The sequence below is a fragment of the Oncorhynchus nerka genome, linkage group LG23, assembly GCF_034236695.1.
Source record: "Oncorhynchus nerka isolate Pitt River linkage group LG23, Oner_Uvic_2.0, whole genome shotgun sequence".
NCBI lineage: Eukaryota > Metazoa > Chordata > Actinopteri > Salmoniformes > Salmonidae > Oncorhynchus > Oncorhynchus nerka.
In genome coordinates, this window is record NC_088418.1 from 54,133,601 (window position 1) to 54,257,463 (window position 123,863).

Genomic DNA, 123,863 nt, shown 5'->3' on the forward strand with positions numbered 1-123,863 from the left:
GCCGACGTTGGAATTTCAGTCAATGAAGAATTTTGAGAAATACAGTATAAGGCTACTTTTTGTGTAATGCATGGAGACAAAACTTAGCAAAACATTGTGATCATTGTTCATGTACTGCATGTTCCCTGTATTGAATGTATGTCCTGGTTCAACCTAGTCCAGTAATCAACAGTTACTGTACAATTCTTTCTCATAAATGTCTATCAACAACAAGAATGAGCTGTTCAGCTGAGGAACAGTAGCTGGTGATGAACGCCACACAATTCCTATTCATTTTGAACGCTAATGCAGGGTTGTCTTTGGTCTGAATAAATTCACATAAACAAACACACAACTGCATACACACTCAACACAGGACATGAACAGGTCATGGTAGGCCATGGTATGAATCATAAACGCAAGAACGTTTGTTGTTGAAGGTCATATTTTCCTTTTCCTTACACTAAACAGGGCATGAGCAATAGGTTCTAGTGTAGTTCAAGGTAAAACGACAAATGTGGCAGGGCAGAAGGCTCGAATAGTATTGAACCGAGCGCTTGACCTTGCTAGTATTTCCAAGTCATGTTTTCATTGATCTTAGCTTATCCAATGTGCCTGTATGACGTCATGTTTCATCTTTAAAGAAACACATCTGCACCACACTGCGTACTGTATGTAGGGTGTTCATTTGAGCCAGTTTGCTACAGAAGGAAAATAATCCTGGATATGTGAATTATTATTTGGATTACAGTTAACGGACATTTTTGTAGGCGTTGATACATTTTTCATAAGGGAAAATCAAGTCTGAAATTTCAAAGTGGAAATTACAGACTTCAGAAGCCTTTTTAATCCTCAAATAGACTACAATTTAAAAAGGTCCTGGATTGCAGTAAAGTACTCCTGCAACAGGGTGATCCAATTCAGATCCTACATCTGTACTCAATTTATTTGAGGCATGGTGCCATGGAGAGGCTTGGGTTGCTTATTGCAGTCTCCTTGACGCCTCCTGTCAGGTAGCTGCACCGCAGCTGAAAAACTCATAAGCAGTGAAATCTGACAACATTGTGTGAGTTGACGATTTGGAACTTGTCACACAGTTAATGACTGTCACAGGAGGAGGCCCTCTGGAGTTACGGTGAAATATGGGTGTTGGCTATGAGGAAAGTGTTTGTGTGTGTGTCTGTGTCTGTCTTAGTCCCTGTGTGTGTGAGAGAGAGGACGAGAAAGAAAATATGCTTGTTTGTGCGCCATGCATGTCATACCTGTCTGTGGTGTTTGCCAAAGTCGACATGCTTGGAAGAGTCTACCTGTGTGTATAGGCTAATATGCCTGCAATTTGAGGACATAGGGAAATGAAACTGAAAGTCATTCCTTAAACGGTGTGATTTCATAATAGCCTTTTATAGGTGGTTGTCATTTCCTCTTACCCGTAAGCCATCGTGTGGGTACCTAGGAACACCCCTCCAGGCTTTGATAGGATATCATCTGAACAAGGTACGGATTAAATCTGACTCTGACGCAATTCCTTTTTGGCGGGAAAGTCATTACCAGGCGATTATGAATCAAACATTTAGTCCAAAATCAGGTTTATGAGATGGATTGCTCGGGAACCCAGGCCTCTTTGCATTTAAATCACCTCTCGTGGCCCACTCAAACACTCTGTTTTATTCATGTTCACCGAGACTAATGATGTCGAACGCCCTATTAATTGCTGGAGATGCAGGCTCGGGAATGTCATGTCACTCTTTCTACCTTTGCTAGTGAGAGTGATATATAGTGAGTGAAATATGTCTTTTGACACAATGACCCAAGCCTAGAGACGATAGCATGACTCTGCTACGAGCCAATGAGGAAGGTTCGGCTCACGAGGATAAAGAGCCTTATCAGGAAGTAACCCGTCGGAATTCTAAGTAGGCCTGTACAGTACATGCTTTAGCGCTACCTCTTGTCTTTGGAGTCTAACCAGTGCTCTCCATCAAATAAAACGATTGCCTGTTTTTGGCCAGGTTTTGCCTTGAAAATTACAGTACTGACAATCACTGGTGTACTACCGGAGGCCCCTGCAGCCCCAATGAGGCGAGGGGGGCCCCAAGCAATTAAGGGCCTCCACCCAAACATTCACCTATAGCATTCACTAGAGTGTGCACAATTGGATACGTCGGTTAAGCATATGTCTCAATTGTTGATTACTGTGCACTTAACCCATTCATAGACGCTAATTACCTTTAGCACCTATTGGTGATAGTATCTTCTGGCTGGGGGATTTGTTAAGAGCCCTGACACTCATTCTGAATGTTAAAATGCAATGCTTGCGGTATGGTTTTGGAAATATAAGGAACATGTTTCACAACAGCGAGAAATAATAAAACAATTACTACATACCATTAAAGGTTAGGCTTCACACACAGCCATATTTGTTACAGCGCTCGTTTACGGAAACCGACAGAAGACATGAAAGTAGAGCACTTTATGTTTCTAGAACCGTACCACAATTGAGAAACTATTCTCGTTTAGATGGAGTATTTGGCTGTTTTGGATGCCTGAGTCAATTCACCTCTTAACAGAACATGTAAGGTCCTTGGACTATAAGATGTAACGTTAGGCTCCTTTACTCTATTATTGGGCTAGGTCTTTGTAGAATGGAGGTGTTGCCCTGGTAACAGTTGGTAGAGCATGGCACTTGTAATGCCAGGTTAGTTGTTTCAATTCCTGGGACCACCCAAATGCATGCATGAATGTAAGTTGCTTTGGATAAAAGTGTCTGCTAAATGGCATATATTATATTAGTAGGGCTAGATATCAAAATATACATTTTGAAAGAAATGTTTTTATCATTACAGTGTAGATTTTATTGTAAGAGTATAATAAACACATGCAGGCTAGATTGTATTGCCAGTGTTTGTTATTCCTGTTCTGTCTTTGACAATCAATTTGACTGTAAAATAAAATGCTAGTGAGGTACTGCATGATCTCAGTCAGCCTGCATCCCAATCAATATTACATCCTCGTTAGAGAGACAAATGACCCCTTGTCTCAGTATACAGATGTCACCCTGTCCTCATCGCTGTAATCCTGGCTCTCCCATCTCTCCGTGTTGAGATCATTTCTAATTACACCTAAAAGGAGCATTTTGATAGAGATTAATTGCATCCCTTGACACCCTCCCTCCCATACCCATTGATCCCTTACCCCCCAGTTTCTCCCTGGGGTATCAATTTAACCCTGGTAAAACAGCCCATACTAAGACAGGGTACAGTATCTGCAAGGAAGCAATCTCATCCCTGGGATCAAACTGAGTCACCAGGGAGGGTTGAGGCAGTTATGGAGAGGTGGATGCGGATTTTTGTGTGTTTTTGTGTGTGTGTGTGTGTGTGTGTGTGTGTGTGTGTGTGTGTGTGTGTGTGTGTGTGTGTGTGTTTGTGTGTGTGGAGCACTAGTTTCTACAGTGTGTGCGCTGGTCTTTTTCTCCCCCCGGTTCATACTCCACGCCTGAATGGCTGCCAGATCTGACAGTTGAGCTTCCCAGAATTCCCGGGTGACCGACCTCTAGAGGTTAGAGGGTCCCGTTGCTATGTGAACCGCACAAAGCAAAATGCACCGCACCAAGGGCTATTTTTCCTCTCCCAGCGGCATCTCAGGGCAGCGAATGGAATATGTAAACCACTGGAGCCTTAGACAGGGGGCAACGTCGGACTAAGCTAAACAAAAGGACTTGCTGATGCTCGATAAACACATGCATAGTCCCTCAGGCAAAGAGAAGGAATGCGTCAGGAACATTACCTTCTGTCTGCTCATCTTTCTGTCCGTTAATCTCTGTTGGAATCATCTGTCTTTGTGTCGGCCGATATCTCGGAATATCTAAAGTTCTACTTCTCCTCAATGCCAGCAGCACCCACTGTGTCTGTTTACCAGACGCAGCACGTATCTGACTATATTTCCAACTGCAGGTCAGACCCCAGGGGGTTCGTCAGACAGGGAGATGGTCAGATGTGAGAGAACAGGTGTGAGACGAATACCTCCCGAAGTCTTCATCATCTGCCTCATTTCATTACAGGAAATAAATCTCAGAGACACCAGAAAGGAAAATTGAGCTCTGGGTATCAACAAATTTCCCACTTCTGACTTTATTACAAGTCAACCATTTATTGTTGGACAGGATATGATTTTAAACCTTTCTCTTACTACATCTTTGTAAATGGTGATTTTACAGTTGTTTTTTGTATTGTTTGCAAGTAGAGGACTGCTGAATGAGCGTAGTCATTTTGGTAATACTGTTTAGCTAGGCTATCCTTGAAAGACGATCATATCACTGGACTAGGTCTTGCTCAGGCTAGGAAATATGTAGTGTTTGGGAGGAAATGGGTTCTACAGAATTTCGAGAGAAGGTCAAATACAAAAGGCCAGATTCAAAAGAAACCACAGTACAACAACATGACTTCAGTAATGTCTGCTGCATTGGATACTAGATTATTCCTTCCAGTATGTCACTTTTTTAATAGATTTATTCGGCTACTCTGTGGGTTGTTCCTTTGTCCAATTGATTATTGACTTGACCAAACTTAACCAGACAGTCTTAGTGGTATCCTCAGTATATTGTATTGACTTACATACCCTGCATTTAGTTGAAAACCCTGCATTTACCCAAAGAAAGTCATTTGCACATATTTTCCGACTGTTTTTGCTTCTATACCCTTCAGGTATGCAATCAAACCAACCAATGGGATTGTGGTGGCACTTAAAAATCTGGAATCACAAACCCAGAGGTATCACAGACGGAGATGAATGAAATTAGTGGCAAATTGAAATTCATGATTAATGCTTGGTCCACATTTCTGGCTGAGTTTCAGCGAGTGTCTATAAAAAGAGCAGTGTGTAACTTGCTGGCCCCTCTCCCAGTTGTGGCCAGGTGCTTGGGCTTATACAGGCCAGGGGAAAAGGGGTGAAGGGGGTAGAGGGCAGGGAGGCTTAGGTAGAGACTTTGGATGTCGTGAGAGGGACATCCTGTCCCTGACATGGTCACTTTGCTTTCAAGTCATCTCCCAGGAAATGGGGGGGCTTGAGGTCGCCCCTATCATTGGTTACCCACGCCTAGTCTCTGAAGGTATTTAATCCTGCCTCTTTGCTCCCTTAGTGAGCTGGGGGCGACCGTGGTGTCATTGTGCGTGGGCAGGGCAGAGAGATAGCTCTGTGAAGTATTGAGATGGGAAGCCTCAGTGGTAAAACTGACTGTGTGAAAAGTATATTTTTAGATTTAACAGGCTAGGTAAAGTCCAAGTCATCTGGTAGCTGTCATAGAGATGGAGATGAGGAAAAGATGTGGTAGAGTGGTTATCAAATCACTTTTGCATTCAGCCTGCGTCTGTATTGTGCAATTCGGTCACCATTTAATAACAAGGTGTATTTGTAGTGCTTATTGGATTTGAAATGAGAAACCGAATGGAACCAGTCCAGGTCTTAGGCAAACTGACTTGCTAACGTCTACTCTACTCTACGTCTCATTACTGAAAGCAAACAGTTAAATGTAACACTGCCCTGTACTTACTGCCAAAGATGCCTCACACAGCTAAACAACACATCGTAAAAAAATACATTTTATCAATAGGGCTGCTTTGCCAGGAAATCATTCCCCTATATAATTACAAATCGGCAAAAGGTAATTTGCGCCGTATCTGATTGCAGGTGAGAAATGCATGTGTGAGGGTAAATATTGTTTACCTCAAAAAGATCAATATCCACCTCAGTCCCTCTTGATGAATTATGTACTCATGAGGATATGTTTGTGTCCGAACACATAGGCCTAACCGTTTTCTCACCTCAGAGAATGAGCTCTCTTTCACCAGTATACACTCAGCTGTTGCACTCACTATCTTCTTCCCTTCAGTTTTTTCACATTTTATTTTCCTTCTCATTCCATCTCCCTCTTTAAATCTACCTGCCATTATTTCTCCTTCCCCTTTCCTTCTTGCATCGTCTTTCGTTACCCCAATCTCCCCAGCTGTACCATCTCTCCATTCTTCTCTCATCCTTTCTCTGCTTGATTCTACTGAACACATCTTTTCACGTCCCCCCTCCCACTCCTCTACCTCTAACCCTCTCTTCCTTTGTCTCCCCCTCTTTCTCTCTTTCTGTGTTCCACCCGCCGTACCTGGGATGGAATGTGTGTCTCAGAATAATAACGTGTCTATCTGGCTCGCCGCTGCTCTTGATGATAAGAGTTATTGTGCTACCTGAGTCGGGCTGCGTCCAGCCTCCTGCCTGACAGGGTTACTGGGCGATACAGGCGTGGATGAAGGTGACTGGGTATGACAGCCAGCCAAATGCCTTTTTACTTGCGGCTGATTGCTAAACGCACACGTCCTGATTTAGACAAATGGGAGCTGGGACCAGCCATTACGGCGTGGCCGACCTTCAGCCTGTGTCTGGGCGTCGGTGTTTGTCCCTCTTTGATGAAGCTGTCAGATGCTTCATGCCCGACCCTTTACCTTACTCTCTCCACAGACAAACATACGCACGCACGCACACACACACGCACACGCACACGCACACGCACACACACACACACACACACACACACACACACACACACACACACACACACACACACACACACACACACACGCGCACACGCACACGCACACACACACCGCATCACACACATACTCAGATGCACACACCCCTCACCTTTTCACCTGGAAATACTTTTACTTCCCTGAGGTATTAGATGTGCTTGTATATTTAGAAAGGTTTCAAATTAAATGGATTTGCCAGCTATTCAGACATTTTCTAATTTGATGGATTCAACATTTTCACAATAAGCACTTGGTTTTATGACTCATTTTCTTGATGAATTTTCTATTGTGTTCATTTATTATGTAACGACAGGTTCTTCATCACTCTCCAAAGTTTCTCAGGAAATGAGAAAGAGACAAGGGGAAAAATGCCCCTAAATTCACATTTAAATACAGAGGTCAAGAGACCTCATTATTTGCACTGAAATATTAAAATACTGTTAATATTTCATTGGCCCTATTATGCAGCCAGGGATGTAATGCACCCATTATTTTAGATGGGGCACGAAGTACATGAAGATGGAGGGGAAAGTCAGAGAATGTAGTATTTTTCAAACACCTGAAACAGTTTTTTCCTGCAATCTAGAGCTATAATCATTATGCCTAATTCTCTGTAAAAAAATATATGTCCATTTTTCTGCATAGGTTATCTACGCATACCTCTTTACCTGTTCAATTGTTAATGAGGGTGTCATTCTGACTGTTGGAAATCACACATCTCAATATACTGCAATAACATGTTTAGGATTGTCACGCTCTGACCTTAGAGATCCTTTTTATGTCTCTATTCTGGTTTGGTCAGGGCGTGAGTTGGGGTGGGCATTCTATGTTTTCTATTTCTGTGTGTTTGGCCGGGTGTGGTTCTCAATCAGAGGCAGCTGTCTATCGTTGTATCTGATTGAGAACCATACTTAGGTAGCTTTTTCCCACCTGTGTTTTGTGGGTAGTTGTTTTCTGTTTTGTGTCTTTCTGCACCTGACAGGACTGTTTCGGTTTTCGTTCATTCTCTTTGTTATTTTTGTTATTTCAGTGTTCAGTTGAAATAAAAGTATGAACACCTACCACGCTGCGCTTTGGTCCACACTTTCTTCCACAGACGATTGTTACAAGGATATTACATCATGGTGCAAAATTACAGCACAGTACATGGGATCATGACACCCACATTCATAAAGGCACATCGTGGCATCATCATGAATACATATATATCATGATATTCTCATAAGGTGCCAGATTACATTTAAACCAAGTATTTGTCTGCATATCTAAACATATATCTTGAGCTGTCTGTATCCTCCTGACTGGTGAGTCTTTTTAAAAAAATAAACTAGAATGCTTCTCTGCATCTCAGCAAAAATATGGGTAAAAGATTAAAAGGAATTTCTTCAGTACATTAAGTAATTGCTTGCTTCTCTAAAGTCTAGCAACCTTGCCAGCAGGCATGCCAGCTAAGATAGTTAGACAAGCTACTCTAACTTGATTTATAGTGTTTCGTATGGTATGTATTAATTTATGGATGTCCATCACACATTTCATATGATATGTTACGAATTACAATTTGTATTATATGCTACACATTTATAAAAGTACAATATGTTCAGAATTTTCGAAACGTACTATATGTTACAAATTCTAGCTAGGTGGCTAACGTTATCTAGCTGGCTAATGTTAGCTAGACTAGGGGTTAGGGTTAGGTTTGAGTTTAGGAGTTAGGTTAAGGCTAGGGTTAAGGGAAGTTTTGGCTAAAAGGGTTAGGGTTGGGGGAAGGGTTAGCTAACATGCTAAGTAGTTGCAAAGTAGCTAAAAAGAAGTAAGTAGTTGAAAAGTTGCTAATTAGCTAAAATGCTAAAATTGTCCGTGATGAGATTTGAATTCGTAACGTAAGGTTGCTTGAAGTTTGCGTTATACTCTGACCCATCCACCCCGACCAACCGCCCTACTTTCGTTTTTGCCCTAAGTAACCATCTGTCTTATGTAACCACACCAAACGTAACATATCATACCAATTTGAGTGTCCCAAATCTACTTTTACTCTGTTATGTCCAGTCTATAAGACCAGGTTGAGGTTAGGTTTAATATCCGATTTGATGACTTTTTGGCTTTGCTAGCTAGTGACCACTCTGCAGAGCTGCCTCCAGGTCAAGATTCATGATAATGAATGCCAACCTGCCAAAAATGTAGCAGAGGAAGTTTTGCCCAATAATACAATATTGGGATTCTCAAGTGTTCAGAAGCACAGTGCATCGCAGGTGTCTCCTCTTGCGTCAGCTGAAGCCAGCATGACTCAACGAATCATGGTTAAAAACATCTGCTGCACCTGCAGATATGTTTACCCTCAGCTTGATCACCTCTTGTTTCCGTGTTCAGACAGACTGGAATTATCCAGGGGTAGAAACACTCCCAGGGAGTCATTCATTTTCCAATGCTCGACATTCAATAAAAAGCCTACTATTTCTATTCCTTGGCTTTAAATGGTGATACCCAGAGTCACGGTAGAAAAAAATACTAAAAAGTATTAACAAAGATTCAATTCAGTTCAGCATTATTGCAACTTCCTGCTTCCAAAATATGCTTAGTGGTGCTTAAAAAATAAATAAAATTGCCATATTAAAAGTACTTACATACTAGCTAATAAGTAATACTGTAAAATAAAGTGTAACCACTAAGACAAGCAAGTGAATGACTCAATCACAACATGCAGAAGTAACTCAGATACTCAACAAAAACACAATTGCAGAAGTTTCTGAATAAAAAAAGACAGCGTAATGGAGAGGTTTCGAAAATTGTCACATCCAGCAGAAGCCTTTTTATATCCTCGCATACATTCAGTAGACACGTTGTGCATGGATAGTGAAGGAACTCCTTTTCAGCTTTAATTAGTTCTGCTCCAGAAACAGGGAAAGTGGCGAGCTAATTGTCCTAACTGTGGCGAGAGAAAAGTTTCTCTGGGACACTGGTTCTCTGGTGGGGCAGAGGGTTATGTTATGTTAGCTGTGTTGTACAGAAAGAGGAACAACATAAAGAATACGGCCAATTTAATCAATGTACTGTACTGACTACAGGACAGCTACCCCACTGTAATTGTGTTGTGTTGAGTGTGTCACATCAAAACCATGTGTTGTGTCTTTGAACCGCCAAGTTAAATTGCCTCTGTCAGTCACAATTGGTCATATTTACACCATAAACCTGGTGTTTCATGTAAGTGCCACTGTATGAATTACTTGACATTGTACTGTATGATTTAAAATTGTGGGAGAATCTCCACATTAGTTTAGTGAGATGCACCTAACAACACACTTGGACATGTCATCATTGTCTCAGATCGGTTTTGTTCCACTAAAACCAGGCTTTTTTCCTAGGTTTGAGGTTGATCTATTCTGCACACGTGCCATGGTAATGTTTCAGCTAGTAATGTGGAAAAATGGATCCCTCTCATTTTGACACACAGGTGTTAGGCAGACAGCACAGGGGACAGATTGCTATTATTTCCCTGTATACTATCTCCCTCCCAGCACATTGTTTCACGCACAGTCACACACCCCCTGTGTACGGTGTGTCGAACGATAGTTTAACAGGAAGAAAAATTACCAATCAATTGGGTTTGTAGCATTCCGTATTCTTTATTATCATTATGGAAATAATTGCTTATCACTCCATACTGTGTATATTTTTCACTTCAGAGTATGTTTTAATGGGCTACATACAGCCGCACTGCTATTTTTTGTTTTCCAGCCCACACAGAACAGTTTATAAACCCATTCATGTCACATCACCACACATCTTCTCAAAACCTGTTTAACCCAGAACGCATTGGCACTGCATTGTGTGCCACCAGGAGAGCATCCTACAGTATACCCAGAGGACATGGCAAAACACCCAGTGCAACTGTCACTGAGCTTTGTACCTCTGCCCAACTGTGCCAATCCCTTGTGTTGAGCTACAACCTTAGTCCCTCCAGTAACAGATCACAGTGCAGTCACAATTGTCTTCTTTTCACTGAAGTTATGATTGAATCACCCCAAACTATTCACCTTATGTAGTCCTGCCCGCTTGACTGAGTTCCTGATCGAACACAAATGTTGTTCTACTACCGGCTAGCTCATTGACAAACAAGGGAAACCATAGTTAAATATGTATTACATTTGTCAAACTATTAAATAATGGGCACAGATTTAGAAAGATATTTCAATTCTCTGTTGAGAACATTTAAAAAAAAAAATAAATCACGTAATATAAGCACTTGGAAGCCAACGTTAGCATAATTAGCATTTCCATAGATAACATGGCAGGTTAGCTGGTTATCTTATTTGACTGTATCTAATGGTATCTTATTTGATTGTATCTAACCATACAGGCTATAATCCTTTTCAATTAAAGATCAATGCTTGAAAGGCAATGTTGTTAGACACAGAATGACAAAAGACAGAAACTGTTCCAAAATGTTTTATGTCGATAACATTTGGATATTTGCATATTTGCAATCTAATGTGTGACAAAGCTAACTAGCTAACCCACCATGTTATCTCTGTGAGAATGCTTATTACGCTAACGCCGGCTTCCGAGTGCTTATGCTAGTTGAAAACGATCATTTTCCTCACCAGAGAATTACCATATCTTTCAAATTCTGTGCACGTTATTTAATAGGTTTTACATGTCATTTATATTTAATCACCAATCACCTGTGTGTTAACACGCCAGAAGTTGGAAAACAACCGCAACAAATTGCCTGCACCCTTGTTGCCAGGCTGCATAAGGTGGATAGGCCTATTGATTCAACTCACCTATTTTTCCTTCAAATATTGATTTGGAAGTCAGAGTGTGCTGACTTCCAAATGCACCTTGTTCTTTGAGGAAATGTAGGCTAGTCTATCCCTGTCCTGGTTGTCATGGCAGTCTTATATAAGACAACCCATTAGCTTCTAAACACTTGTCATCATGCAAATCATGACTTATATTGGGGTCTTAGTGTTACAAATTGTCTTTTGTCATATCCCATCCAATCTGCCTGTGGGTTAGAGGGGTTATTTCAATATAACACTGTTAGCAGTTTGAAAACAGTAAACATTCTCACCTGTCGTGCCGTTTTGAACAGCAAACATTCTCACTTTCTCATCCAACAACCTCTACTCTCAAACTCTCAACTATCGACTTTTACTCTTCCTATCTCTTCCCCGGTGCTTTCCCTACCGGTCCCTGTATTACCTGTCCCCTCCCTGCCTCCCTCTCGTTCAATCTCCTCCCTCGCTCCCTCTTTCCGCTGACTGACTCCTTGAGATGGACGTAATGAGACGGGCCCATGCAGAGAGGGAGATTGAGCGAGGGATGGAGGGAAGGAGCGCCGCGGAGGTGTGCAATCGTAAACAAGGTGAAAAATAATCAGGGATTGGGTCTCTCTGAGGGCCATGATCAGCCCAGGGCTCAGCTGAACAGGGAGCGATGGGACAATACATCACATTCTCTTTTAAAAATGACTCTTTACCTTCAGTCAGGTATGGTTAGGTATCCCTCCAGTATATTCTGTTTGTTGTGTTCCCCATCGTGTTTTCCTGTTTCAGAAGATATATGTTGAAAGATTCAAACTGATCTATGATTTCAAATTAGTCATGATAATATACCTTTGGCATATAAGAGTGTTTGTGCCTGCTGCACATACAGGATAGATGTTTTAGCATTACCCACACTTGATAATGTCGTATTCTTATTCCTTATAGCCAAATTGTTATGCTTTGTAAAACTTTTTTTTTTACAAATGATTGATTGTTTAGTCTTCCCTCAAATCAACTCTCATGATTGTCTGCACAAACAAAACACAATTTGTTTATTGTAGTCCCGCATGTATTTGCTAGTTTATAGCACTTTTGAAATGTTTAGTACATTTAAAGAAATTACTTTTTATTGGACAAAGTAAATGAATAAAGTATGATTTTCTTTAAGGAAATGCAAAACAGATGAGCCGTCCAAGAATATGCAAAAAAAAAATGGAAGAAGACTAAGGTCACAATCACAATGGGCACAATCACGTCCTGTTCAAAAACACAGACCTCCACAGTCCACATTGACTCTCTCTGTATTTGCCCAGGACAAAGCAGTAATTAAAATCTAACCACTTCCAATTGACTCTGTTCTCAATCTCTCCACCACAGTCTTGGCTAAAAACACACTACTCATTGGCATTGCAGTATGTAACCGAGGGCCTCAAGTACTGTTCTAGAAGAATGCAAACAACCCAACACTTTATAGGCCACCACCTCCCTTTCCCAGCCTAGATGATTCGCTTGAGTTCAAGCACCCACAAATGTTGCTGACGCGAGGGCAGCTGTAATCAGATCTTACTGTGGATGCTGCCTCCCTCGCTTAGCCGCCAATCCAGATTGGATGAGTTGAGTGGGGCCAGCGTAGTCTGCATGGTCCCCAGGCCTAGTGTGGACTTGGAACAAGGTGTGCAGACACAGCACTAAGCCACCGTGACGAATGACCCAAGCTAACGGCCCCTGGAGGCAATTAAAAATAGCTGGCGGACAGTCTTTCGACCGGTTAACCCTGGAAAATGTTACACTTCAAAACCCTCTCCCAGAGGTACTGTAGGCTAGGTTACCCACCGGCTTGTCTGGGATACTTTGTTGGGGTTATTCTGCTGGTAAGAAGCTTGGCTTCTAAAGGGAATGAGTTGGAGTTCTCATCAGAGTTTTGGCTCTTATACTTTTTGCAAGTGTTGCTGAGTTACTGTGTGCATCTCAAATAATAGGCTACCTCGTCAATGGTGGTAAAAGAGATCTTTGATTTGTAGCTGTTAGCTATTTGTTGATTGGTTTTATAAGTTCAACATAGTGCCATAGTGAATAAATAGTGGCCATGGAAGAGCTATTAAAGACCCACTCATGATTCACTATTTTATGACTGTATACGGTACCTCTTTTTTTCCAGTGTGTTGGTGTGTCGATTCTCACTTCACTTTCAAGTGATGAATTATTGACAGTGTAGCTACTAGCCTTGCATTGAAGAATCAGTGTATTCTGCAAATGATCTCTCAGGGTTTAGAGTAGAGTGAATGCTTTGATTTCCTTCTACAGTGTACATGCACTTTCTTCTTGTAGTTCCAAGGCAAAAATGATCCAACCAATCCAAGCTTAGTCATCTATATTTTCTTTTCACCGTATATATAGGTATTCTGATATTACCGTACGAGGTCCTGACTACTGCTGGTTTTCTGGTATTTAATTGCGCCACCTGAAGTTCCAGGTCTAATTCAGTCCTTGTTTAGAGAGGAAGATTTATTTTTTAAACCAGTGGCTGGCTTCGAATTCGAGATTTGAATTTAAGAGCTGTAGACTGTGACCAAGGTCCTAGTGATAGAACATTCACTTATTAACACATAAAAAAAAACCTACTGATTTGGGATTTCTGCCCAAATGATTACTGCTGAGAATCAATTTAGCGGTTGGGTAATTGATTGGTAATTGATTGGACAAAAGGCCATTTCCACAACCAGCAGACCCAGTGGCTCCCGGGGTGCAATGGCAGGGGCCACTGAGAACAAAACGGCAGGCTACTGTTTGTGTAATAAACAGAGGTAGTGGCATTTGTCTTTTGTAAAATATTTTTGGTCTTGTGCAATATCATGAATACCAGATTATTCAGGGAGATATCAAAGTTTGAAACTGCAATAGATCTATTTTTGGTCATTCATTCATTCATTTAACTTGAAAGTTATTCAATAATAGCATTGGTTACATTGTATAACAGTTCAAACAAAAAGACTCAAATAGGTTGTTTCTAAGGTATGTGGGGATAAAATATTTGTATTACCCAGCAGACTCAAGGGTATCATAAGGCCCTTCACCCAGTAAAATGTCTTTGTGTTTTACGAGGCCTCTCATAATTAATTTAGTGGGCTTTATCGCACAAACACTGAAGAGGCTATGGTCAATGGCTCATGTTTAGCTGGGGTCCAACCCAGCCATTCAACGAGTCCCCTTTAATCCTCCACTGTTTGAATTGAAAAATAAAACACTAACCTGCATTGATTGCTTCCCTGTGTAGACGATTAGAGGATGCAGACGGCCCTATTACGATACGTGATTCCCTGCGACATGAAGATGTAAAGGTCTGTGCAATTAAAGACAATTCATCCTTATTGCCGTACATTTCATTAGTGCAGGTAGCAATCTGGGCTCGAGTCAAATTTGCAAGCCCGCGCTCGACATTAGCGGCCAATACCCTCAGAGGCCTCTGCCATTACAAGGGGAGAAGCCGGTTTTCCAGGAAAGCAATTATTCATTAAACAAGTGTGGAAACGAGGTAAGGGTGGTTGCGTACTGATGAATTACAGCGGCGAGTAATTTGCACGGTAATTAAAGATTGGGGGCCCATGCTGTGGAGGTGAGCATAAATCACATTTGCAAAGGTGTCGGCGGGAATCTGTGATGCACTTTACCTTACCGGCCACCACCAACCTGTGTGTGTTTCTCTATTTGACTTAATTGTTTAGCAGCATAGTAGAATTATCTATAGATCAGGAACAAGGGAAGTACATAGCGCAGTCTTCATCCCATTAGATTAGCATATTAAATTCAACAATTTGAACAGCAATATTCTATCAATGACAAGCTTGTAGCCTATGTGTTGATTCATTTAGTGGGCAGTAGTACTGAATGCCGATGTGTACAAAAAATGTGGGCTTCAAATCCCTCTGGAAAATTACAGTTTCTAAGAGATGCAAATGTACAGCAGCCACACTCATTATGGTATGTAGGATTCGGCAGTTGTTGAAGATGGTAACCTGGTAAGTCATCATCGTCCATTTATTTCTAAGTTGCTTTGTTCAAGGCCATTTCACAAATAACTTTAAGAATGAAATGTATCATCTACTCCATAATGGGGAAGCCTTAAGGCAGCAGCGGCAATGCAATGTCTCCAATAAATCATGTTTGGTGGAGGAGAACATTCCACAAACTCTCAATGAAATTCTCTCCCATTCTCACATACTGTATACATTTGGTGATAGCTACCACTGAAATCTCTGTGACAAGGATTCAGTATGTTCCAGACCAGGATCATGTACCATATCTGCCAGAGATATAATTCGACATCTCTCTTCTTCCTAAAATATCTATTTGTTTTGCTCTAGCTTTACGTTGCTAATGAACTGGGGTCTCGTCTGATTACACTTTCTGACATTCTTCCTCTGTCAGGCTACACAGCAGATACTTGCCATTGTTTGATTAAGACGAGCTGCTTTGCCACAAAAGGACATACATATTCTGGGAAGAGGAAGGAACTCCTCTGCTGGGATTTTGTTCTTCTGTAAAAGAAAAGAGTGTGTGGGTGGAGGAGCAGAGATATGCACGCTGGAAAAACTGACTCCCTCCCCTATCCCACCAATTCCCCAGTCCCCCTCCACACTGACAGAGCCCCGGGGGAGTTTGTGCAGAGAATTCCTCCCTCTCCCTGAATTCCATTTCCCAGTAGCTTTTGCAATGAAAATGACTTGGGTGTTGCTAATTCATCTGGACAATTTAAGCTGTCTTCTTTAGCAGTGAAGGCTTTTGAATGAGAGGCAACCGTTTTCTAGAACCCTGCCCATGGATCTGAAGGTGTGATTTAAGGGAACTGTGGGAACCCTGGAGGTGTGCAGCTCTTCAGGACCATAGAGAATAGTATAATCATGATATAGCATTCCTATCCATCATAGCATATTTCATGCCATCATATTCATGCTTATCTTTTTTATAGAGAAAAAAAAGAAATACAATGGAACCTGCGCTTCCAGGCCATGCAGCAACTGTTTTACCATGCAGTGCCTCCATCATTATTTCGTTAAAAGTTACTAGGCTATATGATAGGCCTACGTCATGTGTGTAATATTGTCTGGAATGACATCATTTGTTAAACACTCAACAACTATCTACTTTACTCCACACTAGAGGTAAACTCTTCCAGGAGAATATTCCTCGAAGGCTTCCTGGAAGTGCACGAACCGAAATGGCTCAATATTGTCATGTCAAGCTGCCGGTGTCTACTCCCAGTTTTAATTACAAAACAAGCACCGTTAGCACTGAAAGCTAATGGAAGCTCTGAGACTATAAACTGCCAAAGGCACCGAACACCATCTGTGACCACGGCCAGACAGTTCCCTTGCTTAGCGCGATCAGCCAAGATCACACGCAAGCTCCGCTGCATCAACACTTCCTGTTGAGATCTGACGGGCTTCTCTTTGCCCGAAGACAAGATCTGACTGTAGCACTTCCCCTCTCCAGCTCCCTCTCAAGCGTTGGGGAGGGGAAGAACAGGCATGCAGTTTTTGCAGAGGAGGATGCGGAGATGAGAGAGGCTGTCAAATTTGCTATGGCACCTGATCCTCAAGATGGGATCATTCAACTGCTGCATGCCTGCAAACCAGCACACAGTGTTCCAGTCTTTTCATCCTCTTGTCTTGGAGATGCCCAGAAAACTTTGAATAGACTTTAGGGGATTGTTGTAGTGTCATCTTTTCAAGCGAGTGGATTTGAAATAGTGGTTTCCTCTTACCACGTCTGCACATCTGAACAAGACTTGTTGTGTAGTTGCCAGGCTGAATGATTGGCAGGGAGTACGTTCTGGAGGGAAAAAAACAATACCCCCCTAGTTTACAGTAGGAATGAAAATATATTTGTGAACTCACCTTAGATTGTTGTGGACTGTTTAAACTAAAAACAGCCATATATATTATATTTAGGCTAAACAATGTAAAGGATTTGTTCTGAGCGAAGCCGGTTTGTATAGTTCCCTTTGACCTACAGTATTTTAGTCCTTCATCCTATATGGAAATAAGATGTTTTTCTTTGACCATGTAGGCTTACTGTAATTTGTGTACAAGGACTGATTTGCAATGCATGCCATGTCTATTCATAGCCTAGGCCTTAAAGTTGAATCAAAAGAAGATTAGTAAAACACTGAACAACTAATTACAGTGTTACAAATGAAGATGTTGGATTCCCCATAAGCGTGTCTTCACATCAACATGGTTAAATAGCAGATGAGGGAAACAGTTGTGCCTTGAACACATAGCGTTTGGTTTATAGCCTCTTTGTGTGTCACAGGGTACATAAGGGAGGGGGAAGCTAGCCTGTCGTGTGGCTGATTACTTTTAGGTGCTCACAGCGCCAGGCTCTTGGAGAAAGGGCCTGTGTGTTGCCTGGTACGGCATGAGGGCACCAGGTGGGAGCCGTGGAAATGAGAGGGTCTAATGTATTCATACAGGTGTCCCAGTACCCACTTCAGCTCAGCCTCTCACTAAGGCTCCTGTCTGCAAAACAAACAGGGGCCTATAATGTAATGAGGGCATCTGTTATCGAGTAGCAAAGCTCACAATGAATCAGTGGGCTGCATCCACTCATCATGGAAAGTAGAGAAATTAGGAAGAGGAGGGCGAGATTCATTGTGTGTGTGTGTGGATCCCCCATTTGGTGATGGATGTCGGACAAGTAACAGAGTAACAGTGTGCAACTTCCCAAATAATGTTAATATACACAATAGTGGAAGGAGAAAGAAGGGGATTCCTTCTAAGAGGTAGTCCTATACATCTACTCTCTACCATAATTTTGTGGGTTTTGTTGTTTGTGGGTTTTTCATTTTGTGGGTTCCCAATAAAGAGGTTCCCAATAAAGAGTCCTTCTTTCCTTTGGAACCACCACTGATCTGTTCTAGATAGTTAAACATAGATAAGACTACGATATATTGCTGCCATGTTGCTTTTGCCTATCCACACTTTACAGATTTGGAGTGTAGCAAAGGAGACAAGGAAACAAACTTATTGGGACATAAAAGCGATCTGCCTGGTCGCAGTCCGCTGTAAGATCAATACGAAACAGCTGATCAAAGTTGTCACGCCCTGACCTGAGTATTCTTTGTTTTCTTTATTGTTTTGGTTAGGTCAGGGTGTGACATGGGTGATGTATGCGTTTTTGTACTGTCTAGGGGTTTTGTAGGTTTATGGGGTTGTTTATCATCTAGGTGTTTATATATGTCTATGGTTGCCTAGATTGGTTCTCAATTAGAGGCAGGTGTTTATCATTGTCTCTGATTGGGAACCATATTTAGGCAGCCATCCTCTTTGGGTATTTTGTGGGTTATTGTCTATGTCTATGTGTAGTTGCCTGTGTCAGCACTCGTTATATGTATAGCTTCACGTTTGTTTTGTAGTTTGTTTACATGTTTCTTCATTAAATAATAGAAGATGTATTCATATCACGCTGCGCCTTGGTCTTCTCACCATGACGAACGTGACAAAAGTCTTCTCCTCTGAATTCTCTAAAGCCTCTGTGATAGGGTCACCTCTGCCAGCCAAGTTAATTTTTTTAACCTAAATCAGACAGAATACATTTTACCAGCTCATCTCTCCAGAGGACGCTGAACCGAGTGCTCCAGCCATGACGCCGATTGTTGTTCCGCTTCCATGGTTCCTCCCTGTTCTCCCCCAGCCCCACCCTCCCATCGCCCTTCCTCGAACCAAGACCTGAGCGCAAATAGAGTTGTAGAAATGAGCGAAGGCCAGGCTTAAAGAACAAAAGGAGAGGTAGAGTTCAAGGGAGCCGGAGAGATTAGAGACGTCAATCCCGGGGTATTTTGCACCATCCAAGGCCCCCTTGTGGGATCAACCAGAAAGTTGTAATGAAAGCACAGGAACTTTTCTCTCCCTTCAGCCCCACAACCTCCTTCCCTCCCTATTCAATCTCACTGCATCAGTGTGGAGGTGAAGAGAGGTTTAGGCGGGGGTGAGTGGGTGGGACGATTCTGATGCGAACCCGCAGAGAACTTTATCTGAACTTGTGTCGGCTTTGTGTCTCCTGCTTTCATCTCAGGTCACTGTCAGTGGAGGGTTTATCGCAATAAAGATGAGACAACCTCATTTTTAGGGCTATCAGAGGCCAGGCTTCCATCGCATTCTAAAGGATCATCCTTTTCTTCTTTCAGATTCCTTAGTGTAATGTCCAGGTCATGACCTGGGATGTTGTCAAGAGACTGATGCACACAGATGAGGGCAGGTAGTTCAGTATTGTCAAATAATTAATAAGTGTGTTCAAACATTCTTGAGAGGAAAAAGAGGTCAGTATGGTAGTTTACTAATTATACAGTATCATAAATGCAAATTCCCTCAAACACCCACCCATAAAAGTTTGAATTATAGTATTAGAGGTTATAAAAAAGAACTGAACGGGTAAAAGAAAAGGGCAGTCGTATAACAAATATTTGATTATGATTCACCATAATTCATTAGCGACAGATTCATCTACCAACACCACAAAACAACTTGGCCACCAGGCCTTGATCAGAAATTGAACGGCATGCCTTCATACTATGCTTTCATCATGCAGATAAAGAAACAGGCCAGAAAACAAAGAACCTGACAAACCCAACAAAGACACTACCCGCTTTTCTGATGTTCCACCAGAAATGTGACAGTTATTGAAAAGGCCTGCTTTCATTGAAAACCCTGCTATTCTACTCATGTTAAATTGGTTATTGTCAATCTCTTTTCACCATTGTTGTTGCAAGCCGGGTATTCAACGCAGGGTTCTCGCAAATGATACATTCATAACACAACAATGGGCAATACAATAGCAGTGCAAATCACTGTGGCAGCCGTTGTCGTGTCTGCTTCTCCTCCATTGGATGCGTTGTTAGACAGGTATATATTATGCTTGATGACAGTGATATGGAGGGTCACCGGCTCATCCAAAACATCATTCGTTTGCTTTATATATTTACAATTGGTTGAACTGCGAGCTAACACCTAATTTACCACCCCTTTCACAGGGAATGAATCCATTTTCCACACATTAATAAAGCGGGGAATGTCTGGCGCATGACAGACAATGCAGAGATGGCTTTGTTAAATGTCTTTTCTCCCCAAAACATTATCTTATGCCAGATGGCCAGATTTCTATTGTATACATTTATTTTTTTGGTTGATTTCTCATGCTCACACCAGAATAATGTGATGCTTTTAATACATTTATTTTGGCTTAGTAAGTTAGTACCTACGAAGGTTTCTATTGATAATCAATTTTGGTGTTTTACCCCAAAATAATTGACTGACTGATCCTCTAACTGCAAGGTTCTGTGTCCAGAAAATGTATCATAGAATGAACTGCTATAAATAATAATTAGGGTGGATGTAATGCAACTCTAAAAGCAATCATTCTTGATTGCTGCCCTTCACATAGTGATTCCATTGACCTGATTTGAATAGAAACTAAACTAGACTAAATAAAAATCTATAATTTTGATGGAATGTCAGTTGGACCCACTGGGAAAAAACTGGTTGAATCAATGTTGTGTCCACGTAATTCCAACCCCAAAAATACACTACTCAAAAAAATGAAGGGAACACTTAAACAATACAATGTATCTCCAGGTCAATCACACTTCTGTGAAATCAAACTGTCCACTTAGGAAGCAACACTGATTGACAATACATTTCACATGCTATTGTGCAAATGGAATAGACAACAGGTGGAAATTATAGGCAATTAGCAAGACACCCCCAATAAAGGAGTGGTTCTGCAGGTGGTGACCACAGACCACTTCTCAGTTCCTATGCTTCCTGGCTGATGTTTTGGTCACTTTTGAATGCTGGTGGTGCTTTCACCCTAGTGGTAGCATGAGACTGAGTCTACAACCCACACAACTGGCTCAGGTAGTGCAGCTCATCCAGGATGGAACATCAATGCGAGCTGTGGCAAGAAGGTTTGCTGTGTCTGTCAACGTAGAGTCCAGAGCATGGAGGCGCTACCAGGAGACAGGCCAGTACATCAGGAGATGTGGAGGAGGCCGTAGGAGGGCAACAACCCAGCAGCAGGACCACTACCTCCGCCTTTGTGCAAGGAGGAGCAGGAGGAGCACTGCCAGAGCCCTGCAAAATGACCTCCAGCAGGCCACAAATGTGCATGTGTCTGCTCAAACGGTCAGAAACAGACTCCATGAGGGTGGTATGAGGGCCCGACATCCACAGGTGGGGGTTGTGCTTACTGCCCAACACCGTGCAGGACGTTTGGCATTTGCCAGAGAACACCAAGATTGGCAAATTCGCCACTGGCGCCCTGTGCTCTTCACAGATGAAAGCAGGTACACACTGAGCACGTGACAGACGTGACAGAGTCTGGAGACGCCGTGGAGAACGTTCTGCTGCCTGCAACATCCTCCAGCATGACCGGTTTGGCGGTGGGTCAGTCATGGTGTGGGGTGGCTTTTCTTTGGGGGGCCGCACAGCCCTCCATGTGCTCGCCAGAGGTAGCCTGACTGCCATTAGGTACCGAGATGAGATCCTCAGATCCCTTGTGAGACCATATGCTGGTGCGGTTGGCCCTGGGTTCCTCCTAATGCAAGACAATGCTAGACCTCATGTGGCTGGAGTGTGTCAGCAGTTCCTGCAAGAGGAAGGCATTGATGCTATGGACTGGCCCGCCCGTTCCCCAGACCTGAATCCAATTGAGCACATCTGGGACATCATGTCTCGCTCCATCCACCATCCGCCACGTTGCACCACAGACTGTCCAGGAGTTGGCGGATGTTTTAGTCCAGGTCTGAGAGGAGATCCCTCAGGAGACCATCCGCCACCTCATCAGGAGCATGCCCAGGTGTTGTAGGGAGATCATACAGGCACGTGGAGGCCACACACACTACTGAGCCTCATTTTGACTTGTTTTAAGGACATTACATCAAAGTTGGATCAGCCTGTGGTGTGGTTTTCCACTTTAATTTTGAGTGTGACTCCAAATCCAGACCTCCATGGGTTGATAAATTTGATTTCCATTGATCATTTTTGTGTGATTTTGTTGTCAGCACATCCAACTATGGAAAGAAAAAAGTGTTTAATAAGAATATTTCATTCATTCAGATCTAGGATGTGTTATTTTAGTGTTCCCTTTATTTTTTTGAGCAGTGTATATGTGATGATTTGGAATAAATCTGGAAAACTGATTGGATTTGCAAAAAGTCATCAACTTAAGGCCATATCTATTTCTCAACCAACTTTCAACCTAAATATTTTTTTGTTGTTGATTTCACGTTGAATTCACATTAGTTGACAACTCAATCAAATGTTAACCAAAACTAGACGTTGAACTGACATCTGTGCCCAGTGGGATCAAAATTCCAACATAGGCCTACAAATATAGCAAGGGCATCCTATCTTGCCATGACAACTGGAGAGAGAGCCTCCAATTTAGCCATAACACGTTATCATGTTCACTAACCCTATCCACTTACGGTTATGGAAGTACAGTGGTATCAGCCGAGCGGATGATAACTTTGCAGACCTCCCTAGGCGTTTGATTAGAGAGTGCACTGATGAAATGGAGAGCACAGCCAAGCCTGTACTTTGACACAGAGGCAAGGCATATGAGAAAGGGGGGTATTTAATCTATCACTGGAATGAATCTCCTCAGCTTCCTGTGTTTTACCAGTGTGTTCCCTCACTGTGTTATATGAACAATGTTCCGGTGAGCTCGGGGGAATGAGCCGGCCCAGCATGATCCGTCATGGTCTTAATTAGTGTCTCTCGCTCTCACTGTTGAAATTGGGCTGAGATAGTCAAATGTGTCCTGTCTATGTTGTAACATTATCCCAAATTTCTGCTCAGTCATTTCCTGATCCTCCCCCATCCCCCCATTCCAAAGTGGCCCGAGGAGGTGTGGTATATCCCCAAAATAGCACGGCTAAGGGCTGTTCTTAGCACGACACAACGCGGAGTGCCTGGATACAGCCCTTAGCCGTGGTGTATTTGTCTTCCCCTCCTGTGCAGCTCAGCTGCTGCTGACCCTGCAGCTGGCAAACACCCTTCACTCATCAACTCCGGACTTGTCCCGTCATCATTACACACACCTGGTTCCAATCCCCAACTCTATTACTGTATATTTTCTCCCTCTGTCATTTGTCTTTGTCAGTCATTGTAAATGTTGCTTGTTTTCCTGAGGACTCGATCCCACTATTTCCAGAGAACTTTATTATTTTGCACTTTGGGTTTTGTTCCCAAAGTATTTTGTTTAAATATATGGTGCTTTAATAAACTCGGTAGTTCTAAACCTGCGACTGCCTCCTGCCTACTCTTCTCTACACTTGTGACATTACCGACGTAATTAGCGCAGTAAAAATAACAACCATATACCATGGTTGTCAGCCAATCATTATTCAGGGCTCGAACCACCCAGTTTATAATAGACAGTAAATCACATTCCTTATTGGTTATTTTGCGAGCACTGTGGTCTGCTGCCTTGAGCAATGATGTGTTTTTTTACCCCCAAACCAACTTCAAATACTAGTCAATTTCTCTCTGTCATACAAATACATGTACACACAAACGTGGTATCTCACCCTTCTAGTGAAACAACAGTTGTAGTGAAACCACAGATGCATTTGGGAGTGCCGTTTGATGATGACGAATGCCTCATGTTGATCTTTGATCTCACCATCATCAGTAGAAAAGGAGCTTAGACAGAAAATCATGGGTCCTCTGATAGAGGTTGTGTGTATATCGTTTGTGTATGTGTGTGTACAAGATCTTAATTTGATCACTCTTTTGTTGCTGAGAATTTTCCTGTGCTGCAGGAAATGCAGATAAGCTTCAGGATTTATAATTTCACTGAAAACCCGCACTAAAAAAACGGTTAAATTAACATTGTTGCACTTTTCATGTAGCCACATTTTGGCCAGCTAATAGCCTAACCACCGATCAAGCAACATTATGGACTAAACGTTAAAATCCTTTTGCTGCAGGATTATTTAGCTGCAACAATACTGGTCAAATTAAGATCAAATGTGTGTGTGTGTGCCTATGCATGATTAAGATTTAATGAGGGCTCTGGCTGCTGGCTGTGCACAAACTCATTTTAAAGCATTTGAGAAAGAAAGGGGACCGAGCAGGTGATCATCATTAGCAGCTGAGAAGCAGAATGAATCACAGTCTGTGACTCGTTCAGTCCGTCAGGGAGCTGCTTCAATATATCAGGTCAGAGGAGGGCAATTTGACATTTGACTTTGTAAAATGTCTTTGTGCATCTTGGTGGGCCCAGGCTGCAACAGTGAAATTGATGAGTAGGACAAAATGTTCTAGTGGCAGAATGTTGTCCAACATGCAGGTTGTAGGGACCATTAGCAATTAGTGTATTAGGACCTGGGTCTACAGAATGCATCAATATAAAAGCTGTTTTTTGTGCTTAAAGTGCAGGTGCACTGCTGATCCTAGAGCTGTGCTTACCTGGGAGCTCTTATTATTAGCCCTGGCATAGCAGAAACCCCTGCAGCCCGCAAGGCACTAACTCTGGGGGCCCATGCACCCATCTCAAACCTATGTCTACATTTATTTTATTTTAAATACAACAATTATTTGACAATAACCCTGATTTTTTTTATTTCCACATGTAGCAAGTGAATTGTTTGTGTTGTCCAATCTACATGGGGTAGTAGGTGAGACAGTTGTCATGCATCTAACTTGCCTATTTCTCAGCGAAGACTACAACACTTTGCGGGGGTCCAGAGAAACTGTGCTCGGCCAGTAATTATTAGGAACAGGAAATGGTGTAATTTTGCTGGTTCTCCACACATGCTGTTGACTAGTCACTACACCTACTGTCAAAGGAAATACTATGAATTGTCTAGTCATGGAAATAAGAAATCGTCTGGCTAAATGCGTTATCCAAAAAGTTCATAATCGACCAAATAATCTACCCATATGTTGTCTCTTCTCCTAGTCCACGCTGAAACACATATCTCCAAGCCTGAGGAAAGTTTAGGAAAAACATCTATAGGCTATCAACATTCCCTGTCTTAAAATGATTAGAACGATTCATTCCATATCTATACTTTTTCCAACTTGTAAGCCTGACAAGTCCTTTGGTTATGCAAAACTATAAAATGAAATAAAAGTACAAAGCTGGCGATAGCATCACCAATGTTTTACACTGAGCTTCTTTAATGAAATTTTCCTTTCCCAGAGAATCGACACGCTCCATTCCCCTGGCGGAGCATTTAATTACAAAACCCACGTAAGATTATGAAACTATACAGCATATGGTGAGAGGAACGGGTTTCCTTTGATGTGCACTTATAATGGCAGCAGTGGGAAAAAGAACGAGACAAATGCCTTTACCTCATTTGAATCAAGAAGCATCAGAGAGAGAGAGAGCGTCTAAGTTCTGCTCACTGTTCTCTCTTTCATTGCTAACTCCACCACCTCCCTCACCTTTCCCATCACAGCATTGAGACGTGTCAGAAAGCGGCGGAGAATCTGTGAGGGTTGTTAAAATGTCAACCTGTTTTAACGCTCTGAGGCTCGCGGGGTGTCATGGCCTTCTGATGGTGGAGAACATGTGTTGTTCTGAATGGGGCGCCCTTTGTAATCGAAGGTGAAGCTCTGTGTTTAAAGGAAGCACTTGCTCGTCTAAGAGGACTCCGCAAAACATGACAAACTGAGACACTCGGTGCAGCAGAGTGGGAGCGTGTTAGCAGGCTTGGGAAGCCATGTCATTCAAGACAGTGGTGTTTGACATCGTCGGAAGCGGTGCGTTGCAAAGAAACCTCAGTGGTTCAGTAAGAGAGGGCATTGAGGCTGCTGGGAGATGATATGAGTCAATCGTACAAGGATTGTACAAGAATAAAACATGTGTCCATGAAAATCTGAAGAGGAGCCAAATGAACTATATAAACATGAGGCACCTCCTTGAACCTTACCGTACATCGTACCTTCGTCAAGTAGACTAGAGTACAGTAATGAATCCATATTGCCATGTCCTAAGAAAACAAAATAAGTAGCTTACTGTTTTGAGCCTAGTCCTTTCCATACAACTGACAATCTAAGTGAACATGCTGTTTTTCTATGTTATATTTCCCCAAAGCAACTATACACCCATAGAATTACTGCACTGGAAAACACATTTAAAGAGCTTCAAGAAAAGCATTATTATTATGTTGACATTATGCCAGTACGCCACTCATTTACTGGTATTATTCTCGCAGTTCCATGCCTTTTCAGTTGTGATTTTATGAAGGTTTTTTCTCTCCTGGCTGTCATGTTCTTGGAACTCAATAACCCCTAGATTTCATTAGCTCCTCTCTCGGTGTGATGTATTTACTCTGGTGACATCATTGTTTGTCTGCCCATGAAAGGCAAACAATGGTATTCATTAGGGCGGGGGGGGGGGGGGGGGTTGAAAAGGTAGGTTCTAGTTGAGTGGGGGTGACATTGACTTTGAGTTTGGACTTTGCATTCATAATGGTTGAAAATGTCCCATACAGTACCAATTTAGGATTTGTTGTTTGCTATGTTTTTATTTTAAATGTACATTTTCAAAGTGTGTGTGTGTGTGTGTGTGTGTGTGCGTATGTGTTTAACTATTCTAGTTGGGACCAGAAGACCCCACAAAAATACTAAACAAACAAACATTTTGTCCAACTGGGGACATTTTGTTCATCCCCACAAGGTGAAATGCTATTTCTTGGGGGTTTAGGGTTCAGGTTAGAATTAGGTTTAGGGTTAGGAGCTAGGGTTAGTTTTAGGGTTAAGGTTAGCTTTTTGGGTTAAGGCTAGAGTTAAGGGTACAGGTTAGAGTTAGAGTTAGGTTTAGGGGTTAGGGAAAGTAGGATTTTGAATGTGACTAAATTGGTTAGCTGTACAAGATTGTGTGTGTGTGTGTGTGTGTGTGTGTGTGTGTGTGTGTGTGTGTACACATATTTGTTTTTTGTACACTATGTGTTGTGGAATAGGACATAAAGAGGAATCTGAAAGGAATCAATGTTCCATTCCACAATAGAGATAATCTAAGGACTGATACATAATCATTATGAAGCCTTATCAGCTTCATATTGTGGCCTACACTGTGTGAAGCTTAGCTAAACAGTCAATCTCTGGTTTCTTCTTCCTACACCTGAGGAGGTTAAGGGTCACATGACAAGTGTTAAGTTAAGACACAACCACAGTTTATTATTCGAAGATGTTAGCACTTGCACAGACGAAGGAAGCGTCAGAGACCTGCTGAAAAGTTATCAGCGAATCAGAAATTAATTTTAAAAAGTACTTAACCGGCCCCTACCAACCCCATGGACTATAGCCGGTATTGTAGAATGAATGCATTTTAGCTGGCATACATTAACATAAACATTACATGGACATTCGAATCTGAGCCTCAGCAATGTGCAACATAAACAAACTAACTGGATCCACTGGCAGTTGACAGGATGATTTTCAAAAGAACCTAAGCAAACGCTAAGCACACGAGGGGTAACTCATTTGCGCACCACATTCATTAAATGTGTACATTTTCAAAAGTATGTACCTAGTGCCCCAAATGAAAGATAATACCCTTGGAATAAAACATGCAAATCAAACATGAACTTCAGTTTTCAGTTTTGGTGCTACATTGTAGTCTGTCCTATACATCAGTAGTCTACATGTATTTCTCCTTGGATACATCACATTCTCTCACTTGCCATTGGTTGGTCATTGGTTGCAACTCTCTTTTGAATAAGCCATGTTCCCTGCACGCAGCACCATCGAGAATGGCCACCCATAATAATGGCCACCCATTTAAGAAATATGGAGGTGTACATACGCCAATTCCAGTACCTGTGCCTTTTTTGTATCTTTGAAAATCACCCTGCATGTTCAATGATTGGCTCAATACAATAAGGTTCACCAATTTTATATTTCTTCTTCTTCCCATTTTCTGACCACCATTTGATTGTTAAAAACTGGATCGAATTCGACTCGTCCCTAATATTCATTGGGGAAATTCTTGATATTGATGATACTCTGTTACAGTAATGATGCACAATGCATTCTAAGGGGGAAAAAACGATCACTTTACAAATAATGTTTAGGCAAAATTCACCATTGTAATCCACTATAAGCAGAACAATGTTAGAGAATAAAAAGACATCCTGATGCCCAATGTAGTGATAGTCATGTCTGGGCTTTTCAAAATAAAGGTCCCCTCTACTGAGCAATCATTTAGTAATGTCCACTCTTCTCATCCAGATGTCCTTTGTTACCCTGTGCTTGTAATTCTTCCAGAAGATTCATAGTATAGTCTCCAATAGAGGAAGTCTCTATTTACAAAAAGGGTCGCTGCAATGTTCTTGAGTCCATGATGGTATTCCACAGGTAAAGACCCAGTAACATTTATTGATCCACCTGTAACACAAACACATTTCCATGAACATCAGGCCATCCAGATTCCATCTCACAATTAATACAGTATGTGCAATACAGCCAACGTCAGTGTTTTCACCACCCAGTTGTTGAGTTAGAAAAGGATTCTAAAGAGTGTCTTTGAAGTGTAGACATAAAGGTTAATGATCAGATTCATTCAAAATGCATTGTTTCTTCAGGAAAAAAACAGGGTTCTCACATTCAGTCCTTAGTGACTACAGAGTCAGCTTGAGGTAATGTGGTGCAAAGTAATCACAAGGCCTTTTGCATCGAAAGCTTACGGTTCATTATGAAATGACCTTTTTTTGAGAAGTTTACAATTCTTAATCTCATGACCTAATCTTGTATGAATTAGGTGGTTGGTTTTCTTTGCTAGTTTTAATGAGAAAAGGCAATAAAGTGAGCAAAGAAAAGCTATCAGGAGATATTAGCGTCTTCACTCACAGTGGTCAACAAACAAAGCAAACTCATTAGCGTTCTCAGCCACTGAAATTACCTCTGTCACACTGGCTGCACAAGTCACACATGATTTTGTCCACTTCTTTTTCCAGATAGGGGTAAAACAATAATGATAAGCATAATACTAAATCAAGATTTGAAAGGCAGAAGTGATTTCCCCTGGATAAAAATGTGCTTTTCCAACTAAATGCCTTTCCCCATCCGTGCTGGGAAATGATTTGTAGTGGTAGGCTACACTCAGGGGGAGGAAATTCCTTGAAGGAAATTGAAACAGAGAATATGTTTTGCAGTTTAGGCTAAATTGTCATTCAAATTTTTCCTGCTCCACATTCCATATCAGATTCTGGCCTATCCTGACAGGGATGGTGTTTTTATCTTGAGGACTTGTGTGGATAGAATTTGCCTTACCGTACAGACTGAGGTTTTCTGCCTCCCCTAGTTTAATGCTGTCAGATACTCTCAGCACTTCGGACCCTTCACAAGATTAAATTGCCCGTCATGAAGCTCCGGCCCTGACTGACAGCTCCTCGGCTCAGGCAAAAGTACATTCCGGAAAGGGCTTAAGAAACGTGCCTTGCGAGGAACACCCATAACACCTTCATAACGACGTTCCACTATCGATTCCTGCAGACTGTCTACCGACTAGGCCAGTCTGACAGCTGAGGGAAGCTGCCACGGGAGTTGTCAAGCTACATTTGTACTGCTGAACTTTGCAAAGAAAACAGGCACCTTTGACAGACTAATTTAGCTAATTCACCAATCAGCTATTTGACTGTGGACAGGCCCGTTTTAATTTGTCCGAATACACTGTATTCTGTCTATGAATAAATTAGCTTAAAATATAGTGGGGAAAAAATTGTGACAACCCCCAGGCATCGCCTAACTTCATATTAAAAAATCTCTCATAATCATATCAAACACACTCAGTAAATTCCACAGATATTTAGGTTAGCATTACGCCACTTTCATATGTGTAAGGAGAGAGCGCCTTCTTGTCGTTCATATTGCAATAAATTCTCCCCCTCAATGAGCCATTTACATTTCCGAGCTGTCACTGTGATTAATGTGGTACTAATTTGAGAATAATTCCAAGCTACAAAGACAAAGAGCAGGCACCGGTTTTTGTCAGCAGAGAAAGGAGCCTACACGAGACAGATCTAACGGCATCTCAGTAGTCGCAGAAGGGGAAAATGAATGCATCGACTGAGATCATCGTCATCAACAGAAGACAGGAGGAATTAAATAGGAATGTGGCACCTTCTGAAGGTTTTTCAGGCTGCCTTCAAAACATTTAACTCAATCTCTTTCTGAATCATATTCAATCACATACATTGTGTTAAACCTAAGGCTGAGTGAAAACAATGAGCGAAACAGGTCTATAGCTGCATGGGTCAACGGGTGACTCGTGAAATCTGTAACAGAAAGATACCCAACCTGGCTCTGCTCATTATTCACTGTACAATTATCATTTTCCAATCTATAATGGCTAAATGGGTTATTTGGACATGTTATGCTAGATAATCATTCTCCTGTTCATTCTCCTGCATTCTCAATAGGTTTTGCCCGTGGCAGGGAAGCACATTAGCGAGTAGATGGAAATACGCTTCCATTTTAATGTAAGGCAATTTTATTGAGATGGCATAATCACATTATGGGGAAGCAATGTATTTTCCATCTTCTAAAAGATGTTGAAGTATCTTGGATGGCAGGTAAAGCAATTAGAACACTCTCCCCAGCTGTTTTGTTGAATTTATCTATTTAAACCATAAATGATCCATGAATAGTCATTACTTGCATCCTAATAAGTACAATTAAGGAGCATGGTGTAAATCTTATTTCCTCATTAAGCAAATGTTCAAACTAATAGAAATGGTTTGTTTGCTGTTTCTCACCAGCACTTGACACAGTAGGATACAGATTATGTTTAAACTGTAATATTCAATACTTGCATTAAAGGCTATAGTCTGAATTCAGAAAACAATGAAGATTAACGTTGATATTGGTCCAATTCAATAAAATTCATCTCACAAGATTGCATCACCTTGATTCGGTTCCGTGGCATCAAGGGTTACCAGAGCTGATCCCTGTCCGATGAGATCTTTCCGGCGTTCCGTGTGAACAAAGACAGGGGAAAAAGAGGAAGTGAAGAGATGAGTTTTAAATTTCATCCCAAGCTAAATTAACATGTGGATGAGGTTATTATGGTTGATCAATCCATCAATACTGATGCAGCAACACTGTCCACCAAATAAACCCCATTCCATTTTGAGGTCCCGACTAATCCCCGGATCGATAATTACAGGCTCCAGACAGGTGTGGTGTGGCCAGTTTAAATAATTAAGTACATGGAAGGAGGCAGAACTCAAGTCTAGGGGTCGTCATAACCCAGGGAAGGATATGGGTATCGGGTTACTGCGTTAAAAGCAAGTAATTGGAGTGAGTAATTTGCACGTTTCGGTCCTCAAAATGGCTCTGATAGTGCTAAGGAGACATGTCGACCCCTCAGATATAGGCCCCCAGGGTCCCAGTAGTGACTGCAAACATTAGACAGTTTTAGCAATGGCACGGCAGAGTGCTGTAATTTCAGACTAAACCGTTTGACCTTGACCAATGATACAAATAGGCAAGGTCAATAGGTTGAGAAACATATAGGTGTCTTTTTAAACTGATGTTGACTGTACTTGGCTACTATGAGGACTACTATGACCCCTACTATGTTGGTACTCTGTACAGTCATGGCCAAGTTTTGAGAATGACACAAATGTTAATTTCCACAAAGTTTGCTGCTTCAGTGTCTTTCAAAATTTTGTCAGCTGTTACTATGGAATACTATAGTATAATTACAAGCATTTCATACGTGTCAAAGGCTTTTATTGACAATTACATGAAGTTGATGTAAAGAGTCAATATTTGCAGTGTTGACCCTTCTTTTTCAAGGCCTCTGCAATCCGCCCTGGCATGCTGTCAATTAACTTCTGGGCCACATCCTGACTGATGGCAGCCCATTCTTGCATAATCCATGCTTGGAGTTGTCAGAATTGGTGAGTATTTGTTTGTCCACCTGCCTCTTGAGGATTGACCACAAGTTCTCAATGGGATTAATGTCTGGGGAGATTCTTGGCCATGGACCCGAAAATATCGATGTTTTGTTCCCCGAGCCACTTAGTTATCACTTTTGCCTTATGGCAAGGTGCTCCATCATGCTGGAAAAAGTCATTGTTCATCCCTTTGCTGAGAAGCAACCCCACACATGAATGGTCTCAGGACGCTTTACTGTTGGCATGACACAGGTCTGATGGTAGACAAGGTGAGCCTTGTCTTCTCCGGACAAGCTTTTTTCCGGATGCCTCAAACAATCAGAAAGGGGATTCATCAGAGAAAATGACTTTACCCCAGTCCCCAGCAGTCCAATCCCTGTACCTTTTGCAGAATATCAGTCTGTCCCTGATGTTTTTGCTGGAGAGAAGTGGCTTCTTTGCTGCCTTTCTTGACACCAGGCCATCCTCCAAAAGTCTTTGCCTCACTGTGCGTGCAGATGCACTCACACCTGCCTGCTGCCATTCCTGAGCAAGCTCTGTACTGGTGGTGCCCCGATCCCGCAGCTGAATCAACTTTAGGAGACAGTCCTGGCGCTTGCTGGACTTTCTTGGGCGCCCTGAAGCCTTCTTCACAAGAATTGAACTGCTCTCCGAGAAGTTATTGATGATCCAATAAATGTTTGATTTGGATTTTTTTGCAATCTTACTGGCAGTAATATCCTTGCCTGTGAAGCCCTTTTTGTGCAAAGCAATGATGGCACGTGTTTCCTTGCAGGTAACCATGGCTGACAGAGGAAGAACAATGATTCCAAGCACCACCCCCCTTTTGAAGCTTCTAGCCTGTTATTCAAACTCAATCAGCATGACAGAGTGGTCTCCAGCCTTGTCCTAGTCAACACTCACACCTGTGTTCACGAGAGAATCACTGACATGATATCAGCTGGTCCTTTTATGGCATGGCTGAAATGCAGTGGAGGGGATTCAGTTCATTTGCATGGCAAATAGGGACTTTGCAATTAATTGCAATTCATCAGATCACTCTACATAACATTCTGGAGTATATGCAAATTGCCATCATACAAACTGAGGCGGCAGACTTTGTGAAAATGAATGTGTCATTCTCAAAACTTTTGGCCACGACTGTACAGCTGAAATGAAATTCGATGGCTTGTTGCCACTGTCTAAAGTGCAATGTGTTGATTACGATGACCCTTACCTTGGTAGTCTTTATCTTGTTCCCCGTGGCGCAGCTCCATCCCTTCAGATCTGGGAGGACTTTACACTCCTCCCCATCCAGACATGGATGCATCTGACACCACCACTTCTGCTCCACTATAGAGGCTAGGGGAGAACAGAGACATCGTTACAATGAGCAGCTTTGAGAGATACTAGGGAGACATACAGGAACAGACATGCTCCTGGTTTTACTAAACAATAGGCCTCACGATACAGAGGCCTCACGATACAATATTGTCACGACACTTAGGTGCCGATACGATATGCATTGCGATTCTCACAATTCTATATGTATTGCGATTTGATGTTCCAAACATATTTCTCACTATATGTCTGCTGCAGAGAGACGAGAACTACCGCTTACTTTACCTACCTATTTTTGGAGTCAAATATTTATATAATATTGGCAAAAAAGAATATTGTGAAATGTAACTATCGATTCCCCCCCCCCATCACTACAAAACACCATGAGGTAGTTGTATTGAATTGAATGAAAGCCAAACAATCATGCACAGAGGGTGGATACATTAAGATACACTTTTTTGTATCCCACAGGCATGATTACAACAGCAATATTGTGTAAAGCACCGTTAGAAGTGACAGTAATTGTACAACGTTGGCTGTATCATACGGTTTGATGTCCACCAAACTGTTGGAACAGGATACATTTCAAACACTTAACAATGCTTTGAGGAGGTGATCAGGCTCAAACTGAGATGAGAGCTCAGGTAATCCCTGGACGTATAAAAACCATAATTAAAAGGTTAAGTGCTGATCATTTTTCAGAGATCACCCGTGGAGCACTTTAAACTGGGCGCCATTGGCATAGCGCTTTAATTTGCTGAGAATGTCAATACTCAAATGTCATCGAATAGGTTAAACGCATCTGGTGCCAGACTTTAGGTGTGAACTGCTTTTCAATCCCAAACTGAGGCAGCTCTTTCTGCCTGGTTGGTGGTCTGACTGCCACATTAGTGTTGGTAAGTGATGTTCTGGGACTGACATGGCATAGATGTAAGTTAACTTCAAGTGCCTTTTTCGAAAATGTGAGGGTTTCAAATCGCCCCCTTCCCTTAGGAAGCATAGTGATTGCTGTGTACTTTCTATTGATTTCAAAGCAGAAACGTGTGTTCCCTTCTCACTTCGCGTAGACCTAGTATCATGATACTGTACATGGATAGAAAGCTTTATGGGACAATGATACATCAGTCTTAACATTCTGATACACAGCTCTGTTAATCACCTACGTTCACTGTGCAATACAAGGGAACAAGTTTGGAGCCTTGCAAATTAATCTGTGAGCTTTGAATATGATACCAGGTGCACAAGGAATGCAGCAAATATAATGTGAGCTAAGCAAAACTGGGAGGGCTGTGAATTCACTGTTCTGTGGTCAAAACTTCAGCCTTGTGGAATTATATAGCGGTTTTGTGGATGTCACTGATCCCTCCGGAACATTCATTACGCACACCTGTCCCCTATTCCCACTGATTAGTACTTGTATAAGTGTGCCCTTTGGTTTCCATTGTGCTGTCGATTATTGTTACTATGTCCGTTGGTGTGTGAGTACCTGTGCTGTGTGTTTTGGGCTTTCGTGCCATTGTGGATTGCGCAGATGATTACGGGTCTCGTCCCGTGTGTTAATCATTGTGTTCTTGTTATTTATTCGAGGTGCTCCTCGCTCTTTTGTTTTGGGTTTCTACCCTGTGTTTTGTTACGTGTTTGTTTGGTCTCTGTCCCCATGCCTTTACAAGGCACTCCGTCATTTCAGTGAAATTAAAAACCCTATTACGCATTCCTGCATCGGTCTCCCGAATCATTCATACCAACGTGACAGTGGATATGTAAAGCTGAGTTGACTTTGCAGTGAGGCCTGTTGAAGTGTAACTAAACCTTGAATGTGGTTCAGAGAGACTGTATGATTTAATGCAATGAAAGGAAACAGGATGCAGCAGTCAGCTTTATGCCTCAGAAGAAGCACATTTACCATGAGGGCTCCTGAGTGACGCAGCGTTCTAAGGCCCTGCATCTCAGTGCTAGAGGCGTCACTAGAGACCCTGGTTCGGTTCCAGTCTGTACCACAACCGGACGTGATTGGGAGTCCCATAAGGCGGCGCACAATTGGGCCAGCATCGTCCAGGTTAGGGTTTGGCCGGGGTAGGCCATCATTGTAAATAAGAATTTGTTCTTAACTGACTTGCCTAGTTACATTTTGAAAGATAAAAAAAATCAAGATACGCAAATCAAGTACATTTCTTTCTACTGGCAACTTTGAAGCACTCAAATCTACAGTTCACATGCAAACGTACATTGATTTCATCATTAATACAGCATTAGGCCTCAAACGATGGACAGTATATTGAAATTCTTATCCTGTACATTGAAAGCCTCTTATGAATCCAGAAAACAGTTAAGAGAATAGAAGACATGTGATTTAGAAAGCCAAGAGCACTCCTGGCATACTTTGCTCACCACATATTTTATTTAAATAGGCAAGTCAGTTAATAACAAACTCTTATTTACAATGATATCCTAGGAACAGTGGGTTAACTGCCTTGTTCAGGGGCAGAACAACTGATTTTTACATTGTCAGCACAGGGATTCAAACTAGCAACCTTTCGGTTACAGGCCCAACACTCTAACCACTAGGCTAGCTGCCGCCCTGAAACAAATATATATCTAATTTCACACTTATTTCACGGTAACACATTCCCTGCTTGCCACACATGAGATTCACTCCAAAACAAGGAGCAGTCACTTATACCCCTGATCTGTCAGTAATTTAAGGATTAAGTCGTACGGTATCAACGTGAGGTGAATCCGGCTTGGGCCAGACATTGCATTGAAGGCGCAAAATTGGGTTCTGATGGGAAAAGATAACACATTTCTGGGTGCCTGAAGATAACACTCATTGAAACGGCGCTGAGATTCACAACATCTACTTTCACGTCCTATAGGTGCAGTGCCTTCAGAAAGTATTCACACCAGTAGAGGCTGCTGAGGGCAGAACGGCTCATAATAATGGCCGGAACGGAGCAAATGGAATGGTATCAAACACCTGGAAATCATGTGTATTCATGTATTCCAGTCATTACCACGAGCCTGTCCTCCCCAATTAAGGTGCCACCAACCTCTTGTGCTGCACACCCCTTGAGTCAATACACATTAGAATCCCCTTTGGCAGCGATTACAGCAGTGAGTGTTTCTGGGTAAGTCTCTAAGAGCTTTGCACACCTGGATTATACAGTATTTACACATTCTTTAAATAATGATTCATGCTCTGTCAAGTTGGTTGTTGATCATTGCTAGACAGCCATTTTCAAGTCTTGCCATAGATTTTCAAGCCAATTTAAGTCAGAACTGTAACTTGGCCACTCAGGAACATTCAATGTTGTCTTGGTAACTCCAGTGTATATTTGGCCTTGTGTTATAGGTTATTATCCTGCTGAAAGTTGAATTTGTCTCCCAGTGTCTGTTGGAAAGCAGACTGAACCAGGTTTTCCTCTAGGATTTTGCTTGTGCTTAGCTCTAATCTGTTTATTTTTATCATAAAAAAATGTCCTAGTCCTTGCCGGTGACAAGCACACCCGTAACATGATGCAGCCACCACCATGCTTGAAGAATGGTACTCAGTGATGTATTGCGTTGGATTTGCCCCAAACATAACGCTTTTTTTATTCAGGACACATTATTAGCAGTATTACTTTAGTGCCTTGTTGCAAACAGGATGCATGTTTTGTAATATTTTTTCAATAGGTGCCCTTTTTTGAGAGGCATTGGAAAACCTCCCTGGTCTTTGTGGTTGAATCTGTGTTTGAAATTCCCTGCTCGACTGAGGGACCTTACAGAGACGAGGTAGTCATTCAAAGATCATGTTAAACACTATTATTGCACAAAGTCCTTGCATCTTATTATGTTACTTGTTAAGCACATCTTTTAATCCTGAACTTATTTAGGCTTGCCATAACAAAGGGGTTGAATACTTATTGACTGAAGACATTTGAGCTTTTCATGTTTTATTTATTTGTAAAAATGTAGAAAAACATAAATCTGCTTTGACAGTAACACAAAAAAAATCTAAATTTAATTAATTGTCAATTCGGGCTGTTTTTAATTTTTTAAAATTTTATTTCACCTTTATTTAACCAGGTAGGCTAGTTGAGAACAAGTTCTCATTTGCAACTGCGACCTGGCCAAGATAAAGCATAGCAGTGTGAACAGACAACACAGAGTTACACAACAAAAGTCAAGGGGTATGAATACTTTCTGAAGACAGTGTATTTGGCATGTTCAGCTCATTCTAATAGGATCACATGGTTCTACAGCACTATAGGGAGTTAGAGGAGGAGTACAATTCAGCAAGACCATTACTGTAAAAGGCAGAGACAGTACCGAGTTGTCGTAAAGCACCAGACTCCACTAAATGTAAGGAATTGCAGGAGACCAAACTAATTTCCCCTGAGGATACGACTATATGGCACAGGAGCACTTCTGGTAAACACTTTTTTTAACACATTTAATTACAGTTTAACACTTGTAAAGTGTATTGTAAAGTTTAAGAATAAAACAAAGTATAAATGAGGCCTCTGTGGATGGCTATGACTAAGCACCTTGTGGTCTGAAGCGTTACAAAATTAACAACAATTCTTAAGAGCAGTTTCACTAAGGAAGACGGTGCGAGCTCACCATATAAAGATTTAATGATCTCAGTTTAACCTCCTCAGATTAGTCCGAGTGGAACAGACCATCAGCAAAAAATGACACATCGATAGAACATTAAATATTCAGCTGGAACGTACCATCTACACAAGACGGGGCAGCTCTGGTCGTCCCGGCCACTTGTCCAGGGAAGCAGGAGCATTTAACCGTTTGGGAGCGTTCTTCTATTTTGTTCTTGTTGCAGCATCGATGCAAAGCCACAACCTCGCAAGTGCCGGTTCTGACTTGATGCACTGTAGAAAACATAGAACAGATGGAAATCAGAATTAGCCACTTGATAACTCCGTAACTAAAATAACGCAGCAGTACTTCCACATAGCCTAAAACTCAGCTTAATGTCAAAGTTCAGCACAAAAAAGAGCCATAACGCATAAACCTTTGTATTACTTATGCTGTGTGACTGCAACAAAAGTTAGAATCAAGGGTTCATTTTTAACAGGCAATGAAGTAGGCCTACTATATGTCCATTGTAGAGTTAACTTTGTATTAGGTTGACTAACAGCCTGTTCACATATACAGAACACTGGAGGCATATACCTGTTAAGGGAGGCTACCTAATACTTATGCGGTACCCACAACCCTGAAGGTACAGAATAACTATGATTAAGCTTTAAAATAGTTTGCAACTGAAAGCATCAGCCAATGAATTAGTAGGCTATTTTGCAATTCAAAAAAACAATTGAAAAATCACTTTCTCAGTAAGTAGTTTCTTACAAGTTCTCCAGAAAATAAGGTGCAGTTGCTGCAGTATGTTGAGCCAATTCCAGCTCACGCTACATTGTCTGAATTATTTAGGGACTGTACTGCTCCTTGCTCTTTTAATTACATGTGACATTTTCACGAGGAGTCCGTCCTTCTGCAGAGGCAGTTATTTCTCATTTGGTAAACAACAAATGAAAAGTGCTGTGGAACCTTCCCACTGATTGCTGTACTTTATATCAGGGAAGCCAGCCAAGTATATTTAATTAAATTGCTTTGCATGCCTTGTTATGTTTGTTTTTTTCTTCAATTAAGCAGAAATGTCATAGGAGGAGGTAGGGTATTGAGTTGACTGTATTGCAGCTGCATCAACACCTAAAGTAACACCCTCAACACCACCATCACTGGGACACAATGTGGAAGACTCACACCTCAATCAATAACATTTGAATGTTTCCAATGGCTTCAATCTATCATTTGATAATAGTATTATTGCTACGGTGAGATTCCTCAAACTAACTGTTAGGAGTTCAAGCAGATGAGTAGTCGTGCCATGTTATCGAGAGGTGTTAGGTATAGGCCTATAGATCAAAAGGCAAGCAGGAAGTGAAAAGGAGGGAGGTGGAGCTCTTTTTTGATAATACACAAGTTTTGGTAGCGCTTCTGCTATCGCCGTCCCCCCTTGTCCCTGCTCATTCATCAAAATAACTGAGGCGCAATCGCTTGAACGTAGCGGGAGTCTGACTCACACTCCACTCGTATAAAAAAAGATATGAAAGACAAATACGTTTCTGACGGCGTTGCTTAGATCTATGTAAAAGTAGCGCCACGCTTCACAGAGAGGAATCGTTTTTTTGGAGTATATTTGGAGCTCTAGCCGTATGACCACTGTGCTGTCCTGCTATGAAACAGAGGTTTTTTATGTACTTGGGAATGAGTCTTTTCCCAGAATCCCAGAGAAGCGCCTTTCCCTGCTGGGCTGGTGCATGGGAAAGGAGTGAGTGAGTATATACACTGGTGAAAAGCATATTCCAAGGTGATAAAGAACTGGTGACCCATGTAATTGCTCTGCACTGACTGACTACAAATTGATTCTCTCAGTGTTTGGAAAGTGGTACCAACACTACAGTTCATGATTATATTCACTTTAAAAAATGTATATAGTCATTATTTCTCTCTGTTTGAGAGGCTTTTGGCCGAGTCGGTCTCCGATGCACAGTACAGAATGTCTAGATTTTTCTTTACCTTCAATCAATTCTGAATATGTAATTATAGAAATAGTGCAAGTGAAGACAGCCAGTGGTGCAAATAGCTTTTCAAATCATTGATCCTTATGGTGTTCTGCATCTGACGTCCGTAAAGCTTGGGCCATAAGATAGAAGACTGTTTTGTCATCATTTTGATCATGTAAATTGGTCGTGAACACATCCTCTCTCTCTCATAAGATACCTTTTATTGCAGGGCTCCACTGAAGCGGACAGTCTATGAAGTGAAATCCTCAAGGCACACTACAAATCAGATTAAGAAGTGAAATAAAATGTATTTTCCCGAGGGTAATGCAATTGCTGATCTATTCTTGACCAAGAAGTATAGATTGTGCTGTTTCAGAAAGAAATTAAGAAAGATAGGACTCCCAAATGGTCGGGAACTGTGCTCTTAAGGAAAAGAACAATGTTTCTTTTTTGGGAATCCATTTGCACTGTTACCAGCCAACTGATTTCCCAACAAACACTGGAAATCTACAAAGAAGATAAAATGCACTTACAGACATAATAGGATACTCACTCTGGGTTGCCTATAATTCAAATAGAATTGCTCCCGTATAATGGGGGGATAAGGACATTCTCATAATGTTTTTAAGTAGGCTGAATAGGGCGTAAACCTCTGGAGTGAGACCATGCTTCATTGTACATTTTATTGCAATGCGCTAATGGTCTATGACAGTAATTGGACAAACCATTGGACAAACTAAAGCTATATGTTTAGTCTCAGTGCTAATTGTACGTGTCCAGTGTTTTCCCATTGAATCAATACTTGCAATACAAGGAAAAAGACAGATGATCAGAAACATTCCTCCACTGACTTTACAAGGACAGTGGACCATTGTAGTGATAAGAATTGTAAAGGTCCTTGGATCTCTTATTCCAAGGATGTGTATCCGGTAGGAGTGCCCATAGGGTCAAGTGCTCTTGTTGTGCCTCTCCAGTATTGCACCGTGGCCGTGTAAACAACTCAATATAGTGGCAAATACAAGGTGAACCAGAGAGAGCAACTCGGAAGGCGAGGCAGATCTCTCTTCCTGCACATCTCAGCAAATTAAAGCAGACACGTCAAAGCGAAAAGAGGGAAGAGTGTTTTGAAGATATACAAATTTATGCAGCTTTTTGCTGACAGAAGCCACTAATAAAAAAAAGTATTGCGAGCACTCAAATAGGACACAAAGTGCATTAGAAAATCAATTTCTTTGCTTGCCGAAACCAACAATATTTACTTAGGGTGGTTATTTTTTTCAATGGAATAATTACATTTTTTCTTGTGTTCTCTGGGAAGAATGTATTTTTTTTTACTTTGAATGTGTTCTGGATTGATTTCATCCCTGGAATGATAACAGGTTTACAGCAACAGAAATAACACCCGAGGGAAATTAGAGGGCTGCTGAAGCTATCAGATAGAAATTGAACGTGTGCGAGATTATTCTGATCCAATTCCGGCAGAAATGATGAGCGCCTTGAGTAAGGATCGCTGCCAATCAAAAGCCACATGCTGGAGGCCCATACCCTACTTTAATTGGTCGACAGACAGAAGAAAGCTAAATATTTTCTGTCATGTCCACGAATGGCCATCCTGCATGTCTACGGAATCACCTTGCCAATTATCTGCAACAGTGGATTGTCAGTGAGGCTCCCAGTGTTGAAACCAATGATGTTGAAACATTTGAGTTGCCCCACACTTGTAATGTTACTGAGATGCCATAATTGATCTCACTGGGTTCTAGTGGTGTCCCAGCTTGTCTTAACAAGACAAGGGAAGTATTTAGAATTACATCTCTTTCACACAATCCTTTACCAATGGAACATCAGGTGCATTTAATCATCTATGACCTAAGATAAAACATCTAGGCATACTATAGGCTATAACAAGTTATTATAATGTGAAGGCTCAGATCAGACATCACCTAAACTAGCAGGATGAATGTACAAAACATTAGCAAGGAACACCTTGGTAATATTGAGTTGCAATCCCCCTTTGCCCCTAGAACAGCCTAAATTCGTTGGGGCATGGACTCGACAAGGTGTCGAGAGTGTTCCATCAGTCCGCTTGGCACCGGGGCGGCAGGTAGCCTAGTGGTTAGAGCATTGAAAGGTTGCTAGATCGAATCCTCGAGCTGACAAGGTAAAAATCTGTAGTTCTGCCCCTCAACAAGGCAGTTAACCCACTGTTCCTAGGTCATCATTTTAAATAAGAATGTGTTCTTTAACGGACTTGCCTAGTTAAACAAAAGTTAAATAAAATAAAAAGACTACCATACCCCGTTCAAAGGCACGTAAATATTCTGTCTTGCCCATTCACCCTCTAAATGGCACACATACACAATCCATGTCTCAATTGTCTCAAGGCATAAAAATCCTTCTTTAACCTGTCTTCTCCCCTTCATCTACACTGATTGTTAAACAAATGACGACAATAAGGAATCATAGCTTTCATATGGATTCACCTGGTCAGTCTGTTCATAATGTTTTGTACAGTCAGTACACGTAGGCATCTGCCAAAATGAACTTTAAAAAAGGCAATGAGCATGCTCCAATTTGTCCATGACAGCCAACAGACGGTCATCATAACACGCCCCTTCTTACAGGTGTACCGTACTGTCCTTACCTCTGTGACCTTCGGTTGGTCTAGCCATCTCCAGCAGAGTCACCATGCAGACCATTAGAAGTAGAAACCCTTTACTTCCTTGCTGTGTGTGTCTCTCACTCATCCTGCGAGAGAAAAACAGAGAGGGTGAAGAGAGATGTACGGCTACACTTAGTTTGTTTTAACAATGGTTATACACTTATACACAAGCATCTCATTGTCTACTTCAGCATCTCGCACGTCAGGCATTTAGGTCATCCAAAACATGGCCGTTGCATCTCAGTGGTCTTAAGAGACTTCCTCTCTCCACACAGCTATTATTCATCGACGTTGATCTGTAACAACTGGACAGGTGAAAGAAAATCATCCCGTTGGTTCCTGTCATATTACTTTCACCAATCGTGTTCATTTGGATCAGTGCGAAAAGAGGTAGACATTTGACTACTGAGGTCCCGTGGTTCACATTCATTCTGCTCCTGCCTTTTCAAATCCACTTACAAGAAAGGCACACCAAGCGTCCCTCTAGTAGCGTCTTCTCTAGTGTTGTAGGAGATGTGCTTTCAATTGCATCAGGCATCAGGCCAACCTCTGCACACCGGAAGCCTACACACTAGCCAACTACTCAACTCTATCTTCTCCTTCATTATCTCCTTCTCTATCTTTTTCTGTCCATCCCCTCATCACCAGTATCTCTATTCTCTACTTGCACATCATCATGCCACTTTGTTTACATACTCATCTCATATGTATATACTGTACTCAATACCATCTACTGTATCTTGCCTATGCCGCTCTGTACCATCACTCATTCATATATCTTTATGTACATATTCTTTATCCCCTTACACTTGTGTCTATAAGGTAGTAGTTTTGGAATTGTTAGCTAGATTACTTGTTGGTTATTACATGCATTGTCGGAACTAGAAGCACAAGCATTTCGCTACACTCGCATTAACATCTGCTAACCATGTGTATGTGACAAATAAAATTGGATTTGATTTGATCATCTGCACATCTGTCATTCCAGTGTTAATGCTAAATTGGAATTATTTCGCCTCCATGGCCTATTTATTGCCTTACCTCCCTACTCCTCTACATTTGCACACACTGTACATAGATTTTTCTATTGTGTTGACTGTACGTTTGTTTGTGTAACTCGTTGTTGTTGTGTTTTCGCACTGCTTTCCTTTATCTTGGCCAGGTCGCAGTTGTAAATGAGAACTTGTTCTCAACTGGCCTACCTGGTTAAATAAAGGTGAAATATATATATATATATGTATTTTAAATCTCCAGTTTCATTCACTTGCTTTACCTCCATCTCTACCACATTTCCTAATTACCTCTCTCTCCATGACAGGAGCCAAAGGGCCACTCAGAGCAGGTGAGGCCCTTTGCCACCCCCACACAGGCCCTCACCATTTCAGCAGGGCAGAGGCCTTGACAGGCCCGTGGGCTGTGGCTCCACAAAGGGAGGAGACGAGAGAGGAGCCTGGGTTCTTCAACTCGGAATGAATCCCTTCCTTCAGCCTTACCCTTGCACTCCTTTTCTCCCTAATGAAGTGTGGTTGCGATGGGGACGGAATACATAAACCATTTGGCATTGCTTGCTATCCTTGACAGGGAAATGATCAAATTTCAAAACACAAGACACAAGTGGTGCAGTAATTACTGGAAGAGGCGAGGTATCAGATGCCATGAGGCAGAGACAGTGACATGTTTCGTTTGTCCCTTTTCTTTCAACATCCCCTGTCTTTCTCCGCCTCGATCATTGACGTATAGATTGCGTATCTCTCACAGGGATTATCAGATTATTCATGTAGTTCATTTTATTTTTGCAATCATGAAATGGGAGCCGGCCTTTGAGTGTGGAAATAGTGATTAAAAGATGGCCGGTCGATAAAACAGATACAAGACGGACCACTCTAATATAGCACTGAGCTGCCATGGTGGCCTTGCACAGGATTCCATTTTTCAATACGAGATTTGTAAAAAATGGACTGTTCATTCCACGTCTCCCATAATAAGTGGATGTTACTATGACGCTGCATAGCTGTGCCAGTATACCACACAGTCAGCCATGCACAGTACAAACAATCACATGATTAGCCTCTTTCTAGTCAACAACCCAATCTTCACCTTCTTCACTGAATGTTAAAAAATGATTGTGGGATCAGTGAAAGTGTTGATTTAGCAAACTATTAATCCCCTTCCTAGGTTTTCACTCCTCCTTGAACACTCACATAGACCACTACCTCACATGAGGGGTTTCTCTGACAAAACACAGGTCTGTGAATTAAAGAACCATTTTGTGCATTGTTTAGTATTCTTGCAAAGCCTTTTCATTTCATGGGAAACTATGAAAGTAATGGTGCAGATAAAACACTGGGCTTCAAGCAGTGGGATTTGAGTTACCTAAATATTCCACATCGCCACTGTGTGAAATTACTCTTTTTAATTGTACTGTAGTTTTAGACAGAAAGGAGGAGACTCACACTTATTTTCGAGTTAAGATAGTGTCAAAGTGCAAGCGTCAAGTTCTAATTTGTGTGTTTTATTCAAATACAACTTCATGTTTAATGCATGGTTTTGTCACAGAATAGACCCAGAGGAAATATGCATAATGTATGCGACTGATTGCTGCAGGCACAAAACACGAATATCACACAAAAGTTTAGAGGAGAGCAAAAACAAACCAAACAGTAATAAACCACATAGAAATGTACTGTATAATTAAAATATGGTTTGTGCGGATGAGTTTCTTTTTCTTTAGCCTCTACTCTATGGATGTGTGCTGATATTAACGATACAATACCTCTATTAAAATGGTTCATTGGAAGGACATAGTATTGTTAACTGGTGCCACCTCAGTGGTTTCCCTTAATTGAAATCTGTGTTCAAATTCATCTGGAATGGGACTTTTCTCCCTTTTTATATCTCTGTTGCAGTAAGGTCTGTTGTTTGATGTATGGCCTATGGAGTATAGATTTGATTTTCTTTCAAGAGTACAAAGTGCATTAGTTTAAAACTGAATGAAGCAAGAAATATTTTTCCTTTCCTGTGAACTCTGTTCGTAGGCCCCTTCCTATTCTATTGACTTCTTCTCTCTCTGAAACAAATGGAATAGTTACAGACCAATGAGCAGGCTTTCAAAAGACTCAACTTGACCTTGCTGAGTGGAGCGGTTGCATTTGCTATGGAAGGACCACTTCACAAAAAGTTTTCCCGCTCAGAAAAAAATGTGCATGCACAGCTGATCTATATGTAAAATTAGCTGAAGTGAACGCAATGAAAAACAAGGGAATTGACTGTAGTATTTTGATTTAATTAAATAATGACATAAAGGTAAAAAAAAGCTATTATGTTGCATTAATAATATAATATATAATATTAATATACATTATTACCTTTTTAATGTGATAATATCTATATTTAGCAGGTTGTCATAAAGTCAGGAGTTGAATGTTAAATGCTGTTACTGTTTAATGACCAGCAATTACACTTGTCTTCATTGAGCACCAACGATTACTAATGCAAATATGACATAATTATGTAATTATGCTGTTTTTGCACATATTCATGTTAATTACTATATTCTACATAAATATATGAAACTGTGTCATAATGCATGGTTTTGATATGAGAGCATTGCCACTGGTAGCAGTGAACTGAGTATTTGCCTCATAACTGTTCTTGAACACCAAATACTCTAGAGTACAATTATTGGCTAGACTGAATAGTATTACTAAATAGGCCAACTGTGATTGGATGAAGACCATATGATTCATTCCCATCCACAAGCTATGCTGGACTGCTTACGAGGCTGGTCCTCACTGTGGTTCCAACAGGTCATTAGGTCAGCATGTGGTTATGGTCAGCCTTCCACTGAAAGTTAACCTATTCCCCAAAATCATTACTAGATTCTGCCGAGCTCCTTGGCTGATCTGTGGAGAGCAAGGTCGTGTTCACAGACTTTGATAAGTTCCCCCTGTGCCGTTGTGGTGAGGAGAAGGTCGTAGGTCAGCCTTCCCCATGGACAGACAATGATGGATTCTGACCCGAGGTAAAAGCGAGATGCTGGCACTCTACAGACAGGGCAACATACCAAGATCTCTTTCAACCCAGAGTGAGTGTTTGCATCAGTAAGTCTATTCAGGCTGATATAAGAACAAAGACGAGCGATGGAGTGTTCTCACAGCCAACGGGTCAAGCTGCTGCAAGTTTTAGAACTTTTGTGAGGGATGGATAGCATAACTAGGTTATTTTTTAAGAAATTCGAGATTCAACAATTTAAGAGCGGGGCTGAAATCTAAGACCACGTTTGCCAAGGGGAACAAATAGCGGAAAAGTTTTATTCCCTTGTGAAGACAGACTGTATCAACGGGATACATGTCAAATCATTCTGTCCTATTTGTTAAACCTAAAAATATTTTGCCCCGTAACACGTCACTGATATACCCAGCTAGAAGGACCAAACTATAATAGGTTTCATAATGTGGACAAAAGACTCCGTTGACCTTGGCCTACATACATACTGTAAAGAGGAAAGAACTCCGGAAAGGGAAGACATTTATTCATTTAGACTTACAGAAGTAGGATCTTAATTTGAGCCAGTTTTCTACAGCAGGAAAATAATCCTGCAACAACAGGAAATGTGAATTATAATTAATGGACATTCTTGTGGGGCTTGAAACATTTCAAAGTGGAAAGTACAAACTTCAGAAGTCTTTGTATACCTCAAATACATTACAAATTTGACATTTCCTGTATTGCAGGACAGTTCCCATGCAACAGAGAGATCAAATTAAGATCCTACATCTGTATTTACATAGTGGAAAGATCTGCTGAAGTTGCAAAGCTATCACACAGTTAAGCCACACATGATGAGTGCTGTTCCTACGCCACTGTACTGTGCAAACATCTCTGAGACGACACACAGTAGCCCACAGAGGGATTTGTGAGGCCAGAACAACAAAGAGCCCTGACACATTCGGCGAACAAACATAGGCTTTTATTTCTATATACATGGCCCAACATATGATAAAAGCCTCAGTGTAATAAAGTGCGGTAGAGGGTGGCGTGGGAGACAGACAAAGCTGTGGATGGAGAGATTGGCAGGCAAGCGAGTGAAATCGTTAAACTGCAAAAACCTGGACTTTCCACTCTCTGGAGCTGGATTTGATACAGGGATTATCTCTCTCTAGTCTCTCTCTCTCGCTCTCTCTCTAGTCTCTCTCTCTCTAGTCTCTCTCTCTCTAGTCTCTCGCTCTCTCTCTCTCTACTCACTCTCTCTCTCTCTCTCTAGTCTCGCTCTCTCTCTCTCTCTCTCTCTCTCTCTAGTCTCTCTCTAGTCTCTCTCTCTAGTCTCTCTCTCTCTAGTCTCGCTCTCTCTCTCTCTAGTCTCTCTCTAGTCTCGCTCTCTCTCTCTAGTCTCTCTCTCTCTCTAGTCTCTCTCTCTCTAGTCTCTCTCTCTCTCTCTAGTCTCTCTCTCTCTCTCTAGTCTCTCTCTCTCTAGTCTCTCTAGTCTCGCTCTCTCTCTCTCTAGTCTCTCTCTCTCTCTCTCTAGTCTCTCTAGTCGCTCTCTCTGTAGTCTCTCTCTCTCACCCCCCTCTCTTTTCTTCGACTGTGACAGCGATTGTCACCTCGGACAGCTGCAGTGGGCCGATTGCACGGTCACAGAACAAGCATCTCTGCTACACAGATGTTCTCCACTGACAGTATGAAGCGAAAGTAAAGCTTTTTTCCCGACCGCCACACCAAACACTTTTCATGAACCTTCTGTCACAGATCCTGCTTTAATGTGAATGTAAACGAGACGTGACACCAGTCATAAAAGCCTGTGATTTGTAGGTCGAAACGATCAACAAAATGACCAAACCCTGTCACAAAATATTATCTGGTTCAATGTCTATCTTGAACTAACCGGGTCACACTGGCTAATGGCAATTGCGATGCATGTCCAGCAGAGATGAAAAAGACAAACAACATGTAGAAGCCTCCCAATATACTGTAAGTAACTGACATAAATGCATGGACCCCTAAATGCATGACCTGACTTCAGTTTGAACCCTTTCAAAAAGTTTTCACTTTCAAAGTGTTCATCCGTTACCCGACACCAACGCTGAGTGCCCTTTCCGATTGGTAACCGTCCTAATGACCTTCCGTAATGACACTCGGCGATGTGAAGCCATTTGAGAGGGCAAGCTCATAAACGTAGCAGGCTGCAACATTCAACCCCGTCTCAGACAGGCGTACGGGGGGCCAGTGTGATATTTCAATCCATTTCCCATCAAGTTCACTCTGGCACTATTAACAATCAGGAGAAACCAGTGCATTCACACCAATGGATTGGATGGCTGCCTCTCTTGCTCTCCTTTTCCCACTTCCTCCTCCTATGAGTTATGAGGTCATAGTACAATGGTCTATTTTGGAATGGACGGTAAATTGCTCTCTTAGCCGAGGCTTCATGAATTATGAATGAATGTGGTCTAAACATTTTAGTAGTAAGGCATTGCATATCTTTTGAGTGTCTACTTTAATGAAGGGTAGTACAGGAAGTAGTCATACAGGATGGGCTCCTTGACTGCTACCCAATTATGACTTCCACATGAAAAGATTGATCAGAGAGAGATGAATATAGCGGGGGGAGGGAACTATGAAATAGCGCCTTTGAGTTCTGCCGTTTGCATTCACTAGTTATGCTCTTTTGTGCGCTTTATTAAATTTGTCTCCTTGATTGATGCAACTGAAATAACTGTAAAGAACCCAGCAAGAGCTATTTTTCTTTAAAGCATATTGTTCTTGTCTAACTTGATAACAATGGTAATATTACTTACTTTTTTTCTCACCCATCTACACACAACACCACGTAATGACAAAAGGGAAAACGTGTTTTTAGAAACATTTGTATGTGTAGCTGCGTGTGTAGTTGGAGGTGACACTTATTGTCCTGGCGAGTTTCAGCTTAGGCCTACCTCCTCGGGGCATTTCTCATGTGCACAGCTGATATTGATGATGAAGTGGTGATTATTGTTGTGGGTGACCTTTGTCGCATCCTCAGAGGAAGTGTGCATCACCTGCCTGTACTAGTAATGACCTGTCGAGTTTTGTGTTATTTTACAGGCAGCATCCGCACCGCCACCCCAGGCTGGCGCTGTCTGCGCAAACAGACGCGTTAGAATACAACCAAATTGCGGAGATAGATTATCACGCCAGATAGTCACATCCTGTGCAATTCAGACACTGGTCTCCACCAGTCTCAAAGAGTTAGAGCCTTGAAATATTTGTGTCCCTTTTATCTAACCACATATCACCATTGTCTTCAGTGTCCGTCATAAAATCTATTGGTTTGATGTGGCATTTTTCTCATCTTTATATTATCCTTTATGTTTAATCATGTTGCTTTATTATGCTTTTGTCATCTATTTATGGTAAGGCCTTCGGGCTGCACCGCTGTATCAATTACACTATTACAATAACATGTATCGTTAATAGATGAGGGTATGATGTGGGATGTCTTCCCTGACTGTATGCAGCATATTTCATCTCCCTTTACCATTCTCTCTTCAGAAGTGCAACACTCTTTATGACTATTGACATGCTTTGGCAGCCGTTTGAAATATTCATGTGCAATATGTTGTTAAAGCAATGTTTCCATCCCCTTACAACCTAACCCCAGAAGACGATGCTACAGAAAGAAAGCAGTGTATTGGGTAGGGAACATATGTTATGTCCCAAATGGCACCCTATCCCCTATAGGCCTATATTACATAGGGCTCTTGTCAAAAGTAGTGCACTATGTGGGGACTAGGGTGCCATTTGGGACGTAACCATAGAGAAATGGCATGCAACCATAGAGAAATGGCACCACATTATGCCTTAGTGCTGCAGGGTGAATAGGTCCTAGATGTTCAGCGGGGAGCAAATGACTTCAAAGATCTGGCACTTGACAACCTGTCGAAAACGGAGAGCCACTTGAATTATCCAATCATGGTGAATGATGCAGATTGTTACGGAAGGTGTGTGTGCAGGAGTGTACATGTGGGCATGCCTGTAGAGTGTGAGCCCGTGGGTGTGTATATGTGGGCATGCCTGTAGAGTGTGAGCCCGTGGGTGTGTATATGTGGGCATGCCTGTAGAGTGTGAGCCCGTGGGTGTGTATATGTGGGCATGCCTGTAGAGTGTGAGCCCGTGGGTGTGTACATGTGGGCATGCCTGTAGAGTGTGAGCCCGTGGGTGTGTATATGTGGGCATGCCTGTAGAGTGTGAGCCCGTGGGTGTGTATATGTGGGCATGCCTGTAGAGTGTGAGCCCGTGGGTGTGTATATGTGGGCATGCCTGTAGAGTGTGAGCCCGTGGGTGTGTACATGTGGGCATGCCTGTAGAGTGTGAGCCCGTGGGTGTGTACATGTGGGCATGCCTGTAGAGTGTGAGCCCGTGGGTGTGTACATGTGGGCATGCCTGTAGAGTGTGAGCCCGTGGGTGTGTATATGTGGGCATGCCTGTAGAGTGTGAGCCCGTGGGTGTGTATATGTGGGCATGCCTGTAGAGTGTGAGCCCGTGGGTGTGTATATGTGTGTGAATGCGTGTATGTAGGCTGTGTGTACACATGCTGTGTGCTAGCATTAGACACTGTCATTTATCCTTGTATAGAACCACCTAGGCTTCAGAGTGTTTTCCCCCAGTATTTGCTTGAGGTGCAGTAGCAACATATAAAACAAACCGAGGGTGCCAAGTGGTCTGACCTTTTAAAGGTAGGCTGCTTTTCACAAACACTTAACCACCGTATGGGAATCAACGCAGCCCAACAGAATCACCACAAGACAGGGGTTACATCGATTATTCTTAGAACAAAAGACAATGAAATGACCTATTATCTGCAATTACAAGATGGGGCTCATTAAGGACACAGTAAAGAAAACCGTTCCTGATCCACCACCATTGTTGTGTAGAATCCAAGTCGGTGATGCAACTAGGACGGTAATTTGGCACAAATTAGAGACCTGAACACCCCTCTTGGTCAAGGGCCCATCCGGCAAAGACTGTTTTCAATCATGACATCCTTACAACCAAAAACTGTCATTATGACATCATTGCAACCAGAAACTGTCATGAGGGCGTCACATCCAACTTTGCCCACTAGGGAAAGTGACCTTCAATCAAGACACCTGGGAGAGCTGGTGGGTACACAGATGCTGAGGCACATTCACACCTGTAGCAGTAATATGGTTTAAACAAGCCTAATATTACACGTCATTTAAGGAGCTGTTGATGCGATCGGACAGGAGAGCTGAGAACTAATTTAGTTCCAGGCACCTCAGGATGACATGTTAATGCACTGACTTGGTTTATGTGTCACAGTAGAGTTGTGTTCATGGGCTTGGCTGTTTAACATCCCTCCAAACAGTTGTTACCTCAGACTCCATCTGGTGTGACTGAAACGACATTCCCTTTAAAAAGGTCCACTACAGCCGTTTTGTCTCTCAATATCAAATCATTTCTGGGTAACAATTAAGAACCTTACTGTGATTGTTTTCAATTAAAATTGCTAAAAATAAATACAAATTGCTTAGCAAAGAGCAGTTTCTCAAGCACGAATTGTGCTCGGACTGTCTGGGAGTAGTCTGAGTGGGGAGGGGAAAAACTGAAAACTAAACTCAGCAAAAAAAAAAGAAACATCCTCTCACGGTCAACTGTGTTTATTTTCAGAAACCTTAACATGTGTAAATATTTGTATGAACATAACATGATTAAACAACTGATACAAGCTGATCAAGTTCCACAGACATGTGACTAACAGGAATGGAATAATGTGTCCCTGAACAAAGGGGGGGGGGTTACTTTCAAAATCAAAAGTAACCGTCAGTATCTGGTGTGGCCACCAGCTGCATTAAGTACTGCAGTGCATCTCCTCCTCATGGACTGCACCAGATTTGCCAGTTCTTGCTGTGAGATGTTACCCCACTCCTCCACCAAGGCACCTGCAAGTTCCCGGACATTTCTGGGGGGAATGGCCCTAGCACTCACCCTCTGATCCAACAGGTACCAGATGTGCTCAACGAGATTAAGATCCGGGCTCTTCACTGGCCATGGCAGAACACTAACATTCCTGTCTTGCAGGAAATCACACACAGAATTAGCAGTATGGCTGGTGGCATTGTCATGCTGGAGGGTCATGTCAGGATGAGCCTGCAGGAAGAGTACCACATGGGGGAGGAGGATGTCTTCCCTGTAATGCACAGCGTTGAGATTGCCTGCAATCCCACAACGGTGGGTTTGTGCCCATAGGCAACATTGTTGCCTGTGATGTCTGGTGAGGACCTGCCTTACAACAGGCCCACAAGCCCTCAGTCCAGCCTCTCTCAGCCTATTGCAGACAGTCTGAGCACTGATGGAGGGATTGTGCGTTCCTGGTGTAAGTCGGGCAATTGTTGTTGCCATCCTGGACCTGTCCTGCAGGTGTGATGTTCGGATGTACCGATCCTGTGCAGGTGTTGTTACACGTGGTCTGCCACTGCGAGGATGATCAGCTGTCTGTCCTGTCTCGGGTATCTCACACTAAGGACATTGCAATTTATTGCCCTGGCCACATCTGCAGTCCTCATGCCTCCTTGCAGCATGCCTAAGGCACGTTCATGCAGATGAGCAGGGTCCCTGGGCATCTTTCTTTTGGTGTTTTTCAGAGTCAGTAGAAAGGCCTCTTTAGTGTCTTAAGTTTTCATAACTGTGACCTTAATTGCCTACTGTCCTGTAAGCTGTTAGTGTCTTAACGACCGTTCCACAGGTGCATGTTCATTAATTGTTTATGGTTCATTGAACAAGCAAGTGTTTAAACCCTTTACAATAAAGATCTGTGAAGTTATTTGGACAGGGTCCTGAAAGACAGGGTCCTGAAAAAGGGACGTTTCTTTTTTTGCTGAGTTTAGTTCTTATTGACAGATTGGGTTGGAACACGCTTTCTTATTGGTCTATTAAGTCATTTGATGACAGCAGGCAGGCAGACAGAAATTTCAGCCACTCTTTCCAAACAGCTATTACACTAAAAAGGTCCTTAATCATAATTTTCACAATCTCACAGCATTACTTCAACCTCATTGTGTGGAAATGTATATAAAACACAGGATAATCACATTTTTGACTGCACTGGGCCTTTAAAGTTAAGATATTGTACCGGTAAATAACTACACAATGTATCCCCCCGGGGGCCGCATCCGGCATTCAAAGTCACAGGCTCAATTTTCTTAGCCTAACTTGGTGTGATCGGAAACCAAAAATTCCCACCTCGGATTAACGGAAGCCAATAAGCGAGAGGAAACATGAATAGAGTGTCTAAGCCATGCTCGGGCGCGCTGAGCTCCTCTTTGATGAGAAAGAGAAGGTGAAAAGTGAGGAGTCAGAGCGAGGGAGCATTCTATTTTTAGGAGCCTCGATGAAACTTCATTTCCGTACCAAGGATAGGCGAGAAGTGACAGGTGATTATTTAATGCCTTTAATTAGCCACAGAGACTGACTGTTCTACCTGTTAGCCAATTATCTTCTAAGCACTCTGCACCCGACTCTTAATAACTTTGTAACTGAAGCTGTAATATATCACTTCCTGGAAAACATGGAACTGAATATGTTGCTTTATTGCGCAGTAAACCGTAGTCAGGGATGGGGAAATGATGCACAGCATATAATGGGTAGTACTGTATGTTGTTTGGTACTGAAGTTTTCATTTTAAGTATTCAAGATGTAAGAATTTCTAAGACAATGGTAGGGCTTTATTATGCTATCTGTACCGACTACCTTGGTGACGGATTAACCATATAAAAAGGTGTTGTAAAGCACCCTGCCTGCCACATTGGCAAGCTGTCCAGGAACCGTTAGGTGTGATTTTACAGTACCTCAGTTGCAATAGAAACACCTTGCAGAAAATGTCATCATATCATTATCATTCATCAAGATCATGTGCATAATCAAGCCGGTGATTAGCCTGACATGATTCTGTAGAAGAGTTGCTGTCTTCATCTGATGTTATATACAGTAGCGTAATTGTAACTGTAGCTATTAGAGATGCTATTCAAAAGAGTGACTGGAGATTTCTGTTCTGCTGTCCTTGCCTGCCTGCAAGTAGAGAGACCTTGTGGAGCAGCTCCGTCTCCTTCTTTCCCCCATTGAAGCCGGGGAACCATTCGTTCAGAGGTTCAAGTTAAGACTGATAGGGGAGAGACAAGGTGAGCAGCCCTTCCCCAGAATAGAACTTAACTGTGTGTGTGTGTGTGTTTTCTCTGTGTGTGTGTGTGTAAACTCAAGCCCATTTACCATAAGAATGGCTGACAAATTCAGCCAATGTCACCCTCAATGCTTTTCTGTTCATTCCCTCAGTGTGTGTGTGTGTGTACACATGTGCGTGTGTGCATGTGAGTGTGTGTGACCCTGACAGCTTATCAAACCCAGGCTTCAAAACCTTTCTTCAGTGATAATTTGTAGGTCAGTGCCATTGACCATTCCGAATGCACAGCCTATGACAAGCTTTGCCAGAGCAGGCCATGAATCAACAACACCTCTCATTCTCTTTCTCTTACTTGTGTCAACCTACCTCACATGTCAGCACAGCTACATAGGCATAGGGCTGGAGTGGGTGGCTGGGGCAAACCAGGCATTGATTTAGATTAGCGAGGCAGGCTCCTCGAAGTCCAGAAGGGAATCAGGGTGTGTTCAAATGGAACAAGCAGGCCTTATTTTAATGGGGGTCTATTTAATTACACAGAGAGCGATTGAGCAGATTAAAATGAAATGGTACACTTTTTTCTTCCTTCTCCTCTCCCCCCTCCCTCCCCCCGTCTCCTCTCTCCCCTCCCTCCGTCTCCTCTCCCCCTCCCTCCGTCTCCTCTCCCCCTCCCTCCGTCTCCTCTCATCTCCCCCTCCCTCCGTCTCCTCATCTCCCCTCCCTCCGTCTCCTCTCTCCCTCCCTCCGTCTCCTCTCTCCCCTCCCTCCGTCTCCTCATCTCCCCCTCCCTCCGTCTCCTCTCTCCCCTCCCTCCGTCTCCTCTCTCCCCTCCCTCCGTCTCCTCTCTCCCCTCCCTCCGTCTCCTCATCTCCCCCTCCCTCCATCTCCTCTCTCCCCTCCCTCCGTCTCCTCTCTCCCCTCCCTCCGTCTCCTCTCTCCCCTCCCTCCGTCTTCTCATCTCCCCCTCCCTCCGTCTTCTCATCTCTCCCTCCCTCCGTCTCCTCATCTCCCCCTCCCTCCGTCTCCTCTCTCCCCTCCCTCCGTCTCCTCATCTCCCCTCGCTCAGTCTCCCTCTCTCCCCTCCCTCCGTCTCCTCTCTCCCCTCCCTCCGTCTCCTCATCTCCCCTCGCTCCGTCTCCTCTCTCCCCTCCCTCCGTCTCCTCATCTCCCCCTCCCTCCGTCTCCTCTCTCCCCTCATCTCCCCCTCGCTCCGTCTCCTCTCTCCCCTCCCTCCGTCTCCTCATCTCTCCCTCCCTCCGTCTCCTCTCTCCCCTCCCTCCGTCTCCTCATCTCCCCTCGCTCCGTCTCCTCTCTCCCCTCCCTTCGTCTCCTCATCTCCCCCTCCCTCCGTCTCCTCTCTCCCCTCCCTCCGTCTCCTCATCTCTCCCTCCCTCCGTCTCCTCTCTCCCCTCCCTCCGTCTCCTCATCTCCCCCTCCCTCCGTCTCCTCTCTCCCCTCCCTCTGTCTCCTCATCTCTCCCTCCCTCCGTCTCCTCTCTCCCCTCCCTCCGTCTCCTCATCTCCTCCTCCCTCCGTCTCCTCTCTCCCCTCCCTCCGTCTCCTCATCTCTCCCTCCCTCCGACTCCTCTCTCCCCTCCCTCCGTCTCCTCATCTCCCCCTCCCTCTGTCTCCTCTCTCCCCTCCCTCCGTCTCCTCTCTCCCCTCCCTCCGTCTCCTCATCTCCCCTCCCTCCGTCTCCTCTCTCCCCTCCCTCCGTCTCCTCTCTCCCCTCCCTCCGCCTCCTCCCTCCCCTCCCTCAGTCTCCTCTCCCCTCCCTCAGTCACCTCTCATCTCCCCCTCCCTCCGTCTCATCTCTCCCCTCCCTCCATCTCCCCCTCCCTCCGTCTCCTCTCTCCCCTCCCTCCATCCCCCTCCCTCCTTCTCATCTCCCCTCCCTACGTCTCCTCTCTCCCCCTCCATCTCACCTCTCTCCCTCTCCTCTCCCTCTACCCCCTCCCTCCCTCTTTCTTCCATTTACATCCAGGAACAACGAAGCAGAAGTTATTTGAGCTCGTGCTCTCGCGGGGGTTATAATCCGGCCTAAGTGACAGGCTAATTTGTGGTATTAGATTACTTTCATCGGCGCATTTCATTGGGGCCTCCTTTGAACGCAAAGGGGCATAAACGGCTGCTCTGCATGGATGGCCACGGTGACTAGTGTGCTGTTCATGAGGGCTGTCAAGGGGGCTATCACAACACCGTGGTGGCTCAGAGGAGTCACACACACCTGAACATCGCCTTGTTCCAACGCCTTGATGACTCACTATGAAAAAATGTATACATGGATTCTACACAGATGATGTGGCACATTAAAATGTTGTCCTTTTAGCAGGTGTCTGACATTGCATTGCAGTACTATGCAAGTGGCTCCCACCAGCTATGTTAGACATTGACAGAAGACTCTTACAGAGCTTGAGTGTAACATTTAGGGATCATTAAGTAGACCACTTGGACAAGCATCTGTTCAGTCTACATCAGCTGTCTAAAATCTTTATGAAAATGGTCCAGAAATTAAAAATGACCTGCCTAGCTAGTCATCTCAAATGAGGATCCACCAGAACAAGGTGTCACTCATTACCAAACTATTGGAGACCACACACACAAACAGAAAGAGAGAGAGTGAGAGACAGAGAGTGAGACAGAGAGAGAGAGAGACAGGCACACACAGAGAGACAGAGAGAAGCAAAAAAATAAGCAAACATTTCTTAAAGTCACAATGGGGAACGCGTCTAAGTCAAGTTATTGCAGGAGACCATTCAGAATGTCAGAGGCCAGAACAAGTAATTAAAGGCAATAGAAAAATTGAGGATTAGTTGGAATTAATCCCCAACTCTTCCCATTTTCTAGGCTGAAAACACTGAAATGGAACGATATGGAAATGTAGCCGAGCATGGCAGAACTAATGGGGCTGCAGCTTCTCCCTGAAATGAGAAGTAGCTAATGGATGGCCAGGCCTGGATAAGATGGCTGAGCGAGATTGCATGTGGATTTAAATGATTAGGAACATGGTGGCCGGGGCTCTCTTTGTGCAGAGAAAAGTAATATGTAACAATGAATGCTAAAATATGAAATCCGCCATTTAAGGGAGACATTTTATTTTCTCTTATTCAAAATACAGGCCATGTGACCCAGAGACACAATCTATATCCGCCATTCTGGAAATGCATGTCATTTAAATGTATTATTTAAGGGGGTGATAATGGACCTTTGTGTGGCATGTAACAGTGAGCGTCTGCAAATAATTCCTTGCAACGTTAAATACATTTATCGACATGATACTTAGATGTTAACAGGTTGTAGTTTTTTTTTTTTTTACTCAGCCAGCTGTAGCTTCTATTGTGTGCACAGTATTTAAGACTCACACACACAGTGTGTTGAAAGCAAAAGCAGCGTACTCTAGTCTGAGTCGACATCAGCGACAAACACTAGCAGCCTCAGTAGATGGGTGGGTTGGGTGTTTAGAAAGACAAGATGGGGAATGTGATGGGCTCTGACACTCAAATGGAGAGCTGATCGCTGTGGATCAGAACAGGCTCCACCTTCATTACAACCAGGAATAGGAAATTGGAAGCAGTGCTCGATGCTCGCTGCTCTGTCGGGAGGGACTGGAGCATGCAGCCTGACTACTTCACTGTTCCGTACAGCTGCGACCAAGTTGGACAGGTGCGGGCCGATAATTGGTTGCCGTGTCGACGGGAAGCACGCCGAGCCTGTCTCCAGGAGCTCATTACTATCACTCAGAACACGTCTAACTCCCCCCCCCCCCCCCCAAAACTGGAGCAAACCTCCAAATGACTAAACTTATTTCTGTGTGGGGCATCACTTATTAATTATTGTGAGGTGCAACTGTTTAAGGAGAGCATCAAATACAGAGCAGCGGCAGCCATCTTTGATGGGTGATCAATGACCAGGCTGTTAATCTGTTTGTGGCCTGTTTCTAGAATATTCTAATAGGACTGATTTAAAACATGATTTACAGTAAATGAACCTGAAAGTGATTTAGACATGCAGTTTGGAGCAGATATGTCCTACAGGTTCCACCACCCATTGTTCTCTGAACCATTCTAGACCAGTGGTCACCAACCGGTCCATCTTCAAGGCATTCCTAGTCGATCACCAAACATTTCTGTTGAAAAGCCAACGATAAAGCCCTGCGCTCCTATTTAAAAAAAGTTTGTCTTGCACTGTTGACGGTAGGTGCACTTGATTCAGAAGCCCTGCTGTGCACCAAGTAGGCAAAGTGTTCCCATTTTGAACCATTTCATTGGTCTGAAGGGACAAACTCCACCTACCCGGCAGACCAGGAGAGCTGTGGCTAAATCAAGTGCACTTACTGTGCTGGCCAATCGGATAGCTCAAATCAACGTGCCTCCCTACAATTTCCACAACCCCACAGCAAAGTTTGATACAAGCCTACGTGAGATTTCAGAACTTTGAAAACCCATGACCAGAGAGAGACTGTCAAAGATTACAGCAAAGAGCTGATGTTTTTTATCAGGGAGTTCAAGTTTTCATTCAACACTGTCAACACTGTTTTCATTCAACACATTAATGAAACATAAAACGCTCTTTTGCCTACTTCCACTCGCGCTGAAGCTACAATGTATGAGTATGTATATGTAAACAGCATAGACTTTACGTCCGTCCCCTCGCCCCGACCTGGGCGCGAACCAGGGACGCTCTGCACACGTCAACAGTCACCCTCGAAGCATCGTTACCCATCGCTCCACAAAAGCCTCGGCCCTTGCAGAGAAAGGGGAATCACCAGTTCAAGGTCTTATTATCAGCAGCTCGTAGGGTCTATTTTAATAGCAAGGAATATTTAACTTTCTCTGGTCATAGGAACAACATGAATTTGTGCATGAGGCAGAAATAATGCAGTGCGAGCATAGCCAATATACTATGATAATGTATTAAACCTATTGCACAACCCACTGGGCACACACTGGTTGAATCAATTTCAATGAAATGACGTTGCGAACCAATGTGGAACAGATGTTGAATTGACACCCAGTGGTAAACCTCGTTCCTACAGAACTGTTTGCATTACGTTAATGTTGCATAGGTTTACATTTTTTAAGTCATGTTTTTTGTTTGTTTTACCTGAGCGGTAGATCTCGGCTTGCTTTTTGACGGAGAAAGTGATCTTGACTTGACAACACAAAGTTGGAAGCTTCTGATAAAAAATGTTTTGCGCCTTTTGCCTACCACTGAACGCCTACAATCAGGGAATGTTTCGAGACCCCAAAATGATTGTCTGGTTTGTAAGGCATGCATAAGTTGATGCATTGTTGGAACTTGCAGTCGCTCTCCAAAGCCACCTGTGGACACAAAGCCATGACTGGGGGGCATCATTAAGCTACAAAACTCAAGCCTGAGTAGGAACTGTTGTCTGAGAGCCCGCTGTGGTAGCCTACATAGTCAGAGGGCTGTGAGGGACAGGCTGAAGAATTACAAGAGAAAAATCAAAGTATATCAACTGTTCAGCCCACATTTTCATGATGAACAATTGAGCCTGGGTAAACACTGATGTACTGTATGATCCAAACCAAATTGCCCCTTTTTATCCAAATGCATTCTGGATAGTGGTGCAGGGTACAATTGTCCTGGCAGCTTGTGAATGTATAACCTATAACCAACAATATTAAGATTCCATTTTTTTACAAATCTTTCTGCAATAATATCAAACAATAGGTTCAAAAGATAGGCCTATTTCTTTTGAGAAGGACTTCTGATGAATTGTTTGCCTTTTCTGAATAAGAATGTTTTCTGAAATAGAACACTATTTCCCCTTGTGTCATCTTAGCACACACACAGAACAGAAAAATGCTGCGCTGAGCAGATGCTGCTGAATACGTGTCTGATCTTGTGCCTTTAAATAAAGTCTGGTGAGGAAAAGTGACACCTGCAGAAAGCTGCTGCAAATTGGTGGCGTGTGGCACTGTCTGGGTAGCTCCATATCAGCACGGCCTAAGAAATGCATATGAGCATAGAGGACTGGCATACGGACATAATATAATACTGATGAACATAATATAATGACTGAATCAGCCCTCCAGATCGCATTATTGCAGCTACGCAGCAATAATGTCCTTCGCACACTGTACACTGCAAAGACGCCATAATAGAACTACATTTTTCACAACCTTTAATAACAGCAACCCACCTTTCTTTTGCCACAGGTTTGCAGCTTATTGATAGGATTATGGATGTGCTGTTTAAAAAGCAGACTGATAGTGAGGGGAAAAGCCTGATGCACGGACAGAAGGTGAAGCTCTGTCCTTGACAACTACTGAGATTGAACGACCATCTATATACAGATGTATCTGCTATAGGCACACATTGAGTTTGTCGTTAACTGCAGATAAGTAGCTTGCAACAACACTTGACACGTGATGGGACACACTTGAAACAGATTTACATCAGTTTTTCTGATTTCGCTCACTCTACAGTTTAGGCTAACACTCAAATTTCAACTACAGTCTTAGAAAAAAAAAAGGTGCTGTCTAGAACCTAAAAGGTTTGTTCGGCTGTTCCAACCCTTTGAATAATATTTTTTGGTTCCAGATAGAAGTCTTTTGGGTTCCACCCAAAAGGGTTCTACCTGAAATCAAAAAGGGTTCTACCTGGAACCAAAAGGTTTATCCTATGGGGACACCCGAAGAACCCTTTTGAAACCCATTTTTGTAAGAGTGTACAGCAGGGTTCCACAATCGTCGGCCTGTGGGTGGTTTTATTTGCCTCCCAAAATTTTGGGGTTACATTTTTTTTTTTTAAGACTGAAAAACAACAGGAAATCAGCTCCAAGTGATTTTTATTTAGAAAATCTATTCCCAAGTATTCCCACGCATAATAGAAAGATACACGATCGTATACAAATGTAAGCAAGGTTTAAAATGATTATGTTTTAGTCAAACATTATCTGTTTGGGCTTCTTGCGGTCAATTTGCAGCCTACAAATGATTAGTAAGTCTGTTCCGGCCCCCCAACTATCCGCTCAAGAAAAATAAAAAAATCCAGTGGCTGAATCTAGTTGATGATCCCTGGTGTGTTCAGTACGTGGTTTTACCCAACACCCTGCATGTTGCCAACGTGTGACCCTTTAGGGGCTGACAATGTACAGATAAAGCATGCATCATGTTAAGATAATAATAATTACAGACAGTGAATAAGGTATACTATACAAATCCCCCTGACTGAAGAAAAAGAAGAGCCAAACAGGTGGAGGCTGGGGTGCTGGTGGGATAACAGAAAACAGACATGCATAGCGAGTAAACCAATAAACTCCAGCGCATGGCCGGTAGTGAATGTAATTGGTGCAATATTAGCTGATGCTATCACTCTGGTTTCTTGCATGAACTGGCTTCTCTTGATTAACGAGTGACAAACTTCTTCATTGCTAAATGATTTGTGTGACCTAGACTAGAGTCCCTGCCTGCAACCATAACAACCAACCAAAGCTTGGAGCCTACTGGCTTGTGCTATTGGCTTAGCAACAAGAAGCCTTGATTTTATGCATTCGCGACATGTTACTGTACGTGCATGCTGGTGTGATTGGATTTCTTTCTCTTCCCCTCATGTCTGGCGTGTTCTGACAGTCAGGAAGTGTGCCTGGGTTGACAGGGTGCTACAGGGCCAAAGACGTGGCTTTGAACTCCTCAGAGTTTCTTCCTCCACCTCCTCTTCTTCGTCCTCCACCTCTCTCACTTTCTCTCTCTCGTTCCCTACCTCCTTCTTGCTCTCTCCTGTGGAATCATCTCTGGTACAGTCACCCCGGTAGAATGCAAATGAGAGCGTGAGTGAAGCGTCCGTGCTAGTGTGGGCTCCGCCGTGGCCGCAGATCTCGCTAGGACCCGGGTTGACATTTACCCAGGGAGTGTGTTGATTTGCCATGTGTTGCACAAAAATGTGACCACAGAAAAAGCTTTTGATAGACTAGAATGGTCATATCTTTGGTTGCACTTGGCTTCAATTTCATTAATATGATTAAAATATATGCCAATCCCTCAGCCATAGTAATAACAGGCAATACCTGCTCTGTTCCATTCAGAATAACTAGACATAGCAGGCAAAGTGATCTGATCTCACCTCTGCTATTGTTATTGTTTATGGAGCCCTTGGCCCAAGCAATTCGATAACCAAAAGAAGTTACACTAATTTCTCAATTCTACGGATCCCGTCATCTCATTATACGCAGACAATATCTCACTTAGACAATGCCTCTCAAACCTTCCCAAAGACTTTGAAGATCATAGACAAATTCATCGCCATCTCAAGTTATGAAATAAATCTAACCAAATCTGCCCTGCTGCCTCAAGACCATGATGGAGTACCCCGTCTCCACTTATGGAATCCCAAATGTTTTCCATTCTAAATATTTGGGAATAGATATATTTCCTTCCTTAAATACAATCATTGCCAGAACCTTTAACAGAAAGCTCAATTCAATCCAACCTCAGTAGATGGACTAATATCACAGAATGTCTATTGTCAAAATGAAAATATTGCCATGACTGAATTTCTGTAGTTTGCTTCCCCTTGTCTCTCCCTTCTGGCTATTGGGATGAAATCCATAGTGTGGATTAAAAATATATATTGCAAGGTAAGAGATCCTGGATAAAATTAACAAACTTAGAAAGAGGGAGGACTATCCGTACCAAACTTTAAATTGTAATTCCATGGACTAGCATTTCGTCCCATCCTAAATTGGTTTTGACATGATTCTTCCCCCCCTGGCTGAGTATAGAGAGAAATATGGTGTCTTCTACTGACCTGTAAGAGGTGGTTTTCACTGATATATCTCTTAAACAATGGAAACTACGATTTGGTCCTATTATTGCTCACACAATTCCTATTTAGTGCAAAATGTAAAAAACAATGTAACTGGGAATCAAAATGGCATGCCCATACTCCCATATTTCACAATAATGTCTTGCGATCTGGAGGGTGTCAATTTTAAATCCCACACCATGGTCCAAATGTGGAATCCGTTGTCATTCCCTGACCATAGTAAGCTGTTTATTCTCTGTGTTGGTTGGGGCGTGATAGTGACTTGGGTGGGTCATCTAGGTGTTTTGTATTTCTATGGTGGCCTGATATGGTTCCCAATCAGAGGCAGCTGTTTATCGTTGTATCTGATTGGGGATCATATTTATGTAGCCACTTCCCCATGGTTATTGGTGGGATCTTGTCTACGGATAGTTGCATGTGAGCACCAGTAGCTTCACGTTTCGTTTGTGCTTGTTTGTTTTGCTGAGTTTCTGTTTATTAAAAATATGTGGAACTCTACTCACGCTGCGCCTTGGTCTATTCATTACGACGAGCATGACAGAAGATCCCACCACAAACGGACCAAGCAGCGTGGTCAGGAAGACTGGACCTGAAAGGAAATCCTGGGGAGGAAATCCTGGGCCGGGGAGTATCGCCGTCCAAAGGAGGAGAAAGCGGAACGGCGACGATACGTGGAGTTAGCTCAACGAAGCAGGCACCAGAGGCAGCCCCCAAATATTTTTTTTGGGGGGGCACACAGGGAGATTGGCGGAGTCAGGGTTCAGACCTGAGCCAACTCCCCGTGCTTACCGTGGGGAGCAAGTGACCGGTCAAGCACTGTGGTATCCGGTTCTGCGCACCATGCCTTCAGTGCGCATTCACAGCCCGGTGTGCTCTGTGCAAGCTCCCCGCAGTTGCCGTGCTAGAGTGGGCATTCAGGCAGGACGGATTGGCAGGACGGATTGTGCTGGCTCAGCGCTCCTGGCCTCCGGTGCGTCTCCTCGGTCCAGGATATCCTGCGCCGTTCTACACACTGTGTCGCCAGTGCGCCTTCACAGCCCAGTGCGTACTGTGCCAGCTTCCCGCACTTGCCGGGCTGGAGTGAGCATCCAGTCAGGAAGGGTTGTGCCAGCTCTGCGCTCTAGACCTCCAGTGCGCCTCCACAGTCCAGTACGTCCTGTGCCTCCTCCCCGCACTCGCCCTGAGGTGCGTGTCATCAGCCCGGTGCCACCTGTACCGGCACCACGCATCAGGCCTCCAGTGCGCCACCACAGTCCAGAGCTTCCGGCGACAGTTTCCGGTCCGGAGCTTCTGGCGACAGTTCCCGGTCCGGAACTTCCAACGACGGTCCACGTTCCGGAACCTCCAGCGACGGTCGGCGATCCGGAGCCCCCAGCGACGGTCGGCGGTCCGGAGCCTTCAGCAGGGGTTCTCAGTCCAGAGCCTCCTGCGGTTCCTCCGGCGATGATCCGCGGTCTGGAGCCTCCGGCGATGCGTCCCGCACCGGATCCGCCCCCGATGCCCTGTGTCATCCATCATAGATGCCCACACGGACCCTCCCCTATTGAGACAGGTTTTGCGGTTGGAGTCCACACCTTTGGGGGGGTTACTCTCACGCCATGACCATAGTATGCTGTTTATTCTCTGTGTTGGTTGGGGCGGGATAGTGACTTAGGTGGGTCATCTAGGTGTTTTCTATGGAGGCAGCTGTTTATCGTTGTCTCTGATTGGGGATCGTATTTAGGTAGACATTTCCCCATGGTTATTGGTGGGATCTTGTCTATGGATAGTTGCCTGTGTGCACCAGTAGCTTCACGTTTTGTTTGTGCTTTTTTGTTTTGCTGAGTTTTGGTTTATTAAAAATATGTGGAACTCTACTCACGCTGCGCCTTGGACTATTCATTACGACGAGTGTGACATCTGTACCCTTGCCGATATCATGAATAGTAATGGCTTGAGAACATTCCAAGATTTGAAATACTCATAAACATTAGCAGGCAACTCATTTTTTCTATATTATCAATTTAGGTCAGCTATGCTGGCTATGGAGTCCCTTGGGAAACCCAACTACCGAATCATCCAATGATGTGATTTAAAAATAAATATTATCTGGGCCCCCTAAAGGACTGATCTCTATAATATATAAACAACTTTTGGAAAGCTCATATTCTGAGCTAGCCATTAAACAAGTATGGTCTACAGATCTAAGTGAATCGGAACAACTCTTTAAATTGTAAAAAAAGATGGAAAAATATTACCATGGCATCACGCAGTCCCAACCATCAACTTATACAAGTTTGTTCACAGACTGTATTTAACACAATGGAAACATTTTACAATTAAATTGGCCCCAACTCCCAACTGCTCACTGTGTCCCCTAAATCAGGTAGGCACTTTCCTTCATATGATGTGGGAGTTCCCTGCAGTTAAATGCTTCTGGGCCATAGTAAAAATATACATATTTTGAAGTGCATGAATGTAAATATTCAATGCGTTGCATCTACTATGTGACTTCACGATGATAGCTCCTTGAATCTCTTAATCAATCAGAGAAGATTACTGTTGGCAGTTGCCTCTTAGATGGCAATCACCCCACTCTCTCCCAATTCGCCAGTTACAATTACAAGTTAGAACATTAGAATTATCAACAGCGAGAATGAATGGAGCTAGCGAAGGAACAATTGAGGCCTGGACAAATATACTTGACTCCATAAAGAATCATCTCAGCTAAAGCCTAGCACATACAACTAAACATTCCATAAAGAATCATCTCAGCTAAAGCCCCACACATACAACTAAACAATCCATAAAGAATCATCTCAGCTAAAGCCTAGCACATACAACTAAACAATCCATAAAGTCCAACACATACAGTACATGCAAACACTATACAGCTCTGGAAAAAAATGAAGAGACCACTGAAGCACCCCCAGATCATCACTGATCCTCCACGCTGGAAATCGGGCAGATGTCTTTGTGAAGGACGCATGAATCAAGCCACGTACAAGGTTGTCCTGGTTCTGCTCTGACAATGTTCCCCAACTCTGAGGATTGGTTTTCCAGCAGGACAATGCTCCATGCCACACAGCCAGGTCAATCGAGGTGTGGATGGAGGACCACCAGATAAAGACCCTGTCATGGCCAGTCCAATCTCCAGACCTGAACCCCATTGAAAACCTCTGGAATGTGATCAAGAGGAAGATGGATGGTCACAAGCCATCAAACAAAGCTGAGCTGCTTGAATTGTTGCGCCAGGAGTGGCATAAAGTCACCCAACATCAATGTGAAAGACTGGCGGAGAGAATGCCAAGATGCATGAAAGATGTGATTGAAAATCAGAGTTATTCCACCAAATATTGATTTCTGAGTTAAAGTTAAAACATTAGTATTGTATAAAAATGAATATGAACTTATTTTCTTTGCATTATTCGAGGTCGGACAACACTTTGTTATTTTGACCAGTTGTTATTTTCTGCAAATAAATGCTCGAAATGACAATAATTTTAATTTGGAATTTGGGATAAATGTTGTCACTAGTTTATATAATAAAACAAAAATGTTAAATTTACCCAAACACATACCTATAAATAGTAAAACCAGAGAAACTGAATGTTTCTCTTAATTTTTTCCAGAGCTGTATATACAAAAGTATGTGGACACCTCTTTAAATGAGTGGATTCGGCTATTTCAGCCACACCTGTTGCTGCAGGTGTATAAAATCGAGCACACAGACATGTCATCTCCATAGACAAACATTGGCAGTAAAATGGCCTTACTGAAGGCTCAGTGACTTTCAACATGGCACCGTCATAAGATGAAACCTTTCCAACAAGTTAGTCAAATTTCTGCCCTGCCTCGGTCAACGGTAAGTTCTGTTATTGTGAAGTGGAAACGTCTAGGAGCACACAAGCTAACAGAATGTGACCGCCGAGTGCTGAACCGCACAGCGCGTAAAATATTTGTCTGTCCACGGTTGCAACACTCCCTACCAAGTTCCAAACTGCCTGTGAAAGCAATGTCAGCACAATAACTGTTCGTCGGGAGCTTCATGAAATGGGTTTCCATGGCCAAGCAGCCTCACACAAGCCTAAGATCACCATGAGCAATGCAAAGTGTTAGCTGGAGTGGTGTAAAGTTCGCTGCCATTGGACTCTGGAGCAGTGAAAACGCATTGTCGAGTGAGGAATCACACTTCACCACGGACTAATCTGGGTTTGGCGGATGCCGGGAGAATGCATAGTGCCAACTGTAAAGTTTGGCGGAGGATGACTAATGGTCTGGGGCTGTTTTCATGGTTCGGGCTAGGACCCTTAGTTACAGTGAAGGCATATCTTAACCATAAAGCATAAAATGGCATTCTAAACAATTCTGTGCTTCCAACTTTGTGGCAACAGTTTGGGGAAGGCCCTTTCCTGTTTCAGCATGACAATGGCCCCGTCAAAGCATGGTCTATAAAGAAATGGTTTGTCGAGATCGGTGTGGAAGAACTTGACTGGCCTGTAAAGAGCCCTGACATCAACCCCATCGAACACCTTTGAGATGAATTGGAACGTCAACTGCGAGCCAGGCCTAATCGTCCAACATCAGTGCCTGACTCAGAAGAGTGGGGGCTGTTTTAGCAGCAAAGGGGGACCAACTCCATATTAATGCCCATAATTTTGGAATGAGATGTTCAACGAGCACGTGTCCACATACTTTTGGTCATGTAGTATATATACAATGCCTTCGGAAAGTATTCAGACCACTTGACTTTTTCCACATTTTGTTACGTTAGAGCCTTAATCTGAACTAGATTAAATAAAACAAAATCCTCAACAATCTACACACAATACCCCAAATGACAAAGCAAAAACAGGTTATACATTTTGCAAATATATTACAAATAAAAAACAGAAATACCATATTTACATAAGTATTCAGACCCTTTGCTATGACTCAGGTGCATCCTGTTTCCATTGATCGTCCTTGAGATGTTTCTACAACTTGATTGGAGTCCACCTGTGGTAAATTCAATTGATTGGACATGATTTGGAAAGGCACACACCTGTCTATATAAGGTCCCAGAGTTGACAGTGCATGTCAGAGCAAAAACCAAGCCATGAGGTCAAAGGAATTGTCTATAGAGCTACGAGGTAGGACTGTGTCGAGTGAAATATCTGGGAAATGGTACCAAAACATTTTTGCCGCATTGAAGGTCCCCAAGAACACAGTGACCTCCATCATTCTTCAAATGGAAGAAGTTTGGAGCCACCAAGACTCTTCCTAGAGCTGGCCGCCCAGCCAAACTGAGCAATCTGGGGAGAAGGGCCTTGGTCAGGGAGGTGACCAAGAACCCGACGGACACTGACAGAGCTCTAGAGTTCCTCTTTGGAGATTGGAGAACCTTCCAGAAGGACAACAATCTCTGCAGCACTCCACCAATCAGGCCTTTATGGTAGAGTGGCCAGAGGGAAGCCACTCCTCAGTAAAAGGCACATGACTGCCAGCTTGGAGTTTGCCAAAAGGCACCTAAAGACTCTCAGACCATGAGAAGCAAGATTCTCTGGTTTGATGAAACCAAGATTAAACTTTTTGGCCTGAATGCCAAGCACCATCTCTAAGGGAACCCTGGCTCCATCCCTATGGTGAAGCATGGTGGTGGCAGCATCATGCTGTGAGGATGTTTTTAAATCGGCAGGGACTGGGAGACTAGTCAGGATCAAGGTAAAGAAGAGAGCACAGTACAGAGAGATCCTTGATGAAAACCTGCTCCAGAGAGCTCAGGACCTCAGACTGGGGCGAAGTTCACCTTCCAACAGGTCAACGACTCTAAGCACACAGCCAAGACAACGCAGGAGTGGCTTCGGGACAAGACTCTGAATGCTCGAGTGGCACAGCCAGAGCCCGGACTTGAACCCGATCGAACATCTCTGGAGAGACCTGAAAATATCTGTGCAGTAACACTCCCCATCCAACCTGACAGAGCTTGAGAGGATCTGCAGAGAAGAATGGGTAGAACTCCCCAAATACAGGTGTGCCAAGCTTGTAGCGTCATACCCATGAAAACTCAAGGCTGTAATCACTGCCAAAGATGCTTCATCAAAGTACTGAGTTAAGGGTCTGAATAAATGTGATATTTCCATTTTTTTAAATATAAATGAGCTACAACCTCAACCTTTTTTTGCTTAGTCATTATGGGGTATTGTGTGTAGATTGACGGGAAAAAAACAATTTAATCAATTTTAGAATAAGGCTGTAATTTAACAAAATGTGGATAAAGCCAAGGGGTCTGAATACTTTTCGAAGGCACTGTATATACACCATCGTTCAAAAGATTGGGGTCACTTAGAAATGTCCTTGTTTTCCATGAAAACATACATGAAATTAGTTGAAAAATGAATTGGAAATATAGGCAAGATGTTGTCAAGGTTATAAATAATGATTTTTAATTTAAATCATAAATGTGTCTTTTTTTTTTTTTTCCTACAAGTTGGATTGGCTTGATGGGCACTTCTTACCTACCATATGGTCAAGCTGCTCCCACAACAGCTCAATAGGGTTGAGATTCGGTGACTATAATGGAGTGGCCAGCACAGACAGAACACCAGCTGACTGCATTTCCCTAAATAGTCATTGCATAGTTTGGAGCTGTGCTTTGGGTCATTGTCCTGTTGTTGAAGGAAATTGGCTTCAATTAAGCGCCGTCCACAGGGTATGGCATGGCATTGCAAAATGAGGTGATAGCCCTCCTTCTTCAAGATCCCTTTTACCCTGTACAAATCTCCCACTTTACCACCACCAAATCATCACATTGCCTCCACATTCCTTGACAGATGGCTTCAAGAACTCCTCCAGCATCTTTTCATTTTTTCTGCATCTCACAAATGTTCTTCTTTGTGATCTGAACACCTCAAACTTAGATTTGTCTGTCCATAACTCTCTTTTTTCCCAATCTTCCTGTCTAGTGTCTGTTCTTTTTCCCATCTTAATCTTTTCTTTTTATTGGCCAGTCTGAGATATGGCTTTTTCTCTGCAACTCTGCCTAGAAGGCCAGCATCCCGGAGTCGCCTCTTCACTGTTGACGTTGAGATTGGTGTTTTGAGGGTACTATTTAATAAAGCTGCCATTTGAGGACTCTGTTTCTCAAACTAGACACTAATGTACTTGTACTCTTGCTCAGTCGTACACCGGGGCCTCCCACTCCGCTTTCTATTCTTGTTAGAGCCATTGGTGGTGTAGGCCCACCTCTTATATTTATTTTTATTTAACTACCAATTTTACTAGTACAATATCCTCAATATGGTAATTTCTATATATGTATTTCTTACTATTCTTTTTCTTTTCAATGGCAGCCAAAATATATTAATTTAAATTGATATTGTACCTGCAAACCTCAACAAAAAATGACAAAACAAATAAAGTGGTCAAATTTTTTATTTTTTATAATAATACACACACAAACACATGCATACACGGCACGCCTGCACACAGACAAAACATACAAACACTTAACTGCCAATTCCATTGACTGCTATATCACAGGATTTGACTACCAGATAGTTCATGCTATTCATGCTGGCTCCCGGAACCCAAGTAACAATGTTAGTTTTAATGAATTGAATGGAGTCTCCTTATTAATATTTCGCCGCATTCCTGAGGCCAGTGTTTTCCCTTGGAGAAGACTCAACCCCTGTTTATCTGTGGTCTTCTTATCCTGTTACTCACGCCTGACTCCATGTCAGCCTTATCTGAATCCTCACTATACTCAGCTGCCTGATAGGGCACTGGCTGTAAGCTATTAAAATGGCCTCTTCACCAGATAAGAGCAGGAAAGTGGTCAGATTGAAAGCCACAGTCTCTGAGGGTAAAGTCTTTAGGTTACAGTCCCCGGGTTAAATAGCCTGAGGGAGGCAGAGTGCCAGATCAAGCCAGGCTCTGCTTGTGTGCGTGTGTGTGTGTGTGTTGCATCTTAGGGTCACCAAGTCTCCAAATCTACAATTAGACGCCACCTCCATGCCAATAGGCTAGTATTGAGACCCGTTGACTTTTTCCACATTTTGTTACGTTACAGCTTTATTCTAAAATGGATTTTTTTTGAAAATCCCTCATCAATCTACACACAACACCCCATAATGATGAAGCAAAAGCAGGTTTAGACATTTTTGAAAATGTATACATTTAAAAAACAGAAATAAGTATTCAGACCTTTTACTCAGTACTTTGTTGAAGAACCTTTGGCAGCGATTACAGCCTCGAGTCTTCTTGGATATGGCGCTACAAGCTTGGCACACCTGTATTTGGGGAGTTTCTCCCAGTCTTCTCTGCAGATCATCTCAAGCTCTATCAGGTTGGATGGGGAGTGTCGCTGCACAGCTATTTTCAGGTCATTCCAGAGATGTTTGATCGGGTTCAAGTCCGGGCATTCAAAGACATGTCCTGAAGCCACTGTCTTGGCTGTGTGTTTAGGGTTTCTGTCCTGTTGGAAGGTGAACCTTTACCCCAGTCCTATTGCCTGAGTGCTCTGGACCAGGTTTTATCAAGAACCTCTCTGTACTTTGCTTTCACTAGGTGAAGCATGGTGGTGGCAACATCATGCTGTGGGGATGTTTTTCAGTGGGAGAGACTGGGAGACTAGTCAGTATTGAGAGAAAGATGAAGGGAGCAAAGTACAGAGAGATCATTGATTAAAAAAAACTGCTCCAGAACGTTCAGGCAGAGCGTTCTGAACGCTCAGACGCTCAGCTCCCTCCACAGATTTTCTATGGGATTAAGGTCTGGAGACTGGCTAGACCACTCCAGGACCTTAATGTGCTTCTTGTTGAGCCACTCCTTTGTTGCCTTGGCCATGTGTTTTGGATCATTGTCATGCTGGAATACCCATCCAAGACCCATTTTCAATGCCCTGGCTGATTGAAGGAGGTTCTCACCCAAGATTTGACGGTACATGGCCCCATCCATCATCCCTTTGATGCGGTGAAGTTGTCCTGTCCCCTTAGCAGAAAAACACCCACAAAGCATAATGTTTCCACCTCCATGTTTGATGATAGGGATGGTATTCTTGGGGTCATAGGCAACATTCCTCCTCCAACACGGCGAGTTTTGGTCTCATCTGACCACAACACTTTCACCCAGCTGTCCTCTGAATCATTCAGATGTTCATTGGAAAACTTCAGATGGGCATGTATATGTGCTTTCTTGAGCAGGGGGACCTTGTGGGCGCTGCAGGATATTAGTCCTTCATGGTGTAGTGTGTTACCAATTGTTTTCTTGGTGACTATGGTCCCAGCTGCCTTGAGATCATTGACAAGATCCTCCCGTGTAGTTCTGGGCTGATTCCTCACCGTTCTCATGATCATTGCAACTCCACGAGGTGAGATCTTGCATGGAGCCCCAGGCCGAGGGAGATTGACAGTTCTTTTGTGTTTCTTCCATTTGCGAATAATCACACCAACTGTTGTCACCTTCTCACCAAGCTGCTTGGCGATGGTCTTGTGGCCCATTACAGCCTTGTGTAGGTCTACAATCTTGTCCCTGACATCCTTGGAGAGCTCTTTGGTCTTGGCCATGGTGGGAGAGTTTGGAATCTGATTGATTGATTGCTTCTGTGGATGGGTGTCTTTTATACAGGTAACAAACTGAGATTAGGAGCACTCCCTTTAAGAGTGTGCTCCTAATCTCAGCTCGTTACCTGTATAAAAGACACCTGGGAGCCAGAAATCTTTCTGATTGAGAGGGGGTCAAATACTTATTTCCCTCATTAAAATGCAAATCAATTTATAACGTTTTTCTGGATTTTTTTGTTGTTATTCTGTCTCTCACTGTTCAGATAAACCTACCATCAAAATTATAGACTGATAATTTCTATGTCAGTGGGCAAACATACCAAATCAGCAAGGGATCAAATACTTTTTTCCCTCACTGTATTTTATACAGTCTTTTTATATCTTCTTTATCAAGGGTGCCAATCATTTCGGAAATGATCGTAGTAGAAATGCATAGGCATCCATATAGTATGTATGTATACACAAATATCCATGAACAGTTTTTTGGCTGAAACACACAGATGCCCTGCGCACATACTGTAAACACAGACAAAATTAACAGTTCTGTCATGGAGCATTCCATTTGACATATCCATGCAAATCACAAGGAGTGACCCTCTCTAGACTGTTTAGATTTTAGAATGTCAGTTGTTTAGATTCTAGAATGTCAGCTGGAATGAGTTTATATATTGATGTTGCAGATGTCTAAAGGATGGCGTTCAGTACAGGTCCAGTGTCTCAACACCTACGTGAGACTGGTGTTCATCAAACTACAGCTCAGCGTTCAAAACCATATACCCTCGAAGGTTGTCACTAAGCTAAGGACCCTGGGACTGAACACCTCCCTCTGCAATTGGTTCCTGATGGGCTTGGCCCCAGGTGGTGAGGGTCGGCAACAATACATCCGCCAAACTGACAATCTACATGGGGGCCCCTCAGGGTTGCGTGCTTAGTTCCCACCTGTACTCCCTGTTCACCCACGACTGCGTGGCCATACACGACTCCAACACCATTATTAAGTTTGTCAACGGCACAACGGTGGTAGGCCTGATCACAGACGACGATCAGACAGCATATTGCTGACGTCTCCATCAACGTCAGCAAGATAAAGGAGTTGATTGTGGACTACAGGAAATGGAAGGCTGAGAATGCCCTCATTCACATCGAACAGGGCTGTAGTGGAGCGGGTCAAGAGCTTCAAGTTCCTCTGTGTCCACATCACTAAGGATCTATCATGGTCCAAACACACAAACACAGCCTTAAAGAGTGCACTACAACGCCTCTTCCCCCTTGTTAAGAGGGCACGACCATACCTATTCCCCCTCAAGAGGCTGTTAAGATTTTGCGTGGGCCCTCAGATCCTTAAGGAGTTTTACAGCTGCACCATCTAGAGATCTTGACTGGCTGCATCACCACTTGGTATGGAAACTCCTTGGCATCCGACCACAAGGCACTACAGAGGGTAGTGTGTACGGCCCAGTACATCGATGGGGCGGAGCTCCCTGCCATCCAGGACCTCCTATACCAGGCAGTGTCAGAGGACAGCCCACATTTTTATCCAAAGACTTCAACCACCCAAGCCACAGACTGTTCTCCCTGCTACCGCATGGCAAGTGGTACCATTGCACCAAGTCTGGAACCAACAGGACCCTGAACGGCTGCTACCCCCTAAGACTTCTAAACAAGGCAGCTAAATAGCTAATCAGATGGCTATCCGGACTAAACGCATTTGTTGCACCAACTCTCTTGCACTAACTCTATGGACACACACTGGCCACTACCCACACATTCATACATACAGTACTTACACTGACACCCCAAAACACACACACACACACTCGCTGCTGCTACTGTCTTATGTTGCCTAGTCACTTTACTCATACCTATACTGTATGTAGAGTACATAGCTACCTCAATTACATCGATTTAGTACTTCTAATCCCTGTATATAGCCATGTTATTGTTCTACTCCCTGTATATAGCCATGTTATTGTTCTACTCCCTGTATATAGCCATGTTATTGTTCTAATCCCTGTATATAGTCATGTTATTGTTCTACTCCCTGTATATAGCCATGTTATTGTTCTACTCCCTGTATATAGTCATGTTATTGTTCTACTCCCTGTATATAGTCATGTTATTGTTCTACTCCCTGTATATAGCCATGTTATTGTTCTACTCCCTGTATATAGCCATGTTATTGTTCTACTCCCTGTATATAGCCATGTTATTGTTCTACTCCCTGTATATAGTCATGTTATTGTTCTACTCCCTGTATATAGTCATGTTATTGTTCTACTCCCTGTATATAGTAATGTTATTGTTCTACTCCCTGTATATAGTCATGTTATTGTTCTACTCCCTGTATATAGTCATGTTATTGTTCTACTCCCTGTATATAGCCATGTTATTGTTCTACTCCCTGTATATAGTCATGTTATTGTTCTACTCCCTGTATATAGCCATGTTATTGTTCTACTCCCTGTATATAGCCATGTTATTGTTCTAATCCCTGTATATAGCCATGCTATTGTTCTACTCCCTGTATATAGCCATGTTATTGTTCTACTCCCTGTATATAGTCATGTTATTGTTCTAATCCCTGTATATAGTCATGTTATTGTTCTACTCCCTGTATATAGCCATGTTATTGTTCTAATCCCTGTATATAGCCATGATATTGTTCTACTCCCTGTATATAGCCATGTTATTGTTCTACTCCCTGTATATAGTCATGTTATTGTTCTAATCCCTGTATATAGCCATGTTATTGTTCTACTCCCTGTATATAGTCATGTTATTGTTCTACTCCCTGTATATAGTCATGTTATTGTTCTACTCCCTGTATATAGCCATGTTATTGTTCGACTCCCTGTACATAGTCATGCTATTGTTCTAATCCCTGTATATAGCCATGTTATTGTTCTACTCCCTGTATATAGTCATGTTATTGTTCTAATCCCTGTATATAGCCATGTTATTGTTCTAATCCCTGTATATAGCCATGTTATTGTTCTACTCCCTGTATATAGTCATGTTATTGTTCTAATCCCTGTATATAGTCATGTTATTGTTCTCCTCCCTGTATATAGCCATGTTATTGTTCTAATCCCTGTATATAGCCATGTTATTGTTCTACTCCCTGTATATAGCCATGTTATTGTTCTACTCCCTGTATATAGCCATGTTATTGTTCTACTCCCTGTATATAGCCATGTTATTGTTCTACTCCCTGTATATAGCCATGTTATTGTTCTACTCCCTGTATATAGCCATGTTATTGTTCTACTCCCTGTATATAGTCATGTTATTGTTCTACTCCCTGTATATAGCCATGTTATTGTTCTACTCCCTGTATATAGTCATGTTATTGTTCTAATCCCTGTATATAGTCATGTTATTGTTCTACTCCCTGTATATAGTCATGTTATTGTTCTACTCCCTGTATATAGCCATGTTATTGTTCTACTCCCTGTATATAGTCATGTTATTGTTCTACTCCCTGTATATAGTCATGTTATTGTTCTACTCCCTGTATATAGTCATGTTATTGTTCTACTCCCTGTATATAGTCATGTTATTGTTCTACTCCCTGTATATAGCCATGTTATTGTTCTACTCCCTGTATATAGTCATGTTATTGTTCTACTCCCTGTATATAGTCATGTTATTGTTCTACTCCCTGTATATAGTCATGTTATTGTTCTAATCCCTGTATATAGTCATGTTATTGTTCTACTCCCTGTATATAGCCATGTTATTGTTCTACTCCCTGTATATAGCCATGTTATTGTTCTAATCCCTGTATATAGCCATGTTATTGTTCTACTCCCTGTATATAGCCATGTTATTGTTCTACTCCCTGTATATAGTCATGTTATTGTTCTAATCCCTGTATATAGCCATGTTATTGTTCTACTCCCTGTATATAGTCATGTTATTGTTCTAATCCCTGTATATAGTCATGTTATTGTTCTACTCCTGTATATAGTCATGTTATTGTTCTACTCCCTGTATATAGCCATGTTATTGTTCTACTCCCTGTATATAGTCATGTTATTGTTCTACTCCCTGTATATAGTCATGTTATTGTTCTACTCCCTGTATATAGTCATGTTATTGTTCTACTCCCTGTATATAGTCATGTTATTGTTCTAATCCCTGTATATAGTCATGTTATTGTTCTACTCCCTGTATATAGTCATGTTATTGTTCTAATCCCTGTATATAGTCATGTTATTGTTCTACTCCCTGTATATAGTCATGTTATTGTTCTAATCCCTGTATATAGTCATGTTATTGTTCTACTCCCTGTATATAGCCATGTTATTGTTCTACTCCTGTATATAGCCATGTTATTGTTCTACTCCCTGTATATAGTCATGTTATTGTTCTACTCCCTGTATATAGTCATGTTATTGTTCTACTCCCTGTATATAGTCATGTTATTGTTCTACTCCCTGTATATAGTCATGTTATTGTTCTACTCCCTGTATATAGCCATGTTATTGTTCTACTCCCTGTATATAGTCATGTTATTGTTCTACTCCCTGTATATAGTCATGTTATTGTTCTACTCCCTGTATATAGTCATGTTATTGTTCTAATCCCTGTATATAGTCATGTTATTGTTCTACTCCCTGTATATAGCCATGTTATTGTTCTACTCCTGTATATAGCCATGTTATTGTTCTAATCCCTGTATATAGCCATGTTATTGTTCTACTCCCTGTATATAGCCATGTTATTGTTCTACTCCCTGTATATAGTCATGTTATTGTTCTAATCCCTGTATATAGCCATGTTATTGTTCTACTCCCTGTATATAGTCATGTTATTGTTCTAATCCCTGTATATAGTCATGTTATTGTTCTACTCCCTGTATATAGTCATGTTATTGTTCTACTCCCTGTATATAGCCATGTTATTGTTCTACTCCCTGTATATAGTCATGTTATTGTTCTACTCCCTGTATATAGTCATGTTATTGTTCTACTCCCTGTATATAGTCATGTTATTGTTCTACTCCCTGTATATAGTCATGTTATTGTTCTACTCCCTGTATATAGTCATGTTATTGTTCTACTCCCTGTATATAGTCATGTTATTGTTCTAATCCCTGTATATAGTCATGTTATTGTTCTACTCCCTGTATATAGTCATGTTATTGTTCTACTCCCTGTATATAGCCATGTTATTGTTCTACTCCCTGTATATAGTCATGTTATTGTTCTAATCCCTGTATATAGTCATGTTATTGTTCTACTCCCTGTATATAGCCATGTTATTGTTCTACTCCCTGTATATAGCCATGTTATTGTTCTACTCCCTGTATATAGTCATGTTATTGTTCTACTCCCTGTATATAGCCATGTTATTGTTCTACTCCCTGTATATAGCCATGATATTTTTACTTGTTACTTCTACTCCTTATTCACTGTGTATTATTCCTTTTTTATCTTATTTTTTACTCTGCATTGTTGGAAAAGGACCCGTAAGTAAGCATTTCCCTGTTAGTCTACACCTGTTGTCTACAAAGCATGTTACAAATACAAATGTATTTTACTTGAACAGGAATTAAGCTATCTGCTAAACTATTTGCACTGCATAGTTATGTTGAAGGTATGTGTGATGCCAGACATTTGTAAAGGGCGCTAGTCTAAATCTCTAGTCAGGTATTGACAGGCTGGAGGTTGTGATGTCACCTTGTCTTTGACCTAAAGACAGCAATTGCCTCCTGGAGCTACAACCTTTGCTTTAGCTCAAAGGGTTAACACACTGTCAATTTTGAAGAGCCAGAGACCTACTGGTAAACAACAATTTGATGTAGCTACAGATTTGCCCCACAAACCAACAAAAAGCAATGAAAAGTTGTCTTCCTACTGTCCAAAGAGTATTGGTATTTGTGGCGACTTCTCTGGGCCTTGCTGGCAAGCTGCGTGACGGCCGCATGTTTTTAAGCCACTGGGCCACACGCAGAGCCCTGCTAAGACCCTGCAGGAGAGATAAAACGGCCTTGGTGGGGAAAAGGCGGACGCAGACCAGCGGTGTGAAACAGGATCACAGACGACTGGAGGACGGCCCATGAAGAAGGAGGGGGTGGAAGAGGGGGTAGCAGAGGAAGGGGCAATTTTGGACAGGGAATGTGAGAGCCATCGCACCAAAAGAGGATCCTGGGATAGCAATGGCTGCCAGCCATCTTCGGAGACAATCACAAGTATAGAGAAAGAGAGAGGTCATAGTTATGTTCGATTGGTGTGCACACATGGAGTCCGCATGTAATGAGCATGGAAACCGTAACAAAGCATCCCACTAACGTGAATTCAACCTGAAATCAACCAAACATGTCACCCTGCCATTAGATTTAGGTTAAAAGTTGGGTGAAAAAAAGACACAGACTTTTTGCAAATCAAATCAGTTTTCCACGTTGATGCAATGTCATTTCATTTTTGGTTAAAAGTACGTGGAAACAACATTGATTCAACCAGTTTTTGCCCAGTGGGCTTGGTCAACAACATGGAACTTAGAAGAGCATCACGTTCAATAACCTACTCTTTCATAATTGTGTAAGTAATGTTGTCTGTGGGTCTAAAAAGGTAGTGGCTGCCGGCAACGGCAAGTACCTACTCGGCCACACACTTTAAAACCATCACATTCCACAGTAAAACAGACGATTCACAGGGCCAGTTTGATAGGCCAATGTAGTACCCTTTAGTCAGTAGAACACACAAACAGGAAGTGACTCAATGCATGGTGAAATGCTCTATATTTCACAATAGCTAATCCTACAATAAACCTCTTTCCTCCTACTAAATTGAAACCACCACTTATAGAAGCATGTGATGCACAACACAGTGCCAAACAGCTGTGCTTCACTCTGTATTATTTGATGGTGAAATATACAATGTACCTCTCCAGAGACAAGAGGGGAAAGAGAGAATGAGAGAGAGAGAATAAAAGAGTGAGAGAGCACAAAAGAGATGGAGAGGGAGGGGAAGGCAGAGAGATGCGAACATTGTCGAAAACACCACGGACAATGTGTTAAATTGGAAGAGGAACAAAGCCTTCAGCCTCTAAACAAAGACTAATGAAGGCGGACATGATGCTAACGAACGCGTCCGCACGGCATTGGCAAATGGACCCTGGGAGGACCTATCAAAACCCTGGCACTAGAGTGCCAAAGCCCATTTGATTGGATAGAGAGCAAGGGAGTGAGAGTAGGAGAGAGGGAAATAACATCTATGAGGTGTATGTTAACAGTGTGTGTGTGGGGGGGGGGGGGGGGTAGATAGGTGGTGGTGAGGGGCGGGACTTGCTGTTATTTTGGCATTTCTGCTCTCTTATTTATTCTGCGGCTGGTGAATTTGTTTAAACTCCAATTGGAAAAGGCTGATCAAAAAGAATGGGACAGGCAGAGAGAGAGGGGGAAAAAAGCCCTCGCTGCCGACTTACATCAAACGCAGGCACAGCGGGTGACAATCAACTACCAATTTTTTTCACACATTTCTATAGTTTCTGGAGGAAGGAGCGAGAGCTTGGCCTCTGAAGTCTTTTGTTTTGATCACAAAGAAAATGGAGCCCAGAACAGTCGAGAGCTACAGTATAGGTTCTCTCTTTGCGGAGTAATATAGAATGTATCACATTCCAACGCCTTTCAAGTGACACCAAGGATATGTCACATTGATATTAAAAGTTGTTACAAAAGTACTTGAGGTCATAGGCTACATCTATTTATTTTGAAGGATATTATACCCATGTAACCTAGGCCTGATAAGAGAAATGGTCTACTAGATTAAATCCACAATGTATTGATTTTATAGAATCACCATTAGGACTATAGGTCATGTACCTCCGTGACCCTTATCAATCTGTGACCGTAGAATTAGTTTACAAATCAGGAACATCAGTTTTTGATACCATTTGTGATATCAAACATATTGGGGACCCTCTCAGAATATCAGAACACAACTCTTATATAGAGAGTGATTAAAATAGCATACAAGCAGTTTTACTATGACTTCTGCAGTGCATGGCCGGACTAATCAAAGAGAACCTTTTGACGTTTTAAAGCTCATTTATTGCAATTATACACATTTTGCCATAGGGCAGAGTGAAAGAGCTGCCGCTTTAAAGCTTAAATTACACTGCATTATGTTCAAAACATTTTGGGGTAATATAAGAAGAATTGAGTAGAAACAAAGTGTAAATGATGGAGTACTGTGGATACAAATATCACTGTGAGCCTCCCATGCCCATGTTGGGCATCTAAAAGGTTAAGAACAGAAATTGTGGATGAATAATATTACATTGTATTGTACCCTCAACTTTTTCCACGCATCTCATACAAAATGTATTAAACTGTTCTTGCTAGCAATATTCATAAAAAGTGTATTAAAAAATATATATAGACATATTGAGGTCTTGCCATGGACCCCCTGCAGTATCTCCTCAGACTCCACTTTGGGAACCCCTGAACAAGGATGCCTCATTGACTCTTACTGAAAGGTCAAGCCAGACATCACAGAAAAGCTCCAGAGTGGACTTGAACCACAAGGGTTTATGTGTTAACATAGCAGCAGGTCAATGTAGGGTTCATAACCCACCAATAATAAATGTTGCTCATTTAAAAGCCTAATTTGTCATTTCAACAGCCTAACACCTGCCACTTTGTTTGATAATTTAAAGGAATGAGCTGAGAGAAATGTAACCACTCAGATTCATAGATGGATGGGTGGATCAATGGTAATGCCCTGAATGGGAAAGGGCACAGTACACACCAGGGATGTGACATTGGAGAATCATCATCCGGCTCTGGCTAGACAGCTGCCGACAGTTGGCACCAGGTCACCCAGCTGGAGAGGGCATTCCTCTGTGATATGTCCCCTCACAGTGTAGCCAGTCTGATAAGAGCCAAGGAGGTGCTCATCAATTGTCTGTCTGAGGGAGTTGGGTCAGTTGTCAGTAGGTGTTATTGATGTTGACTAACTACTATGCATGCACCTGTGTGTGTGTGCTCACTAACGTGCGTGTTCGCTCTCCTGTGAGTGCAAATTCTTCCCGTCTTCAAAATCCATATCCCCTCTCCATGAGGTGTAATATAATTGTCACTGGTGACAAATGGACAAATGCTCATGTCATCTGATTAACAATGTCAGTGTGACACAAGATGAGCAGGAGAGATACAAATATGAGATATTTTAAGAAGTAGCAGCCTGACAAACAGCTTCAATATTCTACTGACTGAGATTTATGATAACGTCATACCTGAACACCACAATGCTCTTCAGACTCCACATTTACTTTGTATCATTTATAGTGTATCATGGTAAGTATCAAGGCTGTCATTAACTTGCCATGGCTGCCAGTAGGATGAGACCACATTTTGCAGTCTATTTCATATCAAGCCTCTCAAATCTTTACTCTGCTGGTGGTGATGCAAGAACACCTTGTGTGCCTCTGAATTGGTATAGAGGGTGTAAGGTGCAGGCACACGTAAAAATAGAGAGAGAGAGACAACCTATTTGATTGAAAACCCAGGTTTTGATCAGACAAAAACACATTTGGCTTCTCCACAGTGAGACAGCATGTTTGTAGTTTTGCATCCCTGTGTTTTTAAATGTTATCATAGATTTCATTTGGCCTACATAAATCCCCTATGCTTTTGTTCTGGTATACTGTCTTGGGTTGAACAGCTAGTCATTAGGTTGCATGACTATCCAGAGGACACACTTGCCCTTCTGATGCATTTAGCCTGTTAATTTACAAGCCTATTTAGTATTGGACCTCGACAGTGGACCAATGTTGAAGAGGCAGCTCTGTCGTGTATGGCAGCCCACTGAATAAACAATGGTTGCACTGTCGGCAGACCAATGGATGTCTGTGCATAAAATGAGTGGATGGAGAATCCCCATATATGGTTCCCTTATTAACTGCCCCAAGACCAAATAGACAACTAACTTGACAGTTAAACCATATTTAGGGGACAGGATGATTTAAGGGATGTGTGATTTCTAATTATAAAGACAATCTAAATAGTTACAATGATGCCAGAAATTTCAGTGGTTAAACTTTTGATCGAGAGAAAATAAATAATGAGCGGATGCAGTTGGCATAGCCTAATAAATGCAGGTCCACACATCACTCGAGGTGCACTTTCTCGAGATGAGGGCGATTGACTGGTAATTAAACTCGTGCTGGTAGCTAGTATGATCAACATCAAGATTAAAACGAACCCAGTCATTATCGCGCTAATTATTTCAGACTTGACTTGATTTTGATGAGATTCAAGTTAAGCACTTCTTGAGAACGCCCACTGGGCAAAAAGTGGTTGAATCAACGTTGTTTCCACATAATTTCAACAATAACTAATGTGATGACGTTGATATAAACGTGGAAAACTGATTGGATTTGCAAAAAGTAATTAACTAAGGAAAGGTCCTCTTTTTTTCACCCAACTTTGAACCTAAATCCAATAACATTGTTACATTGATTATTTCACGTTGAATTCACGTTAGTTGACAACTCAATCAAATGTAAATCAAAGCTAGACGTTGAAATGGCATGTGCCTAGTAGGTGAGCTCCTTGTAGACCAATTCTCTTGTAGCACGCAATAAAAAAAATGGTGCTTGACTGCGCACACTTTTTAAGTGTCAGTAGCGATCATTATAGGGCACAAAATTGACCAAGTATGCTAAAATCATGCTTTCATACCTGCTGCCCCGCTCCCTTCGCGCCCTCCAAAAGGTTTTAAGGTTGCCCTTTAATCCATCAGCACTGCTACAATCCAGCGGTGCGTCTGTCCGCGGGCGACATCAGCACAGCCTAGATTTGTGTAGGACGGGTCCAATATTGCTTGACATTGATAGATATCCGAAAATTAAATCCACGCGCACACAAATGAAACACTGCTCGTTTTCTTGGAACAAATACTTGACTGAGCACAGAAAATTATTCAGGAGCTTTCTCGTCCTATTATGCTTTCTGATAGTCAGGATATTTATTGTCCAATATGTGAATACACTGTGATATTTTTTTCCCAGTCTTAACGGAGTGTGATCACACTTGAAGTGAGAGAAAATAAAATAACCTATTAAAATAAATAGTAATAAACTCAAAATTGAAGTTAAATGGTCCCTACTTCTGCCTCAGTTGCGGCACCAGTCTGTATTCCACGGAGTTCCATCAGAGACTGACTGTACGCACTAACTTATCATCATACAAACACCTACCGACCGCTGCGCTCATCACAGACTCGGGAATAACCCATCATAGTGGCACAAGGCCACTAACACAATCCATCGCCACTGGCGTAAACACACTAATAAGCCTACATTGGTTAATCATATCAAGACTACACAAAAATGTCTTTGCTCAGTTTTGCGCAAATACGATCAATGGGATTTTCGATTCATGACATTGAATTGCATCATGTCATTAAATATGATTTTTGAAAGTTGTAGGAGACATGACATTATAGCTTAGGGGTAGTATTTGCATTGGTCTAGTAATGTGTAAGATTGAATTTAACTTTGGCAGATGTGAGCCTTAGGGGACCCAGTTTTGCATAAGTAGATATATTGTATACCTTTAAATTGTTGGATCACACAGACTAATTAAAACCTCTTAAAGGCGCAGTGCAGTCAAAAAGTGAATTTCTTGTGTTGTATATACATATTTCCACACTATGAGTGTGGAATAATACTGTGAAATTATGAACATAATGAGAAATTGCTCTTTGCTAAGTTGCTATTTTTGTTTCTTTTTGACCATTTTAATTGAAAACAAAAACCACAGTGAGGTACTTAAGTGTTACCTGGAAAGGATTTGACATTGAGATAATAAAGGCGGCATTGGACCTTTGATTCCTTGTGAACTTCAACAGAGCTGGACTTGGGCTACAGTGCAGTGAACTATGTTGGTTTACAGTCAAAAGTGGTGCAGCATTGCCACCATGTGGATTGTTTCAGAATAAGTTCCAAACTTGACGTTGGCAGTTATGTAAAAATAAATAAATAAATAAATCACCATATATTTAGCCTACATATCACTTCATTCAATCATTTCAGGAATGATTGCTAGACTTGTGCTTCAGGCAATAAGGTCAGATGCAGTTTAAATAGGTCAGCCATACAAATTATTCAAAAATATTTATTCGGTGGTGAAAACGTTCCAGCTACACACCCCCTCCCATTATTTGCACAAATTGCAACATTTTCTTATACTTAATGCAGACGTGGGGACGAAAAATCAAGAATATGACATGACATGACAAGCATGAAATGATTTATTTGCTGTGGCAGTTCAGGGAAAAGGAATGTCTTATGAGATATACTTTTCACCAGGTCCTTTGAACTCCTTGAATTAAGACAGAAAACTGATAAGATTTGTCTGGAAAGAAAATCTTATAAAGTTTTAAAAGGCAGAGAGACGTCACCTTCAAGTTCATCTGAGTTTTGGATAGAGTGAATGTCCGGGCGCTCTTGGTTTGAAACGATTGTTCGAGCAGCTTTCTGAAAGGCATCAGCGGCTGTAGTAGTTAATCGCTTTAGTGGACTCCATTTCCCAGAGGCCTCAGCACTCCTCTTTGATGTAGATTTGATCATCTGTGTCCGACTCTATGTGCTCCAGCCTGTCAGTTTGTCCACTCATAATCTCATCTGGGGTTTTCATGAACCTGAACCGCACATACACACAGTGGTTAATCATTAACTCAAACTGGACAAGTGTGTGTGTGTATATATATAACTTCAAATAATTATTGGGTTTTAACTAAACCCTACCATACCTGAATAAGAGTCTCTGTCCTGGCTCTTTCCTGATAATGTTCAGTTTGTAGTAGTGTCTCAGTGCTCGCGACATCTTCTCGTACGTCATATTGGTCCTGTTCTGTTACAACCAATAGAACAAGATAGAATGTTAACACAGAACTTTAAGAAAACCGGCACTGCGGGAAAATGCCTTTTCCAATCAAACATTGGGGGGGGTGGAGTTCGTTACCTTGTGGTTCCCCCACAGGCGAGCCAGGCCGTTGGGGTCCATGATGCGGAAGACTTTGGTCTCTGTGTCCTCCCAGCGGATGTAGTTCTCGTACCGGCTGTCTGAGAGGAGCTGGTAGACGTAGTCCCATAGCAGCCTGCAGTCTGGGAACACAAACACGTTAGAGGTGACACATTTCAGACAGTACCTGTTAACTTCAACTGTTTTCTAGCCACACTTCCTCCAGAGTTGGTTGAAGCCGTGACCACCCCCCTCTAAGATGAACCCTGAGTAGTTAGGAGTGTTAGTTACCTGCTATCCGTCCAATGGGCATTGCCTGTTCCTCTGGTGGCGAGACAGGCACAATGACGTGGTGGTTCCTGTAGAGCGCCTCCTCCTGCTGATGCAGAGTGAGCTGCTGGTGGTGGGCCAGTGCCAGCTGGATGTGGCTCTTCCCCTCACGCCCGTTTTCATGGTGGGCCTGAAGTGGTGGCCCCCCACGGCCATGCCTGAAGTCTCCAGCGCCACCTCCTCGCCCTGGGCTAAGCAGCAGGGGGTGCATGATGGCGCTGGGCATGAGCTGGATGACACGAGGGGGGGCAGCGTCCTGGCACCCGGGGCTGCCTGGGCAGGGGGCCTCGCGGGGTGTGGCGCAGCGGCCGTTAGGGGCGGCCGGGGACACTGACAGAGTGTACAAGTCCTCTGGCAGGTGGTGGTTGCTGTCGGGCAGCTGGGAGGACGTCTGGAGGTGGTCCTCAGCACCAGGGCGTGGATAGTTGGGGTCCAGAGGCGAGCGGGAGCGGTGTCGGAGCTCAATGGTGGGTGGGTGCTGGGGTTGGAGCTCTGTACTGCGTGGTGTCCGCCGTACCGTTTCTGCAATGAAGGGGAAAAGGGGATACCTTGTCAGTTGTACAGCTGAATGCCTGCCTTCAACTGAAATGTGTCTTCCGCATTTAACCCAACCCCTCTGAATCAGACAGGTGCGGGGGACTGCCTTAAATCGACATCCACGTCTTTGGCGCACGGGGAACAGTGGGTTAACTGCCTTGCTCAGGGGCAGAATGACACATTTTTACGTTGTCTGCTCGGGGATTCGATCCAGAAACCTATCGGTTACTGGCCCAATGCTCTAACCACTTGGCTACCTGCAGCCCCTTGGATATATGTTTCAAAACATATTTACATTATGTCCAGTAGATGTCACTACACACATTTACAAACTTCATCATTTCTCAATGTATGTGGGTGGTAGATTATTAGTGATTAATTTGGACTGCCCTCTACTGGGTAGGACATTATAACATGTACAGTACACATTTACTTAGTGTTTACATGTGAATAGCTAGTATTCTTTGCCTCTAAGCAAGAAAGAAATCTCTTTGCTTCTGCATACCAAAACTAGCATACCGAACAACAAGGAAGTCCTGAGCATCTTAATCGTCTAACCCAATCACTTCCCCTATAAAACATGTAGAGATGAGGAACTGTAGATATTCAACTCCTAGACCAAAGGTTGTTTAAATATAGAAGCATTTCCTTGTGGAGCAGGTTTCATTGTCAACACTCCAACCCCACACCTCTCCTCCCATTGCTCCTCCTATTTCCATCTATCCATGCCAGGGAAACGAGTCCAAAGTGTAGCACGAAGTCCCTCCTCTTTTCAGGTGGATATTAAACAGAGACTTAAACACCTCTCTCTAGAGTAGACCATTGAACCACTTGCTACTTTGTCAGATTCACTTAAAGCATACTTGAGATGCTTTCTCGCAATTGTATTGCTACATGACCAACTGATTTTTGCTAATCATGTGTAATTAAATACTTGAATTGAAGCCACCTTCTAAGATTGTTGAGTAACTCCTGTGAAACAGAAGTCAGATCAGTTGGGTTCTTCAGGGGAAATTACTCACGACAAATCCCCCTAGGCAAGAACAGAATTGCGAAATTCTTCTGGCAGACAAGTTTGATGAATAACAAAATAATATTGTCAGGAAAGTGATGCAATGGTGATGCGTTCAATATTCCACTCCATAATGGGCCTCAAATGTTGTTTTCTTTCCCCCCCATAGGCTAATAAGTTGATTTCATATTGGTCTGAGAAATGCTTTCCAAGTGAACTGGCTCTCAAAGATCACGTTACAATAATCAACAGCCATCCTAAGGTTATTGAACTCAACGCCACTGCATTCCCCCCATTCAATTCAACGCTGTCCTGTAATCATCGCTCTCCATTCTTCCTTCAGTAGGTGTGATCTCAAGAACACCATCAGGCTGGTGTTCAGTAGGGAGAGTGAAATGCAATGTACAACATGAACTTGTCTGAACACAGATTTGAATTTGCTGTTACAAAGCCCTGTGCTACAGTGTGCACTAATGAACATCACTGACCTTCCAGTTTGTGGTGCTGGAGAGCTCCCTCTGGCAGAGGGTGGAAGGAGTTGCCGGGGAAGTAGGCGGAGGGGTAGGAGGCGTGCGGCTTCCTTTGCTTCAGGATGTGCTGCAGCAGCTCGTACAGGACGTCCCCTGCAGGATACACAGGTCAGTGGTTAGAGGTCAGACGTTACCGTATGAGCCCCTCCAATGGTGCACCCCATAGACAGGGCAGCAGCTGTCAATCAATGTCATCAAAAGGATTCAAAAAAGTTTTAAAACATGTTCGGACCAAACAGATGGTAAATGATGCCAACAGATCAAGACAAGAGTCATAGTGTTGCTAATGAGTCAGCCTGCCAAGAGACCGTTTCAAGACTTGATATTATTGCCTAGCAACTTCCGTACCTCGGCCGTTCTCCTACAAAGCAGCCTACTTGAGGTGGTCATGGACGTGACAGAATCCTAATGGCAAGTCTAGTCATAAACCAACCATGTGACTCACTCCTAGATTCCTGTGTTAAGTCTAGGTTGATTGTGTCAGACGATAAGAAAAAAAGCCTGTAGTATCTTCTACAACAGAGATGGCATTAGCATAACACCGTTTAAAAATGGTGTAAAAATGGCATGATTAGGTCACCCTGAAACATTTAACTCGCTACCTGTATATGAAGGGCTCTGAGAGAGTATTTCCCTCAAAGAGAATCAATAGAATGGAGGGAGTTTTTTCACTTCAATTTGAGAGGCTTCCCGTCAGAACATCAAGGAAATGGTTCTCATAAAGGAAGTGAAGACGCCACAGGCACACACGCTTGTACACATAAACCCCTTTCAGTTCTCACTTTCTGGCCCTGCTGTTTAACACGGCACTGCAGGGGAAATTCCTGGTGTTAGCAGGTGACGGTTGAGGTCGGTTTGCACTTCCTGATCGGCCGTTTACCCAACCAGTCTCCTACTTCCTCCCCCCAACAATAAAGACAGACAGCAACTCCACTAAGGCAGCTGCTAAATCACCTGATATTGCTAGGCTAGACGTCTATCAAAGACATTAAGCGAATGCCCTAAACACATGGCCATTATCTTAGGTCAGTGTGCCATTTCTCCAAAGTCATTCCCCCTTCAGTATTAATTATTGTTAAACATGAGCATGTTGTTAGAAATGCGGTCTAATAACATAGCAACCGTTTGAATTAATAAGGGCCGTGGGAGGTGGACGTACCGGAGTGGGGCGAACGGTAGCGGAAGTCCTCCTTGGTGAGGAGGAGCAGGGCCTTGCCGTTCATCTGGAAGCTGCCGCTGGTGTTGGGCCGCAGGGCAAACTCCCTCTCGGCCCAGCGCAACCACTGGCCCACGTCCTCCCTGCTCCAGAACACCGGCTGCAGGCCTGGGGGTGGAGGGAGCGAGGGGGGATAGGAGGGAGAGAGGAGTGGTAGAAGAGAGAGTAAAGTGTTGGGGAGGAGGGAGACCGGGGGGGAAGTAAAGGAAGGAGCAAAGGGAGAGAGGGAGGAAGGAGACAGAGGTGGCAGTAAAAAGGGAAATGAGGGAAGGAGATCAAAGTAAGAGGGATTGATTCGAAGATTATAGCAGAGAGGGGGCGGGGGAGAAGGGGGGAGGGTATGAGGTGAGATAAGCAGAGTGCAGGAATGGAGGTGTCGAACAAGAAAGATGAAACTTCAGTCATGCGTGCTCACATTCATATTTGCTTAATGTTTGTCAATATTTGTGAGATAACCCTGTTAGATTTATTTCGCTAAGGAAAGCCTGTGGCTTTCTCTCAGTCTGTCTAAAACATAGTGTATAACTAACTACATGTGTATTAGAGTAATCTAATGCATAGTGCATAAAAGGCAAGGACACACTAAAGGAATACCAGAGGAAACAGCTCTGACATTTTTCACCCTTCAGGCTCTGAAATATTTCTCACTGCCGTGGGAACTTACGAGAGCAAAACATCTGCACTGATGGATCGCCCAAACGCATTAGTGACTGAGCAATAGCCCAGGAATCAACGCTCACTATAAATGTGTGACCAGGACCATGACTTAGAAAATGTAACCTTGTTCCTTGTAACCTAAGCAATAACAACGTGGTTAAATCAAACCTTCAGGTGCATTCTATACATTATTTTAGGAAATTGATGTCATAAAAATCACATGACATTTTTCGTTAAACCCACACATGAACAATACAATAGTATTCAAAGGGAAAACAATGGCAGGTGACCGCGGGAATCAGAGAGCAGTGGATGTCTAGAAAGTAAACAGCATGTAATTCATATCAGCTAGAAAGCCTTACCATGGGTTTATACGGCATATTGAGTTGTCCTATTGTTTTCCCAGTCTTGCTCATCATTTTGCAATTGAGAGTACGAGATGTTTAGCACATAAATCACTGACAGAAATGTAATTGTTGTTTGTCAGGAACTGTTTTCTCTGGCGTCTGTAGCAGGAGAGTCTCTCCCCAGGAACAGCGTTGGAGAGCCATGATCTAGATGACGTCATTGGGTACTGGGTGGCCTATATTTACATTCATACATGTGTACTAGGCTCTAACCTGTGAACAGATTTACAGTAACGTTGTGCTTCACCACACACACACACACACACACACACACACACACACACACAGCAAACCACCAGAGTAGCATCCATCACGCCTACACCAGACAAAGAGCAGCAGTTTCTACGTCTCACTTATCGCCAGGCCTCAAACACTTCCTCTTGGAATGGGACAACTGTTATCTTTGGCTGGCGGTGCGCGCAATGTCACTGTCACAGGAATAATCTGAACCCGTGCGCTGTTTCAGAGCGATCGCTCCCCCCCCCACCCGTCAAACAAAGAACGTTTTATACTGGGAACAATCAATATAAAAAGAAACGTCCCTTAGACTGTCAGTTTCCCATTTCTCTCTTCCCTTCCATATTGAGATAGAGAAGAGAGATTGGCAGGGCTTGTGAAGGGAAAGTTGATCTAGAATATAGCATATGGACATAACTAACCCCAGCAAAAAAAGAAACTATGTCTTTCAATTTTTTGTTGTTGTAAAAATCCAAATAACTTCACAGATCTTCATTGTAAAGGATTTAAACACTGTTTCCCATGCTTGTTCAATGAACCGTAAACAATTAATGAACATGCACCTGTGGAACGGTCGTTAAGACACTAACAGCTTACAGATGGTAGGCAATTAAGGTCACAGTTATGAAAACTTAGGACACTAAAGAGGCCTTTCTACTGACTCTGAAAAACACCAAAAGAAAGATGCCCAGGGTCCCTGCTCATCTGCGTGAACATGCCTTAGGCATTCTGCAAGGAGGCATGAGGACTGCAGATGTGGCCAGGGAAATAAATTGCAATGTACCTACTATGAGACGCCTAAGACAGTGCTACAGGGAGACAGGACGGAGAGCTGATCGTCCTCGCAGTGGTAGACCACGTGTAACAACACCTGCACAGGATCGGTACATCGGAACATCACACCTGCAGGACAGGTACAGGATGGCAACAACAACTGCCCAAGTTACATCAGGAATGCACCATCAGTGCTCAGACAGTCTGCAATAGGCTGAGAGAGGCTGGACTGAGGGTTTGTGGGCCTCACCAGACATCACCGGTAACAACGTCGCCTATGGCCACAAACCAGACAAGACTGGCAAAGAGTGCTCTTCACTGACGAGTTGCGGTTTTGTCTCACCAGGGGTGATGGTTGGATTTGCGTTTATCGTCGAAGGAATGAGCATTACACTGAGGCCTGTGCAATGGAGCTGGATCGATTTGGAGGTGGAGGGTCCATCATGGTCTGGGGCGGTGTGTCACAGCATCATAGGACTGAGCTTGTTGTCATTGCAGGCAATCTCAACGCTGTGCATTACAGGGAAGACATCCTCCTCCCTCATGTGGGACCCTTCCTGCAGGCTCATCCTGACATGATCCTCCAGCATGACAATGCCACCAGCCATACTGCTCGTTCTGTGCGTGATTTCCTGCAAGACAGGAATGTCAGTGTTCTGCCATGGCCAGCGAAGAGCCCGGATCTCAATCCCATTGGCCCAACTAGCAAATCGGGTGCAGTCCATGAGGAGGAGATGCACTGCAGTACTAAATGCAGCTGGTGGCCACACCAGATACTGACTGTTACTTTTGATTTGACCCCCCCTTTGTTCAGGGACACATTATTCCATTTATGTTGGTCACATGTCTGTGGAACTTGTTCAGTTTATGTCTCAGTTGTTGAGTCTTGTTTTGTTCATACAAATATTTACATTTGTTAAGTTTTCTGAAAATGTAAGCAGTTGACAGTGAGAGGACATTTTTTTTTTGTTGCTGAGTTTATATAGCCAGTGAACAACTTGATGTGTAATGGAATGTTTTAAGCAGCCTATTCCATCACTACACAGGGTCTACTTAGATAGCCTCCACAAGTCAGAACCAGAGTCTGTGAAAAATACTACAGATTGTCACAGGGGCCATGCATCTGGTTATCTAGCTGAGCTGGATTTTCAATCAGGGGCCAATTGGCCCCCAAAGGGTCACATATGACAAGTAAAGAGCCCTTTTATGAGTAAAGGTGTAAATCATACAACAGTTGGATACCGGTGTTCAAGAATAACATGAGGACTACAGCCCATTGTTTGTAGGGATTTTAGAATGTCCCAATGAAATATGTTTTCATATCCTTTCATTCTAATGCCAGCTCTAGATTTTAGATTGAACAACCGAACAATGCCATTGCCTCCCATGAACAAACACTATCAGTAAGGTATCACCTAACAAGAGAACAGATCTAATTACCATATGCTCAGCATCCACCAGCTGTGCCGCCTACGGGTGACCCCTTAATCACATAACCTTAGTGATGCGTACGGCGTGCAGGGAGGCCCTGGCTGTGAGGTCACTGCCGTGGTATGTTCTCTCCACGGCCGGAGAGAGAGAGAGAGAGAAAGAGAGGGAAGGCACAACGCTGCCAAAACTCCACTGAGATCCGGCCTGCTGGACCCAGCCATCTGCACAGGGCCCAGCGGAGGGGGGGCAAACACGCTTGGGCAGGAAGCGATCCAGCATGGGCTCCGTTTCAGCACAGGAAACTTCCTACGGTAAGCTTAGGGAGCGACGCTGTGAGGTTTATCAACAGTCAGCAGCAACGGAGAGAGCGGAGAGAGAGAAAAGGATAGAGCAGGGAGGGGGGGGGGGATAGAGAGAGTGATGTGAACCAGAAACAATAATGGAGAAGTGGTAGAAAAAAGAAGACCAACAGGAAGAGAAACGGATATTAAGACTCAGCAGACAAACACATGGTGAGAGAGAGAGGAAAGAGAGAAGCTGAGGCAGCCAGAATAAGATCAGGAGGAAAGAGAATGACAGTGCCTCTTTGATTAGCCCCACATCTTAATGTCCCTCACAGGCTCAGAGCAGTTTCCCCTTTCGCCCAATCCTTTTCACATTTCACTGAAGATTTACTGTTTCAGTGTTCATGACCAAATCAATTTCAGCCCCCCTCTCGTTTCACCATCCGTGTCTTTGTTGGACACCATCTCGGGTTTCTGGTGTGCAGTCTGTTTGTGTATGGGATGAAACACTCTCGAACACGACCGGCGGATCAACCCGAAAGGCCCTTGACTAAACCGTGGGCTACTAATCCTCTCTGATGACACATAATTTTCACTCTGTGGATTTGCAGGCCCCCGCACTCACACAGTGATGCACGCTGTTGCCGGGGAAACTCGGAAGTGCATGGGATGAATGAAGGAGAGAAGGGATGAGATCACTGGTATCTTGTTTCGTCGTTACCCTCCACAACCTCTTTAACTCCTCTCTCAGCCAAACAGAACATACAGGGGAAATATGTGTCCATTCTGTAGACCTCTAAAGGTCAGACCAGTAGAGTGTGTGTGTGTGTGTACAGTTTTACCTGTAAATGCTATAGAAGTTGGCAAATGCTTTTGACAGCTAAGGACTTTGGTCAAAAGTATGTTTCCTGAATCAATGCTCTCTATAGTCATTTACCTTTGCTGCAAATGTTTGCTTTCCTTCTTGAATTGTCTTCCATTCTTGATTGAAAATAGCTTTTCTTCATGCAGGGTAGGAGGGAGAAGAGGCCTTTTGACCTTGTGAGTCAGGCATCAGAGTGTAACATCTTACACATTTCCCTTACTCACACCCTCTTCTCTCACCCTCCCCGTTTCTGTCCTTCACTTTATCCCCCCTCCTTTCTCTCGCTCCAGGTCAATATGCAAACTACATACTTCACCTCATCGGAAACGGTGTGTTCCAAATCCAGCCGGATTGGACTCCATCCAGTCAAAACAAGTATAAAACAGATGACCAATCAAACGCTTGGTTTATGGGCAGCAAGTAGCGCAACCTGTTTGATAGTATGTTGTGCATTGGGGGCAAGCTGGCTCATGTACTGTAGTTTGTTTTCAACAAGTTCCTGCCTTCACTGATTCTATTTATGCGTTTTTATAAGAGAAGGCCAACCCTCTTTTAGAAAATGTAGGAACGAGTAGTACTGTACTAATGCTGTACCTAAAAAGCTACACTTGTGAATCTTAAATGCACACCTACAAGCTACCATGCTTTCCTTCTCTTTGGGCAAACAGACCACAGAACGTGTACATGCTTGATTGAGGTTTTTGTTCAAACAGACTAAACAGAGCCAGCTATGCCCTTGAGAGCTTAGAGCCATAGAATACCAACCAAGAACTTAGAATAAATGCAATGTTTCACGTTAACAGACCCTTACAGGATTGAAGGTTTCATATATATGACATGTTGCATACGAAATTATGCAAATGTATTAGGAACATACATCAGCCCAGCTAGAGGTTTCAGAGATGTTCAAGTGAATAGCTGTTCTCAGTTTGACCTCATTGTTCAATCCAGAATTATTCTGTACTAAACCACAATGTCATGGAAATTAGCATGTCATCTATGCTAATGACATTTGCAGTAGGCGCTTCACTTAAAAATGTCAACTGCCCCTTAGGCCGTTTAAAACCAGAGAAGTTGGTTATATCGATATAAGTTAGAAACATCAATTGTAGGGTCAAAATTATCTACAACGTGTAAATAGGATAATTTTGGTCATGAAGACAGTCTCATCCAAAACGGAGTTCTGTAAATGAGTTTGTCGTGACTTACTGGGGGGTTGGGTATGGATTACGGTCATGCCCACTCACACGAGAGGAGCAGCTGTACTGATTGCGCTCCATCAGCTGCACGCGCTCTATCCAGCCAGAACCTCCAGACTGTGAAACAGATCTGCCCATTACACAGCATCTTAGACTTTTACATAAGACAACTGATCTCGCCAACGTTATGTTGAAATAACCCTTGACCCTAAGCCCTTTATGGAGTGGCCACTTGATTATGTTTGATAGTGTCAATCACTCGAGTCTGACACTTTTTTGGGGGCAAAATGAGACGATCAGAGAGCACTGCTCAATATTCCAAAACCCATTCGCAAGCATCTTGTACTTCCCGCGACCTGTTTTGTAACATGATTCCCTATTAAACACTGCCAGACAGACTCACATTCTGGTAATAGATGGTGAGAAAGTAAAAAAATCTATTAAAATAAATAACAGCACCGAAGCAGACAACTCACCACTGACATGATAAGATGATTGTGGCCTGGCTGCTCAGTGTGCCTGCTTGCCCCTACTTGCTAGCTTAATTGACAAACACAGAGTTGGAACTTTGCTAGCTAGCAAGTGATTTGTACACTGATAAACAGTGTGTTGCTTGTGTTTTATTTACAATAGTTTGACAGCTTACAGATGATACTGTAAAGATATTATTGTTCTCAGAAATCAGTCCAGAGCGCGGAGCCAGACTTTCCTGGCTCGATAGACTGTATGCAGTGCAGACTAGTTTTTTTATGCAAATGTTTTTACTTAAGAATTACTGCACCAAACACCTTAGCTAGATGCAAAATTGCGCGACTAAGACCTCCTCTGCAAAACCCTCTAAATGAATTAATATTTTGAGGAAGTGGTTGTTGTTGCAACAGTGAGTCAGGAGGGACAAACACCTGCCAAGGTACAATAAACCCATTTCTGTGTTTGCAAACATTGCCTCACGAGAGCGATACGCACAAGTTGGTGGCATAACACGGGGAAGTTCTTATAGAACGCCAGCTTTTGATAGCATTTCACACTACTTTTGAATTTTAAATGGGCCTTTAAGGCTCGTATGAATGTTTGTGTCATCATCGCAAATCAACTGCATTTTACTTTAAAAACATTTCAACTTCAACCAGTAAAATTACTCTTTGGCTAGCTTTTGCTACAGACTATGTCAATGAGCATTAGCATTCTAGCTAACAACTGCGGCATCCAAAACAGTTATTTTGCAAAGATCACAACCAAATAGTCTTATTGACTGTTCAAGCTATAATCAAAACACAATTGTAAGTGTATGAGAACCCCAAAAAGTTATTTTGTTTAGAAGTAATAACTCTGGTTTGGCTTCAGTTGTGGTCTCTAGCATTTCTTATTGAGCAATCTTCAAAACAAAGCCAAAGGAAGTGCAGTCGCCCTTTAATTTTTAAAATTTTAATTTTACCTTTATTTTACTAGGCAAGTCAGTTAAGAACAAATTCTTATTTTCAATGACGGCCTAGGAACAGTGGGTTAACTGCCTGTTCAGGGGCAGAACGACAGATTTGTACCTTGTCAGCTCGGGGATTCAAACTTGCAACCTTTCGGTTACTAGTCCAACGCTCTAACCACTAGGCTACCCTGCCGCCCCACTAGGCAGAATGGGTAGCATTAGCAGCATAGCGATGTCTTTTAAGCATCAATCTGTCTGGTGGGCTCAGTTTTCTCCCTGCCTGGTTTAGGGTGGGGAACTATGACCCCCACTTTCCTCCTAAACCTCCTTCCTTCCCTGATGGCATGTGGAGTGTTTCAAACAGGAAGAGAAGGGGCTTCTCTCCACTTGGCTGTTGGCATGTGAGAATAGTTTCCCCTTTCAGAGGGAGAAAAGGGAACGAAGGGGGAAAAACAACAACATTTATTCAGGAAGCGCCGTCTGCCCACTCAGGAAATTCCTGAGGATGAGAACGGCTTTCCCCTCTGAAAGGCACTGGGTTACACACAGTCACACATATACAATGACTGCACACACACAAGACACTCAAATACCCTTCTGTGTGTACTGTACCGTTGATATGCACACAAACATCTGTACACATACAGAAAGACTCCACAAACTAGTATGCAGGCACACACACACACAGTACAATTACTAACAGAGTGACATGTAGACATGCACACACAAGGAGATTGACTAATACACAAGCACACACCAACTCCAACATGCCTGTACACAAAGACAGTCTCATACACACACACACTCAGCCACCCACACACACACAGTAGAAACCCAGCTGTGAGCAAAGCAAACTCAATCTATTGAGAAAGGTTTACAAAGAAAAACAGCAGCAAGCCAAGTATCCAAGACGAGGCTTCTTTCTCCGTCACCCAGCAAGAGATTTCTCATGTTCAATAAGCTTCCATGTTTAATGTAAACTGTACTCTCCATACAAATTCCCATAGACACTCACTCCATATTCTTTGAACTTGTCACAGGTGTCTCAATGTTACCTCCCCATCAGTGCCCGCCCGACTTGTCGTGACGTCAGTAAATAGAGTGAATCCCTTATTGCAGTGAGCCTGAATGACACTGCTACGCTTCTTAAGTGTCTGCTAGGCGGGTGACCTTGAGGCTGACACATTGCAAGACAATTAAGTTAACACGATTAATGGAATCGAATTGAGGGTTGAAAAGTCATCCACTTCACTCAAAAGCTGACATCCAGTGCAACCAAACAGTATAATCAAGTGTTTTACAGCTGTGCTTATTTTTTTTTTCATGTGCATGTTCTATAGTTCAACAATGAGACAGCTAACAGACAGGAAATTGGAGGATTAACGTGAAAATCCGCCAATGTGATGGAGAAATGTAACTCTTAACATCACCACTTCAAGAACATTCACCCAGGCAAACCTCTCCCATTCAGAGTGGGGTGGTTTCTAACACTCCTGGCTAAATGGGGTAAAAAGAAGAGAAGCCTTCTTTGAGAGTGGGGAGACGGCTACAACTCTCCCCCTGATCTAATCCACTTCCTCCTCAGGAAATGGAGAAGGCGGATTTCTGCCCACACTGCAATTTCCTCTCCCCCCCCGCTTTCATTCTTTCTTTCAGGAAGAGTGATGGCTTTGAGCCAAACAAGGTTCCAATAAGAGGTTTGGGAACTGTAGGCCTACAGGTGAAGGGTAGTTCATATATTTCACAGAGTTAAAGACAGAGTCAACATGTATAAACGAGGGAAATCTTGCCTAATCTAAAGATTCAACCAAAAAGTTGAATTGAAGCTCACGGTCCAGCAGACCACATTCACCACGCCCAGATAAACGGCCCTAACAGACAACCTCAGACCAAAACAGACATGTTAAACGTTCTTCCTTTTTCTATGACAATACAAAAGGGGAAGTGGAAATGGGGAATTTCCTCTGTATGGTCCACGTGGATAGACACTACAGGTCATTTCTTTTAGATATTGAGCTTACCACAAAGTGTGTTAATATACTGGTATAATTTAGGAGTACTGTACCATATCTTTGCCAAACACACCAACAAACCGCCAATATTTAGGTCAATTACCCTCAAAAGTTCCCACGACAAATCATTGTGCACAAACTGGTAGAATTAACGCTGTTTCCACGAAATTGCGTTGAACCAACATGGAATAGACGTTTAATTGATGTCTGTGCCCAGTGGGAAGATTTATATCCAAACTCACTGAAGAAATACAAAGACGAATCTCACTAGTCTTCAAAGCCCTAAAAGTCATACATGTTAAAAGGTGCCTGGTTAAACATTAAGTTTTTCACACAGAGCAGGCCCAGTGACTCTACAACTCTATAAACACCCAGTCTATATCCTGGCTGTGATCCAACCCCGCCTGTTGTTTTATTGGCTCAGGCAGTGGCCGGTTGAGACCTGCCGTCAGCTCCACCAGACAGTACACGGTTGTCATGTTCCCTCCTCTCCTTGTCCCTCTTCCTTCCCCTCTTTTTTGAGGCCCTTGGGGATTTTACTGGTCTTAAGAATAGGTACAAAACATGGTTTCCACCATTGCTCTCACTTTTCCAACCATGTCAGGTCAATAAACACCTCAAATTGAAGTTTATTCGTCACGTGGGTATAAATGATACAGTGAAATTATTACTTGCTGCTCTTCCTCAACAGTGCAGAATAATGTAAAGTAGCACAGTAAATCAATATACGCATCTGCCCTCTGGATACAAATCTTCTCTTTACCATGCCTCATATTTACAGCCTTCTGCCTGCTTTCCTTCTTGTCTGTCCTGTCCTGTAATACCTCACTCTCTCTCCTATTTCTAGACTCTCCCCAGCCCAACCCATCTCCTACTTCCTTTCTTCTCCTAAACTCTTTACATGTTATACTCCTCCATTACACTGGGCTATTATTCTGTGCTGTTCTCTATTCTCTTGTACTGAGCTACCTTGTGTTGTGTGCTGTCCTTCAGTACCCTGAGGTGTTATTGTACTGAACACTGCGGTGCTGCCGTGTACTGAGTTGTGTTGGCTGTCACTGTCCTGCTGTGTTGAATTCCACTGTGTAGTGTTCCAGTACAGTGACTCTGCTATGGTCCAGGAAAGATGTCTTGTATTGGTCCTTGACCCTGGGTCTGCTGCACCTCAGAGGAGGGATACATGAGTAGGTATGTCTGTCCTCGTGGGGAGAGTGATGCCAGTTGGAGTGATGACGTGACATGCAAGTAGCTAAAGTAAATCATGGCTTTCAATCTGACATTTTCTGAGGTCAAATGCTCTCAAAACAAATGTTTATGGGATAAGAAAAATGCAGGCTGAAAAGACAAAGAGATTCGTTTGTTGATTATGACTGCCATGTGTTCTCTGTGTGCGCCTGTGGGTGTCATGAGTTGTGTGTGCGTGTGCGTGTCTGCATGTTTGTGTGAGTGACTCACGCAGGTGCACGGGCAGCCTGGCAGGCTCGTCCTCCATTCGGCTGGCTGGCCTGGCCGTGGGAGCATGGACGGGGGAGGAAGTGGAGTTTGGCAGGGGGCTGACGGAGGAAGGACTGAATGAGCTCCTCTCCTGCTATGAATAGATACACAGAGACACAAAGCATGCCTTAGTTACAAACCTCCCCGAAAACCATCCTTAAACCCAAACAGCCGGAGAATCACCACACCGAGAAACTATAACACCATTTACACATTCTTTATCTAAGTGATAAGGTACCCACACATAGCAAATCTTTTTATTCATAAAATCGTATTTGACTTATTTGGTGAAAGATGCTGGTGTGTTTGCGTGGTCAATGCAGCCAGTCACTAAACAGGAGGTTGAACTTACTGGTATTTGTGCACATTTACTTATACAAAATGTAACCTGTCAACCTGACAATGTATGCATGTGCTGTTGTGTACAATGGTCTTCTAACATCATTCATTTGCCTCTTTCTATTCTGGACCTTCTATGGAACATCAACAGTGCTGCTGAATGTGATGTTTATAGGCTCTCCGTTTGCCAACAGCAGCATCTTATAACATGGATTGGTCAGTCAATCTAAAATGGCTAGTTCCTATTAGCCTACTGTATTAGGAACTCACTGTGGCTGGTTAATATGTAGCAATGAGCTTTTAATCTCATTTTATTATGCAGACCGCCCTACTCTTCAAGAATACTTCATGTATTTTGGTAGCCTATAGCCAACAATAATACACTATATCAAGTCTTACTTTTAGAAGATTTTGCATGTGTACAGCGCAGATTTGACAAGGTTATGTACCGTCAAAAAGGGGTTCAGGTACAGATAGGGCCGAGAGGGGGCAAGAGAGTGAGTTTGTGTGCGAGTGTGTGTGTTTAGGGGCATACATATAGCTATAGCCTTCAAAAACTCTGCTACTTTTCTCTGCAAAACAATATCATTCCAAAATATCTTTAGGCCTACTCTCTTAGGGTTGCATCCCAACAATCTCAAATAGTTTCCTTGTCACCTGAAATTTGAAGAGCCATCTTTAGACTGTTACTGTAATGTAATAACATGATAACCACCATGCATTTATGCACTGCAACTGTTTTACATATTTTAGGCCTACACATGTCAGGTTTACATATACAAAATGTATTGTATAGAAAATGAATTACCTGTGTATACGATATATAAGGATAGTCACATTTCTGGTGGTTTTCAAACAAGCCACATGGCGCGTTCAAAACAACTGGGAACTCTGAAATCTCCGACTTCTGACTTCAGTGCGTTCATGACAACTAGCAACACAGAAAAAAAACGAGCTCCGACTGGGATAAATCGTTTAGGGCATCTTTCTATAGCTCCGACTTTCCGACCTCAAGATCACTGACGTCATGATTTGACCTCGTTTTTCCCCGAGTTCTCAGTTGTCTTAAAGGCACCAATAGCCTATGAAAACGAACGTCCTGGCGAAAAACGTTTATCTCAGGTGTGCTGCGAAGTCGGTAAACTTGTAGCGCAGCATGGATGGACTTACCAGGCGCTGCTGTAGTATACAACACAGCGGCGAAACGTTCCCCTCAGCAACAGATGATTACCAACACACACGATGCAGTTGTCAACAACACGACTGCGTCAAGCGCATCTCACCCCGGCGTCCTAGAACTTGATTCTGCTTTATAAAATCAACAAATACCTTGGTTATGATCTGCGATGAGGATTCTGACATGTCTCGCTAAATTCAGGAAGTTCTCCTCTTCCCACTTTCCTTTTCTCGTTCTCCTCTTTGAAATAAACCAGAAAAAAACACCCACATCCGACTCCCTGACTTGGGGAGGGTTACAGGGCCACGTAATAAATACGTTTAGGGTTTATTATCGATCCATTATATAACCATGTTTATCATAAACGCGTGAAAGTTCTTTGTTTTCTGTAGGTGCTGTGCTCTACATTTCGGCGACGCGTTGGTTAATTCTCTTCCTGGAAGACGGGTGTAAAAGGCAGACATCTCCGTGGTGCTGCTCATTGACTTGGATGTGTAAACGGCGAAATGACGTGAATTCTCAGTATTGAGCCCAGCCCACTTGCTGCAGAGGGTTTGACTGCAGCCTGGTAAAAAAAAGGCGTTCCTTGCGTAGAATTACCTTATTGGTTTCCTGAGTTTCGTAGGCGTTTCTTATTGGGGAGAAAGATCTCCAAATGGTTCATTGCTAGAAAGAGACGCATACGAGATCCAGGGAGCCAATTAAATAATTATATTCAAGAAACACACTTTAGTCTAGCCTGCAGCCAGACTCTCTTCTGCAGCCACTTCTTTCTTAAAGGGGTACCCCATATCGGGATATTGCCTATGATGTTTACACACGGAGGGCTGAGTGTCTGCGTGTTTTCACTCCACCCTTGTACTTGAGCGATGCACTAAGGTCACTAATTAGTAAGGAACTCCCCTCAGCTGGTTGTCTAGGGCCCCTGGGGTTTCAAGAGGTCCCCGTGGGTCCTCCAAAAGGTGCATATTTGAATAAAACTCTCATAACAATATTTTCCCTCTATAGCATGTGTCAATTATACTATGCATGTAGGCCCCTCAAACTCAACTCAGGACCTCAAAGCCAGTTCCATGGCATTTGTTTGAGGGGGCGCTTTAGACCTGGGACTTAATTAATATGTAGAACAGAAAACCAGCAGGCTCCGGATCTCGTATCCGGACCTCGTAGGGTAAGAGCTGAGTACTCCTGATGTAGGATATAAGCCTATTATCAGCAAATTAGCCCTACTCTCCCTATGTGTACTTTTGCATGAAGCCCAATTGTGCACTTACAACATAGTCCAGAGACAGCAGAGACTATCCCACCTCTGCCACCAATGTAATATGAGAGAGTTTCAATCTTGCTGTACAGCCGTGAGTGTAACTCCCTGGCATATGGTAACGACAGCACAATCACCAGTGGAGGCTGCTGAGGGGTGGACGGCTCATAATAATGTCTGGAATGTTGACCATGGAAACCACGTGTTTGGTACCATTCCATTGACTCCATTCCAGATATTATTATGAGTCATCCTTCCCTCAGCAACCTCAACTGGCACTCACTATAAACAATTATGCACAAATGTAAGGATGGAAATTGCAACAAATTCATGGGAATATATTGATAGTTACATGTAAAAAAATTCTGATCACTTAAAGTGATTTGACTGACATGAATTTTCCCTAGGCCTAGAGTTTGGATGGGATGCATCTGACATCTACTGGGCATAGTTGGTATTTTTTCAGTAGACAGGCGATAGTAGACCTTCATATTTACAATCCAATGATAAAGATTCCAGGCCTATTTATATAAATACTATAACACATTGGCATGATGACTCCTTGCTGTCCCCAGTCCACCTGGCTGTGCTGCTGCTCCAGTTTAAACTGTTCTGCCTTATTATTATTCGACCATGCTGGTCATTTATGAGCATTTGAACATCTTGGCCATGTTCTGTTGTAATCTCCACCCGGCACAGCCAGAAGAGGACTGGCCACCCCACATATGCTCTCTCTAATTCTCTCTTTCTTTCTTTCTCTCTCTCGGAGGACCTGAGCCCTAGGACCGTGCCCCAGGACTACCTGACATGATGACCCTTGCAGTCCCCAGTCCACCTGACCGTGCTGCTGCTCCAGTTTCAACTGTTCTGCCTTATTATTATTCGACCATGCTGGTCATTTATGAACATTTGAACATCTTGGCCATGTTCTGTTATAATCTCCACCCGGCACAGCCAGAAGAGGACTGGCCACCCCACATAGCCTGGTTCCTCTCTAGGTTTCTTCCTAGGTTTTGGCCTTTCTAGGGAGTTTTTCCTAGCCACCGTGCTTCTACACCTGCATTGCTTGCTGTTTGGGGTTTTAGGCTGGGTTTCTGTACAGCACTTTGAGATATCAGTTGATGTACGAAGGGCTATATAAATAAATTTGATTTGATTTGGCTAGTGTCAAGATCTTGCTAATTATTTTGTGCAATATGAACGCTTTATTGCATTGCAGAAGAAGGATGACCAGTAAGGTTATACTAAGTTTCGTTTTCGATTCACTCACCAGCTTCCTTCTCAACACACCATTTCCTCGTCAGAGTCCCGAACCATATGGAAAGAATATAACTGTGTATAACGAGTTGAAGAAATGACGGAATCGACAATAACTAAACTTATTTGTGCTAATCGTGGATCAATGAACGTCGATGAATTAGATGCAAATTTTTACAGTGACTTGCAAGTCTCGGTGCGGGATGTAATTAAAAATAGAGAGAAATTTTGTTATGTTGTTTTTAACGGAGAGCAAAGGGTGGTAGCCAAGACTGGAGTTCGATTGTGCAAATCCAAAGATTGCCAGGGATGCCGAAATTTACATTTTTGTAAACGATTCATGCTTGGGGATTGCCCATTCAGACGGAGAAGGTATGGAACTTCAACGCTTCCCAATTTTGATACTGTTGTTACCGTGACGCTATTTTAATTACAAGGCCTGCTCTGGGGAACTTTTGGCACATAGCCTTTCCCTTTGCTTCATGGCAGGGATCATAATTACAAATCATTTGACTGCAAATTGACCGCAAGAATCCCAAACAGATATAATATTTCACTGAAACGTAATAATTTAAAATCTTGCTTACATTTGTTTACGATCAAGTCTCTCTATATTATGCTTTTGAATACGTGGAACATATTTCCCAAATTAAAATCACTTGCAGCTGATCTCCTGGTGTTTTTAGTATTTTATGTCCAAATAATTTAAAAATATATATTTATTCTTTTTTTGGCTCAGAAAACTTGGGGAGCAAATATAAAACAACCGTTGTTGCCAGTTGTGGAACCCTGGTTTATGGTGTTATTGGTGTATAATTGAGAACCACCAGGGTTGCCAGGTGAAGCTAATATTTTTTTTAACAAATTACCTCTCAAAACCCACGTACAAGGCCTGAGAACTATTCCTCCATTTGTTCCACAGCAAGAGAGGAGTTGCCGCATTTATCCAATAAACCCTTTTTTCCATAACGTTATCTAGCAGTTAGGAAGGAATATTGCCATAATTTGTAACGACATAGGCTGAGGTAAAATTAAAATTTTCCATCAAATAATGATCTTTCTGAGTTTAAGAATATGTCGCAAGAGAAAAGATCATTCACCCGTGTTAAACATTTTCCATCAATGGATGTCGATTTCACTTATTTTGACTGCTATAACTAAGCAATAAGGCCCAAAGTGGTGTGGTATATGGCCAATATACCACGGCTAAGGGCTGTTCTTAGGACACAGAACATTAGATTGATAAGCGTGAGTGCGCAGTGACGCCTGTTTGAACAATGTATTTGATTATTATGGCCATTTGTTTGTTTTAACCTGCTCATCTCTACCTATTTATGTAACCACACTGACTTAAATACCTCATCCAAGTCCGTGTGGTTCCTCGTTCTGAAAAGACCCAATCTGTGGCAGTCACAACCTCTTCCAGGTCCTAATACTTATAATAGTTTGGTTATTATGTGCCAAAAGAGCAAGGATGTCCTTGTTACTAAAGCCAATTCTAAAGTATAGTTTCACCAGTCATCCAACTCAGGCATTTCAAAGGCGGAGCACACAGCAACAGGGAGACAGGGAGGTATGCATTTATTAACTAAATCCCCTAGTTTAATCTTGAAATACAACTGCAACTTTATTCTCAAAATATTGCCACTTTATTCACAAAGTAAAATATTGACATTATTAAAAAAAAAAAAATTCAAATGTATTCTCGAAATGTCTCGACTTTATTCTCTAAGGTTTTCAAGTACAATCCGTGCCCAAAAAAATCCAAGTACAAGTATGTGAGGATATCTCTGGGGTGGTCTGAGGGAGGCTAGGCCCCCAAACGGCCTTTTCCTGCAATCTTGAGCCATAATCACTATGGTTAATTCTATGTCCGAAATTTTTATTTTTCTGTATTTTTAAGCATACAGTGCTTAAATTCTCCCACGGTTGTTCAGTTTGGCTGGACGGCCAGCTCTAGGAAGAGTCTTGGTGGTTCCAAACTTCGTCCATTTACGAACAATGGAGGCTACTGTGTTCTTGGGGATCTTCAATGCTGCAGAAATGTTTTGATACACTTCCCCAGATCTGTGCCTGGTTCCTTTTTTAAAGAATATAAATATGCTTTTCTGTATCTGCTAAAATCGTGAATGTCTTATTCAGTACATTTAGTAATTGCTTGCTTTTCTAAAGTCTACCAACATTGCCAGCAGGCATGCCAGCTAAGATAGTTAGACAAGCTAGCTGAAATGGCTTCTTGGTGACCAGCTATAAGGTTGGGAGATAGCAATTTTCTGAAGTTGGCTAGGTGGCTAGGAGTATTACAGAGAAACACCAACAAAAAATGAAACCAAAAAATAATAAAACTATTTTTTAAACAGAACAAATCTTAGGAGGCACAAATCTGAGGGTGTCTACTTTTAATAACTTTTCCAGTAGGCCTTATCCAAAATATTACATAATTACGCATTCAATTACGCATTGCATTCAAAAGTTTTTCCATTGTGCGCTAAGCTAAACGTAGTTGCAATAAATAGTAAGAAACAGGCCTGGGCATACTATCATGCACTGATCAAATACCCAATGAGAACTAACGTCTGTTCAAAGTCTATTTTTGATTTACATTTGGTTGAGTTGTCAACTAACATGAATTCAACGTGAAATCAAATAAAAATCCATCATATTCGATTTAGGTTAAAAGTTGGGTGAGAAAAATACGAAATTCCCTTACGTTGATGACATTTTGCAAATCCAATCAGTTTCCATGTTGATTCAGCGTCATCACATTACACATATGTTTTTTAATGACATGTCAACAACGTTGATTCAACCCTTTTTTGCCCAGTGTGTAGGATCCCTGTTTTTACTGTTTCCAATGGATTAAGTGTAGGCCTATAGCCGCATCCCACTGGGCACACCACATCATTTCAACGTGGATATTTTTGTAATATTTGTTTGAGATGTTGATCAGTGAGATTTCAATATTTATTCACCCACTCAGAAAGACAGCCAAAAGTTTGTTGAATTCCCAATGTGTTATCACAATGCTCTCAATGAGAGCCGCACACTCTAGGAGCTCAGATGCAAAAAAAATAATGTCCAACGTCTTTAAATTAAAGATCCAGGCAGCCTCTCGTTTCAACAATAAATGATCGAGGTCACCCCCTCTCCTAGGGAGGGTGACATGTTCGATGCCAATATAATGTAGAGACGAAATTGTTGTTGACCTGTTGAAATTTTATTTTATTGAAATGGATAACATGATTGAAGAGAAATGCACAGTTCTGCAAGGAGCTGTCAATGATGATGGCATATTCATTGAACTGATGAAAACTGACCAAGCGCTCCAGGACAAGTTGTCTACAGAAATTAAGGAACTTAAAATCAAGAAATTCAACCAAGACAAAAAAGACAAGGCCAAGGACAAAGGCTACTTCTGGAGAAACTCTGACAAGGGAGGTCCTGCTCCGCCTCTCCATGACAGACGCAGGAGAGATGCCGCTTCCTTTTGTCCACCCCCGTCTGCCCAACGCTCTTCAACCACCGTCTCATCTGCTTCCAGTGGCAGTTATTTATCCAATGAGAGACTGGGCCGACAGAAGGGCGGAGGTGGCCGTAGGCCCGCGCACCGACGAGATGCCGCACCCGACGTGGTAAGAAGAAACGACTACCAGATTACAGAGGGGACCGCTCACACGGTCCCAGAACCCACGGGACTGAGTGTCTTTAATTTATCAAGCCTTTTGTGCCTACAACTCAGTGCAACAATTTTGATGTTAAGGTAGACATGTTTAAGTTTTTTAGAAGCATCCGTTTCAGGGAATACTTAAGCTCCCCTAAACGTGGTATTTCTACTGAAATAGTAGGTTGCTCATCTGTACATACTCCGACACCTTTTAGAAGTAAGAGTTATTTTATACCTCCAGCCAATCGCAATCACTCCATTGAGACATATTGCAGACTTGTTGTTCATTTCCTTAAGAACAAACATGAGTACATATCTTTCCATAATTTACCTAAGGATGAAAAACAAGCTTTGCTTGATTTACAATCCGATACGTCAGTCTTTACCCGCCCTGCTGATAAGGGTGGGTCGGTTGTACTCATGGATAGGACAGCTTATGTAAATGAGTGTCATAGACAACACCTTTTACAAGAAACTCCCACCGCCCAATTTCAGAACACGATCTTTACTGTCCTAGATGGGTATTTAAGTTCTGGTCAGATAACCAAAAAAGAACACTACTTTTTGGCTATTCAACACCCTAAAATTGCCACTTTCTATACTTTGCTGAAATTACACAAGAATGTTACAAAACCTCCAGGGCGTCCTATTGTAGCGGGCATTGATGCAGTAAAAGCCCCTCTATCTACTTTTGTTTACTTTTTTTATTAGACCATTCGCAGAACAGCTCCCCTCCTTTGTAAAGGACACCAGCAGTATGATCTCTATCATCTTGATCCTCTCCCTGAGAATACTTTGTTAGTTGCTTTTGATGTTGAGTCGTTATACACAGAAATTCCACACGGGGGCGGTATTGAAGCTATGGAACATTATCTTCTGCAACGTGACCCTAATGAACTACCTTCCAGTGTATGCATTATAGCATAGGCTGAAATAGTACTCACACACAACTACTTCATGTTTCTAAATGATTTCTTTATTCAGACGAAGGGTACTGCTATGGGATCCCCGATGGCTCCTAACTAAGCTAATTTGTATGTGGGTTACATGGAGAAATAGTCTATTTTCAATCCTCTCAAAAATGTTTTCTTGCCTAACATCATTATTTGGAAACGGTATATTGATGATATTTTTGTTCTGTGGAGGGGTGATGCAAAACAGCTCCAGGCGTTCCAAGCTTTTCTTAACTCCTGTTCTGAGCATTTGAGATTTACTATGCAATCTGATACGCATCAAATCTTGATCTTCTGATTTTGTGTGAAGATCATGTTCTATACACGGGTCTTTACAGGAAACCTACTGATCGTAACAATTTGTTGAGGGCTGATAGTTGTCACCAACTTCACTTAAAAAATGGTTTGCCCTATAGACAATTCTGTCTCATCAAAATAATTTGCAAAAAACAATCAGATTTCGATAGAAATGGTCAGATTAATACTGCCATTGAGAAAATTCGAAACAAAATGAGACATGACCTTTTTCAAGGTCAGTCTGGCAAAAAGAAGCATTCTTGCGTTCTAGCTACTCGCTATTCAAAGTGCTCTGAACAAATTAAGGGAATCGTTCACAAACATTGGCACATTCTAAGATCCAATGACAGTATTGGTAATGTGTTTTGGACCTTCCCTTGGTCGTATTCTCGCGGGGCAGATATCTCAGAGATCAATTGGTAAACTCTGATTTACCAGCCCAAGATATTGCACCCATACTGGATGGAAACTACAAGTGTAATGGCTGTGCTCAATGCAATGGCACTTATAAATGTAGATCCTTCAAACACCCCCAAACAGGGAAACAGATCCCAATCAAAGGGGTTGTCATGGGCTCAACTAAGGCAGTTATTTATCTTATAACTTGTCCTTGTGGTAAAATATTATGTGGGTAAAAGAAGCGTGAATTAAAAGTATGAATCTCGGAGCATCGTAGCACCATTAGGTACAAAAACTCGACTTACCCAGTTGCGGCCCACTTTTTGGAAGCAAACCACTCGATTTTGTTTCTGCGTTATATTGGCATCAAACATGTCATACTCCCTAGGAGAGGGGGTGACCTCGATAATTTGTTAAAACGAGAGGCTACATGGATCTTTAAATTAACGACCCTTGCTCCCTTCCGTCTCGAAGTTAGCCTTTGATCTGAAGCCATTCTTGTGATTATTGTGATTTTGCTATTGTAAATGTTTGTAGGCTTATGCAGCCAAATTGTATATATGATCGTACACTATCCATTTATGTTTTTTGTATGCTATTTTAATATGGAAATTAACCAATGATATCAGGCCTCACCCGGCCATGATTACAGACACCTGTGTGTGTCTTTTGACACTATATAAACGAGTCACCCCGCAGTGTTTGTCATTATACCCTGATGAAGACAGCTTGTCTGTCGAAACGTTGGACATTACATTTTTGCATCTGAGCTCCTAGAGTGTGCAGCTCCCCTTTATTTTCAAGTGTTCCATTCCGCTAGCCAGCACCTCGCCTAAATAGGTGTGCGTTTCTTTCACCTCTAGATCACTATGCTCTCAAACATCTAAAAGCACAACCAAATTCCAATGGAAAAGCGATGTCTGATTTTGGTTTAGGGCTCGTTTAAATTTCAATCGCACTATAGCGCTGAACTTCGGTGATACAGATTGAATCAAGCTCTTAGTTGTCATCTGTCACGGATCCCTCTGGAACAATCATTGCGCACACCTGGCTCCTATTCCCACTGATTGTATTTGTATATATCTGCCCTTTGTTTATCATGGTGCTGTCGATTATTGTTCCAATGTCCGTTGGTGCGTGTGAGTACCTGTGCTGTGTGTTTTGGGCTTTCATGCCGTTGTGGATTGCGCAGATGATTACGGGTCTCGTCCTGTGTGTTAATCATTGTGCGCATGTGTATTTATTCAAGGTACTCCTCGCTCTTTTGTTTGGGTTTCAACCCTGTGTTTTGTGTATGTGTTTGTTTGGTCTTTGTCCCCGTGCCTTTACACGGCACGCCGTAATTTTGGGTGTGATAAAAAAAAACGCATTCCTGCGCCTGTCTCCCAAATCTCTTCATACCAGCGGGACATCATCTAAATGTGTTATCACTGTGCTCTCAACCATTTAAAACCACAACAAATTTCAGTTGGGAATACAATATCAGATATGTTGCATTTATGCATCTATTTAATGTGTTATCACCTTGACAGACCTGCAACCTTTGCATGATATTTTGAGCACGCACACTTTCAGTAATTACAAAAGAAGACATTTATAGTTGATTATACAACGGGTGGGTCTAATCCTGAATGCTAATTGGTTAAAACCGCAATCGAGCCAGTGTCTATTCCACAAATTACCACCGGCTAAATCTATTAAGTTAAAATGCCTATTTACTCTGTTCCATTTGACTGCGCAATCTGCTGTCTCATCAGCCCAGCCAGGTAATTTATAAAAAGCATCTAGACATTATCTCACATTTCTTTTAGACTGACATTTAGTTTTCAACAGCAGAGATTTGTATAAACCTTGCTGTCTGTCTCCCCGACATTTGCAACATTGTTTCAATATTTTAAAAAATCTCCAACTGTCCCATAGTAATTAATATGTCGTGACGATACAGACAGGCAGCGTTTCTCAGCCAGTCGAAATCATGAATCAGCTGGCATCATTTTTATGGATATATACACACAAATGTCAATTGAAAAAACGTACAACTAAACGGAGTGCAGCTAGTTTGCAGACTTTTCAACTTCAGTTTGAAGTGATTGTGTTAGCTGTGTTGTTGGCTAGCTCCTCTGAACAACAGTGTCCTGACGAGTGAACACCTTTTCTACACCAGGGGAAATCGCTCATTGTTATGGATGTATCCAAATAAATATAATTTTGAAAAAAGCTAATGCAAATGCAGCTACTTTGTTGTTATTCTGGCTGTACTGTTTGACTTGACTGTAAGTTAGCCGTAGTTGGCTAGCTAGCAAGCAAGGGATAAGAACGTTGCCAGCCAGTATGGCAATGTAACGTTTAGAATGAACGACTGGGTTGGGTCCATTGATACAGGACAAAAAGCCTGAACAACTGGGTCGTGTCTCTGGCAACCAGCTTGTGTAGCAACCCTAGATTTGTGTCAGAACTATATCTCGTGGAAGGATGAAATTGTATTAATAAATGTATCTAAATAACATTAATGAAAATATGTCAATCATTATTTGAATATGTTGGTAACCCGTTGTATCAAAGTGATAATGCCATTGAAGTCAGTGTTTGGAGGATATGTTGGCACGGTTTGCCAACATATCCCATGCCAATATATTCTCCAAACACTGGCGTCTCGGGCATTATCACTTAAATAAATACTGTTACATTCGTTTGTAAGATAGCCTTAACTTAAGGCTATTTACTGTATGGCAAAAGTGATATTGAATTGTCAATGTAACCAAATATCAACATTTGAAGGAGATATATATTTTGTGGCACTGACTTAGTCTGTCTTAAATTCCAGTTGGTCTACAAATAAATTAATGATTAAATCAAATCAAACTTTAAAATGTACTTTAAATACAGTTTTATTCGATTTAGATGGAGATGGAGACAGGAATCCAACATATCCATTATGAATTTGTAGACCAAGTGGAATGTAATCCAGACTAAATCAGTGGCACAAAATATACATCTGTTTCAAATGTTGATATTTGGTTGCATTGACAACCAAACACAATTCAATATCCAGTTTGTCTACAAATGAATAATGAATATGTTGGAATCACGTCTCCATCTCAACCCAAAATCTAAGTTAAAGAATAGGACTAAATCAAATCAAACATTAAATGTGGTTTGATTTGATTTAGTCCTAATCTTTAATTTAGGTTTTTCGTTGAGATGGAGACATGGATCCAACATATTAATTATTAACTTGAAGAGTATATTTGAAATCAACCAAAGCTTGAAACCCTAAGCCTATATGTGTTGTCTATTTTTAGTTGAACCCTGGGTTGAATAGAAACAATAGCTGTTGATTTTGCAAATGCTACATAGGCCTATTAGATAATATATGACTTTTAAAGAATGGTAACATTTGATTTGCTCTGTTAAACCTATCATTTGGAATGACTTCGATAGCAACAGTAAATCTATATGGTTATTAAGAGATCTCTTAATAATAATTCTCACAATAGCACATTGGTTGTAGTCAGTGACAAATATCAAAGCTGTGCAGGGCTTGATTAAAATCCTGTATGGGAGACCAAAGGGTAGCTGTAGATCAGTAGAGGTAGGAGATGCTGCCAAGTCTTTTGTTCTTTTTCTGATATTGGATATAACGTTGAAGATCTGACGTTGTTTCAAAGATACAAATTCAACATATTTTAGATAAGCTTTGTCCATGTTGAAATTTCACCTTCAAAACTTTTTTCACACTCAACCATTTTGTACACTCAGTGTACAAAACATATTTCCATGACATAAACTGACAAGGTGAGTCCAGGTGAAAGCTATGATCCCTTATTTGTCACTTGTTAAATCCACTTCAATTAGTGTAGATGAAGGGGAGGAGACAGGTTAAAGAAGGATTTTTAAGCCTTGAGACAATTGAGACATGGATTGTGTATGTGTGACATTCAGAGGGTGAATGGGCAAGACAAAAGATTTAAGTGACTTTGAACGGAGAAAGGTAGTAGGTGCCAGGTGCACCGGTTTGAATGTCTCAAGAACTGCAACGCTGCTGTGTTTTTCACACTCAACTATTTCCCGTGTTTATCAAGAATGATAAACACTGCCTCCCGAGTGGCGCAGCGGCACTGCAGACCCGGGTTCGATCCCAGGCTGTGTCTCAACCGGCCGTGACCGAGAGTCCCATAGGGCGGCGCACAATTGGCCCAGCGTTGTCCGGGTTAGGGGAGGGTTTGGCCGGGCGCTCTAGCAACTCTTTGTGGCTGGTCAGGTGCCTGCAGGCTGACTTCGGTCGTCAGTTGAACGGTGTTTCCTCCGACACATTGGTGTGCGGCTGACTTCCAGGTTAAGCGGGCAGGTGTTAAGGAACGCGGTTTGGTGGGTCATGTTGTGGAGGACGCATGACTCGACTTTCGCCTCTCCCGAGCCCATTGGGGAGTTGCAGCGATGAGACAAAATCGTAATTGGATCAACAATTGGATATCATGAGAGAAAAAAAAGAATGGTCCACCACCCAAATAACATCCAGCCAACTTGACACAACTGTGGGAAGCATTGGAGTCAACATGGGCCAGCATCCCTGTGGAACGCTTTCGACACCTTGTAGAGTCCATGCCCTGACGAATTGAGGCTGTATTGAGGGCAAAAGGGGGTGCAACTCAATATTTTGTACATAGATAGTGTATTTTCCACATAGATTTCACGTTACAATACATTGACAAATAATGTTGATTCAACCAGTTTGTGCCTAGTGAGATGGAACGTTGTATCAAGAAAATGTTTACTTTTGACTACAGAGGAGGATGTCGCTTCAACCATGACATGACCTCGGGGGAGAACAGCAGAATTCTGAAAGAACACGGACTGGAGGAACTGAACAGATCTGAGCTGTGCACCCTGCTGCTTCAGAATGATGGCTTCCTCTTACCACCAGTATGTAACACTGCAGTCGGCTCCTTTGCTAAAGTATGCTCTGTCTGGTTAAGGCGTTGTGTTTAGTGATCATGATCTAAATTAAGTTCTAGTTCTGCCAATCTTGTGCTGTGGAGTGCAGAAATATACATGGAATATCCCAGAATATTGTGTGTGTGTACTCCTACATGCATGTGTATGGGTGTGTGTGCATGCATGTGTGTTTGTGTGTATTGTTTTTCTCGTACAAACATTTCCTTCTGCTAGGTGTGCCACAACTACAACAACGGCGTTGGAGAGTATGGCAAATGCCTGGATGGCGAGACATGCAAGAGGCTCCACATCTGTGAGATGTATCTCAGGGGTAGCTGCAACTGTCCCAGGTGCCATGATTTCTACGAACCCCACCCATTAAAAATCCTGCAGGACAAAGGGGTGCCCAACGAGCTCATTGCCTCCCTGAAGTCGGTGTACATGAACATCGAGTGGTTGCAAAAGCAAGACCGTGTCATGCAAGGCAAGGGGCAACATCAAAGAGCTAAAGCTAATGCAACCGCTAACACAAGTAACAAGTCTAACAGAGGCCCACTGAGCACTCACGGTAAGGCCGACACTGTTATTAGCATGTTAACTCATAAGTTATTAAACAATATTGTATTATACCTTAATATAGTTTTATTAAAGTGTAAAGATGGTAAAGTGAGTTTGTTTAATTAATGAGAACATAGCATTTAGTGGAACCTAATGCTACTTCCTAATATCTTCAGGAGTTAGAAGAAATAGTGTGTGATTATAGATGCATTCTCATAACTGCAACCCACCTCTCACATGACCAGGGGCCTACTTGGGTCCCAACTCATGGTTTAAGAAAACCTGGGCTACAGTATAGGTTACTAAATAAAATATCCAGTGACACTGGCTTACCCAATGATAAAGATCCATTCATGATAACGCATGAATATACGTAGGCTACTCACCGGTGATGGCCGATTCGCTTGAGCTAATCAAAATAACTGGTTCTTTGCTTAATATTGGCAGGTGTTGAGAAAACATTTGGTAGCTTCTGCAGACAGATTAGTCTTCTCTGTTCAGCAAGAGGCATTTGCATTTCAAACTAAGTTTTTCCCGCGATTGTATTTAGACATTAACGAAAGGCCTATAGTTTGCTCTTCACTGACAACCGCAACAATATAATTAGAATACACAGAACGGTTGTGTCCATTGAAGTCAGGACTGGCAGGCATCTTGAGTGTACTCATGAGTTTACCAGTCAAATTGCCAGGGTTAGAGGTTCCAAGACCCTTCCATGGATTATAGGTCTATGGCCACAACGCAACAAGCAGTTGGATATTTGGTGCGCTTGGTGCCCAAATTGCGGCTCTCTGTTGTATTATTTTGAATGCTTTTATTAATGTCTGCACATACAGGAGTAGGCTAATTATATATTTTTGGAAAATATATTTACATTTATCAGAGGTTGCTGCAGAAACTCCAGCACCCCTATTTCCCGCTCCTATGCTCGCCAGACTCAGGGCGCTCCACCTCCAAGAGGTTGAGCATGATACTGCTACTCCTGCTGCTGCTGCCACCGCTGCCCTTAACACAAGCCAGAGGTCCAACAGACCTAGTCAAGGTAACGGCAATACTGCACGTAGCATGGTGGTCATGCAGTCACATCATTGATGTCAAGAATCAACATATAGGTTAATTGTGGCTTTCTTGTTTAAAATAACATTTGGCAGAAACTATTTTATGTGTATTTGTATGATTATTAACTGGTATTAAGATCCGATGAGTGATGAACATTAAGAACAAGTTTCCAGTCACAAGCTATCAAAATGTATAGATGTTGATTCTATTGGCATGGTAAATTAAATGTCCAGTTCTCTTTTTCAGATAAAGCTGAAATATGCATGTACTTCATCAAAGGCAGTTGCATACACGGTGGTAAGACAGCATTTTCAAAGCATCATTTTATGAATAATCAATGCTTAGAGCTTAATAAACACAAGACTTAACTTTACTCATATTTCAGATAAGTGCTTTAAAGCCCACTCTACCATGCCCTACCAATGGGAGGTGAGGGAGGGACTAAACTGGACAGCTCTACAAGACAACGAGGTGATTGAGAAGGACTATTGCGACCCAGCAAAGACATACAGGTGGGCTCTACCTTTAAGAAGAATGAACTTGAATGGACAGTAACACGTAGGGCGCTTGGTCAATGGTGGGCAAATGTTGCTAGTTGCTAATACGATGAGATGTTAATGCCGTATACGCTTCTAGTTAGTGTGATATACAGCTTCTCCTATTGTGATTGCTGATTGTTCGCTGTCTTTTATTCTCTCTTGTCTAGTCGGGGAGTCCAGCCTGTGTGTTTCGATACGATGACCTGCGGCCTGAACAAAGCCCGGCGTCTCTCCACCGTCTCCTCTGTGCTACAGCCTACCTTCATCCTCACCACGGAGTGGGCCTGGTTCTGGGAGGACGAGTTTGGAAACTGGATCCAGTACGCATCAGCAGTGAGTGACGACGAGCACTGTTGAATAGTGATGGTTGAATAGGACAGAGTTCAGTCCCTCTTTAAATAAAAATGATGAAAATAATGCATAACCTCCATGTTTACTGTCTTGCCCTACAGATCAGTGGACACAGTGCAGCCACCATCACCAGTGAAGACCTGGAGAAGAGGTTCCAGGAAGACAACAAGGCTGTGATGGAGTTCACCGCAGGGTCACAGACCTATGAATTCAGTTTCCCTGGTGAGCACAGATGACGTGATATCGAAGATAAACCAACTGCAGCCATAAAACTATATACACCAAACATAGTATATTATGAACAGATATGCAGTGATTCTTACAGCTACTGCTGTATGTGACAAATTGAGAGATTTCTCGATGGAGTCACTATGGTAAAACAATGACATCTGCATGTGAAGTGAACTGTCTGTTGTTACAACAGCTCTGCTCCTTTTCAGACATGATTCAAACAAACAAGCAGTACACCACCAAGAAGGTTGTGAGAAGACGGCCTGTGTTTGTCTCTTCAGCTGATGCACAAACTATCAAAACCAGGTAAGATAAAGCTTTGAATGTTTTTTGCATGGATCAATTTGCTCTTGAAATGACTCTCCTGGGGATTGTTCACTCACTTCACCACTAGGCTCCTCATGTGTTCTCTTGCCTTGAAAGATGTCTATAGAAGAGGAGTAGCTGACCGGGTGCACGTTTTGATTTTGCCGTAGCACTATAGCCTTGTACGAACCATCCTGATGACGCAAACTTACATTCTGTTTCGCAACACGGATACAGTCTGGCAACGACCAGATTCAAACCATTTGAGCACATCCCTCCACCGTATGGCCGGACCAATCAGCGTCCTCTGATAATCTTTCGGGGTGGTTTAGTTGATGATGACAACGAGAAGTGCCTGGAGGTTGGTGTTGATGCTGCTATAGCAGCAGTTATTAAAGAACTGGAGGCAATAGGTTAATTGAAAGAACAGCAAAAAACTGCAATGAAGACTTTTCTTGGGGTAGAAGATCTTTTATCGGACTGGATTCGGCAAGAGCTTGATTTACCAGCTAGCTCCGCTGGTAGGCTGGACAATAGAATAAGTAAATATTCACCCAAGGCTGAAGAACAGCCAAAGGAACATTGGCTGAGCTGGGACACCAGCGCGAGGCCATAGCAAATGAATTGAAACAAACCTTCGCTGAGCCTCTTCTGACTGAAGTTGTGATCTGTTTCACGTGTCCTTGTGATTGTCTCCATGCCCCTCCAGGTGTCGCTCATCTTCCCCATCATCCCCTGTGTATTTATACTTGTGTTCTGTGTTTGTCTGTGTTCGTTGCCAGTTCATCTTGTTTGTCAAGCCAACCAGCGTTTTTGTGTCAGCTCCTGCTTTTCCCCAGTCTCTCTTTTCCCATCCTCCTGGTTTTTGATCAACCTTTGCCACATCTCTGGATTACCAACCTCTGCCTGACCTGACCCTGAGCCTGCCTACCATTCTGTACCTTTGCCCCTGCTGCTGTAATAAACATTGTTACTTCAACACGGTCTGCATCTGGGTCTTACCATGATCCTTGATAGAAGTGATACTTAGAATTCAATTTCCCCTAAATGGCACCAAAAGAAGTATCCCTTTTTATTTTATAAATATTATTTTATAAATAACAACTCAGTGGTGTCAAGTGTGCTTACATCTGCGCAATGAGCAAGTATAGAAAAATTGCAACTTCTGCCTTTTTCTGGTCTAGCGATCGATGACAGCAGAGCTCGCTGCCCAGACTTGCATCATTAAAAATAGGAGATTCTCCTGATTAAAAATGGTGTCCAACGTGAAAAAAAATCTAAATATACACATTGTGAGATATTTGGTCGAAATAGACAGACATGTCCTTGTAGAATTTCCCCATAGCGAAACAATGGAGCAGTAGCCTCGACAGTAAAGTGTAATTCCTGACATTTGAAAGACTAGCGTTTGATGACAGCAGAGCTCGCTGCCCAGACTTACATCATTACAAAGAGGAGATTGTAGTGTTTTATTATGTTGTCAGACTTGAAAATAATCTAAATATATACATGTTGTAGATATCTGGCGAAATAGACAGACATACCCCTATTTCCCCTATAGGAAACAATGGGACGAGCTCTGAAGTTTTAACTTCCAGCAATTGATCACAGCATAATACTCTACCCAAACGTATGTACATCATCAGAAAGAATAGATTATCTTGATTAAAATTCTATAGAACTTCAAAACAACAGAATACATAAATATATTGATATTTGGTGAAATAGACAGACTTCCCCCAAAACAATGGCAGTCTAAAAATTCTAAGAGCAGTCTTTTATTTAGCCAGGTTACTATTTATCTGCAACCATTTGCCTTTTTTACTTTTGTTTTACATTTTGTGGTTGAACTGGACAACCAAATGTCTCTTTGCATTTTTACCTTTAGGAATATTTTTTTGTTCTTCTACATTTCAGAAAAAGGGCTCCGATCAATCACTCAAATTTCAGAGCTTTACCAGGACACTGGGACAAGGCACAAACCCCTGAAACAGGACACAAGGTATTATATTATATACAGTACATGCCAGATGCAAGGAACCTGCTGTTTTAGACCAATGGAGATGACTGTTTGTTTTGTTCCTGGGCAAAATAACTTCTCCAATCTGTCCCTACATGGTAGGCTAATGGTGTATTATGACTGTTTCTCTGTCTCCCATCATGTCCCTATCAGAGAATTGACCTTCCGTGCTCGTCAGTGGAGTATAAGGAGATTCAAGGACTTTTTCAGAACACCATGAGAGGCTTCAGCATCCAACAAATCGAGAGGATTCAGAACAAATCCCTTTGGGAAGTCTTTCAGTGGTACGTTCCCTCAGACTACATACACTTTCAATTGACAATCACCTATTGATTGGTCTAGAATAGATGTTAGATTTTTTAAAAACCTTTATTTAACTAGGTAAGCCAGTTAAGAACAAATTCTTATTTACAATGACGACCTACCCTAGCCAAACCCGGATGACGCTGGGCCAATTGTGTGTCGCCCTATGGGACTCCCAATCACAGCCGGATGTGATACAGCCTGATGCTCACTTCCTGACTGCACCCACAATAATTGCACATTATATAATATTTATCTCTCTCGACTATCTTTCTGTCACAAATATAATCTCAAAAGGAAATACAAATAATTTATTTTCAATACATTCTGCACACTGTCTACAGTGCTTCTAGAGGACATACACTGATTGCAAGGCAAAGAGATTTATTTCTATTCTGATTGCAAGGCAAAGGGATTTATTTGATCTATTCTGATTGCAAGGCAAAGGGATTTATTTGATCTATTCTGATTGCAAGGCAAAGGGATTTATTTGATCTATGCTGATTGCAAGGCAAAGGGATTTATTTGATCTATTCTGATTGCAAGGCAAAGGGATTTATTTGATCTATTCTGATTGCAAGGCAAAGGGATTTATTTGATCTATTCTGATTGCAAGGCAAAGGGATTTATTTGATATATTCTGATTGCAAGGCAAAGGGATTTATTTGATCTATTCTGATTCCAAGGCAAAGGGATTTATTTGATCTATTCTGATTGCAAGGCAAAGGGATTTATTTGATCTATTCTGATTGCAAGGCAAAGGGATTTATTTGATCTATTCTGATTCCAAGGCAAAGGGATTTATTTGATCTATTCTGATTGCAAGGCAAAGGGATCTCATGAAGAAGAACAACAGAGGGAGGAATGTGACGGAGAAACAGCTTTTCCATGGCACAGACTCCAAATACCTCGATGCCATCTGCCTTAACAACTTTGACTGGCGGATCTGTGGACTAAATGGAACAACCTATGGGAAAGGTGAGCTGTCTCATGTGCTTGTGCTATTACATGTCATTCTAATTATTGACATAAATCAACATGATATATCGTTGATATAATATATTTTCCTGTGATGAATGATTACTGCTTACCCCTTCATCCCCCTTAACATCCAATTTCAGGGAGTTACTTTGCCAGGGATGCCAAATACTCCAACAGCTACACTGGCCAATTAAATACGAGGTCCATGTTTGTCTGTCGTGTGTTGGTGGGAGATTACATCAAAGGGCACTCGAGCTTCCTCCGGCCCCCCTCGAAGGACGGAGGGGACACCATCTTCTATGACAGCTGTGTGGATGACGTCAGCAACCCCTCCATCTTTGTGGTGTTTGAGAAGCACCAGGTGTACCCAGAGTACCTCATCCATTATGGTGAGGACGATGCATGGTCACAAGGATACCAGCAATACTACCGTCCAGCTCCTGTACCTGCTCCAGCACCAGCATACAGACCAGTGGCTGCCACAGCGCCTAGACCAGCACCAGCATACAGACCAGCGGCTGCCCCAGTGCCTAGACCAGCACCAGTATACAGACCAGCGCCTAGACCTGCACCAACATACACACCATCACCAACCCCTGCACCTAAACCAGACAGCTCCTGTGTCATTAGTTGAGGCTGACTGCGAGGGGTGAATTGTGAACCTTTTGATATTAAACCGAGGCAAAAACATATGCTTTTGTGAATTAGAGAAATGGATTTAGCACTCTGTTAAATGTTTGACAAATTACAGATAATATTGGGATGCACCTTACTATGATTACTAGATGTTCTGTTTTCTACAATGCAAGCATTTTTGTAGTGCTACTGACATTATATAATGGCAAATTGCGAACCTCACAACAAAAGTAGTTGTGTACATTATAAGCTTTATACCTTTACAGTACAGTGGTTTTACAGTATCGGCTGATGTGCATCAGTTCAATGGTTGTGCAATTATGAGTTTCATTCATTTTATTAATATAATCCATCTGTTTTCTTTGCATTATTCATGGGAGGGAGGGAGGGAGGGAGGGAGGGAGGGAGAGGGAAATGCAGAATGTTTACATTCTGTCAGAACATGTTATGGTTAGACATCAGATATCCTATGGAAAGGAGAAAGGCCACAGTCAACAAGACAGCCATGAGTTGGGGAGGAGTGAGGAATTTGGGCTGAGGTCAGGTCAGGTCAGATGAAGTGAGAAAGAACAGAAATCACTAAAGTCCTGTCTAGCAACAGAGATCTATTGGCTGTCCAGATGTGTAAGGACGGGAAGGTATAGCAGGAAGGTTTAAATACCAGTGCTTGTGTAAATATATCTTTGTCATTCAGTTGTTTGACCCATTGGGTGAATAAACTTGATTTGAGCTTTACTAGTCGTCTATGAGTTTCTACTCCGTTTATTTAGAATCCAACAGTTGGCGCTGCAAGAGATATGAAAGTCCCAGCCGCAGTGGCAGTGAGGCATTAGAGTGTATGTACAGTTGAAGTCGGAAGTTTACATACACTTAGGTTGGAGTCATTAAAACTCGTTTTTCAACCACTCCACAAATTTCTTGTTAACAAACTATAGTTTTGTCAATTTGTGATTTTCTTTATTTTTACTATTTTCTACATTGTAGAATAATAGAAGAGATCAAAACTATGAAATAACACACATTGAATCATGTAGTAACCCAAAAAGTGTTAAACAAATCAAAATATATTTTCTATTTGAGATTCTTCAAAGTAGCCACCATTTGCCTTGAAGATAGCTTTGCACACTTTATATAATGGCAAATTGTGAACCTCACAACATGAAGTAGTTGTGTACATTATAAGCTTTATACATTTATAGTACAGTACAGTACTTTTACAGTATCTGCTGATGTGCACCAGTTCAATGTTTGTACGATTAGGGGTTTCCTTCATTTTATGAATATAATCCATCCGTTTTCTTTGCATTAATCACAATTTTGTAAATATTTTGAGAAGTATAATTTTGCTGATTGAAGTAGCACTTTATTCATTCTTCTGAACACACCGGAATGTAAGTGTAAAGTTATGCACCAAGAATGAAATGAAACCAAGTGATTGTAATTGTAATGATGGGTAGGTTGACAACGTCACATAAATAATGTGTGCACATTGATGTGGCCGGAAGCCGTACTTTGTTATGATTCTGAGCGGTCAGATAGCTGGTAACAATGACAAGAAGCTGCTTTATGGGGAATTGTAAGTGGCTCGTTTTAGCTAGTTTTATCTTGTTCTTGATACCATGTCTTGTTTTGAGGTGTTTTGACTGATTTCATGTCAATGCTAATATGGCAAAAAAAATCACTAGCTAGCTTATCAACAACTGTCATGATGTATTTGAGAGACAACAAGCTCATTGTGCAAATGTATTTAAGTTTTCAATAAACATTTGGAGACATAATAGAGTTAACATGTTGACAACAATCTAAGATAACCCCCTCTGTTTTGCCCCATAGTTGTCAGTTTTGTTGCTAAACAACCAACCCATCTATGAGGACTGCTCCATCTGAGGAGTACCAATATGGCGGACGGTGGCTTCAAAACCTCTCATTGGGCAATATGAATAAATAGCATTCTAGGG

The 123,863-nt window shown here is 42.4% G+C and overlaps 3 protein-coding genes across 8 annotated transcripts; 1 reads left to right on the top strand and 2 right to left on the bottom strand.

Moving 5' to 3' along the window:
- Positions 1-27,478: 27,478 nt before the first annotated feature.
- Positions 27,479-85,279, bottom strand: LOC115107049 (chemokine-like protein TAFA-2). The gene is made up of 6 exons (XM_065008273.1): positions 83,946-85,279; positions 42,759-42,862; positions 38,264-38,416; positions 33,445-33,569; positions 31,232-31,288; positions 27,479-28,713 (listed from the first exon to the last, which is right to left on the bottom strand). The coding sequence occupies exons 2-5, from the start codon at positions 42,859-42,861 to the stop codon at positions 31,259-31,261; spliced, it is 411 nt and encodes a 136-aa protein (XP_064864345.1). The 5' UTR covers position 42,862; positions 83,946-85,279; the 3' UTR covers positions 27,479-28,713; positions 31,232-31,258.
- Positions 85,280-85,366: 87 nt separating this feature from the next.
- On the bottom strand, positions 85,367-102,655 carry LOC115106125 (transcription factor ETV6-like). Of its 5 annotated transcripts, none has more exons than XM_065008269.1 (8): positions 102,308-102,655; positions 100,601-100,730; positions 89,800-89,964; positions 88,599-88,733; positions 86,523-87,083; positions 86,232-86,374; positions 86,020-86,120; positions 85,367-85,908 (listed from the first exon to the last, which is right to left on the bottom strand). In XM_065008269.1, the coding sequence occupies exons 1-8, from the start codon at positions 102,338-102,340 to the stop codon at positions 85,806-85,808; spliced, it is 1,371 nt and encodes a 456-aa protein (XP_064864341.1). In that variant the 5' UTR covers positions 102,341-102,655; the 3' UTR covers positions 85,367-85,805. The 5 variants fall into 5 exon arrangements, with proteins under 5 accessions (XP_064864341.1, XP_064864340.1, XP_064864343.1 ...); XM_065008268.1 differs by having other exon boundaries at positions 100,601-100,733; XM_065008271.1 differs by having other exon boundaries at positions 102,149-102,654.
- A 2,043-nt stretch (positions 102,656-104,698) lies between these two features.
- LOC115107050 (protein mono-ADP-ribosyltransferase PARP12-like) lies at positions 104,699-122,640 on the top strand. Of its 2 annotated transcripts, none has more exons than XM_029630412.1 (13): positions 104,699-105,045; positions 114,774-114,909; positions 115,156-115,489; positions 116,363-116,521; positions 116,785-116,835; positions 116,924-117,050; positions 117,245-117,410; positions 117,530-117,650; positions 117,869-117,965; positions 119,883-119,967; positions 120,139-120,269; positions 121,115-121,266; positions 121,410-122,640. In XM_029630412.1, exons 1-13 carry the CDS (start codon positions 104,771-104,773, stop codon positions 121,901-121,903), a joined length of 2,328 nt encoding a protein of 775 aa, XP_029486272.1. In that variant the 5' UTR covers positions 104,699-104,770; the 3' UTR covers positions 121,904-122,640. The 2 variants fall into 2 exon arrangements, with proteins under 2 accessions (XP_029486272.1, XP_029486273.1); XM_029630413.2 differs by lacking the exon at positions 104,699-105,045 and adding an exon at positions 105,080-108,305.
- Positions 122,641-123,863: the final 1,223 nt, after the last annotated feature.

Bases quoted from the DNA above. Each gene is read 5' to 3' on its own strand.
- LOC115107049 (XM_065008273.1), bottom strand. From the start codon at position 42,861: ATGAGTGAGAGACACACACAGCAAGGAAGTAAAGGGTTTCTACTTCTA. The intron at 38,417-42,758 runs GTAAGGACAGTA...TGTTTTCTACAG, and splicing joins ACCAACCGAAGGTCACAGAG to TGCATCAAGTCAGAACCGGC. The intron at 31,289-33,444 runs GTAAGGGTCATC...AACGCCGGAAAG, and splicing joins ACAAGATAAAGACTACCAAG to ATCTCATCGGACAGGGATCA.
- LOC115106125 (XM_065008268.1), bottom strand. From the start codon at position 102,340: ATGTCAGAATCCTCATCGCAGATCATAACCAAG. The intron at 89,965-100,600 runs GTGAGTCACTCA...CTCCACCCCCAG, and splicing joins CAGGCTGCCCGTGCACCTGC to GCCTGCAGCCGGTGTTCTGG. The intron at 86,121-86,231 runs GTAACGAACTCC...TGGTTGTAACAG, and splicing joins GCCTGTGGGGGAACCACAAG to AACAGGACCAATATGACGTA.
- LOC115107050 (XM_029630412.1), top strand. From the start codon at position 104,771: ATGACGGAATCGACAATAACTAAACTTATTTGTGCTAATCGTGGATCA. The intron at 105,046-114,773 runs GTATGGAACTTC...TTTTGACTACAG, and splicing joins TGCCCATTCAGACGGAGAAG to AGGAGGATGTCGCTTCAACC. The intron at 117,651-117,868 runs GTGAGCACAGAT...GCTCCTTTTCAG, and splicing joins CTATGAATTCAGTTTCCCTG to ACATGATTCAAACAAACAAG.